At 48.8% G+C, this 144,179-nt stretch overlaps 2 protein-coding genes across 4 annotated transcripts; one reads left to right on the top strand and one right to left on the bottom strand.

Annotated features, from left to right (window-relative positions):
* Positions 1-72,332: 72,332 nt before the first annotated feature.
* On the top strand, positions 72,333-77,424 carry TMEM37 (transmembrane protein 37; the record flags this gene model as incomplete). Its single annotated transcript, XM_082630463.1, has 2 exons — positions 72,333-72,353; positions 76,761-77,424. The coding sequence occupies 2 exons, from the start codon at positions 72,333-72,335 to the stop codon at positions 77,349-77,351; spliced, it is 612 nt and encodes a 203-aa protein (XP_082486589.1). The 3' UTR covers positions 77,352-77,424.
* A 1,968-nt stretch (positions 77,425-79,392) lies between these two features.
* SCTR (secretin receptor) lies at positions 79,393-142,438 on the bottom strand. Of its 3 annotated transcripts, none has more exons than XM_082630585.1 (13): positions 142,004-142,438; positions 129,930-130,065; positions 112,371-112,478; positions 108,008-108,111; positions 103,466-103,563; positions 102,129-102,261; positions 99,996-100,149; positions 92,277-92,337; positions 90,719-90,788; positions 87,141-87,232; positions 85,260-85,386; positions 80,586-80,627; positions 79,393-79,795 (listed from the first exon to the last, which is right to left on the bottom strand). In XM_082630585.1, the coding sequence occupies exons 1-13, from the start codon at positions 142,052-142,054 to the stop codon at positions 79,649-79,651; spliced, it is 1,323 nt and encodes a 440-aa protein (XP_082486711.1). In that variant the 5' UTR covers positions 142,055-142,438; the 3' UTR covers positions 79,393-79,648. The 3 variants fall into 3 exon arrangements, with proteins under 3 accessions (XP_082486711.1, XP_082486712.1, XP_082486713.1); XM_082630586.1 differs by having other exon boundaries at positions 129,960-130,065; XM_082630587.1 differs by lacking the exons at positions 129,930-130,065; positions 142,004-142,438 and adding an exon at positions 114,590-114,623.
* Between the last annotated feature and the right edge of the window lie 1,741 nt (positions 142,439-144,179).

Here is a 144,179-nt window from a genome sequence, read left to right as displayed (position 1 = left end):
GTACATGAAGACTGGGAGATAATTAGGGTATAATTAGGGCCATCTTGGAGGCTGGCTACCAAAGTGGCTGACTAGCCGAAGACTGAATTTTGTTTTCTTCACTTCTGGAGAGAAAATGGTCAGTGAATCTCATTGGTGGTCTTTGAGATGTACCAAAGCTACCTCTTGCTCTCACCCCCAGCCGTGTGGCTGACAGGGTCTTGGTGCTCCGGCTGGGTGTCAGGCCTGTGTCTCTGAGTTGGGAGAGCCGAGTGCAGGACATTGGTCTACCAGAGACCTCCACCACCATGTAATATCAAACGGCAAAAGCCTCCCAGAGATATCCGTCTCAACGCTAAGACCCAGCTCCACTCAGAGACCAGCAAGTTCCAGTGCTGGACATCCCATGCCAAACAACTAGCAAGACAGGAATGCAGGCCCACCCATTAGCAGAGAGGCTGCCTAAAATCATAACAAGGCCACAGACACCCCAGAACACACCACCAGATGTGGACCTGTCCACCAGAAAGACAAGATCCAGACACACCCACCAGAACACAGGCACCAGTCCCCTCCACCAGAAAGCCTACAAAACCCACTGAAAAAAAACTTAGCCACTGGGGGCAGACACCAAAAACAACGGGAACTACGAATCTCCAGCCTGCAAAAAGGAGACCCCAAACACAGTCCCCAAAGCCAAATGAGAAGACAGAGAAACACACAGCAGATGAAGGAGCAAGATAAAATCCCACCAGAACAAAAAATGTAGAGGAAATAGGCAGTCTACCGGAAAAAGATTTCAGAGTAATGATAGTAAAGATGATCCCAAATCTTGGAACTGGAATGGAGAATATACAAGAAACGTTTAACAAGGACCTAGGAGAACTAAAGAGCAAACAAACAATGATGAACAACACAATAAATAGAATTGAAAATTCTCTAGAAGGAAACAATAGCAGAATAACTGAGGCAGAAGAATGCATAAATGACCTGGAAGACAAAATAGTGTAAATAACTACTGCAGAGCAGAATAAAGAAAAAAGACTGAAAAGAATTGAGGACAATCTGAGACACCTCTGGGACAACATTAAAAACACCAACATTCTAATATAGGGGTCCCAGAAGTAGAAGACAAAAAGAAAGAGACTGAGAAAATATTTGAAGAGATAATAGTTGAAAACTTCCCTAATATGGGAAAGGAAATCATTAATCAAGTCCAGGAAGTGCAGAGAGTCCCATACAAGATACACCCAAGAAGAAATATGCCAAAACATATATTAATCAAACTATCAATTGTTAAATACAAAGAAAAAATATGAAAAGCAGCAAGGGAAAAACAACAAATAGCATACAAGGGAATCCCCATAAGGTTAAAAGCTGATCCTTCAGCAGAAACTCTGCAAGCCAGAAGGGACTGGCAGGACATATTTAAAGTGATGAAAGGGGAAAAGCTACAATTAAGATTACTCGACCCAGCAAGGATCTCATTCAGATTTGACAGAGAAATTAAAACCTTTACAGACAAGCAAAAGCTAAGAGAATTCAGCAACACCAAACCAGCTTTACAACAAATGCTAAGGAAATTCTCTAGGCAGGAAACACAAGAGAAGGAAAAGACCTACAATAACAAAACCAAAACAATTAAGAAAATGGGAATAGGAACATACATATCGATAATTACCTTAAATGTAAATGGATTAAATGCTCCCACCAAAAGACACAGGCTGGCTGAATGGATACAAAAACAAGACCCATATATATGCTGTCTACAAGAGACCCACTTCAGACCTAGAGACACATACAGACTGAAAGTGAGGGGACGGAAAAAGACATTCCATGCAAATGGAAACCAAAAGAAAGCTGGAATAGCAATTCTCATATCAGACAAAATAGACTTTAAAATAAAGATTATTAGAGGAGACAAAGAAGGACACTACATAATGATCAAGGGATCAATCCAAGAAGAAAATATAACAATTGTAAATATTTATGCACCCAACATAGGAGCATCTCAATACATAAGGCAAATACTAACAGCCATAAAAGGGGAAATCGACAGCAACACATTCATAGTAGGGGACTTTAACACCCCACTTTCACCAGTGGACAGATCATCCAAAATGAAAATAAATAAGGAAACACAAGCTTTAAATGATACATTAAACAAGATGGACTTAATTGATATTTATAGGACATTCCATCCAAAACAACAGAATACACATTTTTCTCAAGTGCTCAGGGAACATTCTCCAGGATAGATCATATCTTGGGTCACAAATAAAGCCTTGATAAATTTAAGAAAATTTAAATTGGATCAAGTATCTTTTCCGACCATAACGCTATGAGACTAGATATCAATTACAGGAAAAGATCTTTAAAAAATACAAACACATGGAGGCTAAACAATACACTACTTAATAACGAAGTGATCACTGAAGAAATCAAAGAGGAAATTAAAAAATACCTAGAAAAAATGACAATAGAGACACGACAACCCAAAACCTATGGGATAAAACAAAAGCAGTTCTAAGAGGGAAGTTTATAGCAATACAATCCTACCTCAAGAAACAGGAAACATCTCGAATAAACAACCTAACCTTGTGCCTAAAGCAATTAGAGAAAGAAGAACAAAAAAACCCCAAAGTTAGCAAAAGGAAAGAAATCATAAAGATCAGATCAGAAATAAATGAAAAAGAAATGAAGGAAACGATAGCAAAGATCAATAAAACTAAAAACTGGTTCTTTGAGAAGATAAACAAAATTGATAAACCATTAGCCAGACTCATCAAGAAAAAAAGGGAGAAGACTCAAATCAATAGAATTAGAAATGAAAAAGGAGAAGTAACAACTGACACTGCAGAAATACAAAAGATCATGAGAGATTACTACAAGCAACTCTATGCCAATAAAATGGACAACCTGGAAGAAATGGACAAATCCTTAGAAATGGACAACCTGCCAAGACTGAATCAGGAAGAAATAGAAAATGTGAACAGACCAATCACAAGCACTGAAATTGAAACTGTGATTTAAAATCTTCCAACAAACAAAAGCCCAGGACCAGATGGCTTCACAGGTGAATTCTATCAAACATTTAGAGAAGAGCTAACACCTATCCTTCTCAAACTCTTCCAAAATATAGCAGAGGGAGGAACACTCCCAAACTCATTCTACGAGGCCACCACCACCCTGATACCAAAACCAGACAAGGATGTCACAAAAAAAGAAAACCACAGGTCAATATCACTGATGAACACAGATGCAAAAATCCTCAACAAAATACTAGCAAACAGAATCCAACAGCACATTAAAAGGATCATACACCATGATCAAGTGGGGTTTATTCCAGGAATGCAAGGAATCTTCAATACATGCAAATCAATCAACGTGATACACCATATTAACAAATTGAAGGAGAAGAACCATATGGTCATCTCAATAGATGCAGAGAAAGCTTTCGACAAAATTCAACACCCATTTATGATAAAAACCCTGCAGAAAGTAGGCATAGAGGGATCTTACCTCAACATGATAAAGGCCATATATGACAAACCCACAGCCAACATCATCCTCAATGGTGAAAAACTGAAACCATTTCCACTAAGATCAGGAACAAGACAAGGCTGCCCACTCTCACCACTCTTATTCAACAGAGTTTTGGAAGTTTTAGCCACAGCAATCAGAGAAGAAAAGGAAATAAAAGGAATCCAAGTTGGAAAAGTAGAAGTAAAGTTGTCACTGTTTGAAGATGACATGATACTATACATAGAGAATCCTAAAGATGCTTCCAGAAAACTACTAGAGCTAATCAATGAATTTGGTAAAGTAGCAGGATACAAAATTAATGCACAGAAATCTCTGGCATTCCTATACACTAATGATGAAAAATCTGAAAGTGAAATCAAGAAAACACTCCCACTTACCACTGCAACAAAAAGAATAAAATATTTAGGAATAAACCTACCTAAGGAGACAAAAGACCTATATGCAGAAAATTATAAGACACTGATGAAAGAAATTAAAGATGATACAAATAGATGGAGAGATATACCATGTTCTTGGATTGGAAGAATCAACATTGTGAAAATGACTCTACTACCCAAAGCAATCTACAGATTCAATGCAATGTCTATCAAACCACCACTGTCATTTTACACAGAACTAGAACAAAAAATTTCACAATTTGTATGGAAACACAAAAGACCCCGAATAGCCAAAGCAATCTTGAGAACGATAAACGGAGCTGGAGGAATCAGGCTCCCTGACATCGGACTATACTACAAAGCTACAGTAATCAAGACAGTATGGTACTGGCACAAAAACATAAATATGATCAGTGGAACAGGATAGGAAGCCCAGAGATAAACCCACGCACATATGGTCACCTTATCTTTGATAAAGGAGGCAGGAATGTACAGTGGAGAAAGGACAGCCTCTTCAATAAGTGGTGCTGGGAAAACTGGACAGGTACATGTAAACATATGAGATTAGATCACTCCCTAACACCATATACAAAAATAAGCTCAAAATGGATTAAAGACCTAAATGTAAGGTCAGAAACTATCAAAATCTTAGAGGAAAACATATGCAGAACACTCTATGACATAAATCACAGCAAGATCCTTTTTGACCCACCTCCTAGAGAAATGGAAATAAAAACAAAAATAAACAAATTAGACCTAATGAGACTTAAAAGCTTTTGCACAGCTAAGGAAAACGTAAGCAAGACAAAAAGACAACCCCTCAGAATGGGAGAAAATATTAACCAATGAAGCAACTGACAAAGGATTAATCTCCAAACTTTACAAGCAGCCTGTGCAGATCAATATCAAAAAAAATGAACAACCCAATCCATAAATGGACAGAAGATCTAAATAGACATTTCTCCAAAGAAGATATACAGATTGCCAACAAACACATGAAAGAATGCTCAACATCACTGATCATTAGAGAAATGCAAATCAAAACTACAGTGACGTATCACCTCACACTGGTCAGAATGGCCATCATCAAAAAATCTACAAACAATAAGTGCTGGAGAAGGTGTGGAGAAAAGGGAACACTCTTGCACTGTTGGTGGGAGTGTAAATTGATACAGCCACTATGGAGAACAGTATGGAGGTTCCTTAAAAAACTAAAAATAAAACTACCACTACCATATGACACAGCAATCCCACTACTGGGCATATACCTGGAGAAAACCATAATTCAAAAAGAGTCATGTTCCACAATGTTCATTGCAGCTCTATTTGCAATAGCCAGGACATGGAAGCAACCTAAGTGTCCATCAACTGATGAATGGATAAAGAAGATGTTGCACATCTTCAATATAAAATGGAATATTACTCAGCCATAAAAAGAAATGAAATTGAGTTATTTGTAGTGAGGTGGATGGACCTAGAGTCTGTCATACAGAGTGAAGTAAGTCAGAAAGAAAAATCAAATACTGTATGCTAACACATATATATGGAATCTAAAAAAAAAAGAAAAAAAATGGTTCAGAAGAACCTAGGGGCAGGACAGGAATAAAGACGCAGACATAGAGAATGGACTTCAGGACATGGGGAGGGGGAAGGGTAAGCTGGGATGAAGTGAGAGAGTGGCATGGACTTATATATACTACCAAATGTAAAATAGATAGCTAGTAAGAAACAGTTGCATAGCACAGGGAGATCAGCTCATTGTTTTGTGACCACTTAGAGGGATGGGATAGGGAGGGTGGGAGGGAGACACAAGAGGGAGGAGATATGGGGATATATGTATATGTATAGCTTGTTTACTGTGTTATAAAGCAGAAACTAACACACCATTGTAAAGCAATTATAGTCCAATAAGATGATATAAATAAATAAATAAATAAATAAATAAATTATGCCTCCCCAAATTAAATCTTTTTTTAAAATAAATAAATAAATAAAAGCACTCAATAACATGGTAACTCTAAACCTAAGTATTTTCAGTACTATAGTAAATGTAACTGGATTAATATCGCCTATTAAAGTGTAATTTTTTATATTATGTGCAACTAAATTTTTTTCACAATATACAGGTAAAATAAAAGAATTACATTAGAAAGGAGAAAACATTCCATGTATTTAAAAACAATAAAACAATAAGCATATAATATCATGCTTATAATAAGGATATAATAAGCATATATATCATATAATATATAAGCATATATAAGCATATAATATCATGCTTATAATAAGCATATAATAAGCATCTTAGATAAAGTAGTCTTTAAGTTCAGAAAAATTTGTCATTATTGTAATTAGTATTATTATCCCAAATTCTTAAAAATATTTCAATACTTTTTCTATTTGAAAAAATATTTTAGTATTTTTTTCTTCACTCTTTTGTGGTCTAATACATGGTAAGTATCTAGGTGTAACATAACCTAAAAATATATGTTGTTTTTTTACAGCAGAACAAAACTGAATCAAGAAGAAATAGATAACTTGAGCATACTGATCACTAAAAGCAAAATAGAACCTGTAATTTAAAAGAACTCCCTACCAACAAAAGTCCAGGATCAGATGGTTTCACAGGAAAATTCTACCAAATATACAAAGCAAAACTTACACTGATTCTTCTCAAACTCTTCGAAAAGATTGAAGAGTAAGGAATACTTTCAAAGACATTCTATGAAGCCACCATCACCCTGATATCAAAAACAGATGGGGGGTACTTTCCTGGTGGCACAGTGGTTAAGAATCCATCTGCCAATGCAGGGGACATAGGTTCAAGCCCTGGTCTGGGAAGATCCCATATGCCGCGGAGCAACTAAGCCTGTGTGCCACAACTACTGAGCCTGCGCTCTACAGCCCAGGAGCCACAACTACTGAGCCTGATAGCCACAACTGCTGAAGCCCACGCACCTAGAGCCCATGCTCTGCAACAAAAGAAGTCACTGCAATGAACAGCCTGCACACCACAATGAAGAGTAGCCCCCGCCTGCCACAACTAGAGAGAGCCCGTGCACAGCAATGGACACCCAATGCATCCAAAAATAAATAAATTTACTAAAAAAAACAAAACAAAACAAAACAAAGAAAAACAGATGGGGACTTTTCTTGTGGTCCAGCAGTTAAGATTTCGCCTTCCAGTGCAGGGGGAGCGGGTTCAATCCCTGATGGTGGAGCTAAGATCCCACATGCCTCACAAACAAGAAACCAAAACATAAAACAGAAGCAACATTGGAACAAATTCAATAAAGACTTAAAACACACACACACAGAAAGACACTACCAAAAAAGAAAACTGCAGGCCAATATCTTTGATAAATATAGATGCAAAAATTCTCAACTGAATATTAGAAAACCGAATCCGACAACACATAAGAGGATCATACACCATGACCAAAATTTGATTCACCCCAGTGTCATAAAGTTGTTTCAACATATGCAAATCAATCAACATGATACACCCCATCAACAAAGGAAAACACAAAACAAATGATCATCTCAACAGATGCCAAAAAGCATTAGAAAACCTTCAACATCCATTCATGATAAAAAACACTTACCAGGGCTTCCCTGGTGGCGCAGTTGTTGAGAGTCCGCCTGCCGATGCAGGGGACACGGGTTCGTGTCCCAGTTCGGGAAGATCCCACGTGTCGCGGAGCAGCTATGCCCATGCGCCACAACTACTGAGCCTGCAGGCCACAACTACTGAAGCCCGTGCGCCTAGAGCCGGTGCTCCACAACAAGCGCAGCAAGAGAAGCCACCGCAATGAGAAGCCCACGCACCGCAACAAAGAGTAGCCCCCGCTCACCGCAAATAGAGAAAGCCCGTGCATAGCAACCAAGACCCAATGCAGCCAAATTTTAACTAATTAATTAATTAATTATTTTTAAAAAGTACTATATCCTTCTGTACAACTTCTCTGGGAAGAACAGAGAGATGGCGTGGGAGAGTGAGAAAGACCAATATTTAGTGCACATCTCTCATGCAGGTGCTCTGCTGGCTCAGATACATTTATCCCCACTTTACAAAGGAGGAAATAAGCTCAGAGAGGTTTAGTAATGTTCCCAAAGCCAAACAGCTATTGAGTGGCAGAACCAAGATCTGAACCAAGTCTGTTACCTCCAAAGCCTAAGTCCTCATCATAACAAAACTCAATTAATATTTACATTTATCGAATTACATTGCAGCCTGGGGAGTTCTTGGCACAATCCTGAATAAGAGTGAGAAAGAAAGAAATAGCATTGTTCCTACAGTCAACCAAAATTTTTGGAGCAGCTGCTAGATGCCTGGCCCTTTTTGGGGTTCAGCAGTGATCAAGACAGGAAGAGTCCTGCTTTCATGAACCATGTAGTGGGGAGGAGAGACAGGTGCAACTTGGGTGAGGGATTTCACCTTGCTGGGCCTCTTGTTTTCTTCTCTGGAAAATGGGACAGGTGTTCCTCATTTTCTAGGATTGTCCAGCCCTCACATTCTCTGATTCCATGAGAAGCATTTGTTTTCCTGTTTCTTTAAAATTCATTCAGGCCGTGAGCCATGATGAATGTTGTTAGCTGCTCCCCAAATCACTCTATTCCCACCCTTTTCCTGTGATCAGGTCTTTCCCGAAACATGACTCAGAATCAGTCAAGTCATAGAACCTAAGGGGCACCCAGCAGAAAAATTCCAACCCTTGCTTCTCAGGAGCTCTGCGGTCTACTTGACAGGTAAACTTAACTCACTTGGCACAAGATGGCCATCTCTGATTTCACATCAACATGATGTCAGGCACAAACCTCCTTTTTTTTTCCATTTTGTCTTTAAGTTACTTGTTGAAACAACTGTACAAATATGACAAAGGTATAAAATCAGGCATCTTCTGCCCCCAGCGCCTACTAATACATGATGTTCTGCCACTTTAAGGATAAAGATAGAACATTTCAACATTCTGCTGCCCTCATCATTTGTCATTTTTGTTGATATTTCTATTGAATACATCTTTCAATATTTTAACAATGGAACGTTTATTTAGGTTGCTCCAGACCCAGCCTTTAGTGGTAAGGGGTTTGTTATTATATTTCTATTATGTTTCCTTTAAAGACCATTATCCTATTTAAATGGATTGAGTCAATTCTGTAGGCATTTATCTTATGATATTCATGAAGTTAATCCATAGAGGGCAGTGGTACAAGTTGATCGCACTTGAGAACCTTCAGTAGCACAGTTAAGTGTACATATTATCTACGTGTAAACCGAAGTACATGCCGAGTGAGAGTCTCCTACCCTTTTCACTCTGTGCCCCTCAAGCCTGTGAGAAATGGAATATTTCTTGCCATCTCAGTAAACAAAGGATGTCACAGTCATCAGCCCTTGCAGCCCTCCAGTGTGAGCCGCGGACCCTGAGGAACTCAGGATATGCAAATACAGAATGCAGGCCCCAGAGCGCTGAGGTGCATATGAAAGGAAGGAATTCAGGGAGCCCAGCCTCTGGCATCTCCGCAAACAAAGAAAAGCACTGCGTTCCTCACGTTGGGAGAGCCGGTTTGCCTTAGTTAACAATCACCTGCTGATGGTCCCCATTACCTGCGCCAGTGCCCTGCCCTGTCCCCTCCCCCCGGTCCTTTAGCTCAGGGAGGAAGGAGGGCAGAGGGACTCCGTTGAATAAGGCGCCTGCGAGCCTCGGGAGGAGTTTTTAGCCGCTTTCCCCGCAGTCGGGGGGAGGCGCGCTGACGCTGCAGCCGGGCCCTGCGCCTCCCTTGCCCCGTTTCCCCTCAGGACGCTCAGGCCGACCCCCTCCCCACGCCCCCCAGGCCCCGCGAGCCAGGCCGAGGGCAGGGGCGAGAGGAGGGACCGAAGTTCCCGGGACCAGACGCTGGGGGCCGCCCTTTCTGCACAGCAGCGGCGGGTGGCAGCGAACCCCTGCCCCTCAGAAGCTGGTCTTGCCCTGCCGCCAGGGCACCTGACCAGGCGGAGGGTCGGCGCCCACTTACCCGGCCCGCCGTCCGCACGAGTGTCGCGGCTTCGGCCGCCGGGGCCCCTCCAGAGCCGGCAGCATCAGTGAGGCCGCCCTCCCCTCGGGCTCCCAGGGCAGTTCCGTGACGGCAGACGGAAAAGACCCCGAGCCGAGAACTCCAGCCCTGCGGAAACGCGGGGTCCGCTCTGCGCGCAGCGGGTGGGACCGCTCTGCCCCGAGGCCTTCTGGGAGGGACGGAGGCGCCGGGGGAGGGAGCCGCCAGGGGCGCAGGGCCCCGTCGGGGGTCCTGGAGGGGCGGCCCGGCCTGAGGGCCCCGCCCACTGTGACCGCAGCCCAGGCATTTTTCCTGGAGTCCTACACTACAAAGTTAGAAAGATACACGGTCTATAGTAAATATTCACAAATGATTGTTGCTGCTGGGCTTCCTATCCTATTAAAGGTGTAAAATCCATAAAACACTTTAAGTTCAAAATTAAATATGAATTTTTACCTTTCTAATTATGTCTCCGCTATTCACAGTTGTCGTTAATGAATCAGAGACTGTGGCATCACTAGTTAAAAGTGAGCTTGTTAAAAAAATAGAACTCAGGCCCACCGGACCTACTGAATCACAATCTGAACTTTTACAATCTCCCCAGTGTCCTTGTGTACCCATGAATAGTTGAAAGGTACATTTCTACCTCGACATGTCTTTTCTGTCTGAGAAATACACACACTTTATCCAATTTGATATAAATAAAACGCTCAAAAATGCATATGCCTGTGTTGAAACCATCATTTTATCACTTCTTTTCCAGATAAGTATGGTCTCTGTACTGGTTTTGTGGATCACATGCCACACTCTTTTCTTGTAGTTAGAAATAAGATAGAGAAACTTACTTTGTAAAATATATATATATTAGTGGGTAATTGAAGACACTCTTCTAAATTAAAACCAGTTCTCTTAACTTGCTGTTTTCTTCTTGGGTCACATTATGAACTCTTCCCGTGGCCAGACGGCATGTGTACTTTTAATTTCAGGGACTGCTGACATTCCAGGATATGGCCATAGATTTCTCTCAAGAGGAGTGAGAATGCCTGGACTAAGATCAGTGGGAACTGTCCAGGTATGTGATGTTAGACAAGTATAGGAACCTGCTCTCCTCGGGTGAAGATACCTTCCTTCCAGAATTCCTTATCCAACCACAGGGTTTAGAGTCCTTCATTTGTAGAATGTCTCCTGGAATCTTCTGCTTCCTACAATAGGGTTCCAGATTGCAACGTTTCAGGAAAGATTGGACGTCTGTGGGTATAATTTATCTTATTCTTTTAACATTGCAGCCTCCCTCAGCCGCATAGCACAGGGAGAGCAGCTCGGTGCTTTGTGACCACCTAGAGGGGTGGGATAGGGAGGGTGGGAGGGAGGGAGATGCAAGAGGGAAGAAATATGGGAACATATGCTTATGTATAACTGACTCACTTTGTTATAAAGCAGAAAATAACACATCATTGTAAAGCAATTATATTCCAATAAAGATGTTAAAAATAATTTAAAAAATAAAATTGCAGCCTCCCTTTTAATATACTTTGTAACTGCTTGGGATGTGTCTATATGAACTGTGTACTATATGCTTCTGTTATAGTCCTTACAATATTTTATTGTCTTATTTTCTGTAACAATTTTCCATGGATTCTTTGGGCTTAAGGTATATTAAAAGGGAGACTGTGATTCTGGGACTTCCCTGGGGATGCAGTGGTTAAGAATTTGCCTGCCAATGCAGGGGACACAGGTTCGATCCCCAGTCTGGGAAGATCCCACGTGCCACGGAGCAACTAAGCCAGTGGGCCACAACTACTGAGCCTGTGCGCCAAAACTACTGAAGCCGGTGCGCCTTGAGCCCGTGCGCCATTTATTTTTTGGAGAATAAAACCACCTCTGAGTGATTAAAATTTAGACCAGCTAGTCAAAATTCTTTATCACCTGTTCTTCTAAAACACTGATCAACAGAACAAGTTTTACTAGGGATAACAGTGTAATTGTATTCTAGAGTTCATTTCGGCAATATGGTGTATGACATTGATGCTGGATCAGTACATTCAATGGTATAACTGCTATTAATTGTCTGTTTGTTCAACGATTAAAGTCTCACGTGATCTGAGTTCAGACTGGAGTCATCCTGGTTCTGGTTGCTTTCTCTCTATTGCAGATTTCTCCCAGTATGAAAGGACAAGAGCAATACGGATTACTTTACAAAATGTCTGCAAACTAAATGATGATATAATCTACATTCAATTAATTTATACATACCCTACTGTAGAACAGGGTTTGTTACGGTGGCAGAGCCCGGTAATTATGTAAAGCTGAAACCTTTATCTGCACTGGTTCAAGTCCTCTTCCTAAGAATATGTTTATAATCAACATTCTTTCACAAATGACCCAATTTAATTCACCATAGCATTCCTCATATTAACTAAATGGAAAATCCTAGGCTATATACAAATCCAGAAAGCGCCAAAAATCATCAGCCCCCATGGATTATTGCAACCCATTGCTGAGGCATTTAAATTTCTTATTAAAGAACCACTATGGGGCCTCCCTGGTGGCGCAGTGGTTGAGAGTCCGCCTGCCGATGCAGGGGATACGGGTTCGTGCCCCGGTCTGGGAGGATCCCATATGCCGCGGAGCGGCTGGGCCCGTGAGCCATGGCCGCTGAGCCTGCGCATCCGGAGCCTGTGCTCCGCAACGGGAGAGGCCACAACAGTGAGAGGCCCGCGTACGAAAAAAAAAAAAAAAAAAAAAAGAACCACTATGTCCATCAACATCATCAACTTATATATTATTGCCCCAATGCTAACCTTAACCCTGGCTCTCAAAACATGAATTCCTCTTCCCATATCTTATCCACTAATTAATATAAATGTTGGCATATTATTTATATTAGCCATATCACACCTAGCCACTTATTTCATCCTCAGATCTGGATGAGCTTCACATTCAAAATACTCACTCACTGGAGCCCTAGGTACAGTAGCACAGACAATCTCATATGAAGTAATGTAGCAGTTATTCTACTCTCAGTCTTACTGATAAATGGATCATTTACACTTTCAACAGTAATTATTACATGAGAACACCTATGACTAATTTTCTCCTGACCGTTACCCAGAATTTGATTATCTCCACAGTAGCAGAAATCCAATGAAGCCCCACTTGATTTAACAGAAGTAGAATCAAAACCTGTATATGTCTTCAATGTAGAAAATGTAGCAGGCCCACTCACCCCATCCTTCCTAGAGAATTTGTCAATTTCCTTATAATAAACGTTTCCACAACAATCTATTTTTAGGAGCATTCGACAATCCCTAGGTGCCAGAATTATATACAGCCCAAGTCATCATTAAAACACATCTAACAATCTCCTTTCTATGAATTCGAGCATCCTACCCAGAAGTTTGATATGATCAACATACACATCTCTTATAAAAGGTTTTCTTACTACTAACCTTAGCCCTATGTATATGAAAGTTTTCACTACCTGTCATCATACCAGGCAACCCACCACAAACTTAAGAAATATGTCTGACAAAAGAGTTACTTTGATCGAGTAAATCATAGAGGCTTCAATGCTCTTCTTCCTGGAATTGAATTCTTCCTAAGAATTTTACATTCTCCATGCTACCACATTACACCACATGCTATATAGTAAGGTTCTCTACATAAGCTCCAGGCCCATACCCCCAAAATGTTGTCGTATATGCTTCCTGTACCAATAAACCCTCATTGTTTTTATTATCATTCTACTGACCATTTTCTCAGGAAATATAATTGTATAACAAGTTCACACTGGTTAATGGTATCCCCATTCTAATAAAAAACATGAACCCATAAGCTACAGAAGCATCCAACAAATATTCCCTAAAACAATCCACCACATCAATACTACTTATAATGGCTATTATCATTCATCTAATATACTCTGGTCAAAGCACACAATGAATAACAAAAATCTTTAATCCAGCAGCATCCACCCTCATGACAATTGCCCTTGTCACAAAAGTAGGACTTTCCCCATTTCACTTCTGAGTGTCTGAAGTCACACAAGGCATCCCATGAACAGCAGGCCTGATGCTCTCAGCCTGACAAAAGTGCACCCCTATCAGTTTTATATCACATGTCACCATCCATCAATAAGCTAAATATATTATTAATCATAGTGATATTATAAATCATAGCTGGAGGCTGAGGCAGACTTAGCCATACTCACCTGGAAAAAATTACACCCTTCTCATCAATTGCCCATATAGGATGAATAACAGCTATTATAATGTATATTCAGATTATAACAATCCTAAACATACTAAGTTATATCATAACAACACTCTCTTCTTATTATTTATGCCCAGATCATGTACTACAAGAGTATCATTATCACACACGTGAGATAAAACACCTCCCATCACAATCCTTTTCCTCACCATTATAGTATTAGGACATCACCCATCACTGTCAGGGTTTTTACCCAAATGAATAATTATCCAAGAGATTACAAAAATGACATCATTCTACCAACACTGAGAGCCATCATAGCCGTCCTCAGCATATATTTCTACTTGCAGCTGACATACCCCACGTCACTATGTTCCCTTCATTAAACAGCACAAAAATAAAACAATTTGAACATACAAAGAAATAACCTTCCTATCATTACCAATCATAATACCCACATGATTACTACGCATACACCCATTCTATCAGTGCTGGACTAGGAATTTAGGTCAGTTCAGACCAAGAGCTTTCATAACCCTAAACAAGTAAAATTTACTTAATTCCTAAAAATAAGGATTGCAAGACTTCATCCTACATCAGTTGAATGTAAAGCAAACATTGTAATTCAGCCAAATCTTTAGGAGAGTGATGAGTTTTCACCCCAGGAAACTTCAATTAACAGGCAAATCCTCTAGTCAACTGGTTTCAGTCTACTTCTCCTTCATTTGAGAAAGAAAAGAAAGGCAGGAAAATCACTAGCAGAATTGAAGCTGCTACTCTGAAGTTACAGTTCAATTTGTTGATTCACCACAGGGTTTGCCAGAAAGAGGGCTCAATCTCGGTCTTTAGATTTACAGTCAAATGCTAGCTCAGTAATTTTACCTCTGTTCATACACTGCTGATTATTTTCAACAAATCACAAAGATATCGGCATTTTATATTTAGTATTTGGTGCTTGAGCTGGAGTAGCAGACAGCACCTTAAGTATATTAATCCAGGCTGAGCTATGCTAACCTGGAGCGCTACTTGGAGATGCCCAAATCTGTAAGGTAGTCATAACAGTCCCTTCACTTGTAATAATTTTCTTTATAGTTGTACCCATTATATTGCAGGGTTTGAAAACAGACTTGGGCCACTAATAACTCGGACACCTGAGGTAGCGTTTCCCAAAAAGATCATGTAAACTTTTGACTACTTCCCCCACCATTCTTACTCCTACTCATATCACCAATAGTAGAAGCTGGTTCTGGTGCCAGTGGAACCGTATATTCAGCTCTAGCCTGCAATCTGGCCCACGCAGGAGCCTCTGTCGACCTAACCATTTTCTCCTTACATTTAGCAGGTGTCTCTTCCATTCTTGGTGCTATTACTTTTATCACTATAGTCTTTCATACAAAACCATCAGTCATATCCTAATACCAAACACCATTATTTGTTTAATCTTCCCCAACTACAGCCATATTACTATAATTACCAACGTCAGTCCGAGCAGCCAGAATTGCCAGACTGTTAAGAGATAGAAATCTAAACACTACTTTCTTTGACCCTGCAGGAGGAGACCAAATCCTATACCAACACCTATTTTGATCCTTTGGTCACCCTGAAGTCTGTATTCATGGCCTACCAGGGTTTGTTATAAGCTCACATATCATTGCATACTATTTAGGACAAAAAGTGCCTTTCAGCGATTTGGGAATAGTATGAGTCATGTCTACTGGCTTTTCAGGATTTCTCTTGTGGCCCCATCATATATTTACCATAGGGATAGCTGTCGACTCAGGAGCACACTTTGCATCAGCTACCATAATTACTTCTATCCCTACAGGAGTAAAAGTATCTAGCTGATCAGCAACTCTTTCTTTAATTTTTCTTTTTTTTTCTTTTGGCTGCGTTGGGTCTTCGTTGCTGCACGTGGGCTTTCTATGGTTGCGGCGAGCGTCAGCTACTCTTCGTTGCGGTGCGTGGCCTTTTCATTGCAGTGGCTTCTACTGTTGCAGAGCACGTCCTCTAGGCACGTGGGCTTCAGTAGTTGTGGGTTGCGGGCTCTAGAGGGCAGACTCAGTAGTTGCAGCACACAGGCTTTTTGCTCCACGGCATGTGCAATCTTCCCACACGAGGGCTCGAACCCATGTCCCCTGCATTGGCAGGCGAATTCTTAACCACTGCACCACCAGGGAAGTTCCTGATTAGCAACTGTTCACGGAGGTAATATTATATGACCTCCCACTATATTATGAGTTTTAGGCTTTAGTTTTTCTTTTTACAGTAGGTGGTTTGACAGGAATCATTTTAGCCAACTCATTCCCAGACATTGTCCTCCAGGATACATACTATGCAGTAGCGCACTTCCATGACGTAGTGTCCATGGGAGCAGTCTTCACTATTATAGGAGGCTTCCTACACTGATTCCCACTATTCTCAGGTTACACAGTTAACTCAGCAGTAGCAAAACTCACTTCACAGGTATATTGTACTAGTAAATATGACTTCCTGCAGCACTTTCTTGGCCTCTCAGGGATGTCACTACATTAGTCTGAGTACCCTGAGGCACACACAACATGAAGTGTTTTGTCCTTAGGTTCAGTCTTCTCAGTAGCAGCAGTAATGCTAATAATCTTCATACTTTGAAAAGCATTTGCATCTAAACAAGAAGTCTCAGCAGTGGAAACTGCTACTCCTAACCTAGAATGGTTGCACGGATGCCCTCCACCATATCCTATACTTGAAGATCCTACCTATGTAAATGTAAAATAAGGAAGGTCTCAAGTCCTTTTCAACCAGTTTCAATCCAACACCATAACAATTATGTCTTTCTCAATAAATGAGATAAAGGTAAAAATTGATGTAGCTTTATCAAAGTTAAATCATAGGTTAAAATCCTGTATATCACTAAGGTATATCAGTTTCATCTAGGCTCTCAAGATACAACATCACCAATTGTGGAAGAACTTTCACATTTTCATCACACACATTAATAGTGATTTTTAAAATAAGTTCTCTAGTCCTCTATATTATTTCACCAATATTGACATCTAAACTAACTCATATACATACAATAGATGCACAGGTAGATAAAATGTGAACAACTTACTAGCCATTATTATAATCTTAGCTGCTCTATCATCATTGTGAATCCTTTACATGATACATGAAATCAATAACTCTTCCCAAACCATAAAAAACTATGGGTCAGTAATGATACTGAAACTACAAATACACAGATTATGAAGATTTAAATGTTGACTGCTCTGGAATCCCCACATCAGAGCTAAAACCAGGAGAATAGTGATTAATAGACATTAACAACCTAGCAGTATAGAGATAGTCATTGAATGTTAGTTTCATCTGAAATTGTTGTACACTCCTGAGCTGTTCCTTCTCAGGCCTAAAAAGAGCTGCTATCCCAGGACGCCTAAATTAAAGAATCTTAATACCGACAGGACCAGGCCTATGTTGTGGACAATGATCAGTAGAGGTCGTTTTCCTGAGTTCAAAGACAGGACAGAGGGATATGGCTGAGATGTGGGGGGAATCTGGAGCCCATGGGGATGCACCCTCCAAGCTCCATGATAGGAATGGGACCTCTGGGGTCCCAGGACACCCACCACGCCCTCCTGAGCAGGATCTTGGCAACATTCCCTGTCAGTGATGAGGCAGCCCTAGCACTTGTCACGCCCCGATGCTGTGTCCTATGTGGGTCCCCTGCTCTTGGGGCCACACCCACGCTCTGCAGGTCCACGCTGCAGGGTCCTTCGTGCCTCAGGAGTAGAGACCACACAGCAAGCAGTTTCCTCCCCAACCAGCAGGAGGAGGGGAGGAGAGCAGGGGCACCAGGGGAATCTCACTCAGACAACAAAACCCCAGGGGTGCCAGCGGGGACAGTGATGATGCAGATGAGGCACAGACCAAGAGACAGAACCAGAGGACCCAAAAGGCAGCTGGTCAGGTCCTGGCTCATCTGCACGCCGGACACCTTTGTCCCTCATAGAGCCCCTTCCTCATACACCCTCTCCTTAAATGCAGATTCTTCAGATGCAAACAGCCAGAGCTTCAGACTGAAAGTCAGCTCTTCCAAAGTGACCCCTCAGCAAACACTGCAGGATTCCACTCCAGTGGGTGCCCTGGAGTCGACAACTCAGGGACTGAATTGGATATCGGTGCCAGGGGCAGTGGGTGGGAATGGGGAGTGAGACTTTCGTGCTTGTGGAATTTTGGTTTTGCAAAGTGCAAAGTTCTAGGGATGGTGGTGATGGCTCCACGAGAAAGTGAATAGATCTGATGCCTCAGAAACGTACACTTAAAATGGTGATGAGGGTAAAGGGTATGTGACGTGTGTTTTATTTCACTTAAAATAAATTCTTGATGTCTTGTTGGGCTTCCCTGGTGGCGCAGTGGTTGAGAGTCCGCCTACCGATGCAGGGGACACGGGTTCGTGCCCCAGTCCGGGAAGATCCCACATGCTGCGGAGTGGCTGGGCCCGTGAGCCATGGCCACTGGGCCTGTGCGTCTGGAGCCTGTGCTCCACAACGGGAGAGGCCACAACAGTGAGAGGCCCACGTACCGCAAAAAAAATAAATAAATAAAATAATAATAATAATAATAATAATAATGTCTTGTTCATTGAGATTCCATTTCGACTCCCCTTCGTCACAGATGTTGGAGGCCCAGACACAGTCCCCTACCTTAGGGGCCATCACAGTACCCGCACAGAGCACGTGGGAGACCATTCTTAGGAGGGGACTAGTCTGTGTTCACCTGACCTCTGTCCAGGGGGACCCAGGCAGTGGTGAGCCCCATAGATTAGACATATGATATGCGATTATATTAATATGATACCACCAAGCATTGTCACTCACCAGATCACAGAGCAGCAACCCACTCAAATATGCCTGACCTCATATGAATGTGACAAGATTAAGAGAAGAAAAGGAACCACAGGTTAATCAGGGCAACACCCTTAATGCAGAGGTTGGAAATCTCAAAGCGGACAGGACACACTGCAGGCAAAGAGCACATATGGGGTCTCCCCGTATATGAGATCCTGACGCACACAGATGTGGTGAGACCCACACAGTCCCCACAACCTTTACCTGGGGTCACACATCCACACTCACCAGGGTGACCCACCTCCCCAGACCCTGCATCTAAAGTCACACCTTCTCTCTCAAGAGGTGACCCCTCCTCCCCAGACACCTCCACCTGGGTCACATGTCCACAGTCCCAGGGTGACCTCACCTCCCCAGACCCTGCACCTGGGGTGACATGTCCCCTTGGTCGGGACACCATGGCTCTGCTGGTGTATCCCCTCATGTGGAAACAAGCTGGGTCCCTGGGACCTCCTGGGACGGGAAAAAGTGGCAGGTGGGGCTCCTCTCCCCACACTTGTCCCAGAGAAATCCTCCTCTTTTCCCTTTGGTTCTGTGTGATTTTACCTGTTTTTAAAGCTTTCGTGCTAGAGTTGAACACATGACCTTGGTTCTGGCAGGCTCAGTCCTTTCTCATCTCACTTAAATGTTGAGAAAACTCACAGGACAGCAGGGCTGAAAGCCAAGGGGCAGCTCTGGACGCTTCTGAGTGGGGACGGTAGACTGGAAGGCGAGCTCAGCAGCAGCCTCAGCTGTTACCCATCAGCCTTTTGCCTGATCTGCGTGCCCTGCAATCAATTAACCAGCTAAACCTGCCTCCCTACGCACCATGCACGTGCTGGTGAATTGAAATTATTGCCAGGTAGCCCTCCTGCGGATTCTCCATGAGCCCCAGGGAAGGTGAACCTTGCAGGGATTAAGACTAAGGCCCCGACCATAGCACTGACCCTTGGGAGGACCAGGTAACCACACTCAGAAGAGAGGCTGTTACTTAGACAAGCCCACCTCAGCTCCAGACCCCAGACATCTAAGCACTGACCTTCAGATGCAGGCACGGAGCTTCCCAGTCCTGAGGCCAGGCCAGGTTTCTACCCAGGTTCCCATAGTCCTAGCATACACAGAACATGGTCAGGTCTAAATCTTCTTCTTATAGACAACACATGGTCAGCTCTGAACATAATCAGTAGACAGGACAGGCAGAGGTCTAAATCTACCGTGTAGACAGAACTTGATCATGTTTAAACTAGCTTAGGGCTGATCTCATAGGAGGTACAGATCACACACATGGGTCTCTCATCTTTGGACACCCACATCAGGAAACTGAACAAAATCTTTGTCATTAAGCATTTCAACAGGCAAAACCAAAATGTTACCAATATCTCTGGCCACCTGATGGTCAGGATCCACAGGTGAGCCTCGAACTTCTTAGAGTGCAGCCCCGTCTGCTGCCAGGACAGACAAGAAGTGGCCTGATTCCAGCCTCCCAGGCTTCCAGAAGGAGGCGGCCGCACTGGAAGCCCAGGCAGGACAGTCCTGCGTGGTCCGGACCAGGAGATCCTGTCTGTCCATTCCACTGGCCGATTCCAGGCGGGGCGCTCAGGGCCGCTGAGAGCCCTGCACTCAGGTCCTGCTTCCCTGCAGCGTGTGCATGTGCATGTGTGTGTGCGTGTGTGTGTTTGTGTGTGTGTAGAGGGGGCCGTGGCTGACGGCTCCCATGGCTCTGGTCCCGGGCACCGCGCTGTCTTCGAGGGGAGTCACGGGGAGAGGTAGGGGCACAGAAGCTGTTGGAGAGGAGAACCCACCGCGGAACTCCTTCCACAGTGGCTCGCCCCACCTGGTGACCCGCCTGCCCATCGTGGGCCGCATGTCACCCCCCAGCCCCCACCCCCGAGGGCAGGGCACCTGCTCTTTCAAAAGCACAGGGTCTCACATGAAGGAGACCCGGTGGGGACTCTCACGCCCCCACTCCTGACGCTGACTTTGGGAGAATGAACCCCCTTGACTGGGCGATGGGACCCTGTGAGGAAAGAGGTGGTGGCCCCATCCAAGTCGGGGCCTGGCTGAGAGATGGGAACACAGGAGCCAAGTGCAGGGCCTGGAGGCCAGGCCAACAGGAGGGGCACCCCCAGCCTTGGCCGGGCTCTCCAACTGTGACATTGTAGCTTTAGGGGACCTGGGGCAGGTGACTGAATGTAATGGGTGTCTAAACTGGACCCTGAATGGGGCTTAAGGAAGGTGTGAAGGATGTTACTGAGACCGTGACAGTCATTGGAAGACAGACTCTGTGTCAGGACATCCTGCTCCATCCATTTAAATCCCTGAGATCTGTGACCTTTATGTGGCTACGCAGGATTGTTAGAGCAGCTGCGTGTGGATATATCTGCAGGTGGTTCCAGCAAACACACAGTTGTGCACACAGGTGGGCACAGCACACACACAAACATATGCAGGTGCACAGCACAAATATATTCACACACTAGCATATGAACACACATGCACGCATAGGCCCATGCACATGCACACACTAACGTGAGCAAGTGCACATACCTATGCACATGCACAGCACATGTATGCAAACAGGCACATGCACATGCATAGCACACACACAGGGAATAAAGTGAATCCGTAAAGCATTAAGTCCTGAACACAAGTGAAGCTGACATGTATTTTTCCCTGTTCTTAGCTTTGATGTTTTTCACAATAAAAAGTTTAAGAAAAAAGTTAATGGCAAATGACTTTTGATTCATAGGACTTTCTGACGTTATTCCACACATATTATGACAGGAGAAATGAATGTAGATATTACATGTGTCCACTAATGGATGAATGGAAAAGAAAAACATGGTCCATCCATACAAGGGAATGTTATTCAGCCTAAAAAGGAAGGCAATTCTGACGCAGGCTGCAGCAGGAATGAACCTTGTGGGCATTATGCTCAGTGATGTAAGCTAGACACAAACAAACAAACAGTGCTTGATCCACTCATACAAGGCCCCTAGAGCAGCTGGAAACATAGAGACAGAAAGTAGGATGGTGAGTGCCAGGGGCTGACGGGGGGACAATGGGGACTGAGTGTTTAATGGGGACTGTTTCAATGTTGCAAGATGAAAAATTCTGGAGGACGATGGCGGTCAGGTTGGCACAACAGTGCGAATTACTTCTTGACTCTGAAATGTGCACTGAAAAACGGTTAAGATAGTAAAGTTTATATTTTGTGTATTGGACCCCAATTTTTAAAATTTTTGAAAAAAACAACAGGAAGTAGTCCATGAATACCACAAGATGCACAAGTTCACTAACAACCGAGGGATTAAAACCGTAAGAAAACTACTGTGCACACACCTACCAGAATGGCAGACATGAAGACACAGTATCAAATATCAGCAGGACGTGGAGCCATGGAAAGCCTGGTGTGCAGCATGGGGTGCAACCACTTCTGAAACAATCGGGCCTCAGAGAGCGAAGTCCGTGCACACAGACCCACAGTGCTCCTCCCAGCTGAACACAAACCCCCCAGCCCTGCACCAGGACACACGGACATGGACTCTGCAGCCACAGGAGCCAAACCTGAAAGCACCTGAAGACCATCACAAGCAGATGCAGAAATGAACCGTGCATGCTTCTATGAAGGAATATTCCACAGTAATGGAGTACATTTTGTTTAAAGGTAGTAAAACTATAAAAATTATTTTTTTAAAAAACTGTATTCACAAGATGAAAGAATGTCATGGACACAATGCTGAGCCATCAAGAGCAATAAAGCAGCCTGCATGGTACACCCACTTACGGACTTTGGAACTAGGCAAAGCTGGGCTGCCTTATTTAGGGATGCGTGCCTGAAAATAAACTATGAGGACAAGTCACTGACACAAAATCATGAGAACAGGTACCACACGGTGGGGAGGAGGCTGGGACGAGGGAAGGGCACTCCTGGGTGTCCACTCATCATGGTCTCTTGTTTTTTGGTGTTTTTTTTTGTGGTACACGGGCCTCTCACTGCTGTGGCCTCCCCCATTGCGGAGCACAGGCTCCAGACGCGCAGGCTCAGCGGCCATGGCTCACGGGCCCAGCCGCTCCGCGGCATGTGGGATCCTCCCGGACCGGGGCACGAACCCGTGTCCCCTGCATCGGCAGGTGGACTCTCAACCACTGCGCCACCAGGGAAGCCCCATGTTCTGTTTCTTGATGTTTATGATTATTCTTTACATGTATATAACCTAATCCTTAATATGTACTTACAGCTTATCATTATTCTTTATTAAAAAGGGGGTCTCCCCAACAAAGTAGAAGGAGACCTGCTTCTCCCAAGGAAGAAAAGGAATAGTTTCTACCAGTGAGGTATCGATACCATGGCTGCTTCAACCATCAAGCCTGACAACAACTCCCGTGAGAGGGGCACCGGGGCCACGACACTCAGTAAGAGGCTCTCGGGCCTCAGTCCTGGGTCACTGCCTCTGAGGAGCCCACGGCACCTGGTCAAAGTTCTCAGTCATTCGGTGCACGACCCTTTTGCCTTGGCTGCTCTGGCACAGCTCGGCCGACACCATCACTGGGAGAGAAAGAAGAAACATGCAGAAGAGGGAACCGGGCTTCAAGCTCACCCACCTCCTTCTACAGAGATCAATGCCACACTCCCTAAGAGAGGACAGCAAGGTCACATAATCCAGCCTCTCTGCTTGAGGTCTGGCCACACCAGCACCCCACGCTTCTGATGCCACAGGGAGAATTTCGCAAGGTGCCCTCAGACCACCTGGTTGGACACATGGGGCTTTCAGACACGCAGATCCTGTCTGACCCCGCACCTCTGGGGTCACAATCTGGAGGTGGGCCTGGAAGCCTCCAGGTTTTCGCTTTTGATAACATCTTTGTTGACATTGAATTTCTTTACCACACAGTTGGTTAACCCATTTTAAGTATTAAGCTCAGTTGTGTTTTGCATATTCACAGGGTTGTGCAGCCACCAGCACAAGGCACTTGACAACATTTCCATCATCTCCCCAGATCCCCAATCTTTAGAGGTCACCCCTCATTTCCCACAGCCCCGGCATCCCCAGTCCACTTTCCGTCTCTGTGGGCTTGCCTGTTCTGGATGTCTCATGTAAGTGGAATCCACTAAGTGTCTTTTTCTGTCTGGCCTCTCTCACTGAGCATCCTGTTTTCGAGGTTCGTCCACATCATAGCCTATGTCAGTGCTTCACTCATTTTCCATGGCTGAGTCGCCCTTACCCTCTCTGCTTTTAACTCTATAATTAACTGTGTCTCCCTGCCTGCACCGCACACAGCTGAGGAGGATTTCACCTTCCGGCATTCTTGGGGTGTAAGCTGAACTTTGAACCAACACCAAGGGGTCCTGTGCAGAGGCTGAAAGCCCAGCCCCACACGGTGCACAGTGGCCCTGTGTGACCAGAGCCCAGGAGGAAGGGTGAGATGGGCCTGCCTGTTCACAGGACCAGCGTCCTACGGTCTCATGGGAAACCAACTCGCTCGTCAGCGTCTCGTGAGAGCTGTTCCCCACCATGCCACGTGGGTAAGACAGGCTGGTCAGGGGCCACGGTGCTGCCTTCAGCTCAGGCCCACTCACACTAACTGTCTAGTTGGCAAGTGCCGAGGCTCCAGGGGAGGGTCCTTCCTGCTGCTTCCAGCTTCTTGGGGCTCCAGGCATCCCTGGGCTTCTGGCTGCATCTCTCCCATCTCTGCCTTCATCTTCACGTGGCTTCCCCTCTGTGTCTGTGTCTCCACTCATCACATAAGGACGCAGTTACACAGGATTGGGACCACCCTAGGGCCCCTGTCTCACCTAGTTACACGACCAGGCCCTACTTCCAAAAGAGGTCATGTCCTGAGCCCCTGGGGTCAGGACATGTATGTCTCTTTCCCTGGGGGGTACACAATCCCGCTTCAGTCTGAGGTAACAGTAATGTTGCCCAGGAAACAAGCCAGCCCCTTACCTAAGCCAGCCCCTCAAAGAGGTCTGAGCCTGCCTGGTCTCCTGGAAACTGACTGGGCAGGAGAGTGTGGCTCAGGACCCGAGTGTGAAGGACACCAGGAAGCACCCGTGTGAGGCTCCCGTTCGCAGCAGCAGCACTGGACCAGCTGACGAGGTCCAGCAGGGCAACCCCGAGCTCTTTAGGGGACTCCACCCACGTGGACCGGGGGCGACAGGCAGCAGTGAGTGGGCGTGTGACAAAGTGTATGTGACGGGTCTGCAGTGAGCAGGTGAGCACATCTGTGTGTTTGTGACATCAGGCACACGTGACGGGTCAGCAGTGAGCACACATGTCTGAGATCAGGGGTGGTACACACTCACGTGGCCAGGTTCACGTGGCATCTTAGCGGGCAGGGCACCACAGGGCTGCAGTGCTGCCATGGGCTCGAGCCACACACCCTGCCTGGTGTGGAGCATCCCTCCCCCACCACGTGCCCCAGCAGCTCCCACGTCCGCAGCCGCGCAGTGGCTGCACCTGCGCAGAGTACTTCGCCTGGGCAAGTACTTCTTGAAGAGGGTCACCTCCGTGGTGACGGCGACCTTCCTCTTCTGCTGCTTCAACAGGGGCGCCCCTGCCAGTGTCTGCTTGTACCAAGGCATCCAGGCCACAGGGGGCTGGACTCTGCACCTGAGACCAAAGAGAAAGACTTGAGGGGCTGCACTTTCTCCCACCAGGAGCCGCATTTCCAGGGGGCCCAGCGGGGCCATGTCAGACACACAGGGCCGGGCATTCTGGTTCATCTGCGCCCAACACGGTGGGCGAAAGGACAGCCACGTGGGACCTCAGACCATGTAGGACAAGGCGCGTGTCGAGGACCAGTGAGTGTCCGTTGTTGCAGTACGTCCATCCTCCATCGGCCGGCCCCCCTCCCCAGAAGGCTGCGTCTATTAACACAGGGGACCCTGGAAGGGGGTTTTCTGTGTGGTTGGTTCACTGAAGCTGGGTGTTTGTGGGGACATGGGCCAGCCTGGCGGTCCCGGAGAAGACACTGTTCTCTCTGGGGAAATGAGGTGCACACTCTGTCCCCGGTCTGTGGATGGTCTAGTCCTCTGGGTGTCATGTCTCTTCTTGGGGGCCACTGGGGCTTTATCCTCACCCTGTGGGGTACAGGAGGGGAGGGATGGACATGTCCTGGGCTCAATGCACCTGGGCTCCTGGGGAGGACCTCTCTGGCCCACATGTTCACAGGCCTCAGTCACCCCTGCTCGACACCCCCTCCAGGGACTCGGCAAGAGGACCTGACCTGTGAAGTGGGGTGCCTGGGTCGGGGGGCTGGTGGGCCCCTTCTCAGATGGCCACACTCAGGTCTCGGGGTGGGTGCGGTGGCCTGTGGCCACTCGCCAAGGTCACCACGCCGCTGCGGCTCTTTTCTGGGGCCTGAGATGCCCCGGGGTGGCTGGGGGAGGGGGGGAGGTCGCTGTGACTGGGACTTGTGGGACGGGGGTCCTGGACCCTGGGTCCCTCCCCAAGGAGGAGTCGGGGGTCATGCCCAGAGGGGGGCGGCCAGTGACGGTCCTGGGTGTCAGCAAGCAGAGCGCCATGCCCCACCCCGCAGGCCAGGTGTGTGATTCCTGCGGTCCCGGCACAGAACACCAGATGGGGCGTGGGGTTGGGACAGGGGACACTTCCTCTCAGGCCTGGAGCCTGAGGTCAAGGTGCTGGGGGCCTGCTCCTCCGCGGGATCTGGGGTCAGTCGGTCCCAGGCCACTCCCAGCCCCGTCTCCGTCTCTGCCATGACATCGCCTTCTCCCCCATGTGTCTGGGTCCAAATGCCCCCCATGAGGACGCCTGCACACAGGTCAGTGACCTCGGCTCACCCCGGGCAGCTCTGCGATGGCCCATCGGCACACAAAGCCCCATTCTGAGGTCCCGGGGAGTCCGTCTTCCGGGGCCTCTTGAGGTGAGAATCCTCGTGGTCGATACAGCTCTTGGGGCGTGTGGGTCCCCCAGGCCGGAATCCAGGAGCCTCACGGAGGAAGCGGTGTCCTGACTCAGGGAGGCCCAGGGGCGGTCAGCCCTGCCCTCCGGGGAGTGGGAGTCTCTAGAGGGCTGGACCGGAGCTGGCGGGGTGACACGGCGGTCAGAGGCGGGCGGCCTGGGCTGCGACGGGTGGGGTCGCTTAGGGGCAGGGGCACGGGGGCCTCAGGGATGCCCTCTGTCTGCTCCTAGGAAGGCGGCCGGCCGCGGGCTCCCAGCCAGGTTGGGCCAGACGTGGAGCTGTTTGAAGACACCCCCCAGGGCCGCCTTCGAGAGGTGCCTTGTGCCTGGGGACACGGAGCCTCCAGCCTGCCGGGGAGTGTGTGGGCTGGTGGCACGTGGGGCTGCATCAGGGCCCTGAGGAGCTCGAGGTGCCGGGACAGAGGACGGCTGCCCAGGGCCTCCTGCTTCGGGCACCGCCCCTGGGCTGGGCAGGGCCAGCGGGTCCCCTGACCCGTCACTGCAGCCAAGCTGAGGCTGCTGAGCAGCCAGGGCCAGAGCACGGCCTGTGGGTGGGATGTGCATGGGGAGGTCGCAGGACAGTGGTGAGGCGCCCGCATCAACAGAGGCGGGTCATCCACTGGACATAGGACAGGAGCGTGCGGGACAGCAAGGCAGCCGGACGCCCAGCTCGGGTGGGGAGGCGGCTGCGTGTCCTCCATCTTCAGCAGCCAGACGTGTGTGTAGAGATGCTCGTCCAGAGACCGAGGGGCTCTTTCCTCTGATGCCTCGTGTCTCATCATCTGGCAGGTGTGAGGGTCCTGGGACGACCGTGACAACATGCCGGAAGCCAGGGGTGGGGGTCACAACAGCAGAGACTTCTCTCTCGCAGCTCTGAACACTGTAAATACACAATGAAGGTGTGGTTGGTTCCTTCTGGAACTTCAGGGAATCTGCCCTGGCCTCTCCCGGCTTCTCTGGTCTCCAGAAATCCTTGGCGCCCCTGGACTTGGGGCTGCATCACCCCCACCTCTGCCTCCATCGTCACGTGGCTTCTCCTCTGTGTCTGTGTCCAGATTTCCCTCTTCTTATAAGGACACCAGCTGCTGGATTTAGGGCTCTCCCGAATCCAGCATGACCTCATGTTAACCATGTCTGAAGAGACCCTGTTTCAGAAATAAGGCCTGATTCTGGGGACAGAATGGATATAAATTGGGGGCTGGGGGACACTACTGAACCCACAGTAGTAAGTGAGGTGTTAGCGGATGGAGGGAAGGAGAAGTGCCCACCGAACTCACAGGGCATCGTGAGACCGAAAAGCGACGCAGGCAGCTCCAGGTGATTAATGGATCCGTTTATTATTGGGTAGTTTACTCACAGGGTGGGACTGGGATGTGGTGGACAGCGATCGGAAGCGTGTGCCGCCGCGCTCTGCATGGCCAAGGGGTCACCGGGACAACTTATGGTTAACTTGTGGGCGGGGTGTGCTTGGAAACAGGACATACGTTCCTAAGTCAAGGTTCATGAATGGGTAACTGGCCTCATGGGCGCCGGGAACACGTCAGCGAAGGTCTTCCTTGTTTGGGGACTAACAAAGCATAGAGGCCACCTGGTCCTGATAATTACTAAACAGCCTCTATTAACTAGAAAAGCCTTGAGGACAGAGAAGTGATTGACCACACACTACAGTCCTGGGTAAGGTCAGCGGAAGGACGAGCCCAGGATGGCATCAGTTATGCTGACAGCCTTACATGGCGGGGAGGAAGGCCTGGGGAAGGTGCGGGCTTGAGTCCCGCAGGTGCCCCAGAGAAAGGGACGTGGGCGGGCAGTGGGGTGGGCCTTGCACCTCGAGTGGGACAGGGGCGTGGCACTCAGAAGTGACCTGACACTTGTTCGTAGGGACCCCTCTGTGCAGGGTGGACACGCCTGTGACCAGGGTCCCATCCTGCTGCATGGGGCCCGACCTCTGCAGGCCATCCTGAGTGGGAGTATATTGTGTCAGTAGCCTCAGGCAGGACACATCCTCCGGGTTTGGGGAGGACCTACAGGAGACCTTGGAGGTCAATTCTGGTGGGTGAGGGGCGAGGGTTCAACTCTGGCACCGTAAGGGCGGCGTCCACACACGGAGGGGGCGCTGTTATCAGTTTACCTGAGAAAACACACTTTCAGGTCCCCCGTGCATTACGGTTAAATCCTGTCTCTAACATGCAGGTGTTCAGGTAGCTGGAAGTGCTCCGGCCTTACTCTGTGGCTGGGCCCGTGCTCCTGCAGCTCCCGAGGACTGACTGCAGCGCCGTTGGCTTCACCTGGCAGGTCCCAGCCTTGGGGCGAGGGAGATCGGGCCACGGCCCCGGCGTCCAGGGCTGCAGTCAGGCAGTGCCCGGCCACCAGCCCCATGGGGCTGTTCACAGTGCGATGACAAATCCAAACGGATTCTGTCCTGTGCTGCTGGGGACGAGCCCTGGGTCTGCCTCTGGACCGTCCCTGTGTGGGGTTGTTCATGCCCTCATTTACACTCCACAGCCCCCACGAGGTCACCCGGGGTCCCAGGAATCACCTGGGCAAGCAGACAGGGTCTCTTGGCAGAAATGGAAATTCTCTGAGGTGTCAAGTTGTTGATGTGACGAATTTTGGGTTTTTTAATTGTGATTAAAATATATGCAACATAAAATTCACCATTTACCATTAACTTGAACAACTCAGTGGTATTGATCACATTCACAGTGTGGAGCCAGCACCACCTCCCTCTGGTTGTAAAACATTCTCATCCCCCAAAAAGGAGACCCCTCCCCCCCAGCCCTTGGCAACACTAACCCACTTCCTGTCTCTGTGGCTTTGCCTCTAATGGACATTTCATATAAATGGAATCATACAGTTTGTGGCTGTTCTTGGCTGAATGTTTGTGTCCCTCCAAAATTCACATGTTGAAATGCTTACCCCCAAGGTGATGGTATTAGGAGGTGGTGACTTTGGGAAGTGATTAGGTCATGAGAGTGGAGCCCCTATCATGGGATTAGTGTCCTTATAAAAGAGACGTCACAGAGCTCCCTCACATCTTCTCTGTGTGAGGACACAGGGAGAAGATGCCAAGTACAACCAAGAAGAGAGCCTCACCAGAACCTGACCGTAGTGGCACCCTGATCTCTGACTTCTGTCCTCCAGAACTGTAGGAAACACATTTCTGTTGTTGAAGCCCCCAGGCTGGTAGTTTCTCATGGCAGCCCAAGCAGACTAAGACAGTGTCCTTCTGTGTCTGGCTTCTCTCGCTGAGCATTGTGTTCTCGAGGTTTGTCAACACTGTAACGAGTGTCAGTGCTTCACTCTTTTTCATGGCTGAGTAATAGTCTATTGTGTGGATGGACCACATTGTGTGTATCTGTTCTCTATTTACCAGTTGATGGTCATTTGGGTGGTTTCCACATGTTGGCTGTTGTGAGTCATGCTGCTGTGAACATGCATGTACAAGTGTTTGTGTGGACGTGTGTTTTCCTTTCTCTTGGGTTTATACATAGGAGTGGGATTGCTGGGTCTTGTAGTGACTCCATGTTTGACATTTTGAGGAAGTGCCAGACTGTCTTCCAAAATGGTGGCACCATTTCACATTCCCACTAATGGTGTTTGAATGTTCCAATTTCTTCCCTTTTGATCATCTGTCTTTTGGATTCTAGCACCTTAGTAGGAATGAAATGCCATGTCATGGGTGTTCTGTCAGCCCATCAGACCCTCACCCCTTTTATATCAAGAACTTTGTAACGCTCCCCTCACTTTCTGAAATCAGATGCAGAGATCAGATAATCTCTCTACACATATAATTTAAGTATAATTATGTATATGTGTGTATGCATCTCTAGTTACAATAGAGAGAATTAAAGATAAATACATTTTATTGAAATAATACGTAAATTAATAAGTGAATGTTTGACTTCAACTACACTAAGTTTATTCTGACTGGTTTGCGCTGATACCTCTTTGTGGTTGGATTTGCATGAGTCTCATAATGCCTTGAAATTGAGCTTTCAGGCATGTCCTTTTCTTCCTCAAACTGTGAGTACAGCTTACCTCTTCAAATTGTTTTCCTGAAGTATGTGCCACATTTTGAAATATTTTGGCCATTACCTCGCTCAAGACATTTTGAGGGCAGGTTTCATTTACAGCCCTCCAGTACTTGTACATATGAAGTGACCATTAGCACAAGTTTTAAAGCTGCTGTTGCAGGCAACGGCCAGAGGGCGGCAGCATTTCTGCATTCCCCACTCTGGTAACTAGGGAAATACACCTTCCTGCCAGTGGTGCTCCTCGGTTATAAATTAGAGTGGAATGTGCCCGGATAAACCCCCAAAAGCTGATGTCTCCTTACTTATGTTTGTTTTTTAAATTGAATTTATATTTTTTATTGGAGTCGTATTCCATTGTGTACATGGACCACTTCTTCTTTGTGCATTCCTCTGTTGATGGACATTTTCATTGCTTTCCAGTGTTGGCTATGGTAAATATTGCTGGAGTGCAGGATTGCCAGCCTGCGACTTTTGATTCTCATCCTCTCAAGCTATGGGCCCAGCAGTGGGTATGCTTGATTGAATAGTAGCTCAATGTTTACCTTTTCAAGGCACCTCCATTGTGTTTTCATTAGTGGCTCTTACCACGTCCTAAGGTATGCATTTCTCCACAACCCCTTCAGCATTTATTGTTTGCAAAATTTTTGCTGATGGCCTTTCTGATTGGTGTGAGATTATAGTTTTTGTAATTTGGATTTGCATGTCTTTAATAAGTCCTAATGTTCAGCATTTTTCCATACCTTTTTTAAATTTCTGTTAAACAAAAAAAAAAAGAAAGAAAAACTGTGAGTACAATGAACCTCTTGAAATTGTCTTCTTGGAAGGTTGCCCTCTTTTGGATTTTTTTGGTCGATTTTCGGCCCCAGGATATTTTTTTTTTTAATTTTTTGCCTTATAACAAAGTTAATCAGTTATACATATACATATGTTTCCATATCCCCTCCCTTTTGCGTCTCCCTCCCACCCTCCCTATCCCACCCCTCCAGGCGGTCACAAGGCACCAAACTGATCTCCCTGTGCTATGCGGCTGCTTCCCACTAGCTATCTACCTTACGTTTGGTAGTGTATATATGTCCATGCCGCTCTTTCACTTTGTCACAGCTTACCCTTCCCCCTCCCCATATACCTCAAGTCCATTCTCTAGTAGGTCTGTGTCTTTATTCCTGTCTTACCCCTATGTTCTTCATGACATTTTTTTTTCTTAAATTCCATATATATGTGTTAGCATACAGTATTTGTCTTTCTCTTTCTGACTTACTTCACTCTGTATGACAGACTCTAGGTCTATCCACCTCATTACAAATAGCTCAATTTCATTTCTTTTTATGGCTGAGTAATATTCCATTGTATATATGTGCCACATCTTCTTTATCCATTCATCCGATGATGGACACTTAGGTTGTTTCCATCTCCGGGCTATTGTAAATAGGGCTGCTATGAACATTTTGGTACATGTCTCTTTTTGAATTATGGTTTTCTCAGGGTATATGCCCAGTAGTGGGATTGCTGGGTCATATGGTAGTTCTATTTGTAGTTTTTTAAGGAACCTCCATACCGTTCTCCATAGCGGCTGTACAAATTCACATTCCCACCAGCAGTGCAAGAGTGTTCCCTTTTTTCCACACCCTCTCCAGGATTTACTGTTTCTAGATTTTTTGATGATGGCCATTCTGACTGGTGTGAGATGATATCTCATTGTAGTTTTGATTTGCATTTCTCTAATGAGTAAAGATGTTGAGCATCCTTTCATGTGTTTGTTGGCAGTCTGTATATCTTCTGTGGAGAAATGTCTATTTAGGTCTTCTGCCCATTTTTGGATTGGGTTGTTTGTTTTTTTGTTATTGAGCTGCATGAGCTGCTTATAAATTTTGGAGATTAATCCTTTGTCAGTTGCTTCATTTGCAAATACTTTCTCCCATTCTGAGGGTTGTCTTTTGGTCTTGTTTATGGTTTCCTTTGCTGTGCAAAAGCTTTGAAGTTTCATTAGGTCCCATGTGTTTATTTTTGTCTTTATTTCCATTTCTCTAGGAGGTGGGTCAAAAAGGATCTTGCTGTGATTTATGTCAGAGTGTTCTGCCTATGTGTTCCTCTAAGAGTTTGATAGTGTCTGGCCTTACATTTAGGTCTTTAATCCATTTTGAGCTTATTTTTGTGTATGGTGTTAGGGAGTGATCTAATCTCATACTTTTACATGTCCCTATCCAGTTTTCCCAGCACCACTTATTGAAGAGACTGTCCTTTCTCCACTGTACATTCCTGCCTCCTTTATCAAAGATAAGGTGACCATATGTCCGTGGGTTTAACTCTGGGCTTTCTATCCTGTTCCATTGATCTATCTTTCTGTTTTTGTGCCAGTACCATACTGTCTTGATTACTGTAGCTTTGTAGTATAGTCTGAAGTCAGGGAGCCTGATTCCTCCAGCTCCATTTTTCGTTCTCAAGATTGCTTTGGCTATTCGGGGTCTTTTGTGTTTCCATACAAATTGTGAAATTTTTTGTTCTAGTTCTGTGAAAAATGCCAGTGGTAGTTTGATAGGGATTGCATTGAATCTGTAGATTGCTTTGGGTAGTAGAGTCATTTTCACAATGTTGATTCTTCCAATCCAAGAACATGGTACATCTCTCCATCTATTTGTATCATCTTTAATTTCTTTCATCAGTGTCTTATAATTTTCTGCATACAGGTCTTTTGTCTCCTTAGGTAGGTTTATTCCTAGATATTTTATTCTTTTTGTTGCAATGGTAAATGGGAGTGTTTCCTTGATTTCACTTTCAGATTTTTCATCATTAGTATATAGGAATGCCAGAGATTTCTGTGCATTAATTTTGTATCCTGCAACTTGACCAAATTCATTGATTAACTCTAGTAGTTTTCTGGTAGCATCTTTAGGATTCTCTATGTATAGTATCATGTCATCTGCAAACAGTGACAGCTTTACTTCTTCTTTTCCGATTTGGATTCCTTTTATTTCCTTTTCTTCTCTGATTGCTCTGGCTAAAACTTCCAAAACTAGGTTGAATAAGAGTGGTGAGAGTGGGCAGCCTTGTCTTGTTCCTGATCTTAGTGGAAATGGTTTCAGTTTTTCACCATTGAGGACGATGCTGGCTGTGGGTTTGTCATATATGGCCTTTATTATGTTGAGGAAAGTTCCCTCTATGCCTACTTTCTGCAGGGTTTTTATCATAAATGGGTGTTGAATTTTGTCGAAAGCTTTCTCTGCATCTATTGAGATGATCATATGGTTTTTCTCCTTCAATTTGTTAATATGGTGTATCACTGATTGATTTGCGTATATTGAAGAATCCTTGCATTCCTGGAATAAACCCCACTTGATCATGGTGTATGATCCTTTTAATGTGCTGTTGGATTCTGTTTGCTAGTATTTTGTTGAGGATTTTTGCATCTATGTTCATCAGTGATATTGGCCTGTAGTTGTCTTTCTTTGTGACATCCTTGTCTGGTTTTGGTATCAAGGTGATGGTGGCCTCATAGAATGAGTTTGGGAGTGTTCCTCCCTCTGCTATATTTTGGAAGAGTTTCAGAAGGATAGGTGTTAGCTCTTCTCTAAATGCTTGATAGAATTCGCCTGTGAAGCCATCTGGTCCTGGGCTTTTGTTTGTTGGAAGATTTTTTATCACAGTCTCAATTTCAGTGCTTGTGATTGGTCTGTTCATATTTTCTATTTCTTCCTGATTCAGTCTCGGCAGGTTGTGCATTTCTAAGAATTTGTCCATTTCTTCCAGGTTGTCCATTTTATTGGCATAGAGTTGTTTATAGTAATCTCTCATGATCTTTTGTATTTCTGCAGTGTCAGTTGTTACTTCTCCTTTTTCATTTCTAATTCTATTGATTTGAGTCTTCTCCCTTTTTTTCTTGATGAGTCTGGCTAATGGTTTATCAATTTTGTTTATCTTCTCAAAGAACCAGCTTTTAGTTTTATTGATCTTTGCTATCGTTTCCTTCATTTCTTTTTCATTTATTTCTGATCTGATCTTTATGATTTCTTTCCTTCTGCTAACTTTGGGATGTTTTTGTTCTTCTTTCTCTAATTGCTTTAGGTGCAAGGTTAGGTTGTTTATTCGAGATGTTTCCTGTTTCTTAAGGTGGGATTGTATTGCTATAAACTTCCCTCTTAGAACTGCTTTTGCTGCATCCCATAGGTTTTGGGTCGTCGTGTCTCCATTGTCATTTGTTTCTAGGTATTTTTTAATTTCCTCTTTGATTTCTTCAGTGATCACTTCGTTATTAAGTAGTGTATTGTTTAGCCTCCATGTGTTTGTATTTTTTACAGATCTTTTCCTGTAATTGATATCTAGTCTCATAGCATTGTGGTCGGAAAAGATACTTGATACAATTTCAATTTTCTTAAATTTACCAAGGCTTGATTTGTGACCCCAGGATATTTTTTGAGGGCAGGTGTCATTTACAGGCCTGCAATGAGTGTGAATATTTAGTGACCATTAGCACTGGGTTTAAAGCTGCTGTTGTGGGAACCGGCCACAAGGTGGCAGCATTTCTCCATTCCCAAATCTGGTTAATAGGGCAGCAGAGCCTTTCTGGAAGTCGTGTTCCCAGGTTGTAAATTAGAATGGAATGTGCCAGGAAAAACCCCCATAAGTTTATGTCACATTATTTCTCGTTCGTTGTTTTAATTTTTTTAATCAGGGTAATGATTAGAATATTGTTTGTCCTAGGTGTACACAATCTGGTTCATTTGCACATTATATATATTCATGTACATATCCTCTTCCCATGTAAATTATTGCAGGGTGTTCCGTAGACCTCCCTTACTATATGGTCAGGCTTTTTGATATATGATTTTAATATATATTTGTACACATATGGTAATCCTAGTCTTAATTTATCCATTCCCCTCACCTTTCCTTTTAGATAAGCATAGTTTGTGTTCTAAGTCTGTGATTGTCTTTCTTTGTGGAAATATGTTCATTTGTGTCAGTTGTTAGATAACTCCTATAAGTGATATCATGGGATATGTCTTTTGCTTTCCAACTTACCTCATGTTCTGTGATTATCTCTAGGCTCATCTATGGGGCCTCAAAGAGCAGTGCTGCATTGTTTTCCATGGCTAATATTCCATTGTGTACATGGACCACTTCTTCTTTATCCATTCATCTGTTGATGGACATTTTGGTTGCTTCCATGCCTTAGCTAGTGTAATACTGCTGCAGTGAACATATTTCCAAACAGAAGGACACTCACAGACTTAGAAAACATACTATGGTTATCTAAAATGGAAGGTGGAGGGGATGGATAAATTAAGATTACATTTACCATATTATACAAATACATATTAAATACATATATCACAAAGACCGACCATTTAGCAAGGGTGGTTTACTAAACACTCTGTAATAATTTACATGGGAAGAGGATCTGTACATGAATACATAGATATATAATGTGCAAATGAACCAGATTGTGTATACCTAGAACAAACAATATTGTAATCATTACCCCATTTTAAAAAATTACAACAGCGCACAAGAACTCACGAGACATAAACTTATGGGGTTTTTTCCTGGCACATTCCATTCTAATATACAACCTACGAACACGACTTCCAGAAAGGCTCTGTTACCCTAGTAATCAGATTCGGGAATGGAGAAATACTGCCGCCTTGTAGCCATTTCCCACAACAGCAGCTTTAAAACACAGTGGTAATGGTCACTAAATATTCACAATCATTGCAGGCCTGTAAAAGACCCCCGCCCTCTAAAAAAATCCTGGAGTCGAAATTGACCCAAAAATTCAAAAGAGGGCAACCTTTCAAGAAGACAATTTCAAGAGGTATATTTTACTCACAATTATTTTTAACAAAAAAGAAAAAGGCGTGGGAAAATGCTGAACATTAGGACTTATTAAAGACATGCAAATCTAAATTACAAAAACCTATCGGCTCACACCAGTCAGAATGGCTATCAGCAAAAATTCTGCAAAGAATAAATGCTGAAGGGGTTGTGGAGAAATGCGTACCATCGGTTCTAAGTGGGACATGGTAAGAGCCAGTCATGAAAACACAATGGAGGTGCTTTGGAAAGGTAAATATTGAGCTACCATTCAATCACGCATACCCACTGCCGGGCCTATCAACTGAGAGGATGAGAATCAAAAAGACACAGGCTGGCAATCCTGCACTTCAGCAATATTTACCATAGCCAACACTTGGAAGCAACGAAAATGTCGATAAACAGATGAATTCACAAAGAAGTGGTCCATGTACTCAATGGAATATTACTTCAATAAAAATATAAATTCAATTTAAAAAACAAACATTAGTAAGGAGACATCAGCTTTTGGCAGTATATCCGGGCACATTCCACTCTAATTTATAACCGAGGAAAACCACTGGCAGGAAGGTGTATTTCCCTAGTTACCAGAGTGAGGAATGCAGAAATGTTGCCGCCCTCTGGCCGTTACCTGCAACAGCAGCTTTAAAACCTGTGCTAAGGGTCACTTCATATGCACAAGTACAGGAGCGCAGTAAATGAAACCTGCCCTCAAAATGTCTTGAGGTAGGTAATGGCCAAAATATTTCAAAATGTGGCACATACTTCAAGAAAACAATTTAAAGAGGTAAGATGTATACAGTTAAAAAAAAGGACATGTCTTAAAGCTCAATTTCAAAGACTTATTAGACGCATGCAAATCCAACCACAAAGAGGCATCAGCTCACACCAGTCAGAATCACCATCAGCAAAAAACTAACGAACAATAAATGCTGAAGCGCTTGTGGAGAAATGCATACCCTCAACTTTAAGTGAGACGTAATCTGGTAAGAGACACTAATGAGAACAAAATGGAGGTGCCTTTAAAATGTAAACATTGAGTTACCATATGATCCAGCAGGCCCACTCCTGGACCTATAACCTAAGAAGACAGAGTTGGCAAGACACAGGCAGGCAAATCAGCATTGCAGCCATATTACAATAGCCAAGACATGGAAGCAACCAAAAAGTCCATCAACAAATGAGTGGACAAAGAAGAACTGGTACATGTACAGATGGAATATTAACCAAGGAAAAAAATGAAACAATGCCATTTGCAGCACCATAGATGAGTCTAGAAGTAATCACGCAACTGGTAGTAAGTCAGAGAGCAAAAGACACATATCCTATGATATCACTTATGTGTGTTACCTAAAAATTGATACCAATGAAAATATTTCCACAGAGAAAGGCAATCAGAGATCCATTAAACAAAGTTACTGTTCACCAAATGGAAAGGTGTGAGTATTGGATACATTAGGATATTGGGGTTAACAGAGATATACAAAAAATGTGAAATATATAATCACCAAAGACCTATGGAATACCAAGAGAAGACTACTCAACATAGTGTCATAACCTACATGGGAAAAGGATCCAAAGAAGAATAGATATATGTATATGTGTAAAAGAACCACATCTTGCACACCTAGAACAAACAAAACACTGTAATCAAATTTTCTGTCATAAAAAATAAAAATTAAGGGTCTTTTTCCTGGCACATTCAATTCTAATTTACACCCTAGAACACGAGTTCCACTAAGGCTCTGTTGCCCTAGTAACCAGTTTTGGTAAAGGAGAAATGCTGCCGCCTTGTGGCCTTTTCACACAACAGCAGCTTTAAACACAGTGCTAATGGTCACTTAATATTCAAAATAACTGCCAGCCTGTAAATGACACCTGCCCTCAGAAAAATTTCTGGGGTCGTAAATCAACCAAAAAATTCAAGAGACATAAACATTTCAAAAGACATTTTCACGAGGCATATTTTACGCATATTTTGTCTTTTTTGTTGTTTAAAAAAAGGGCATGGCAAAATGCTCAACATCAGGAATTAATAAAGACATGTGAATACAATTTACAAAAACTTTCACCTCACAGCCGTCAGAATGATAATCAGAAAATAGTCTACAAAGAATAAATGCTGAAGGCGTTTTAGAGGACTGCATATCCAACTAGTTGCTGGTGGGATGTAACCTGGTAACAGCCAGTGGTGAGAACAGAATGGAGGTACGTTTAAAGGTAAAAATTGAGCTACCATGTGATCTGGTAGGCCCACTGATGGGCCTATCACCTGAGTAGACCAGAATCAAAAAGACACAGGCTGGCAATCCTGCACTTCAGCTGCATGTACCATAGCTAAGACTCGGAAAAAAACAAAATGTCCATCAACAGAAAAATGCACCAAGAAGAAGTGGTCCATGTACACAGTGGAATATTAGCCATGGAAAAGAATGAAACAGTGCCATTGGAAACACCATAGAATGATCTAGAGATAATCACCCAACTTGAAGGAAGAAAGAAGCCAAAAGACAGATATCCTACGATATCACTTATAGGTGTTACCTAAAAATTGATACCCATGAAATTATTTCCAAGTGAAGGACACACATGGATTCAAAAAACCAAATTATGTTTAACCAAATGGAAAGGTGTAAGGAATGTATGAATAAGGATATGGGGGTTAACAGACATGTACTAATACATATGAAATATATAATCACAAAATACCTATGTAATACCAAGAGAGGTCTACTAAACACTCTGTAATAACCTACATGGTAAAGGATCCAAAGATGAATTGATCAATACATAGATATAATGAACGAGATTCTGTACACCTAGAACACACACAACATTTTAATCAAATTTGCTCTGATACCTAATAAAAATTAAATTTAAAAAACAAACAACAAGTAAGGAGATATAAGCTCTTGGGGGTTTGCGCTGGCACATTCCACTCTAATTTGTAGCCTACTAACACGATTTCTAGGAAGGCTCTGTTGCCCAAAAACCCAGAGTTGGAAATGTAGAAATGCTGCCGCCTTGTGGTCGTTTCCCGCAAGAGCGGCTTTAAACCCACAGCTAATGGTCACTTAACATTCACAAGGACTCAGGGCTGTAAAGGACACCTTCCCTCAAAAAATATCCTGAGCTAGGGAATAGCAAAAAAACTCAACACACAGCAAATATTTCAAGAAGATCCTATGAAGGGGTAAGTTTTACTCACTCTTTAAAAAAAAAGGAAAATGAACAAAAGCTCAACATCAGGAATTATTAGACTCATGTAAATCTAATCTACAAAAGGTTTCAACTCATGACACTGGGATGACCATCAGCAAAACGTCTATAAACATTAAATGCTGAATTGATTTTTGAGAACTGTGTCCTCTCTAGCTGCTGGTGAGATGCAAAGTGGTAAGAGCCAATAATGAGAACAGAAATGAGTTGCATTTAAATGTAAATATTGAGCTACCATTCGATCCAGCAGGCCCACCGCTGGGCCTCTCACCTGAGAAGACCAGGATCAAGAAGACACAGGATGCAACAGCGGCACTGCAGCCATTTCCACAATAGCCAAGACATGGAAGCAACTAAAATGTCCATCAACAGATGAATGGATAAAGAAGAAGTGGTCCATGTACACAGTGGAATATTAGCCATGGAAAACAATGAAACACTGCTTTTTGAGGCACCATAGATGAGTCTAGAGATAATCACAGAACATGAGGTATGTCAGAAAGGAAAAGATACATATCCTATGATATCACTTATAGGTGTTATCCAACAACTGACACAAATGAACACATTTCCACAGAGAAAGACACTCACAGACTTAGAAAACAAACTATGGTTATCTAAAAGGAAAGGTGGGAGGAATGGATCAATTAAGATTAGGTTTACCATACGTATACAGATACCTATTAAATACATTTATGAAAAAGACCGACCATATACCAAGGGAGGTCTACAGAACACTGTAATAATGTACATGGGAAGAGGATCTGTACATGAATAGATATATATAATGTGCAAATGAACCAGATTGTATACACCTAGAACAAACAATATTGTAATCATTACCCCAATTAAAAAAATTAAATTAGGGCTTCCCTGGTGGCGCAGTGGTTGAGAGTCCGCCTGCCACTGCAGGGGACACAGGTTCGTGCACCGGTTGGGGAAGACCCCACATGCCGCGGAGCGGCTGGGCCCGTGAGCCATGGCTGCTGAGCCTGCACGTCTGGAGCACGTCTGTGCTCCGCAACAGGAGAGGTCACAACAGTGAGAGGCCCACATACCGAAAAAAAAAAAAAGAAGAAAAAAAAGAAAAAGAAAAAAATATTAGAAAAACGGACAACAAGTAATGAGACATAAACTTATGGACGTTTTTCCTGGCACGCTCATTTCTAATTTACCACCTAGGAACACGACTTCTAGGAAGGCTCTTCTGCCCTAGTAACCAGATTTGGGAATGGAGAAATGCTGCCGCCTTGTGGCCTTTTCCCACCACAGCAGCTTTAAACCCAGTGCTAATGGTCACTTAATATTCATAATTATTGCATGGCTTGTAAATGACACCTGCCCTCAAAAAATGTCCTGGCATATGTAATGGCCAGAAAAATTCAAAGCAGCAAAAATTTTTCAAGAAAATTATTTGAAGACGTAAGTTTTACTCACTCTTTTTTTTAAAATAAAAGTACATGGATAAAAGCTCAATGTCAGGAATTATTGGTCACATGCAAATCCAAACTACCCAAAGGTATCACCACCCAACATTCAAAATGGCATCAGCAAATGTCTACAAGCAAGAAATGCTAAAGGATTTGTGTAGAAATGCATACCCACTATATGCTATTGGCTGGATATAAACTGGTAACAGCTAATAATGAGAACAGAATGAAGCTGCGTTTAAAAGGTAAAAGTTGAGCTATCATGATTTGGCTGATCCACTAATGGGCCTATAACCTAAGAAGACCAGAATCGGAAAAACACAGCCAGGCAAACATGCACTGTAGCCATATTTACAATAGCCAAGACATGAAAGCAACCTCTATGTCATCAACAGATGAATGGATAAAGAAGATGTGATAAATATATACAATGGGATATTGCTCAGCCATAAAACAGAGTGAAATAATGTCATCTGTATCTACATGATGGACCTAGAGATTATCATATTAAGTGAAGTCAGACAGAGAACGACAAAGAACATATGATATCACTTATATGTGAAATCTAAAATGAGACACAAATGAATCTACAAAACAGAAACAGACTCACAGAGATAGAAAACAGACTTGTGGTGGTCAAGGGGAACATGGGGGAGGGATGGATTGGGAGCTTGGGATTAGCAGATGCAAACTATTATATATAGGATGGATAAACAACAAGGTCTTACTGTACAGCACAGGAAACTATATTCAGTACCCTGTAATAAACCATATGTATATATGTAATAAACAGTACGTGTGTGTGCATATATATATATATATCTGAATCACTTTGCTGTACAGCAGAAATCAACACAGCATTGTAAGTCAACTATACTTCAATGAAATAAATTTTTAGAAAACTAGGTTGAGATTATACCATCAATTAGTGTGAAGACACTTTTATAAAGTAGGCCTTATTTTTCTCGTCCTTTCATCCTGGGTCAATTGTATAACAGATAGAAACTAACCAGGATTACTCCAGTTTGAACTCATATCACACAGAACTTTAATTGTTGAACAAACCATTAATACCAATTACACCATGGGATGTCCTGATACAATATCAAGTGTGTAAACCTTGTATCAAGCCTGCAGAATCCACTAAATTTGGAAATTCAAACTGAAATGAAGCCAACGATACCACGACTTCTCCAAAACTAGTCATACGACAATCAACTGGAAACCATATGCAATTAAATGAATGTAAACAGAAAGAACTATACCCTTCCTTTTTTTTCCTTTTAGATGAAGGTGGTATTTAAGGTGATGTCTTGGGCCATGTCAGGGTGTTACTCAATTTCCTGAGTATCTCCCATGCACACAGGAGGTACACATGTTAGTTAACTTCTTTGTGCAACTATATGAACGTAGTTAATACCACAAAACTGTAGATGTAAAATGAATTAAATGGTAAATGTCATGTTTTGTATTTTAATGACAATGAAACAAAAGTTTAGTGTTGATATTTCTTACAACATAAATGAACATTAAAAGCATCCTTAGTATGCAGCTCAATAACAAAAAAAACAAACAACCCAACCCAAAAATGGGCAGAAGACCTAAATACACATTTCTCCAAAGAAGATACAGAGACTGCCAATAAACACATGAAAGAATGCTCAACATCATTAATCATTAGAGAAATGCAAATCAAAACTACAATGAGATATCATCTCACACCAGTCAGAATGGCCATCATCAAAAAACCTAGAAACAATAAATGCTGGAGAGGGTGTGGAGAAAAGGGAACACTCTGGCACTCCTGGTGGGAATATGAATTGGTACAGCCACTATGGAGAACAGTATGGAGGTTCCTTAAAAAACTTCAAATAGAACTACCATATGACCCAGCAATCCCACTACTGGGCATATACCCTGAGAAAACCATAATTCAAAAGGAGTCATGTACCAAAATGTTCATTGCAGCTCTATTTACAATAGGCCAGAGATGGAAACAACCTAAGTGTCCATCATCGGATGAAGGAAGGATAAAGAAGATGTGGCACATTTATACAATCTAATATTACTCAGCCATAAAATAAATGAAATTGAGCTATTTGTAATGAGGTGGATAGACCTAGAGTGAAGTAAGTCAGAAAGAGAAAGACAAACACCGTATGCTAACACATCTATATGGAATTTAAGAAAAAAAACATTATGAAGAACCTAGGGGTAAGACAGGAATAAAGACACAGACCTACTAGAGAATGGACTTGAGGATATGGGGAGGGGGAAGGGTAAGCTGTGACAAAGTGAGAGAGAGGCATGGACATATATACACTACCAAACGTAAGGTAGATAGCTAGTGGGAAGCAGCCGCGTAGCACAGGGAGATCAGCTCGGTACTTTGTGAGCACCTAGAGGGGTGGGATAGGGAGGGGGGGAGGGAGGGAGATGCAAGAGGGAAGAGATATGGGAACATACGTATACATATAACTGATTCACTTTGTTATAAAGCAGAAACTAACACACCATTGTAAAGCAATTATACTCCAATAAAGATGTAAAAAAAAAATCCTTAGTGAAAAAAAGCATACAGAAAAAAGGTCACCCAGATCCCATACTCATCTTGTCTGCTTTAAATACATCAAGGTTGTCCAAATGAGGGGAAAACTCAGTAATGGTTCCAGAAAAAGAAAACTGGGTTGGGATGGAAAAAGACATTCATACAGTTGGGACAACAGGCGAAATTTGAAGTGGGTCTGAGTATTAAATTATAATGTAGACATCATGATTTCCTCATTTAGAGGTTATGTGTTGATTCCTCAGGAGAGTGTCCCTCTCACTATTCCATGACTTCTCCAAAACTAGTCATGGTTTTGTGAGCATTTTGTGTGAAGTGGTAAATGTGAGTACTCTTGCCATTACTGAAACTTTTCTGTACCTTTTAAATTACTGGAAAGTAAATTACTTTTCAAAACAACCATGTCAGTACTATGCCAGAAAATCAGATAAGGCAGTCAACAAACTTTGTTATAGAGGTCAAGACTTACCCAGACAAAGTTCAACCAAAACTGTGACTGTTATTTCCTTTGTAGGAGTCCACATAGTATTAAGAGGCACAGTGGATGGGGCTTCCCTGGTGGTGCAGTGGTTAAGAATCCGCCTGCAATGCAGGGAACATGGGTTCAACCCCTGGTCTGGGAAGATCCCACATGCCACAGAGCAACTAAGCCCGTGGGCCACAACTACTGAGCCTGTGCTCTAGAGCCCATGCATCACAACAAGAGAAGCCACTGTAATGAGAAGCCTGCATACTGCAACGAAGAGTAGCCCCCACTCGCCGCAACTAGAGAAAGCCTGTGTACAGCAACAAAGACACAACGCAGCCAAAAATAAATAAAATAAATATTATTTTTTTTTACAAAGGCACCGTGAAAGGAGTATATTAGTAGCTACCAAGTCTTGGGTCCTGCAGATTACCTGGGATGCAGTAGAAACAGTGAGATTTTAGCATTAAAAATTTTCACATTCAAAAAAAATGTTAAAAAAATAAATTCAGTAAAGTTGCAAAATATGGAATCGATATGCACAAATCAGTTTTGTTTCTATACACTTAACGAACCATCAGAAATAAAAATTAAGAAAACAATCTCATTTACAACTCCATCAAAAAGAACAAACTACGGGCTTCCCTGGTGGTGCAGTGGTTGAGAGTCTGTCTGCCGGTGCAGGGGACACGGGTTCGAGCCCTGGTCTGGGGGGATCCCACATGCCGCGGAGCAACTGGCCCCGTGGGCCACAATTGCTGAGCCTGCAAGTCTGGAGCCTATGCTCCACAACAAGAGAGGCCGCGATACTAAGGGGCCCGCGCGCCGCGATGAGGAGTGGACCCCGCTTGCCGCAGCTGGAGAGAGCCCTCGTGCGGAAACGAAGACCCAACACAGCCATAAATAAATAAATAAAAATTAAAAAAAAAAACTATTTAGGAATAAATTTAACCAAGGACATGAAAGACCTATAATCAGGAAACTATAAAGCATTGATAAAGAAATTGAAGACACAATAGAAAACAATATTCCATGCTCATGCATCAGAAAAATTTAGTAAAATGTTTATTCTACCCAAAGACACCAACAAACAGAACCAGGAAAACTAGACACCAGACTCCAAAGAACGACACTTGTCACCATCTACACTGCACATAAAACTAACTAAAAGCCCACAGTATTCCACATTAAACCCTTTCTCTCCTGAGTCCCCTGAAGATGCACCCCACCTACCCCGCAGTCAGCTGCACAGGAAGATTCTCCACACTTTCTCATTTTTTCCTCTTGTGACACCTCCTCACCAGTGGGTCCTGAGAAAAGCAAGCTCCAGTCAATACAGACACTGCCCCATGGTCCAGAAACCTAAGCCCTGACAGGAGACAAAGCTCCCGTCAGCTTGTCACAGAGCAAAGTCTGTGGGCCAGATGCACCTGTGCCCCCAGGGTCAGACAGGTGTGTTCATTGCCCACTGTGGGATATCAGAGAAGTGCCAGGAGGGCCACACTCACAAACCCAGAGGCCTCATCCCGAATGCTGTTCTGCTGTATGTACTAAGTTTGGAAATCCAAACTGAAATAGAGCCAAGTATCTCACTGTATCTTCTCAGAACATGGTTAAGGAACAATTAATTAGAAACCGTGTGTAATGAAATGAATGTAGACACAAACTTTACAATGTAAACCAAAATCCACTCAAAAGTGCCCATATACAAGTTTAAATTACCAAACTATAAAAATTCTAGAAGAAAAAAGAAAATCTGGGACTTCCCTGGTGGCGCAGCGGTTGGGAGTCCACCTGCCAATGCAGGGGACATGGGCTCAAGCCCTGGTCCGGGAGGATCCCACATGCTGCAGAGAGGCTGGGCCTGTGCGCCACGACTACTGAGTCTGCACTCTAGAGCCCGAGAGCCACAAAGACTGAAGCCCGTGTGCCTAGAGCCCATGCTCCACAAGAGAAGCCACCACAATGAGAAGCCTGCGCACTGCAACAAAAAGTAGCTCCCCACTCACTGCAACTAGACAAAGCCCACACACAGTAACAAAGACCCAATGCAGCCATAAATAAATAAGTGATTTTAAAAATAAATAATAAAGAAAAGAAAAAAGAAAATCTAGGACTTCCCTGGTGGTGCAGTGGTTGAGAATCTGCCTGCCAATGCATGGGACACAGGTTCAAGCCCTGGTCCGGGAAGATCCCACACACCACAGAGCAACTAAGCCCGTGCAGCACAACTACTGAGTCTGTGCTCTAGAGCCCACGTGCCACAACTACTGAAGCCGGCACACCTAGAGCCCGTGCTCCACAATTAGAGAAGCCACCGCAATGAGAAGCCCGCGCACAGCAACGAAGAGTAGCCCCCACTCGCCGCAACTAGAGAAAGCCCACGTATAGCAACGAAGACCCAATGCAGCCAAAAATAAATAAATAAATAAATCTATTTTTTAAGAAAAGAAAATCTACATGACCTTGGGTCTGGTGATGCATTTTAAACACACAACACCAAATAAAAGTCAATCAACAAAAGAAAAATAATTGATAATGTGGACTTTATAAAATTAAAAATTTCTATTCTATGAAAGAACTTATTCAGAAAACCAAAAGACAAACCACAAACTGGAAGAAACTATTTCCAAAACACATATCTGATAAAAGGTTTGTACTCAAATTATACCAAACAATGCCATTAAAATTTGGTAAAGATTGAAACACACACCTGGCCAAAGAAGATAAACAGATACTAAAAAAGCATACAAGAATATACACAAGATGCTGGTGGAATGCATGTACAACCAAGCTTGGAAGACGGTTTGGCAGTTTTTTTCAAATCTAAATAGTCTTACCTTAGGATCCAAGAAGCGTATTTAGACAACTGCTTGGAAAACCTGTGTTCAAACAAAAACTAGGATCAAGTAATGCACAGCAGCTCTATTCATAATGGCTAAAAACTTAAAGATATCAGGATGTTCTTCTGGAGATGAATTCATAAGCAAATTAGGGCACATCCATGTCAAGGGGAGCAGAATACACCACCCCAATATATGTCCCTTTGACAAAAGGATTATCGTGGACTGATTAATTTAAAAAAGAGCAGACCCGGGAGAATTTTTGAAAACCAAGTAGAAAATGCCCTTTTATGAGGTAAATTTACATTTATTAAGGATATCTCCATTTGTAAGGGTATGTCCCTCTCTGGACCAGGAATTGAATGATGACTAAATATCAAGAAAGACTTGTTGGGACTTACCTGGTGGTCCAGTGGTTAAGACTCCACACTCCCAATGCAGGGGCCTCGGTTCGATCCCTCGTCAGGGGGCTAGATCCCACATGCCGCAACTAACCCCTGGTGCAGCCAAATAAATAAATATTTTTAAAAAAGCTTGTCAATGAAATAGGTCTGGATGTAAATCTGCATAACAACCATACCCTTGTTTACTGTGCTTTGCCTAAAACCTCCCTTAAATGGCTTCCTCCATTCCTTAACATCTTTCTTCTCTTCTTAGCTGAAGGTAGCCTTTAAGGTAATGGCTTGGGCCAGACTAAGTTTTCCTGGGTATCTTTCAAGTATACAGGAGGTATGCATGGTATATATTAATCTTCTGATTGTTTTTCTCCAGTTCATCTCCCTTTCATTACAAGGGGGATCTCAATGAAGAGCATAGAAGGGTAGAGGGAAAATGATTTTTCCTCTCCTATACATGCAATGCAATAATATTCAGAGATATAAAGGAATGAATCATCAACCCGGGCCAAAAAAAATGAATCTAACACTTATATTGCTAAGTAAAAGAATCCAGTCTGAAGTGCTACACACTGTATGACCTCGTTTATATGACATTCTAGAAAAGGCAAAACAGACAGGGTAAACAGTTTATGGAATATGTGATTGAAAGGTCCGTATGATACTTTAGTAGTGAATACCTGTCACTATGCATTTGTCTACACCCACAGATTTTTTTTTTTTACAACCCAACAAGTAAATTATAATCTATTCAAATTTAACTACTCCAGATATGGGAGTGTCAAAGACTGGCATACAGAATGTAACAAACAATCTAACTGATTTAGAAAAGTATGAAAAAAACTCACTGTTGGGGATGGGACAGAATGGGCTGACCTAAGTTAACTGTGGAAATGGAAGGACTCTGTAGGCCAAAGGCAAAATATGCCGGATATACACAGAGGACTCTGTAAGCTCCTTCCCATGGGGAGCAGCAGCTCACAGTACTGAAACTACTATATCAGTAATCGAACGGAACAAGCACTGAATTTAATGACAAATGGTGGAATCCAGATTTCTTAACCACCGGAGTGAGAAGTCACAAACAAAGGAAGGTTACAATATCCATGTCATAACAGATCCGGTTGGAGACATCAGTATAAAGTATCTTTAGCCTAACAGAGATACACATAGTTCCACATGGAAATCTTTATAATTATGTGTATATGCATAGGCTGGGATATATGCATATATTTCCATGCACTGTCAGCTAAGCATATTTAGCTCCAACACGTAAGTCGTTAATACTATTCTCTAATAAAAGGAACAAGGGCTCTTTGAAGAAAGGGCTGATGCTAGGACTGAGACAGTAAATAGATGAAGCAGCGTAATCTTAAAATATCACAAAGTAAAGAAGGACCCAAAATTTTAAAACCCCACAAAAGAAAAATTATGTAAAATGAAAACAGGAGCAAATGGAAAAAGCTCTCAACAGCCAAAGCAAGAATGAACTAAGCAGTCTAATCATGTAGTGCTGGATTATAAACAAAAGTTTATAATAATTATTCACGTGTCCAAACTGGTAAAAATAAGTTACAGAGTTTTTGATGAATGGTGTTAAATAGAAATCTCCTATGCAGAAAGCTTCTAAACAATTCATATAGACACTCAGCTGTCCGTAAAGGATGTGAAGCTAACCCCTCTCTCAAGTGTGGCTTCTGCATTATGACTTCCTCCGAAATAAGACACACAGGGTGGACATAGGAAAAACTTAACTTCACTGTGGGAAAACTTCACAAACACTACCTCAGCCTGGTGACCAAAGTTAAGAATATAAGGGAGAAGTTCCCTTAAGTGCCTGTTCTCTCGATATATAGTGAAGAGGAGTCACTTCACCTCTGTGATCTGCTTTTTCAAAGCCAAGTCTAATTACTATAAAAACACCAAGCAAATCCCAGTGCCCGGCAGTCTATAAAATACCTGACCAGTCCTCCTCCACACTGTCAAGGTCATGGAAGCAAGGAGAGTCTGAGCAACTGTCAAAGCCCAGAAGAGACTAAACAGACATGATGACCCCATGTCCTATGAGACCCTGGAACGAGGAAAGGTACAACAAAGGGAACAAGAATAGAGACTTCAGTTAATAATAAAGTATCAATATTTGTTCATTATTTGTGATGACTCTGTAGAAAATTAGACTGGAAAAAATAAAAGTCAAATAAGAGAAACCTATTGTAACAAACTGGAAATCTAGAGGAAACGGGTGATTTCTTTGTAAAAACACATTACCAAAATGGACCCTAAATTAAGGAAAATACAAAAAGACGAACTAACCACTGAGGAACCTCTTCCCCTACTGGTTATCCTATCACTTCTCCAGGGTTTTCCTCTCCCAGGACAGGGAAGGAACAGGGACAGAGATGTCTGGCAGCTCCCCTAGTATATGACCCCACCCAGCGTCTTCATCTCCCCCAGCCATGCCTACCCAGTCAGGACACCTGAGGATGGATCAGGGATTATTGATTCGGATGTTTCAACTAGGACTTTTTTTATTCTCAGTGACTGGACACACTTACTGAAGTAAAATAAATTAGTATTTATTGTAAGGGTAGAAATAATTTAATGCTTGCAAGTGGCAAGTTGAAGAATGTGCTTGGACCTGGCAGGTCTAGTGTTCACACTCTCTCAGGGTGACCTTATTTCTTTCCAAAACTTTGTCCTGCTCAGTGCCTTTGGGGGACCCCATTCACAGGCACAGGCTCTCTCACTGCCCTTGGGCCAACAGCAATTCTAGGCTGACAACCACTCACCATTCTTTTTCCAAGAAAAAGTTTCCCCTTTTCTTGGGTTCTAAGAAAAGTCATGGTTTTGAATACCTTTGGTCTGGCTTGCGTTTCACTCTCATCCTTGACCTATCACCAGAAGATGGAAAATGGGACTGGCTAGATGTGGGCTGTAAACCCACCTTCGAGCTGGGTGGAACATGGGCTCATCCTTCTGGAACTATCTGGACTGGAAGCAGGTGAGATGTAATTCCCAAAGGAAAACAGAGGCACTACACTTGGACATGAGAACAGATGCTGGCTGGGAGAAAGCAGAAGATTCTATGTCCATGACAGCTCACTGCACAGCACAGAATCTGACACAAAAGGAAGAAAGGGGTTCACTTAGGGTCAGGGGCTGCAGCTACTCACCCAGTGCTCTTACTGTCCTCCCAAGACTGCAAGAAGTTCTTTCACTTGCTGAAAAGTCAGGATCATTGGTGGTGGTAAACTCAAGTCTCCTGCCTTGGGCATCAGGCCCTCACATCTCAGAGGCTGGCTCAGAACAGCCCATGTGCCCTCAGAAGACACACAGACCTCATTCCTGCCCCTGAGAGGTGGGAACCCTTGAGTTATGCCACCTCCCTGGCCATATTAACTTACCCATCCCTGAAAAACAATACTGCTCCTTTTCCAGTTGCTTCTCTCTCCTTTTCTAAGGGAAGAAACTAAATGCTAGGGTGGTAAGGAAACTCTTGTGCAATGAAGTAATGGGAGGCTCAAGAATTATTCCATGCCATGGAACCTGTAATTGGCAGGCTTTCCAGAGGCCACATGGATGCATATGGCTCTCCAAGACAATGCAGTGTCAGTGTAAACCTCCCATTGGGAGGCCCATTTTCTCCCATAACTTTGATTCTTAATGAATATGAATGTCAAAATTTCTACCAACTAGTTCTAAATTATTACCCACACTTGTTATTGGTAGAATTTACTTGACCTAGTCATTATGTCTTAATATTTCATTGTGGTTTTTAATTTGTATTTCTCTGATGATGGGGGAAGTTGAACACCTTTATTGGTTTATTGGTTCTTTGGATTTTCTTCTCTGTGAAAAGCCTGTTCAAGTCCTTTGCCAATTTTTCTATTGGGTAGTCTGTCTTACTGATTTGATTTTCAAAAATATTTTATTATATTCTGGGTACTAGTTTTGTGCCATGCAACTATATTACAAATATATCATCTTCCATTGTGGGTGTCTTAATTTTCATTTCCTTTGTGGCTCATGAAGTTCAACATCTTTTTATGTTTATTAAGCATTTGCACATTCTCTTGTGAGAAGGGTTCAACTCTTTTTGTACAGTTTTTTTATGTGCTGTGTAATTTGCAACAGATTACTGATTTGTAGGAGTTTTTTTAAATATATCATGGGTGTAAGTTCTTTGTCAGATAAATATACTATAAATATTTTTTTCTGCCCATGGGTTGCTTTTAGACACTATTATGATTGTCTTGATGAATGTAAATTCTTAATAAAATTCCATTATAATTTTAAAAAATTTTTCTAACACCTAAAAGGACAAAGGATTGAAGGGCCATGGTGTGCTGTATGGTTGTTGCGTCAGGGACACACTCAAATATTTAGAGGGTTATTACCTCTCTTGGCAGGCTACGAGGCTGTGAAGGCTGGGAAGGGGAGGCCCTTTTCTCAACCACATGGATGCTGGTAGTTGAAACATCTCAAAGGAATGTCTACACTGCCCAGGTAGCTGTTCCATTGCTCAGTAGCATGGTCAGCTCACTATTTGTCTTTGGGGTCTTGACAGGGCCCAGGCTGAACTGAGCTAGAGGACCACAGATGTCTGCCTGAATGGTCAGAGGTCAAGGACTGTCCTGCCTGAGACTTGATTGTCTATTGCTACCCACTCAGATGGGACAAAGGATGCCTGCAGCCCCAGGAGGGCCCCAGTAGCCCTCAAGAAGGCAGGGGGCTGGCAGGTTGCTACACCCAGTCCTGCATTAATCCACACATGTCCACTGAGTGCCCTCCTGTCTGGACACTCTGCTGGAACTGGGGCTGCCCAGGCAGAGCAGGGCCAACATCACCTTTCCCAGATGGGAGGGCAGGAAGGAACCAGGCATGACTCCAGACACCCTCCACAACCCGTGACTGACATCGAGTTCAATGTGAAACACTCACAGACAGTACAGACATTTCATTTGTCTCTCAGAGCCCAGGACTGGGGGGTAGAAAGACAGTGGTCCAGCTCAATTCCCTGACTCATGTGTGACCCTGGGCAAATCCTATCCATCCTGGAGACCTCAGAGAAGAGAAAGGAAGGGCAATGGTGGCCAGTTATGCTTAAACCTAACCCTAACCCTAAGGAACCCTAACCTCTAACCCTAACACCCTAACCCCAGACCCCTAGACCCTCCACCCTGACTCTCAAACCCTGAGCCCTGGCCCTTAAACCCTGACCTGACTCAAACCCCAGACCTAAACCCTAGCCCAGTGGATACCGAGGGATGATGGTACTCTGGAATAAACCAAGGGATTCATGACCTTGCATTTAGCAATAGTTTCTTAGATCTGACACTAAAACACAAGCAATGAAAGAAGAAAACAGATAATCTGGAATTCCTCAAAATTACAAACCTTGGTACATCAAAAGACGCTATCCAGAAAGTAAAAAGACAGCCCACAGAATGGAAGAAAACATGGGCACATTACATATCTAATAAGAGTCTTTATCCAGAATATATCAAGAACTTTTCACCACTCAGTAAATGGGCAACCCAATTTTTGAAATGCACAAAGGACTTGCATGGACTGTTCTCCACACAAGGCATACAAACGGTCAGCAAGCACATGAAAAGATGTCAAACATCAGTAGTCACGATGGAAATGCAAATTAAAACCACAGTGTGATAGCCCTTCACACACACTAGAACGGTTCTATTAAAAATAAATAAAAATAACAAATGTTGGCAACCATGTAGGGAAGTTGGAACCCTTAAACTTTACTTATGGAAATGTAAAATGGTGCAATCTATGTGTACAAAACTTTGGCATTTTCTCAAAAATATAAAAATGTAATTATCATATGTTTCAACAACTCCACTCCTAGATATATACCCAAAGAACGGATAACAGTGTTCAAATAAAAACTTATACACCTGTATTCATAGCAGCACTGTTCACAATAGCCCAAGGTAGAAACAATTAAAATGTCCACCAATGGGTGAATGGATAAGCCAATAAGGTAGATCCATAAGCTGCATTATTCTGTCATATGAAGGAATAAAGTAAAATTGTGCAGCTTAATGGAAAAAGTGGAAAACACTATGGCGTGGAAAACAGTGTGGCGGCTCCTCAAAAACTTAAACATGGAATTAATGTATGATCCCTCAATTCTGCTCCAGGGTATACACCCAAAATATTAGAAAGCAAGGACTGGAACAGATATCTGTACCCCATACTCACAGCAACATTATTCACAATAGCCAAAAGGTGGAAGCAACACAAGTGTCCTTCAACAGATGAATGCATAAGTACAGTATAGTATATACACAATGGAATATGATTCAACCTTTAAAACTAAGGTAATTCTCACACAGGTTGCGATGTGGATGAACCTTGAAGTCATTATGCTAAGTGAAACCAGCCAGACACAAAAGGACAAACATTCTATGATTCCACTAGTATGAGGTATCCAGGTAAGTCAAATTCAAAGACAAAAAGTAGAATAAGTTTGCCAGGGGTTGAGGGGAATAAGTGTTTAATGGTTACAGTTTCACTTGGGGAAAATGAAAAAGTTCTGGAGATGGGTGGTGAGGATGTTTTTACAACAATGTGAATGTATTTAATGCTATAGAAGTGTATACTTAAAATGACTTACATGATAAATGTTATGTGTTTTCAATCACAGTGAAAAAAATGATACATGTTACAATATGGATAAACACTGAAAACATCCTAAGTGAAAGAAGCCATACAGGAAAATCCACCGAGATCATACTCATCTTGTACACTTTAAATCCATGAAGGTTTTTAAAATGAGGGAAAGCCCAGTGATGGTTCCAGAAAAAGAAACCTGGATTAGAATGGAAAAAGACTTTCCACAAAGTTGGGGCAGCTGGTGAAAGCTGAAGTGGTCCTGTGGGTAGGATTATAATGTGGACACCATACTTATCCCTCATTTGGGGGTTATGTCCTGGTTCCCTGGGAGACTGGCCCTGTTTTGGCTAAAACACACTGCAGTATTTGGTGTGAATGTAGAAAACCTTGTACTGTTACTTAAAGTTTAAACATTTGAAATTTACTAGAAAATACCTTCCAATACAACCATGTCAGTAACATGCCAGAAAATCAGAGACCACATCAAACATGGCTAGAGAGGCCAAGACTTACCCAGACCAAATTCAAGCAAAGTGGTGATGCTAATCACTTTGTCCACATGGTATTGAGAGGCACCATGGGAGATAATATTAGGAGCCCCTAGGTCTTAGGTGCTGTGGATGACCTGGATGGAGTGGAAAACAGTGGGATTTCTGAACTCTAGGTTTCTACATAAAACCACCAAAAAAACTGTCAGAACTAAAAAAATGAATTCAGTAAAACTGCAGGATCATTTGTGATTCTATACACTAATAATGACCTATCAGAAAGAGGAATTAAGAAAACAATTCCATTTAGAATCTCATCCCCAAAAAAACTAGGAATAAATTCAACCAAGGCCTTGAAAGACCTGCACACTGAAAACTAAGACATTGATGAAAGAAACTGAACAGACACAAATCAATGGAAAGATATCCCGTGTGCATGGGTGAAAATATTGTGAAAATGTCCATGCTACCCAAAGCAATGTACACATACATGCAATCACTACCAAAATTTTCATGACATTTCATAGAAACAGAACAAACAATCTTAACAGCTGTGTGGAGCCACAAAGGACCCAGAAGAGCCAAAGCGACCCTGAGGAAGGAGAACAGGCTGGAGGCATCTCGCTCCCCAACTTCACACTTCATTACGAAACTACAGTCCCCAAAAAAGTGTGGAATTGGCACAAAAACAGGCACACGGACCAGAGGAACAGAGCAGAGAGCCCAGGAATCAACCTACAGGTAAGTGATCAGTTAATTCCCAAGATAGGAGCCAAGAACATACACCAGGGAAAGGACAGTCCCCTGAATGAACGGTGCTGGGAAAACCAGATGCCACACGCCAAAGAACAACACTGCACTCTGTCTACACCACACACAAAAGGGGCCAAAGACCCAGTTTTCCACATCAAGCCCTTCCCCTCCTGGGTCCTCTGAAGACAGACACCCTCAGCGGTCAGCAACGTACAGGAACCTTCTCCCCACTTTTCCTCACCTTCTCCCTCAGCGGCATCACCTCCCAGCGGGTCCTGAGGAGACCCGGCTTCTGTTAGTGTGGACTCGACCCCGGCTTGTCCCAAAGCCCGGCTGTCAGCGTGGACTCGGCCCCGTGTGTCCCAGAAGCCGAAGCCCCAGCAGGTCCTGAGGGGACAGGGCTCCTCTCAGCATGAACATGACAGCATGACCTGAACAGATGTCCCGCCGAAAAAGATACACAGATAGTAAAAGTCATACAGAAACAAGCTCAACATCATATTCCATTAGGGAATTACAAATTAAAATCATGAGATATCACGGCACACCTATTAGGACTGCTAAGCTCCAAAAATAGGACAATACCAGTTGCTAGAAGGTGAGGAACAAAAGGAACTCTCCCTCATCGCTGGGGGGATGCATGTGCAGCCACTTTGTAAGACAATTTGGCAGTTTTTTCCAAAGCTAAACAAGTCTCACGTTGGGATCCAGCAATCATGCTTCCAGTATTTAGGCAACTGCTTTGAAAATCTATGTCCAAATGCAAACAAGTATGCAATTATGCACAGCAGCACTTTCATAATGGCTAAAAACTTGAAGAAATCAGGATATCCTTCAAAAGATGAATGCATAAGCAAATTGGGGCACATCCATGTCAAGGCGAGTAGAATATGCCACCCCAAAATATGTCTCTCTGGCATAAGGATTATTTGTCTGCTTAAAAAAAAAAAAAGGCTTCCCTGGTGGCTCAGTGGTTAAGAGTCCGCCTGCCAATGCAGGGAACACGGGTTCGAGCCCTGGTCCAGGAAGATCCCAAATGGTGAAGAGCAACTAAGCCTGTGCGCCACAACTACTGAGCCTGCGCTCTAGAGCCCACGAGCCACAACTACTGAGCCCATGTGCCACAACTACTGAAGCCCGCATGCCTAGAGCCTGTGCTCCGCGACAAGAAAAGCCGCCGCAATGAGAAGCCTGCACACCTCAATGAAGAGTAGCCCCTGCTCGCCACAACCAGAGAAAAGCCTGCACGCAGCAACGAAGACCCAATACAGCCAAAAATAAAATAATAAATTTATTTAAAAAAATCTCAGAAAACTGAGATTGCCGTTTTATGAAGGACATTTACAATAGAAAAATCTCCATTTATAAGGGTATGTCCCTCTTTGCAGCAAAAATAGGATAATTAAATCTTAAGTAACTTTTCAATGGAGAAGTCCTGACTTAAATGTGCAAACAGTCATACCCTTGTTTACTGAGCTTTGCATGATAACCTGCCATAAGTGGTCTTCCCCCGTTCCCCAGCATCTTTCTTCTGTTTTTAGCTGAAGATGGTATTTAAGGGGATGGTTATGGTCATTTCAGGGAGTGACTCAGTTTCCATGGTATCCCCCCTGTATTCAGAAGGTATGCATGTTATTAAACTTCTGCTTTTCTCCTGGTAATCTGTCTTTTATTACAGGGGCAGGGGGGGCCTCAACCAAGAACCTAGAAAAGTAGAGGGAAAATTGTTTTTCCTCCCATACACGTGCAGGGGAATACTACTCAGCAGAAAGGAATGCACCACCAACCTATGGAAAGACATGGATAAATCTTCAGTATATACTGCTAAGTGAAAGAATCCAGTCTGAGGAGGCTGCACACAGTATGACCCCATTGATGACATTCCAGGAAAGGCAAAGCTACATAGATGATAAGCAGATCATGGGGTGGGGGGTTTGAAGTGTTCCACGTGATACTCTAGGGTGGATACCTGTCACTATGCAGTTGTCTAAGCCCACAGATGTGCATAGCCCAAGGGGCCAATCATAATCTATTCAAATTTAGTTATTTAGGATGTAAGAGTGTTGCAGGATGGAACACATAATGTCACAGAGTCTAACTGTGTTAGAAATATATGGAAACAACTCACTGTAGGGGATGGGGTAAAGGCTGCTGACCTAAGTTACCTTTGGAAACGAATGGAATCTGTAGACTAAAGGCAAAATGGCCCATATATAAACAGTGGGCTTTACTCTATGAAGTTCCTTCCAGGGTGTAGTAGCTAACAATTCTGAAACCTCTGCATATGTAACCTGGAAAGGAGCAATGCACAGATAAATGGCAGATGGTGGGAGCCAGGCTCCTTGCTGTGGGAGCGGGAAGTTACAGATAAGCAAGGGGAGAGCCTCTGCCCTCGTAATCCTGGATCTGGGCTTCCTGGGAGGATGCTGACTGGCTGTGATGTTGACAGATCTTCACGCTGGGAAGACCCTGCAGACATAGGAACTTCACGCCCCATCTTTCCACCCAGACCTGCTGGAAACACTCAGCCCTCCATAATCAGTCAATTGCAGCGTTTAAGACATTCTCACCCCCAGGCAGATAAAGGAGCATGAGGGTCTTGCTTACCCCTAAGCTGTCCCAGAATCCAGGCCCTGGGGGTGGAGCCAGGATGGGGGTACCTGGGCCTCTGAACCCAGGCCCTGGGGGTGGAGCCAGGTTGGGGGTTCCTGGGCCTCTGAATCCAGGCCCTGGGGATGGAGCCAGGATGGGGATTCTTGGGCCTCTGAATCCAGGCCCTGGGGGTGGAGCCAGGTTGGGGGTTCCTGGGCCTCTGACCAGCAGGTGAGAGGAGGGAGGAAGACCGGTTCTGAGGAGAGAGGTTCCCTGAAGTCTGTGAGCCCCAGTGTCCTGATGGGATTCATTCCCAGTGAGGACATGGGTGGGGCCTGCAGTGGTTCTGTGTTCCCCCTGGGCCCTTTGATGAAGCCGTGGCAGCACTGGGCCCAGACATCTCCTGGCAGTGTCTCAAACTCTGACACAGCGGTTTTACAAAGGAACAAGAGAACAGAGCTGAGCCCCTGACGGCCACTCCTTTCTGGCTCTGAGTTGCTTCCACCAGGACCGCAGTTACCTGCACATAGTCTGCTGTGACCTACCTGCCCCCATTGGCCTTTCCTCTCCCTCCCTGCAATGATTCCAGTGACATTTCCAGCCTGGACCCCTCCCCCAGGCCAGACGCCTCTGTCCAGCCACTGCACCCCCATCTCACCTTGGGGGCTAACAGGCCCCTCAGAGGACTGGGATCCTGCAGCTCCCCACAGCCAGGAGCAGCCCCACCTTCCCGGGTTGCTGAGCCCAGGCACTGGGTGTAACCGAGCAGGACCCTACAGGGCCTTCCCAGGACAGAGCCCTCCCCCACGTCCCCTGCTGTAGATCCTCTCTGAAGTACCCGGATAACAGTGTCTGAGGCGCGCTTCCTCCACCACCAAGTGGAAGAAATTAACTGCTTGATGATCATGAACAGGTAGCCCCGGAGCTTCTGGGGCCTAAGAATTTATAATGTTAACCGCCTGTTACCTCACCATCAGCCAGAGAACTGTGCAACAGCTGATCACATACCCTGTGACCCCCCTCCTCCACCTGGCCTTTGAAACTGCTTTGCTGAAATCCTTCAGGGAGTTCGGGGTTTTAGAGCACAGGCCACCTGGCCTCCTTGTATCGGCACTTGTACAATTAAAGCTGCACTTTGCTTCACCACACCCGGTGTCACTAGACTGGCTTTACTGCACTCGGGGAAGCGGACCCACGTTTTGTTCGGTAACACTGGGGTCTCCCAGGCTCCCACCCTCCTTGCGCCCCAGTGACTGTCATCTGTTCCTCCAGAGTCTTGTTGCAGCAAAAACAGAAATGAAGTTTTCCTTCCCCTGAGAACAAGGAAAACAAAGGGAACAGCGAACAGGCTAGAGAAGAAACACAACCTGGCCTGAAAGAGTTCATCACTCCTTGTTTGACTTTGTCACTCATTTGTAGTAACTAGGTTTGTACTTGACAAAGCTAACCTCACTCCCTGACACTATGTAATTTACATTCAGCCCCCATCACCCCTGACTCTGTGTGGGTTACATCCCCTGCCTCTCACTCCCTAACCTTATTATGTCCAGCACTTACATTCTATACGCCCCTCATAACAAGTCACCCCCTATAGTTTTTCATTTCAGAAACAAGGTCACCGGCTGATAAACCAGAGGCAAACGGATGCAATTACCAGACTGCTGGGCCCCAATTACCTGGCAGCCGGACACCAACTGTGACTGTTTTGAAACAATGCAAAGGAAAGGAGGAATGCAAGACCTTCACTACTTTGATCCTCATGCTATACCCCGGACTGCGAGAGCCCCACATATAAAGTCTTCCCTGATTCTCAAGGACGGGCGCCCAGTTCTTGAGGTGCTAGCCGGCTGTGTCTTCCCTGCTGCCTGGCAGAAAAATAAAGCCATCTCTCTTCCTCCAAAATCCCTGTCTCTGTATTTCTGCTCAGCCTCGGTGCACAGGGAAGCCGAGATTTCAACAACAGTCTGTGGCCAGTTCCCACACTAATTCCCCTCTATGCCCACAGCCCTGGCCCGAGCCCGATCTTGTGCCTGGTTCCTCCATCAGGCCTGACAAAGCTCCCTGCTCCCACGGTGCGTCTCACATCCCACCCCAATGTGGTCTTTCTGAAGCATAAACGAGACTGACTCTCTCCCACCTGCAATCCCCCAAATGTTTCCCCACTTTCACTAGGGTATCTGCCGGGAGAGACATCTGCCAAGGCCCTGAGTGTCCCTGGCATCCCCACTAGGCTGCTGGCTCCTGGGTTCCCTGACAGTGAGCACCTCAGCAGGCCAGGAGACACGGCAGGAAACCCCAGAACTGCTCACCTCAGGAGGGGACTGGCACTGCCACGGCCTGATCAAAGAGAGCAGAGAAGGGTTCCCCAGCTGGGACACAAACTCTGCACGAGTGGCCTCTCCTTGAGCCATTACATCACCTCGTGTGACTTGAGGGAAGGAAGCACCGAGGCACACTTGGTTCCTAAGGAGGATGGTATAGGCTCAGTCACGTCCCCCCAAATCCACATGCTGAATCCCTAACCCCCACGACCCCAGGACGTGGCTGTATTTGGAGATGGGATTTTTAAAGAGGTGATCAAGGTAAAAATGAGGTCACTAGGCTGGATCCTAATCCAATAGGATTGATGTCCTACAAGAAGAGATTAGGACACAGATAGGCACAGGGGGAGACCATGTGAGGACCTGGGGAGAAGACGGCTGTCTAAGCACCAAGTAGAGAGGCCTCAGGAGAAGCCAGCATGCACACACCTTGCTCTCAGCATCCAGGACTGGGAGATAGGCCTGTTATTCAAGTGGCCCAGTCTGTGGTATTTGTTACGGCAGCCCCGAGCAGACTCACACGCAGGGTAACTCAGGGCTCAGACTGGACACAGCCCACTCTCCATCCCCCTATATGTGAGTTACAGGATCCTCGGGACCTGAGGAGGGGGTCCCTGAGGGGAGGCACAAGATAGAAGATGCCAGGCATTAACATGACTGCATTCATGTTAAACGTGCCTGAAGTCCATTCATACGAGATGGTTTTGTCCTGTATGTATGCCCACATCAGCACCTTCAGTCTGAACTGCAGATCTTTGGCTTCACCAGCTCCACTGAGAGCATTAGCTTCACCTGCTGTGGACCGTCTCCTATGGGATTTCCAGAACCACAAAGCATCGAAGCTTCACAGGCCCCAGAGTCTGTGCGCTAGCGTCCAGGTAACCCTCACAGGAGAGCCGTGCAGCTGCCCGTGAGAAACCATTTCCTTTCTTCCTGTTCACAGCTACCCTGCACCTCCCAGCCTTCCCACCCCTTACAGCTGGGACGCAGTGTCTCATGTTACCAAGGGAAACGGGTGGAGGTGGTGAGGGCCTTGGCCAGCCTGCATCCTAGGACGGAGGGCATGATGCCCACCTGGTCACCCCACCATGCTGGTTGGAGCCCTCACCTGGAAGCAAGGAGGAGAAACAAGGGGGACAGAGCCTGGGACCTGACACTCACCTGCCCTGGACTCTCACAAGAAGGGGATAGAGACATCTTGAGCTTCAGCCCAGTTTTGGGAGACGCTTTGTTCCAGCAACAAACTTCTGCCCTAAAATCCAAGGTGCTTTAAGAACCCCTCCCCAGCTGTCACAGAAAGTCAGGCTTAATCTCATCACACTTTTCTCAAACCCCAGCTCATGCTGAGACCACCTCTCAGGTGATGGTGCTTCAGAGCAGCCCCTTTAAAAGATCCCTGGAGTTCAGCTCTCCCAGCCCTGCCTTCAGTTTAAGGAGGAAGTTTCCTTGACAACCTTGACAAACCTGCTCCAGGTTGTTTCCCTGACAACCGAGCTTGGCAATCTCCCAAACTCTTCTCCTTCAAACATTCCTATTCTAGGCTGGATGAGCCTAAAGTGACAATGCTGTCATCATGTGCCAGAGAGCGACTCCTCCAAGCCCATAGTTATTGGTTACATGATGCTACTGATGATGAAATCCCAGAAGAGCCAGCTTGGCAATATAACCATTTCTGGACTCGGCCCTGGGTCCCTTTCCACGGACAGAGTGGAGTGGCTGTTTCCACGGGCCCCGTGGTGGAAGTGCTCACCTAATGCAGCCAGGACTTCATCCTTTCCAGGTGATTCCAGGGTTCTCACTCTGACCAGACCCCACCCACATGGCTGCTGGCTGTGCCAGTCTATACGGGACCTTGGTAACCTCCTAAAAGGAGGGTTATTTTATACACAGGTAATGGGTTGAATGCTGGCCCCAAAAGATGTGCCCCCCAAAACACGTGAACAGGACCCTATCTGGGAAAAGCGTCTTTGTATATGTAGTGAAGGATCTCGAGGTGAGGTCATCTTGGGTTGGGGTGGCCCTCAATCCAATTGAGAGAGTCCTTATGAGAGACAAAAGAGGAGAGACACAGACATAGAGGAGGAGCCACGTGAAGACAGAGGCAGAGATGGGAGGAATGCAGCCACAAGCCTGGGGATGCCTGGAGCCCCCAGAAGCTGGAAAAGGCAGGAAGAACCCTATCCTGGAGCCTCTGGACAGAATTCCATCCTGCAACGCCTTGATCTCAGATGTCTGGTCTCCAGGACTGGGGGAGGATGAATTCCTGTTGTTTTAAACCACCCAGCTTGTGGTCATGTGTTACAGAAGCCACAGAACGGTCACACAGACACTGCTCTGTAGGATCCTGGAGGTGCGGGTCTCATTAAAGGCCGACAGAGGCTGGATTGCAGAACCCTTAGTGTCATCACTGGGCCCCAGAAATCCTAAAGCAGTGGCTGGACACCAGAATGTTGAGGGGTCAGTCGGAAGCCCATCCCTAAGGGTGCCGGCTGCACACGGCCTCCCCAGGTTTTTACGCCTGTACATGTTGGGGATAAGAATTTCCATCCTGATTCCGGACCTCTGATGTCACCCTTCACGTTGCTAATTAAGAACCAACTAGTTACACAGATGAAAACCCTATCAGGGCACTTGCTCCAGTGGTAAACAATTCTGAAGTTGGTCAGAGGTGGGGAATCATCTCCCATGCAGCCAGCAGCTCCCCCGCAAGGAGCGTCCTCATTGCAAAGCTGGGTGACCGTGCTGAGGCGTCTGTGTCTGTGAGTAAGCGTGAGCTGAGCCCCAGGCCAGCTGCTGCTGAACTGTTCCCACCCTTCCCAGGTAAAACACCTGAATATGTACAAGGGCTTGAAAGCCAAGAGGAAGGGCCGTGGAGCCACACCAGCGACAGCACGCAGGCCAACTTGGTGCCTGCAGGCCAGCCAGGGTGGTCCTGGCCCCGGGCGCTCTTCCGGAAGCTTTCCATTTCCCTGCCTGAGATACCCCTCCTGTCCGAGCCCCCACTGCTTTTTTCCTTCCTCACCTCTGCCCGGAGAGAAATTCCAGCGGAAGGTATGGGTGACACATCCTCTTCTTTAGCAGGTGGCAGCCTGGAAACTCCTGCAGAAAGTCCAGCAGAGCCCCACTCACATCGGGCCGCCCACAAAGCCGTGACCCCTCACTCCCTCCCACCAGCATAGCCCCGAGAATGCTGACGGGGCAGAGAATATGGAGTTAGGCACAGCTTCAGGGGCTATGGCTGCCTGGAGTGCTGTTTATATGGACCTCAACCCAGGCACACCTGGGGAGGGCTGGCCGGCGGGGTCAGGCTGCCCAGGTCAGCCAATCCTTGCCCATCAGGGACTCAGAGTTGCAGAAAATGGGCCTTGCTGCACCGGCCAGGTCCAAGGAACAGGGTCCTGAGGGTCAGGATAGACAAGGGGCTGCAGCTCCGGCTTGTTTTCTAATCATTTTATCTGGCCCATGAGTGGGAGACAACTTCAAGAAGACCCTCTCCTAATGAGAGGAACCCAGGAGTCAGGGAGAGGCGGGGTGATGGGTGGAGACAGAGGCCTGGTGCCCCGGCTGCAGTGGAAGCCTCTGGAAGACCCGGTGGAAGGAGGTCGCACAGAGTGAAGCCCAGGGTCACAGACCTGTCCAGGAGCTGCTGTTTGTTAGTTCACGTCCTGCTCTGAGGGGCTCTGTGTCAGCTCTGAGTGACAGGCGGTCTGGGGTGCTCTTCAATGAGGGCTATGTGCACGGTTCCTGTGTGCCCAGCCTTTCCGGGGTACCTGCCCAGGTGAGCTCCATAGCTGGGGAGGGGCCTGACCATGAGAGCCCCGGGGCCTGCTGGGTACCTGCTCAGGTGAGCTCCATATCCTGGGAGGGGCCTGACCACGAGGGCCCCGGGGGCTGCTGGGTACCTGCTCAGATGGGCTCCATATCCTGGGATGGGCCTGACCATGAGAGCCCCGTGGGCTGCTGGGTACCTGTCCAGGTGAGCTCCATATCCTGGGAGGGTGCCTGGCCATGAGAGCCCCGTGGGCTGTGAGGGGGGCGTGTGTATGAGCGCCCTCTCTGTGCAGCCGGCACAGAGTTGCTTAGCAACTTCCCTGTGGGCAATGCTGGGATGAAATGAGAACCAGGAGATGCCACGGACCCCCTGAACCCCTGTCCATCTAGAGTGATGAGGTCAGTAGGTGGGGGCTGCCCACTGTGCTGCGTAAGGGAGGCCCCACGGGTACCTCTTGTGTCTTCCACCTGACACAAGTGTAAGTCCCCTGCAGCCACGGGCACATGTAACAAATCTAAGTGTGTACATGGTCCCTGACCCAGCATCAGGGGAGCAGGTAATGTGCATCAGCCAGGTTGCTGAAGAACATTCAGTTCCGTCAGACAAATGGGAGTGATGCAACTCAGAAGGTATGTTAAGAACAGAGAGACAAGACATCAGGCAGATCCAGAGAACACACTGTGTGAATACGGACGAAAAGGGATGCAAGGACCAGAAGACGCTCACTACTCCTGATCCATTCAGTTTTCATGAGGCACAGACTATAAAACAATGGTATACACAAGGCGCCTCATAGCCACGATCTGGATGCAGCTCTTAATTGGAGACATCCATTCTGCCCTAGGGGTCCTCTGCCGCATAAAGCCCAGGGCTGTGGATCAGACTAACTGGTGAGTTTCAGCTGTGGCCAGGCCTGCTAGTCCTTTGACTCTCGTGGTGAGTGTGTTTGCCCAGGGTCACCTTCTGTCTGCTGGGCCCCTGGCTCAAACCTCAGCTGTCGCCCTTATAACTCACCTTCATTGGAAGAGGCTAACGTCAGAGGGAGACGGCAGGACAAGACAGGTGAGCACTGCACACCCGGGACTCAGGTGGTACGTACCTCCCGCCCTCTTGCACCCCATTCCAGGTGTGTGTGTGTGTGTGTGTGTGTGTGTGTGTGTGAGCTCACTCCATCTCTCCCGCCCACCTGGTCTTCTCGCTCAGTGCTGTACATTGGTTTAATAATCTGTGTGATCCAGCCATCCTAATTTGGTCTAGCAGCCTTTCTATTCTGTGGCCTCCGGCTCAGCCTGTTTGGTGCCGTGCTTGAAGGCTTCCAAGGCATAAAGGGGAAGGCTTACCACCATAAATGCTTGCGTGACGGACACGGATTAAGATATTAATCAGCGTGGCTGGTGGTGGGTTGGGGGCTCTGAGGTGACCTGTTGTTCACCCCTAAGGTGAACAAATAAAATGCAGTAGATGAAAAGCAGAGCAATCTAAAGCAATAAGAAGGACTTCCCTGGTGGCGCAGTGGTTGAGCATCCGCCTGCCAATGCAGCGGACCCGGGTTTGAGCCCTGGTCCGGGAAGACCCCACAGGTGGTGGAGCAACTAAGCCCGTGAGCCACAACTACTGAAGCCCAAGCGCCTAGAACCTGTGCTCTGCAACAAGAGAAGCCACCGCAATGAGAAGCCCGCGCACCGCAACGAAGAGTAACCCCCGCTTGCTGCAACTAAGAGAGAAAGTCCGCGTGCAGCAAGGGAAGACCCAACGCAGCCAAAAGTTAAAAATAAATAAATTTTTTAATTAAAAAAATAAAGCAATAAGAAGCAATGAACCAGACCACTCAAACTCTCCTGGAACCCACCTAAGAAATACTTTTTACTTTGCAACCTGTATCTATCTCTTTTTGAAAAATGATTCATGAAACAACATTTACCCTAATTATGTTTGAGGCACTCTGATATTGCCTATTACATTGTATTCGTTTATTATAAGTGGTGATTATGCCCCTGCCAAATTGATCTCACCAGCCACTACTGGGACCCAACCTATCATGTGTAAAACACTGAATTAGATTTACACATATACCAACAGGGGTGGCCTCAAATCATGCTGTTGGGTGAGAATAGTAGGAAACAGAACAAGATTTATAGCATGATGCCACTTAGGAAAGCAAAAATCACACAGACACACACATACAAGGATACACAATGGTTAAGGATATACATCAAACACATTAGAGGCGGTACCACTGGGGGAATAAAAAGAGGAAAATAAACTCCAGGAGGATCTGGATGCAAGGATGCCCATGTGCTGTGATCTGAGAATGGTTGGCTAGGCTCGGAACTGGGGTCCAACAAAACAAAAGACGGGGGGGTCATTTACTGGAAAAGTTTGAGAATCACATAAATATCCAGAAAATACATAGGAGCTGGAGAATGTCACATTTAGAATTCTTGAAATGTATTTAAAAAATCAATTCATAAGGTCAGAGACAAAATATCATCCAGGGCAAAGTTGGAAGAGAGGAGGAAGTGTCCCCTCACCATCGACAAGGTGATACCAGATGAAAAGGAGGTGGTCGGCTTGGAGGCTGGCAAAGAGCAGGGTCTGAGAGGCATGGCTGGTCAGTGCACCCCCAACGCACTCCAGGGGAGGGGGCTCATGGCGGGAGCCACGATGACTCCAGGGAGGGGCTCTCTGTCGAGTGTACAGCCCCTGCCTCATTGCGCTCTCACCCGGAGCCCCTGCCGCCCAGGAGGCTGCCTGCCCCCGGCCCTGGGTTACAGCTTTTCTGGACCAGGATGGGCCCCTACCCCCAGAGTCCCCAGTGCTCAGACCATCTGCTTCCCTTTGCACCGAGCAGCCTCGTTTTCCTGGACTAAGGAGATTCTCCTTCGGGAGCCTGAGCCCAGAAGGGGGAGGTCATTGCCATCGGGGTGAGGGCTGCAGCAGGAGGGTCTGGAATCTGGGCAGGAGAGACTGGTCTGGGGGGCGGGGGGGGGCCGAGTTACGGGGAACAAAAGCGAGGGCCACCCAGGAAGGCAGTGGTGGTAGCGTGGAAACAGACCCTGAAAGCATGGCTGGGTTATTTACCAGCACAACACAGAGCTGGGCTTATAAAGGGAAATCCTACGAGAGCCAGGCAGGCAACACAGAAGAGTGAACAGAATGGGGGGGGGGGCGGTAAGACTGGGGGGCCCCCCAGAGCACAGTCCATGCAAAAGGCAGTCACCCAAAGTGGCCACTGTTCCCGTGCAGAAAAGGGACCCTCAGGGTCCAAACTGTCTCATTTTCAAGAGAAGCCAATAAATCCAGAATTTAGTGTAAAACCTCCCAATTTATTTTATTTTATTTTAATTTTTTGCCCGCCCCACGCGGCATGCGGGTTCTTAATTCCCCAACCACGGATTGAGCCCGTGGCCCTTGCAGTGGACGCGCAGAGTCTTAACCACTGGACCGCCAGGGAAGTCCCAAACCTCCCAATTTTTGAATTGATGACACGTTTTTGCTTTTAACATGTCTACAGACTGAGGTGGTAAGTGGCCAGACGCCCAGACCCTGCTGGTTCAAGGCCTGGAGGATCCCCTCTAACCAGCCCTCCACGTCCCCGTGGGGGACCATCCCTCCCTCCCTTATCACTCCTCTGGCCCCTGTGACAGTATGCCTTCCTTGTAAGGGTCAAAGCTAATAAACGGGGTGATGGGTATTTCCTGGGCTTCCCAGAGCCTAGGCAAAGCCCTGCCTAAAGCTTTTAACTTCTCTTGTCATCACTGGTGGTACTCACCATCAATTCCTGGTGTCTAATTTTGCTTCCTGGACCCTTTGATCCGGCAGGCGGGGTGCCCTGAATAGGGAAAAGCACCGGCCCATTTTGGGAAGAGACGGGCTGGCCGTCTGCTCTATACAACTGCCCTGGGGGTGCCTAGTTATGGGGACCATCACCTAGAGACGGAGGGTCTCAGAGTGCGCTGACAAGTCCAGGGCTCACGCCTGCAAAGAAGGTGCTAGAAGTCTCCCCAACTCTGCCTGGAAATCTGCAGGTGCTGGTGCCCTGGAGGGGTACCCACCTCAAGGACGGACTTGCCTGTAGAAAGGGGAGACCCCACAGAAAGGACAGCCTCTGAGCCCACCTCCCGCCCTCCCCATCCCCTTCAGACGACATGGGGGGAGGTTCTGATATATGGGGACCTTCAGGAAAGGTGCCTGGTTCCTGCTGCATTCGTCCATCCCTTCAACTGGTCAGTCCCCGTCCCCACCGCCCTTGCCCTGGTGGGGAACTGGAGCCCTGGGGCCCTCTGAGGCTGACACCCTCACCTGCAGCATAAACATCACACCTGCTACCCGCCTGGCCCAGGGCGAAGCACTGTGAAGTAAAGCCCCAGGGCAGGCGGGGAAGCCCCTGGGCCACTATAATGCCTACACAGAGTCTCTGCTGCAGTCAGGGGACTGGGCAGAGGTCTGGGATGCAGGGCTAGAGCTTGAGGCAGAGGGGGCAAAGGGCGGGCGGAGGTCTGGCTGGAGGGGATGGAACCGGCCTGGACTCAGGAAACCTTGAGGAGGGCGCTGGGAGAAGAGAAAGACCCAGTGGGTGAAGGCAGGGTGGTGGGGAGAAGGTGGGGAGGGGACGGGAAGGGGACAGGGAGAGGCAAGTGGGCTGGTCCACAAAGCACGGAGCGTCGGAGGGACCAGAAGTCCAGGCTTCGGGCAGGCAGAGCTAGTCATCAGCTGTGAAACTGCCCAGTGAACTAGGCGGCTCCTAGCAGGCTCCCCGTTATTGCCTCTGGGTCTCCCCATGTGTCGGCCCAAGAACCCACACCCCAAGTGCTCAAAGGAGGAAAACCCGGGGCAGGGGCCTCCCTAATGGTAGAGTGGAGCCTGCCTCAGCTAAGCTTCTCTGGGGTCAGGGGTCAGTGCCCACCCTGCGCCAGGCACAGTTGACACAGTCACTGCCCCCACGACCCTCGCAACACCCAAAGGATGTGTTTCCCCGTTTGACAGAAAACCAAGGCTCACAGAGGGGAAGTGATTCGCCCAGAATGCACCTGAGGCTGCTCCATCAATTAGCAAGCCTTACGGACCAGTCCCTGCTCTTAGAACTGGGCGTGCGGGGGTGAAAGAGAGACAGGCCTAGCACTTGACTGTGTGTTGTACTTTAGAGAGGGAAACGGACAAATAGAGAAGGTCAGCTAAAGATCAAGAAAATACGAAGGCCCACAACACTGTAAATCAACTATATTTCAATAAATTTTAAAAAGAAAAAGAAGAAAGGAATGAATCAGACAATATATACAAAAAAGAAAGGAAGAAAGAAAACACTAAGGTAACAGCGTCAAGCGTTGTGGGTGCTTCTCTGGCTGGCGAACTCGAGGGAGGCCCTTGAAGAGGTGACAGCCTGCCCAGCAGACCCCCCAGGGAAGGCCTGTCACACTGGGAACTGTGAACACAGCAGCCCTGAGACTGGACAGAGCTTCCCGCCCAGGGCACGAGCAGGCACTGCAGCTGGAGCTGAGGGCAGAGGGGTGGGCCTGCAGAGAGCGGGGACGGGAAGCTGCAGGACAGAGGCTGAGAGGGAGGCAGGGAGGCCCGGCAGGAGGCTGTTACGCAGGCCTCCACGTTCGAGGTGATGGGGCCTAGAGCGGGGGAAAGGATGGCGCGGACCAGGGGTGCAAGGGAATAGAGAGGAGGGGGCTGGGGAGGGAGCAGAAATGAAGGGGAGGCAGATTTTGACCCCAAAACCCAAGCATCTTACCCCTGACGGGGACTTTATCTTTCTCTCCTTTGTCCCCCATTAGCCAGGACAGCGGGTACACAGTAGGTATACAATTCGCTCATTTATATATTCCATGAATATTTATTGAGCACCTACGATTGTGCCTGGCAAGGTCCTTGGCCTCTTGGAGTTCACACTGTGGAGAGAGAAGGCGCGGGCGTGTGGTGATAGAGGGCAGGGAGACGAGAAGGGAGGATCTTTGTTGCAGGTGCGGTGGTCACCGCAGGCTTCTCTCCGACCTCCTTGGGGGAGTGAGGTGGTGAGTGTTAGCTGTGACTATCTTGAAGAAGTACATTTCAGGCAGAGGAAGCAGCAGGTACAAAGGCCCGGAGATGGAAGGGTGCTCACTGAGCTTGTTAAATCATTCATCGGTACCTGTGCCCTTGCCTTGGAACTTTGTACGATCAGTGCCTGGGTCTTTCTCATCAGACAGGAGTGGTCAGAGGGGTGAGTGGGGGCCACGTCCTCCCTTTCTTTATGCAATTCCTCTTTCCCCAACACTGGCCAGGCCTAGAAGCAGGACAGGTGGAGGAGAAAAGGCAGAGACAGTCAAGCAAGAGGGTGGGTTCTGGGCTGTCCCACTACTCACCCCCGGGCTGTTCCTGGTTTTAGCCCCTGAAGGTCCCACCCTGTCATTCCCGTCCCCCTGGCACTGGGAACCCCCTGCGCCTCACGACAGTCACTCCTGCTGAGTGGAGCGTCTGTCTCTCACTCAGCCACACCTGCTCTGCTCAGCCCCGGCACCACGGAGGGACCTAGAAGAGGCCGGGAACCTATAGTGCAAATGAAGGGCCGGCCCAGGTGAACCCTAACCGCGCCGCCTGCAGTGCAAGGGCAGAGTCTTAACCACTGGACCGCCAGGGAAGTCCTCCGGCTTTCTTATGCTCATAAAATACTTGGAAGCGGACCATCACTTCCTCATTATCATTCCTAAGTCATTTCTGCTTCTCCAGCAATCTTGCTGACATGTCGCTCTAAATTCCACCGATTCGAGACTTTCTATTCTTACCAAGAAAGCATAACAGGCAGCAGACCCCCAAACAGGCCTGACCACACACGGAACAAGGTGGGCGCTAGGTTAACGGACCTGACACGGTTTCTGCGGCAGCGACAGAATCAGATGAACCTCTGACAGGGAGATGCCCGGGATGGGGCTGGGGGTGGGGTGGGGGTGGGGGGGCGTTAGGTGCCAGCTGAGAACGTCCCCGGGCAAAGTCACCGGGGAGCTGCCTGCCCGAATGGGCCAAGTAACTTCCCTCACCCTGCTTCGCGACGGAGAAAGGAGACCCTGTTTCACCTTAAGCGGCAACCCCCTCCCTGTTTATCGACAGCTGAGAAGGGCTGGGAGGGTCTCAGCTGGAATTTACCCTTCTTGGGGTGGGGACGTTGTGCGCTGCCCCCTTGAGAACTCAAGCCCCATCAAAAGTCCAGGAAGAACAATGACTTTTGTCTTGTCCTATTTGCCTTCTGGATGGTCCCTGGGGAGGCGAGGAGGCGAGCAGGGCCGTACGCCCCCCTTTGGGGGAGAGAAAAGGGACGCAGGAAAGACGGCCCCGGGGAGTCCACTCCGTTCACACTTACCGAGGCCTCGCAAGACCCCGACCTTTCACGGGCATCATCTCATTTATCGCCCGTGGCTCAGAGACGGAAACAAGAGCCCTGGATCACAACGGCCCACGGTGGTGGAGCTGCAGAGCCTGGTCGCGCGCCTGCCCTCTGGACGCCGCCGCCTCCCCCGGACGCTCGGGCGGACCCGCCGGGCCGGACCGGGCTCCTCGACCCTGGGCCCTCGAGGAATCGGCGGCGCGGGCACAGCCGTGCCCTGAGACTGGGGAGCGGCTCCGGGCCTGCAAGTCGGCCGGGTCAGCCCTCCCCCAGGGCCCGAGCCTCCCCTTCGGGCCGGGTCCTGGCCCCCAGCCCCTGCCCGGGGGCTCCTCCGGCGGCTCCGCTGACGCAGCGCAAACCGAGCCGCGGCGGGCGGGGAGGGGCCCGGCCCCACCAGCCGCCAGGGGGCAGCAGTTCCGCCCGCCCCTCCCTCCGGCCCGCCCCGCCCCCGGGAAGAGGTCCGGAGTTGCGAGCCGCGGCCCCGGCAGAGCGGCGCTCGGGAGCCCCGAGGGAACCAGGCGGGAGCGCGAGGCCGAGTCCCGGCACGGGATGGCAGCCCTCGGCGTGCAGGTGGGCGAGAGCCCGGGTGGGGGTGTGGTGGAGGGGCCCGGCCGGGGTCCTGGGGGGTGATGACAGCCCTCGGCGTGCAGGTGGGCGAGAGCCCGGGTGGGGGGGGGAGGGGCCCGGCCGGGGTCCTGGGCGGGGGGGGATGACAGCCCTCGGCGTGCAGGTGGGCGAGAGTCCGGCGTGGGGAGAAAGCCGCCCAGGGCGCGGTCTCCTCGAGGTCCTGCGGGCACCGAGGCTCCCAAACGGCTGGGGAGGAGTGTTGTGCTTCTCTCTGGGGTCCGCAGTGTCCATCCGTTAGGTGCACCAGTGGGGTCCCTCCTGTTAAAAGGGGGCGCGTCTGGGGCGGAGGATGGACGGAATCCACTCGTAAATGAGGCTCGCCTTGTCACACGAGGAAGCATCTCTGGGGAAGCCAGAACTTTCCTGGGCGGGGGCAGCAAGACCATCTCCCCTCCCAAAACTGATTTTGGGGGGCGGGCAAGGGGGTGGACTCCCTGGGGCACGCGGAGACCTCAGGACAGGCTGTAGAGAGGGGAGGGGCCCGCCTCGCAGAGATAGGTTTTCTCCTTAGAATGATGCGAGGCGTCCATCCCCAGCCCTACCCCCGGGCGTGCGGGTCTCCGCTGCCCTGCGTCGAGCTTCCCTAGCGGACGCGTCCCGCCTCCTTACGTCCCGACTGGACGGTCGGGACGGTGAGAGCGGCCCGCAGCCTCTGCCTGCCCCGCAGCGCAGACCCCGGCTGGTCCCGCTGCGCCCACTTTGTAGATGCGGTGACTGAGGCTCAGGTGCAGTAACCCGCCCGTGGTGGCCGGCTCGGCGACAGCATCGAGTCGAGCCAGACTTCTGGGCCCGGACAGGAGAAACTCCACCCACAGGCCGCGCCCCAAGCCCCTTGCGGCCGGGACACCGCAACCCTAGAGCCGGATGCAGCGAATTCCTCTCGTTCAGGGCGTAATCTGGGGTCCTGGCCGGGCCGCCTCCGGGAGCGGCGGTGAGGAGGGTGGGAGCGGGTGCGGTCCCGCCTTCGGGAGCCGACGGCCCTGCGGGGGAGAGACGTGCACACCGGGATTTAGGAGCGGTTTGGGGAAGCGAATGCTAGATTAGGAGGTGAAGAAACTGCGGCAGGATTAACGGGGGTGGGGAGGGCAGGAGAGCAGCCGGGGAAACAGACCTGATCTTTTAGTGAAAGAAGGGGGGCGGGGCGCTGTGCTTGCTTGAAAATCGTCGCTGATGCTTAGGAGCACTTAACCGCCTGCCTGGGGCTCTTCTAAGCAGTTGGGGTGCTTAGGTCTCGTTTCGGCTCCCCCCGGGGGCCAGGAGGCAGGTACTGTTATCTTCAGGCGGTAAATAGCTCGCCGGAGGCCAAAGAGCTAAAAGGCAAGCTGGCTGGTTCCCGGTGCCCTGCGGGCACGCAGGCGGAACAGGCTTACTCTTTAGGAGGCTGTAGAGATTTCCAGCTGAGGAGGGGGAGGGTCTGACCTGGGCCTGGGCTGAGTGGGCGGTGGGAAGGGGGGGAGGGAAGCGCAGGGTCGCGGGGCGGGGGTTTGATGTGGAGAAAGAGTAGTGAGCGGCCCAAAGTGTCCACTACTTAGGGGTTGACGGGATCAGATGGGGTCCTGGGTTACAGAGGAAGACAAGCCCTTGGCATTGGACTCAGTGGCCCAGGAGTGCCAAGTGCCACTGTTCTACAGGTCACTACTAATCATTCGGGGCTCTGGATGAAAAAGGGAAATGCTTCCATTTTTCTTTTTTTTTTTTCAGTGGAGACGGTCCAGGTCCAGATTTGCCCAAGGTCACAGAGCTAGAGGCGGGTGGGTCAGGGGCAGGGCTAGACTGCCCTCATATCCTCTGGTCCACGGACCTTCCACTGACCACGCTGCTGCCGAGCTGCCCTCTGGGAGAGGATTTCAGGCCCTGGATCACTGAAAGTTCACAGAGGTGCTGGCAGCCGGGGTGTGGGGCAGTGGTGAGGAATGAGGACCCCCAAGTTACCCTATTACTGTTACTAATATTAATCAGGAACTGCTTCTGTGCTGGACACCTTTATATACATGATCTCACTTAATACTTGGGAGTTTTACTGGTGTCAGAGTTTGAATGAAGCCCTCCTTTGGGGTGGGAGGGGGAAAATGACCTGATGTCAGCTGTCTTTTTCTGATCCCAGTGTGATGTCTGAGGGCCTGGAGATTAAAGTCCACTCTGTGTGCAGGACAGGTGGGGCTGAGGGTAGGATGGCATGTGCTTTTTCTCCCGACAGCGTGATGTCTGAGGTCAAAAGGCCTCTGGGTGCTGCGTTCTTGTGACTTGTTGCCTGCGTCTGCGGTTTTCCCATCCTAGAAACTTATCAACCTGTAGGGAGTTATAACCTCCGGGTGCCTTCATGGCTACTCTTTCCTGCAGGGATCACTAACTCCTGCTACAAAATGTAACTACAGAACGGTAGATGAGAAAATAAGGGTCAAGGAAGTTAAGAAACCACGCAAACACCTTTATGGTTTGTAGTCGCAGAGGTTTCAAAGTTCCCTTGGTTTGTTTCTTAGTAGAGCCGTTTTTTCCTAATGAAATCCAGTACAGACTCTTAGATTCCCAGTGGCTCCAGCAGGTCAGAGGGACCTGTTGTGGTTGAAGTGAGGGGCTGGGAGCTGAGCCCCTGGCCCCTGCTTTAGCACCTGGAGGCCTCAAGGAGACAAGGGAATGCGGTTTGAGAACCAGAGCCCAGACTCCCTGCCTGGGTGCTCTTTACAGCGCCCCAGACTGCCCTGGTCTCTGGTCTGAGTCGGGTCCTGAGCCCTTGGGCATCCCTTTGGCCGCTCCAGCCCTTCTCCTCACCACTCACTGAGCCCCTCCCACGAAGGCCCCAGTGGGTATTCATCGCCTGCGTGCATCCCCCCCACCCCCACTACACGATACAGTTGTCGGGCAGCCGTGCCAGGCTTTCCTGTGATCTCGGTGAATGCTCTTGGGCTGGTCCCCTGACCTCTGTGTGACAGTTCCCCTTCTTACATACCCCGCCCCACCCCACCCCATGGAGCATCCTACTCCACCAGACTCAGGTTTAAGAGTGAGACAGGACCCTAACTAGGCAGAAGTGCTGAATGCAAGCCGGATCCATAAGGATCCTGGGGCCTCCCGGGAGCGTGGCTCTGCTTTCTGCCCCTCACTGAGAGGGGTGGCCCAGACCGCCTCTGGAAGCCTCCACTTGCACGTGGCATAGGGCTCACCCCCAGAGTCCCGTTTCGGTTTGCTTCCCAGCAGTGATCGTCACGCATGAGCTGTGTGCTTTGCTTACCTCCCAAACGGGGGCGTGACCTGGGCTGCTTCCACACACACTGTAAAGGGTGTAAGTTATGACTGGGCAGGAGGTGGTTTAAAGGGAGCTTCAGATGGAAGTGACAGCGGCTGCAAACTCGACCTCGGGGCTCTTGAGCACGGCACCGGGTGCTGGGGACACGGTCCTGCCCTCCCACTATGAATCAGACAGGAATGGAAAACTTGTCAGAACGGTTCCTGACAGAGAGTGACCGGACGGGTCCGTTCTGGGTTGAGTGGGCAGGACAGACCTCTCCCAGGAGGCGATGTTTCAGCTGAGACATGAAGAATGGAGGAGGGGGGGCAGCCAGGAGAAGCCTTTCAGGTGGAGGGACCAGTAGGTGTGAGGAGGAAAGTTCTAGGCTTGTCCTAGGCATGCGAGGTGGCCGGGAGGATGACCTGGGAGGGCTTGTGGGCCATCTAAGGAGTTTTACACTTTGAAGCATTCCTTTTGCTTCCGGGTTGGGGGTTGGGGACGGTGGCTTGGGGGTGTCCCGGTGCTGTGAGAAGGGACACCTCAGTGGACGCTTGGCCCAGCCTGTCAGGAGAGAGGATAGGGTGTACTTCTGCGGGGCCGAAACCATAGGCTGAAGGGGAGCCTCAGGGACTCCCCCACCCAGAAGCTTCTAGAACAGACAGTGGTGCCACGTCCTGGGCGGAGTACAGGCTGAGCCAGACTGAAGGGCAAAGTGCAAACATCACTGCGCACTGAAGAAAAGTGCAGAAAAAGCTGGGTGCAGATTAGAATGAAACTGGGGAAGACCAGGGGCCAGAAGAGGGAGCTATGTAACCTTCACTGATGTGCTAATCATGTCTAGTGCCGTAATTCTTGTTTTGCACACAAAGAAACCAAGGCTGGCTGCTGGCTCAAGGTCACATCTGCCAAGCCAGACAGGTTTGCTGACTTCAGAATGGACCAAGATTTGCCTGTCAATACAATTTGGGCTTCTTACTCATTATAAAGATCATTAAAGAAAGGTCAGGGAACTCTTTGCCTGATGAATAACTGGATCCACAGGCAATGCTTATAGGTCTTGAATGGAGGACGGACGGGGAACAGGTAGGATGGGAGGAGGGTCCCCCCCACCCCACCAGGAGGTGGGTCTGTGCTGTGACTAAGGGGGGCTTCCCAGGCATCCTGGGAGACCGAAGCAGAAACCGTGGTTGTCGGAAGCTACAAGGTGTGTTCTGGGTCTTTCCTGAGGAGGCTGGTGGGCTGTGGCGGGGGCCCTCCCTCACGCTGCCCCGTGCTGTCTTCCAGGCCCAGAAGCTGCTGGCCCAAAGGAGGCCCCGTCGGTCCTTCTTTGAACGCTCCATCCGGGCCCTCATCATCTTGTGTGCCTCCCTGGCCCTGGTCCTCTCCTCCCTCTCCATCTGCGATGGCCACTGGCTCCTGGCCGACGACCGTCTCTTCGGGCTGTGGCACTTCTGCACCACCTCCAACCAGGCTGAGCTGCACTGCCTCCGAGACCTGAGGCAGGCCCACGTGCCCGGGCTGGCCTCGGGCATGGCTGCGGCCCGCAGCGTGGCCACCTTGGCCGTGGTGGTCGCCATCTTCGGCCTGGAGCTCCTCATGCTGTCCCAGGTGTCCGAGGACGCCCACTCGTGGCACAAGTGGGCCGTGGGCTCCGCCCTCTTCCTCCTCGCGTTCGTCCTCTCCTTCGGGGGCCTCCTGAGCTTCCTGGTCCTGCTCAGGAACGAGGTCACGCTCCTGGGCCTCACCCTGACATTCTGGAGCGAGTTCACGGCCTCCTTCCTCTTCTTCCTCAACGCCATCAGCGGCCTCCACATCAACAGCATCAGCCGTACTGACGGCGCCCCGTACCCCTGTGGCCTGCCTGCAAAACTTTAGGCCCCCCTGCGAGGACACTGAGTTCTCCCAGAAAGTGTGGTCAGGATGGGGCTTCTCCAACATGTGACATTCAAACTGCCGCCTCTTGGCCTTGGGGTGGTCGGGCCAGTGGCCTGTGCAGCCCAGAGGCCAGGTGGGTGCCTCTGAGCCACCAGCCGCACCGGCTTAGCCACGTTATTAGGAGGTTGGTTTTACAAGAAGAAACATATTTTAAAACCTTTTCTTGAGTCCTTCCTGGGCTGGGAATAGATGTGGAAGCAGCTCAGGTAACTGGTGCTCAGGCTGGCTGCACAGCCAAGTACATTTCACACCTGTCTTACTGACTCTGCTGGGATATGGGCTGCAGGGTCCCTGGGGCCTCCTGGGTTGCTAAGAGTGAATCATTCGTCAGCGAAGGGTGTGCAGTCAGTGCCTAGGACTTTCTTCACCAGCTCAAAGGGCCTTGGGCAGATTCCCAAGGAATTTAGCTTTGGTCATGTCACGGAGGCAGCATTCAGGGCTGCCGGGGTGTAGAAGCGTTTCAAACCGTTCGACGTTACTTGAGCCCTGCCCTTTGTCGGGGGGACCCCGTAATCCCTGGATAACCCCACTTCCAGCAGCTGGCTGGGCCTCGGGACTCTCCCTGTGAATCCCACCTGAAGCCCTTCCAGGAGGGCCCACCTGGCTTGGTAAGCGTGGGCAATCCGTCTTTGGTAAGGGCCAGACAGCCTCAGGGTACCATTTCTATCCTAGAACACACTTCAAAGAGCACGTACCTGGAGCTGCTGGACTCCAGGGGGTACTGGGGACTGGCCCGACCTCGGCTAATGATTAACAGCCACCCTGGATGCAGAGGCCTGCAGGTGGAGGGGACCAGGAACCAGGGGAGATTTCCACCCTTGCTGGCCACTTTACATTTCTGTGCATCAAACTGGCCCCTTTCCAGTTCCTTTTCTGCCCAGTAGGTGGGTTTTTTGCCCTCAGCCCATTTCATTCTACACTAGCCCCGTGCCCCTCCCCCACCTGATGAATTCAGGCCTTTCCTGGTTCATTCTGGCTGCCACTGATTGCGTGAGGTTTTGGTCTCTGCCCTGCCAGGTCCTCTTTCTGGGCTGGACTGGGTGCCTCTACCTCTCCTGTGATTCTTTTTTTTTAAAACTTTTTGATCCCAAGATGTACAGAGTCCATGAAGGTCTCCAGAGAAAGCCCTGGAAAATGGGTATCTGGCCTTCTCACCCCAGTAGCAGACTATAAGATGCAAAGGGGGTGACCTTGTCTGCAGGGGTGAGATGCAGAAGTTGGGGGCCAGGGCCACTTGTCCAGGGTCACCCAAAGCCAGAACTAGAGCTGGGCCCACCCACCAGCCAGATGCCCTCTTCTAGCCGCGGGAGGGTCGCCTCTGCTTCTGTCAAGAATGCTCTCCCCTGAGCACACAGGCTTCGTTTTGTAAAAGGGTTCAAATAGTTAGTCCTTTAACCCTCACATGGCTGGCAGGGAAGGAGTGCTAATAACTGAGGGAACTGAGATTCAGAGTAACGGGTGAGACTTAAAATCCCCAGTGGGAGACAGGCCCCTGTCCGCCCTTGCCCAGGAGCAGGGGAGACAGACAGCCTTGGAGCCTGGGGATTTGAAACCAGAAGGCCTGGACCGAGCTGCCACTTCCCTGCTGAGGATCTTGGTCAAGTCACAGGACCCTGGTGAACCAGTTTCTCTTCTGTCAAATGGGGTTCTGCCCCATTTCCTGCTGTACTGCAGATAACTTAGCTGAAAGCAGGAGGAACGGGTGCCTCATCCCGTGCTAGGGCGACTGAAAGGGCTGGGGCTCTCCTGGGCTCCCTGTGGCTTGGTTGTCAGAAGGCTCTGGGGGAAGAGCTCCTGGGTGGGTGAGTTGCAGTGAGGGGTGGGAAGGGTCCACCTAGGGCCGAGGGCCTCAACTTCTGCTAAGCTTGTCCCTGAAAACTGGAGCAGGGGGATCAGGGAAGCCCCGTCCTCCAGGAAGCGGTGGGGGACAGCACCCTTCACCTTGTGGCTCAAGGGCAAGAGGACTGACAAACACCAAGTCTCATCCCAGTTACCGTTTATTGCCCTGCCCCCTCCTGGGACCCCTGAAGTCTTCCCAGAAAACTCAACAGACCCAAATCCCAGGCCCTCTTCCTGCCCGGGTGCCTTTGGCTCTGAGGAATTATCACCACGCCCCCGCCCCCGAGGCCCGGAGGAGGGGTGTTAGAGTCACAGGCGTGATCACACAGCATCACAAGACGGGCAGCAGCCAGCCCTCAGGACCCGTCTTGGCCTGTCTGGGTGGCCCTGCTCCAGCCTCAGATGACACTGGTCCTGCAGGTACCCCGGCTCTGCTCTGAGGGGCTGGCCTTGGTGCCACTGCTGAAGGAGCCGAGGGCCACCGGGTGCAGTGGCAACTCACGCAGGTGCCACTGCCGCCACTTCTTCTGAACCTCCAGCTGCACCTGCCCCCAGAGACCAGCCGTCACCCGGAGGGAAGGATGACCCTTGCCCAGGGTCCTGCTCCCCTGGGGCCTCGTTCGGGCTCTGCCGCGTCTGCCCAGCGGGCATGCCTTCCCCTCCTGCAGGCCGCTCAGATTTACCATCTCGACTCCCATTCAAGTGGGGCAAACCAGATGATCGACAGTCCCAGGAAGGCTTCACTTGTGTGCAACACCGTATCCAACTAATGTCAACTGCACAGCCTCTGTGCCAGGAACCTCACGTCCCGACAGTGCTCTGGGCGAGGGCAGAGACCTCAAGCTAAGGGTGCAGCCCCCCGCCCTGCCAGGAGTCACACTCTCTGGAGGTCTCAGAGTCTCCGAGGACAGAGCAGCAAACATTTCACCTGAGTCACTCATTTTACAGATGAGAGGCCTGAGGCCCAGAGCAGGGCAGCGACCGACATAACCCATCGAGCAAGCGGACAGTCAGCAGCCCCGGTTAGGGCTGGGGTGCCTGCACTTTCCTCCATTTCCTGAACTTGCCCAAGGATAAGAATCACCTGGAGTGCTAGTTAAGACATTCTCAGCCTCCAGCCCGGACGGACGGGACCTATTTTTGCTGCTTTAGAAACAGGGTAGGACCCAGCAGTTGTTTTAACAAGGCCTGCAGGTGAGCCCAGACTCCTGGAAGACAGGCCCAAGCCAGGAGGGCCCTGCCTCCCCCACCAACGCCACACCCCACTCCCCACCACCCCTTCCAGGTACGGCTGTGAGGGAGCTCCCCTGCAGCCGGGCAGCCCAGGACACTCACCTCCCCATTGAGGAAGCAGTAGAGAACGGCCACCACCAGGCCCTGCGGAGGAAGCAGGGCAAAGGGATGACTGCGGGCCCCGCACCCAGCCTCCTACCCGCCTGGGAGCCCCAAGCTCACTGCTCCCCACAGCTGCTGCAGAGCGTCCCCGCGCCTCTCCCCCTCCAGGAAGTGGAGGCTTCCTCCTCCGGCCCTCAGTGCCCCTAGCTGTACTGGCATCACCCACAGACTGACACCCTTGGGGGCAAGGACCCCCCCCGTGTCCAGGGAGGGCCCCTGCACCAGGATGGTGTCAGTTACATGAAGTGCAGGCCACAGGGACCGGGCAGGTCACCGGAATCAGTGAGGCGGGCCATCTGGGAGAGGCAGGAGCAGTGGCACCCGAGCCCTGCCCATCCGGCCCCCAAGCTCAGCGGGTGGGGCAGCCCATGGGAGCCCCTGGGCCTGGGTGGGCTTATCTGCAAGACAGCTGGAAATCTGGAGAGGTTTAAACAGGGCCAGCTATTCAAGTTGAAAGACAAATGTGTAGCCGTGTGGTCAAAACAGCCGGCGTGCAGGTCGCAGGCAGGTACTGGCCAGCCAACAGCGGGGCGTGAGCCCCCCTCATGTCCAGGTCAGAGGCCTCAGGGCTATGTATGCTTTAGGCTCCCTGGGATGGTGGGGGTCTATGCCTATCAGGACCCTCCCTCCCTAGCATCCGGAGCTCCTCTCTTCCCAGTGGTACCCCCGGAATCCTGCCGTGGAGCCTGCCAGGCAGGGCTGCGGGCTGAGATGCGGGATGTGAGCCGAAGAGGCTTGCGTGGAACCGTGAGCTATGAGCAGGGTCTCGCGGTCCGGATGCCCTGCTCACCTCAGGGCCCTCCGAGGGCTGGCCTGTCCTTCCTAACAAACCCCTGCCCTCAGGCTCCCCGCAGAGGCCTGGGTGCCACAGCCCCTCCCCCAGTGCCAGCCAGGCCTGCCCCTAGCTACTTAGGACGTGGACAGGACCCCAGAGAGGGATGAACCAGCCTGTTTATGGTGGGCTTCATCCACATGACTGCTCAGGAGTCCTGGTGTTTTTTGTTTTGTTTTTTAATTTATTTAGTTCTTGGCTGCATTGGGTCTTTGTTGCGGTGCGCGGGCTTCTCATTGCTGTCGCTTCTCTTGTTGCGGAGCACGGGCTCTAGGTGCACAGGCTTCAGTAGTTGTGGCACTCGGGCTCAGTTGCTCTATGGCATGTGGGATCTTCCCGGACCAGGGCTCGAACCCGTGTCTCCTACACTGGCAGGCGGATGCTTAATTAAGCACTGCGCCACAACAGAAGCCCAGTCCTGGCGTTTTAACAAGAGTTACAAAGTAGAAGGATCTGCTCTAAGAGTCTCAGGTGTGGTGGATGCCACATGGAATGGGGACCACGGGGGTGGGGCAGGAACACGGACTCAAGGCAGCGGTTTTCAAGTTTTGCCACACGTTAGAGTCACCTGGGAGCTCTGGCCCAGGGTGCACTCTGTGCCCCAACTCCAAATGTCTGGGGTGAGACCATCAGCAGCCCTGAAAGATGGTTCAAAGGGGCACCATGGATTAGGAGCTGCTGTCAGAGGGTGTGAAAGCCGGGCTTTGAAATAAACGAGAGCTGGGTTTGGGGCGCAGCTTAGCCTGTGTAATTTTGGGCTTCTGGGTTCCAGGTGCTTCTTTCGATCCTTGCAGAGCCCTAGGAGGTGGGTGGGGAGGACCCCTGCTTCACAGGTGAGGGGCTGAGTCCCGGGTCGGCAGGCCGGGAGCCGGTGGTCAGGCCGCTGCCACCTCACTGGACCAGGGCTGCCCCAGCCTCAAAGGCCCAGAGACACAGCCTCACTGTTGAGGTGGGGGCAGCCCTGGGGGAGGGCTGGTTAGACGCGCCCCAGGTATGCAGAGGGCGGCCTGCCTCAGCCATCAAGCTTCAGAAATTCCACGGTTTGTATACAGTCATTAAGAATATGCAGGCTCGGGCTTCCCTGGTGGCGCAGTGGTTAAGAATCGGCCTGCCGATTCAGGGGACACGGGTTCGAGCCCTGGTCCGGGAAGATCCCACATGTCGCGGAGCAACTAAGCCCGTGCGCCACAACTACTGAGCCCGCGAGCCACAACTACTGAAGCCCGCACGCCTAAAGCCCGTGCTCCGCAACAAGAGAAGCCACAGCAATAAGGCTGCGCACCGCAACGAAGAGTAGCCCCTGCTCGCCGCCACTAGAGAAAGCCCGTGAGCAGCAACAAAGACCCAACGCAGCCAAAAACAAATAAAATTTTAAAAAAGAATATGCAGTGTTCGAAGAATTTTAATGACCTGGAGAAACGTTCATGATGGAATGATAAAGAATCAAACAGAACAAGGAGGATATAAAACCACACGTCCCGATCTCAATTTTGTGTGTGTACGTGTGTGTGTCTTCTTGGATAGAAGAGAGACAGAAGTACACACACTGCCGTTTTAACAGAGGTCATCATATCGGGTTAGGAGATTATGGATGGAGTGTCCTTTTTCTTTTAACTGTTCCTTATTTTCCAAATTTTCCTCAATAAGCAAGTATTTCTACAATTAGGAGGAGCTAATAAACTTTCGTTTTTAGAAATATATGACAGTGATCATGGCATTATGGTTCTGTGTGTGTTCTTTAAGCTCTCGTCTTTTAGAAATACATGCTAAAATATTTACATTTGAAATACAACGATGGCTTGGGGTTGCTTAAAATGATGAGGGTGGGTGGCCGTAGAGGTGAAACAGGACAGGCCATGAAAGGGTCAGGGCCGCATGGAGGTTCATTATATCGTCCACTTCACTTTTGTATCAAGGAAAAATTTTTCCATGATACAAAATTTTAAAAATATGCATACAGCATAAATGTATAATATATAATAAAATGATATGTTTGTATTTGAACGGTGGTTCTTTTTTTAAAAAACAGTCTTAAAGATCCTTTTTCTCTGTAAACATTTCTATGGGAACATTTAGGAAAGCACTTTTGGTTTCCTCTTAACAAGCATTTCCCCAGAGAGGAGGCGAACGGCCTTCACGGGCAGTCTGCAGCCCCAGCCGCAAGCCCAGCTCCAGAGACAGGAGGTCCCCATCCACGCAGGGTGACACCTGGGTCTCCAGGTCCTCAGCGGGGTCACTACCCACTTCTATTGGCTGGGTCATGACCTTCCACCCATCTGGACCTGGACCGCCCCACCTGCTTAACGGGCCACGGTGAGCCCAGCCTCCTGCACGTGACGTGGAAGCTTCCTGGCCCAGAGCAAAAGATCACAGGTTACACAGGAGACTAGGTGCTCTGTGGGTCTGGGGTGCTGGCCGGGGTCTCTGGGCAGAGAAGAGGCTCTGAGGGAGCGAAGGGGACAGCCCTGGGGTGGGGGTCTGAAGGCGCGGGTTAGGGCCAGACCCCACTCAGGAATGTGCTCCCAGTGATACATCCTCCCTGGAACGGGAGCATGACAGGAGGGCCACCCTGGGCACACCCGTCCTGAACAGAACTCCAGGAATGAGGGCGGCGCTGAGCCCCACGCCAAGGCCACGGCCTGCGCAGGTGAGGAAGACTGCGGGATGGTCAGTGTTGTTGAGGACAGGCCGGCTCCTTCCGGAAAACCCACTGGGAGAGCGTTCTCTCAGGCCTTTCCCTAGGGACTAGCCTGTTTTCATCTAAATCTTGAAACAAGAGTGTGTTTCTGTCTTTGCTTTGGCTACTGGGAAGCTCCAAACCAAATTTATGACACACCTCTGCCACCCTCAGAAAACTTCATCAAATTTGTTTCTGTGTATGAACTCAGTTTTGGCTTTATTTTCTTTATTCGCTGATCCCATCTACTTATTTTTTTGTCCTTTGTATGTTTTCCCTGAAAGCTACATCATATTATTTTTGGAAGGAGATAGTTATGAGTAAATAAACAAACAACACTGTGAAGTTTGGGATTCATGTTAAAAGCCCCTTCTGTCCAAACAGGTTTACTCTAGTTTTTAACTTTACAACATCTTGTTGAATTAGAAGGTAGGTGGTTTCTCCTCTCCCTTTGTTTTCTTTTTTTAAAGTTGGCTTTTATTTTTAGTAAATTGTGTATGTAATTGGTTTCAAAGAGTCAAATGTCTCTTGTCACAAAAAAAAGAAAAGAAAAAACAGTAAGCTCCTGACACCCCTGCCCCCATTTCCTGTTCCTCAGAGGCAACGACTTGGAACTCTCTTGACTGATTCTGAATTATATGCTGATGTTGCTACTTCTGAATTTTTCAGCTTGGGGCGGTTTTCATGGACTTCCCAGTGTGGAGATGAGGCTATCATTCTTTCACCCCCCACCCACGCCCCCACTACGCTCATCTTCCTGTCCTCCTCCTTGATGGCTGAGCCCCAGCCCTCAGCGGTTACATTATTTTGACTCTAATTACTGAGACTTGGGTGATCGTGTGTGCTGGGTTATGTTCCCTTTGTCTTCCCTGGAGTCGGTCTCTCTCTCCTTACTTGCATCTCCCACCCCCACGTGACTGCTGGGGAACTTGGGTCCCACTGAGGGTCACACAGCACGGTGAGGTCCTGCCCCTGCGTCTCTTGGGTCTCTGCCCAATGAGGCATCCCTCTGCCTCCGGGAAGATCTGGCTTTCGGCCTCTCCATTTTTCTCTCAGGAGAGAGAGAACACCTCTTCCCACCGTAAACTCACAGTCTGGAGCTTACCTGGAATGAGCCAAGGGCCAATTCAAAGAACAGCTGCATCTCCATGGCATCCTCCGGGGAGAAGGCAAAGATTATGTAGTGGACTCCGAAGAGGGGGACCAGCAGGAGGGTGGACTTGGCCAGGCGCCTGAGGACAGAGAGGCGCTGCAGTCTCGGGCCCCTCCACACCCAGGGGCACCCCCTCTCGCCTGACTGCAGGAGGCTTTGCAGCAGTGTCCCCGCTGCTTGTTTGTTTCTACTTCCGTTTCGGAAAGTCTCCAACTCCAAGGTACCCGTCACCCGGATTCAATACTTATCAGTCCACAGTCAGTCCCCAAATTTCTGTTCATGCACCCTATCAGTAAAACGCTTTGAACCCATACCGACATGAACAACTTTATTGATTTATAACATATCTGCATGTATTACTATCACTCTGTGTCTAATGTATTATTAGCAAAACCAGCATTCTCATTTGTTTGATAATAAATATCTGTAAGGAGAAGCTCTTTTGTTTTCTCCCCAGGTTAGGGTTGCCAAATTTAGCAAACAAAAATACAGGATACCCAGTTCAATTTGAATTTCAGATAAACAATGGATAGTGGTTTTTTTGGTGTAAGTACTAAAAAACTATTTGTTGTTTATCCAAAATTCAAATTAAACTGGGCATCCTGTATTTTATCTGGCAACTCTGTCCTGGATCCCCAGCTGCCCCCTACTTTGGAGCCACTACTCTAGTGACACCCTGGGGAATCTGTCACCCGGTAATCCAGGCCTCTGCCAGATTCTCAAAACTCAGACCATGAGAGAGAAAGCCTCTGTTGGACACTGATTTGTCTTCAACATTTGTCATGGGCTGAACTGTGTTCCCCCAGAATTTTAAGTTGAAGCTCTAACTAAGCCCCAGTACCTCAGAGTGTGACTGTACTTGCAGACAGGGACCAGTTTAAATGAGACCATCAGGGTGGGACCACAGTCCAACCAACTGGTGTCCTTGTAAGAAGAGACACCAGGGATGCAGGTGCACAGAGAAAAGGCCACGTGAGGACCCAGTGAGAAGGTGGCCGTTTACAAGCCAAGGAGACAGACCTCAGGAGAAACCAAACCTGCCAACACCTTGATCTTGGACTTCCAGCCTCCAGAACTGTGAGTAAATAAACTTCTCTTATTTAAGCCAGCCAGCCTGTGGTATCTTATTGTGGCAGGCTGTGCAGACTAACACAGCATCTTTCTTGAACACCTTAAAGGTTTTAAAGTATTTTTGGATCACATTATCTAGAAAATCTGGTGAAAGCTACGGTCTAGTGAAAGCTGGAAAATACAGTCGACCCTCAGCATCCACGGGGATTGGTTCCAGACCCTCCGCAAACACCAAACTCCTTGGATGCTCAAGTCGTTTATATAAAATGGGGTAGTATTTGCACATAACCTACACACATTTCCCCGTATATTTAAGTCATCTTTAGATTACGTATAATACCTCCTACAATGAAAATGTTTTGATTGGGAATTATTTTTTCCCAAATATTTTCAATCTGCAATCCAAGGTTGGCTGAATCCTCAGATGCAAAACCCACAGACAAGGAGGGCCACTGTCCCTGTAAAGATTTGAATTTGGGTCCCCGAAGCCCACTCTCTGACTCCCTAGCCTTGTCCCAAGGGTAAGATCTCTGCCTCCAGGGATCCTGCTTAGATTTCTTTTCTCCCCACCCCTGGGGCCGGGTCTCAGGGTCACATGGACCCATTCTCCCTTCCCCTGGTCCATTGTAAACTTCCAGGCCCCGGCTTTCCTTTTCCTCCACTTCCAACAGTACTCAGCACCAGCTGGGTAAACAGTAGGTGCTCGGTAAATGCCTGCTGACTGACTGAGCGAGCGTGACTAGGTCTTTGCCCTCCACTTACTTATAATGGTTGCCTTCACTTCCTCTTGTTTCTTGAGTTCTAAGTTTTCTCATCAGGATCCTTAGGATGTTTATAAAAAGGATGAAATTAATCTGTAAAACACAAGGCAGAGGTGGGGCTAAAGGTGATTTGCTTTCCCAGCACCTCTCCTGGCCCTGGCCCCTGGCCCTGGCCCCTGGGCAGGGAAGGCACTGCAGACCACACCAGGACAGCTCATCACTCCCTCTGCCACCCCCAGTCCTGGTGAAACACACTGTCTGGGCAGGGATGGCTGCCACAGCACCGCCCCCCGCCCCTGGGATTCCGCAGCTCTGAGGTCTGCTCAGTTGTAGCATGGCTTACTCACACTTGGAATGCGTTGGAATCTTGTTAAAAGGCAGACCTGAAGTAGACCTGAGATTCTGCATCTCTAGCAAGCTCCAGGGAATGAATGCCAAAGCTGGTCCTTGGACTACGCGTTGAGTAGCAAAGGCTTTACAGCAGAGGTTCTCAAAGTTTAAGGTGCAGATTGCTGGGCTCCACCCCCAAGGTTATGGTTTAGTAAATGCAAATGAGATTTGCTTTTTTTTTTCTTTTTTTTTGGCCACACCACATGGCTTGCAGGATCTTAGTTCCCCAACCAAGCCCTCGGTAGTGAAAGCACGGAGTTCTAACCACTGGACCGCCAGGGAATTCCCAAGATTTGCATTTTTAACAAGCTCTCAGGTGAAGCTGCTGGTTTAGGGACCACACTTTGAGAACCACTGCTTCGGAGACTTACAGAATCTCTGCAGGTCAATCACCAGCTCCAGGAAGCCTTCTTGACTACCTCCTTTTCCTGATTCACTGTAGTTAGGGATGATGCTGCTTGTAAGAACACTTGAAGTACTTGAAAGGGGCCAAATGCAAGCATCTGTGTGTGTCCACTAATCACCAATTCAATCCTAACTTTCTAAAGGACAGGAACGGACTCTATTTCTTTTGGTGTCCCCTTCCCCAACTCCAGTGCCCAGTGCCAACAACACTATGAAGTAGCCTGTGCGTTGGCCTCTCTCCTTCCCTCCCCCACCAGTTCTAGAATCATTTTGCAGAAGCAGGATCAGTGGAGCTGACTGGCTGGGCCCCCTCATTGCTCAGACAAGTGGCCTGGGGCCTGGGGACGCTGGCCAGAAGACACAGGATTAGTGGCCTGTCTGGGACCCCAGCCCAGCGCCCCTGCTTCAGGACACTTCTCAGCTCGCTGTTTGTGCATCTTGCTCTAAGCCGTGCGTGGTGTGAACTAACAAAGGCTCTTTTATCTTATTTCATTCTTTGCCTTTGAATTGTATTTAATTTAATAGGGAGAACTTGAAAGCAAGAGGGAAAATCTTAACTATCCCAAGGATGAGTCTTCAATAGTGGAATCTAGGCCCCGTGACAGGCTGGTAGGGAGAAACTCTGCATCAGGAGTGCCCACCCAACATCCGTCAGTCACTAGAGAGACTACAGCCTTGTGAAAGCAGCCTGGGCCCTGGGGCTCTCGCGGGCTGGGCGGTCCAAGCCCCACAACTGCAGCAGGGAAACTGGCTCAGTGTTATGCAGCTACAGCACATCAGCTGGTCAAATAATTTCAAAGGACGTGGGAAAGATGACATCTATTGCTAAGTGAAAAGAACAAACTAGGACACACAACTATATTGAGCATTTTTGAAAAAGTACACGTGCTCAAAGAAAAAACTAGGAAGGAAAAGCACATGATCACAATGTGCATCTAGGTACTAAAAATATGGGTGATTTTATTCCCTTTTTAAAAATACATTTCGTATTTTCCAATTTTTTTTTTTTTTTTTTTTTTGCGGTACGCGGGCCTCTCACTGTTGTGGCCTCTCCCGTTGCGGAGCTCAGGCTCCGGACGCGCAGGCTCAGCGGCCATGGCTCACGGGCCCAGCCGCTCCGCGACATGTGGGATCTTCCCGGACCGGGGCACGAACCCGCGTCCCCTGCATCGGCAGGCGGACTCTCAACCACTGCGCTACCAGGGAAGCCCGTATTTTCCAATATTTTACATGAATTCCATTATTATTAGTTTAGAAATGACAATATATTTTGATTTTACAGAAAAACAAGTACATTCTTATTAAAACGTAGTGATAGAGTCAATATGTTTCCATCACATTATCAACCTAATAAAAGAGGTTCTGACATTATCTAAATGTGACAAGCTGACAAAAAACAACTTTTGGTAAATAATAGCAGATTTCATTATACTGTTTTCAGCCTATTGACTGTAGTAGGAAATGAAAGCTTAATATCTTTCATTACCCCATAAGCTTCAATTTAGTCAGATTATAAAACACTATGCTGAGGTTACCAAGTAAAAATGATAACCACATGACTTGTTACCATAAAATGACTTTGGGTAGCAATGTCTTCGGGGAGCAAACATAAAGTCTTGTTTCACGTACTGGATACACCCTGCACTAACTACTACCATATCAGACACCCTCTTCCCTGAGTGGCTCCAGGTTAAGGACCGGCCCTCACACCTGCTAAGAAAGCAGAACGAGGAAGTCGTTATCCTCTCCTGAGCTACTCAGTGGCCTAATGTGGCTGCTACTCGGATTTCTCCACAATTTCCAGCTCTCCTATTCCAAGCTGAGATGGTAGGTAGGATCCAATAAAATTCTATTATTTTTGAAAAAAAAAAAAGAAGGTGGTCATGGATGGCCCCAGGAGGCGAGCCAGTCAGCCATTAGCAGAGGAGGGGGCTGCTGCCCTGTCCTGCCCTCCTGTGGGCCCAGGAGGGGCACGTTCTGTCACCTGGTTCTGCACCCTTGGCATTCCTCTGAGCCTGTGCACATTACTTCTGGAAAGGGGCTGTCCCAGTGTGCCCCCGCCCCATGTGTCTTTCTTGTTCTCATCCAGGCCCACAGGCTCAGCTAAGGGCCTCTGGATCGCAGAGCACAATCACCTGGGAACTTAAAACCAAGACGAGCCCCCAGGCCCCTCCCCAAGACAAGGAGACCCTGCATCTCTGCTATCACTGTTTTTAGAAAGCTCCCAGGTTGAGAGTCCAGTCAGGGTTGAGAGCCCTGAGCTCCCCTGTCCACGAGCCCCTCCTGAATCTCTCCGCTGGGGCCAACCCTCCGGGCCTGTCCCCGTCACAGCACCACAGAGGCCCAAGACCAGTTTGGCACTTGGCTTTCCCCAGGTGCAACCCCCCTCCTGTAATCCCAGCTCAGTGAGCCTGCCCACTTCAGCCCGAGAACACCAAGAAAAATGATCAGGCGCCCGTGTTCTGAACCAGGGGAGGGGGAATCTCAGGCCAGCCGGAGCCAGCCGGGTCGGGTAAGGAGCTCTGCTCGCCACCCCGCAACTGCCACCTGTGGACCAGGCGAAGGCGAGCTCTTGCCACCTGCATCACTGCCCTCCCATCCACTGGTGTCTAGGGGGCGGAGCTTCCAGACCCTCCTGCCACTGCTCAGCCCCCGGAAGGTCTGGTTTATCCCTCCGCACACCCAGAAGCAGCAGTGCTGGCCTTGCCCTGGCCCTCTGCCCTGCGAGCCGGTCCTGTTTTGGTCTCTCCCGCTGGAGCCCAGCTCAGGGGGATGGCCACTTACCAGGACGGAGACGAGCACAGGCCCTCGAATGACCCACCAGATGGACGCGTTGGCATTGATGTCCCAGCACCTAGGGAGGGACAGCCAGGCATCACAAGGAGTGGGGAGCTGGCTGACCAGAAGAGACTAGTTCTCTGACGTCCCCTTTGCGGGAAGGACCCACACTGTGGTCCTGACCCCAGAGGCTGTGTGCTCAGCACCCTGAGAACTGACCGTCCTCTGCTGCCCAGGAGCACTGCTGGGGCCAAGGGAGCATCTGGGGAGCAGAAGCGTGTGGACCTGAGATGGAAGATTCTGGACCCCAAAGCCAGCATGTTGTCAGAATGCATCGGGGAGCATGGTGGCCAGGCAGGTGACCTCAGGGAGTGAAGTGTCCAGGTGACTGACATGTGACCTCGGCCCCGGGGACATCAGGCACAGGGGCACTTGGCAGCTGGAGAGCCTGTGCTTGGTCTAAGGTGGCCACAACTCTGTCCGGCTGATTTTTGCCACAAGGGCCCATAGGAAATGTTGATAGAACTTTCCATTTGTTCTAAAGCTGAAAATCCAGACTTTTTTTAAGGGAATTTATCCAATTAAAAGGATTATTTGGGGGGCTTCCCTGGTGGCACAATGGTTTAGAATCCACCTGCCAATGCAGGGGACACGGGTTCGAGCCCTGGTCCCGGAAGATCCCACATGCCGCAGAGCAATGAAGCCTGTGCACCACAACTACTGAGCCTGCGCTCTAGAGCCCACGAGCAACAACTACTGAGCCCACGTGCCACAACTACTGCGCCTGCGCGCATAAAGCCCGTGCTCCACAACAAGAGAAGCCACCGCAATGAGAAGCCCGCGCACCACAACGAAGACCAGCCCCCGCTTGCCGCAACTAGAGAAAGCCCGCGTGCAGCAACCAAGACCCAACGCAGCCAAAAATAAATAAATAAAATAGATATAACATTAAAGAAATAAAAAATGTTTAAAAAAAAAGGATTATTTTGGACTGAATTGGACTGCAAGACACGTGGACTCCTCGTCTGCCCTCGTCCGCCCTCTGGCCTGGCTGTGTCATTACGGTGCTGACACACGGTCTCCCTCCCCATCGGCCTGGCTGCCGCATCTCCTCCCGGGCTTCTTCCATGCTTGCCTTCCACGAGCCCGCTCCCAGGAACCCCCGGGCTTACCCTGTCCCTGAGCCCAAGTCTTTGGAGAATGAGACTAGAGCTCTTGGTGCCCGTCAGGGCTATAAGGCTGCTCTCCTGGGCCTGCGGGACTCAACACACCCGTGTCGGAGGAGGGAGCTGCCAGGACAGGAAGAGCCGGGCTGGCCCTTAGAGCAGCTGCCAGCGTTTCACAGCTCTCGTCGGGCACCTGACCCAACCACAGAGCGGCTGGTCTGGCCCACCCCAGGAGGGCTGGGCATTTGGCAGCCTGCGCCGCAGAGAACTCGCCTGTGGCCCCAGGTCTGAGACACAGGCCTCTCCTAGGTAACAGCTCCAAAGAAGGGTCCGTCCTGCTGGAAGAGCTGGACAAGATAAAATATACCCTCGTTACCCCTCTCTGTCCACCAGCTTACCCGACGTCTTCCAGAAAGTGCCTGGTGACAGCCCACGAAGCAACAAAGATGGCTGGGGAACCTGAGGGTTAAAAATAAAGTGGGGGGTCAGAAAGGAGAGGACTCAATTTTCAGTACCCTTATGAGAGACAGGACAATCAGTGATTCCAGGCCAGGGAGCAAGCAGGTGCCAAGGTCTGGTTGCCATGGAAACCCCCTTGCCATCCTGTGTAAATGTGCAGCCTCGTGCTTCAAGGGTGCCAAGGAACCCCTGAGAACGGAGGCAGGATCAGACAGACCCTGAAGGCCACTGGGGGGCAGGGGGCTCCTGGGAGCTTGGGCCACATTCCGGAGGACCTCTGCGGGGGAGAAGGGAGGGGACCAGGGCCCCTGGGCAGGCCCATGGAGCTTGTGGAGGCCACTGGTGGAGCCCCTTTCTCAAACTGGGATATCTGAGGGGGATACAAGGCCACAGGAGAACATTTAGTTTTATTTGAATATTGGTTTGTAAAAAGCTTGGCCATTCAACTGGTCATGGAAGCTATCAATGTTATGTAAACAAAAATACATTTTGGACTAGAGAGTTGTAAGTACACAGGAAATTTAAAGATAAAACATAAGAACACTTCCTGACTTCTGGCTGAACATGACAAATTGAACTTATACATTTATCTCTGTTTCTCACTGAAACCCCCCCGCCAACATGAGAGTAAAGAAATAAAAAAGCTACCAGCTCATAAGCACAAAGAATGAGCAAGGAGGGTGCAGTGCACGAGAGACGTCAGCACACTTAGGACCCTGGGAGCTGGCAGGGGAGCAGTGACTGATGTCCCAGAGCAGACGAAGCTGAAACACAAGCGCGGCGCGGGGGCGGCTGCTGGGAAGGCGCCCAGGCCCGGTGGTGAGGGCACCCGGGACGCCAGCAGGCAGGAGAGAGGGTGGGGCTGGGAGACAGGAAGCACGTAAGCACCCCAGGTGGCCAGCACCACCCTTCTGCAGCCAAAGAGTTCATCCCCGACAGAAAGGCACTCTCTGGAGAAACAGAGCCAAGGGGATGGGGCTCTGGCCCAGCAGACGGTGGGAGGGGTACTCAGCTGGGCACGGGGACCAAGAGACGGTCTACACCTGTGCTGCCACGTGTGGCCACTGAGCCCTTGTTATGTGGCTGCTCTCAGATGAGCTGCGCTGAAAGTGCAAGATAGCAGATTTGGAAGATTTGCAAGAATAAAAGACTGTAAAATATGTTATGAATGATTTTTTCAATTATACATTGAAATGTTAATATTTTGGTTATATTGGGTTATACAAAATATACTACTGAAATTAATTTTACTAATTAATGAAACTAATTAGTTTCTTTTTACTGTGTTTACTGTGGCTACTAGAAAATTTTAAGTTATATAAAATATAGCTCAGATTCTATTTTTAATGGACATGCCTGTCATCCGCTGACTGGTAAAAGCCCACCCCCAGGCTGCTCAGTTCTCAGACTTCTAACAGCCGGGATTGCACCCTTGCTCGAGCCCTCCAAACCCCACCCAAGGCAGGAGATGACAGGATTCTTCCCTGGAGGAACCAAACAGCCCCAGACAAAGGGCCTCTAGTAGCGATGCTGAGGACCCAGCAACACAGCGGCCACTTCCAGCCCAGCCTCCCTTGAGAGACACGTCCCCCCCGCTCCCCTCCACACACACACAGAGGGCCTTCAGTCAACACCGAAAGTGACTCACTCTTAAACAGGAACAGTCAAGGTCACCAGCATCTGAGGAAAGCTGATTACATAAAAGACAAGGACCAAAACAACCAGAGAAAAGGAACTCAGAGGAAACAGACCATACAGGCTGTACGAGGAACCTGAGCAAAACAATTCTAAGGAATATCATCAGCGAGATTAGAGGGACGATTACTTCTCCAAGACACAGACAGGATGCCGAAAACAGGGAGCATTCAGAGAATAAGGAAGAGGGCTTGGAAACTGAATAGATGATGATCAAGATTTTTTAAATTCCATAGATGGGATGGAAGATAAAGACCAGGAACTGCCCAGAAAGCAGAACACAAAGTGTGGAATAAAAAGTAAGAGGAAAGAAAAGAGAAAATTAGAAGCCAATTCCAGGATGTGCACCATCTGATTAAAAGTTTCAGAAAGAGAGGATTAAAAACCAGAGGGAAGGAAATGATCAAAGGGGCAGTGTAAGAACACTGTCCAAGAAATGAAGGATGTGAGTTTCCAGATGAAAGGGCCACCACATACCAGCAAAAGGATGAAAACAGACTTGCAAGGGGGCAATCCCTATGATATTTCAAAACACAGGAGACAGAGAGAAGATTCTACAGATTCTACAGCTTATACAGAGGTGAGTAAAGAGGCTCGGGAAACAGAATGACATGGCATGTCACATAACACCAGATGCCAAAACAGAAGGCCTTCAAAATTCTGGGGAAAAATAACTGTCAACCTAATTTCTATGCCCAGCAAAACTACAAATTGGGTGTGAAAGTTGAACAAAGATATGTTTAGATATGCAATGCAAAAAAATGTAGCTTCCAGACTTCCCTGGTGGTGCAGTGGTTGAGAATCTGCCTGCCAATGCAGGAGACATGGGTTCAAGCCCTGGTCTGGGAAGATCCCACATGCCACGGAGCAACTAAGCCCATGTGCCACAACTACTGAGCCCATGCACCACAACTACTGAAGCCCGCATGCCTAGAGCCCGTGCTCTGCAACAAGAGAAGCCACCGCAACTGAGAAGCCTGTGCGCCACAACAAAGAGCAGCCCCCGCTCGCCGCAACTAGAGAAAGCCGCGCGCAGCAACGAAGACCCAACGCAGCCAAAAAAAAAAAAAAAAAAAAAATGTAGCTTCCATGCACTCTTTGTTAAGACAGACACTGGAGGATGTGCTCCAACACGACTGCACAGTAAACCAAAGAGAGGCAGACACGAAGTCAAGGAATAGGATTCGTGGAGGAAAACGAAGGACATCTCAGCCTGAAGGTTAAGGGAGTTGAGCAAGTCTAGAGAATGGCCAGCCCCAATAGAGCAGGAGGGAAGAAGCCTCTTCTAGAAAGCACACGGGTGGGTGTATCACGTTAAATAGCATCCCCCCCAAAGGTTCACATCCCTAGAACCTTAGGATGTGGCCTTTTTTGGAAATAGGGTCTTTGCAGGTGTTATTAGTTAAGATGAAGTCATACTTATAAGGACCTTAACTCAATATAACTGGCATCGTTTTAGGAATGCCGTGAGATACACACAGAGAGGAGACATAGAGGGAAGAAGACCATGTAGAGATGGAGGGAGAAATTGGAGTGAGGCTCCTACAAGGCAAAGAAGGCCAAAGACTGCCAGCAACCACCAGAAACAAGGGGAGAGGCATAGAGCATATTGTCCCTCAGAGCCCTCAGAAGGAATCAGCCCTGCCAAGACTGGACTTTGAACTTCTGGCCTCCAGAACTGGGAGACAATACATTTCTGTTGTTTTAAGGCAAGTGGCAACTTGTTACAGCAGCCCTAGGACACTAATACAGCAGGAATAAACCAAACAAATAGGAACTAATAGACTTCATGTTGTTGCATTTGATGATGGGGAACCAGCACTGGAGGGTTTTCCAGTTCTGTTGAGAATTTGGGAGAATTAATGACAACAACACAAAATGAGTCAATAAAAAATGACTCCATAAGTTTGGGATCAACACACACACACTACTATATATAAAATAGATAACCAAAAAGGACCTACTGTATAGCACAGGGAACTCTACTCAATATTATGTAATAACCTATATGGTAAAAGAATCTGAAAAAGAGTGGATATATGTATATGTATAACTGACCCACTCTGCTGTACACCTGAAACTAACATAACATTGTAAATCAACTATACTCCAAAATAAAATAAAAATTAAATTAAAAAATGACTCCATAAAATATAAAAACTTAAATATTGGAAGTAAAATCAATGTACACCAGTTGGCTCAGTAGTAAACAATATTTACATAGACGTGATGACGTATACATTGAATACTGTGATTTAGCCCCAAACTGTGAAAGACTCTAACGGGAGGATGGAGGTGGCAGATGACGAATTTTATACCCTTCCCTTTAATCACAAGGAGTCAACAAATAATGCCTCAGGACTTCCCTGGCGGTACAGTGGTTAAGAATCCACCTTCCAATGCAGGGGACGCGGGTTGGATCCCTAGTCTGGGAACTAAGATCCCACATGCGGAGGGACAACTAAGCCTGTGTGCTCTAGAGCCCGCACGCCACAACAAAAAGATTCTGTGTGCTGCAGCGAAGATCCTGCGTGCCACAACTCAGACATGACGCAGCCAAATAAACAAATAAATATTTTTTTAAGTGGGCCAAGGATGTGAACAGACAGTTTTAAAAAAATGCCGCAGATGGACAAATGAAGATATAGTAGCATATTGTTTAGAAACGTGAGAGCAGATATCAAGAGGAGCAGCTAAAGAGCTGGAGGATGTTACATCTGGGTGGCAGAAGTGGGAGCCTCTTCAGGAGGCCGCTTGCTTTTGTTTGTTTCTTCATTTTAGACTTGTAGCTCTATTTAATTCTTTAAACCAAGTGCACGTGTGGCTTTGATAAAAAAAAATTCTCTGCCTCAATTGTGGGTACTTTGGGCAAACATGGATTCTGAGGGCCACCTGTTTATGATTATTTGCCTTGCATTTTTAACAGTGGGTCAGTGGGAAAGTTTGAAAAGTGGATAATGACTTAGGTCGTGGTTCTCACTGTGGTCCCTACAGCAGCAGTATCAGTATCACCTGGGACCTGGTTAGAAATGCAGAGTCTCAGGCTCCACTGCTGGCCCACTGGACTGAGCCTGTGGGGTGGGGCCCGGGCAACCAGGTTGACGTGCCCTCTGCATGGTTCCAATGCAGCTCCAGCTGGAGCACCACCAGTCTGAGTTCCCTCAGGGAACGGGAGTTGGGCGCAGCTCCTATAAAAGCCAGAGGTGTCCCTCTTTCCTGGGCATAGACTGACCCCCCAGCCACCTTGAAAAAGTAAAAGCTTTGGATAAGTAATAAAAACTTCCAAAGCTTGTGCCTTCTGACTCAGGGGTCCCAATTCCAGGATGCTCCGTTACACGTGGAACAAGCTTTGCCCCTGAAAGTATTCCTCACTGTGTTACTTATCACAGTGAAAAATGAGAAACAACCTAAACATCCACAAAATAGGTATTTGGTTACATACATCCACACAGTGGTTAAAAATGTTTACTGAAGATTTGAAAGAATACAGAGCATGCTTCTGTGTTCATGGAAAGAGGCAAGATTCAAAATTCTACATACAGGGCGATTGCAACCATGTGGGAAAACCTGGGAGTATAAAAAAAGTCTGGAAGGGAACCCTAGAAAATGTTCAACAGATGGGACTACAGTAATTATTTTTCCTACTTAAAAAACTTTTTTTTTTTTGGCAGAGTTTTATGGTGGCCACATACTCATTTCAGCAACCTATCTCTGGGGAGGGGGGTGAGTACCAACTGAGGCAGGAGCCGCTGCTTTTGCAAGACAAGAGCCTCTCTCAGACAAACAGCTTTAAACCTTCCTGAGTCCATTCATGTCCCCTGGGGGTTGTGCAGGCAGAAAGGCACGTCGAGAAGGAACTGCTGCTGTTTAATGTGCTGCTCTATCCCCAGGGCCTGGCATATAGTAGATGCTCAATAAATATTTGAGGAAGAGGAACTTCACTGGTGGTCCAGTGGCTAAGGCTCTGTGCTCCCAGTGCAGGGGGCCCGGGTTCCATCCCTGGTCAGGGAACTAAATCCCACATGCTGCAACTAAAAGATCCCACTTGCTGCAACTAAAGATCCCGCGTGCTACAACTAAGACCCAGCGCAGCCAGATAAATAAACAAATATTAAAAAAATATATTTGAGTAAGAAAAGAAGGCTCTCATTATCTCACTTAAACCTCCTAAAAACCCATGATGGAGATATTATCACAATGCACTTTTGTCTCCTTGCTAGACTACAAACCCCTGGAGCGATGGAACCATTTTTGGTTTTGATTTTGTAATCTCTGTAAGCCCTTCTGAGCACAAAGAAGTGCTCAAAGAAAGTTCAGCAAATTATGATCCTGATATTATAGATGACGAAACGGTCCACGTTCATACAGGGAAATCCTGGCAGACCTGGGAGTCAAGGCTCAGTGAGGTGGCTAGACACTGGGGGGCACCTGGACCAGAGTTAGCAGCATAAGGCAAGTCCCTTGTCCCAGGCTCTCTGGAACTGCTGGCCTATGTGGAAATCCAGATCTGCAGAGCCCTACATCTCCTGCTGACTGAGGGTCATGTGCTAATCAGGCTGCCAGAGTTCAGAAGCAGGAGGGCTCAGTGAACTCCGCTGGTTCAGGCAACTTCCCTGATGGTCTGATGAGGAGATAGAGCCCTTGCACATAAGGAGTTAGACAAGCAGAAAAGCCAGTGGAGGGCATTCCTGGCAGGGGCACTTCTTAATTAAAGGCACCAAGAAGAAAGTAAATGAAGCTAATGGCTACTACACATGACTACCCCTGTAAGCCTGTGAGTCACTCACAGAAACCTGACTCTGTCTAGAACCCAGTGGGGAACTTACCTATGTTTATCAAATGAACAACTGATGGATGGATGGAGGGATGGACGGATGGAGGGATGGACAGATGGATAGATGGATGTTTGTTTATGGCAGAATAAGAGTTAAGGGGCTTTGCAAATAGCCAGGCCTTGGTTTGAGTTCCGGTTCTACCCTTGTCTACAGTGTGAGCTGAGCATGTTATGTCATGTCTCTGAGCCAAGGGTCCTCTAAGAGGCCTCTGGAGGTTGTTGTGATGATTAAATAATGCATGCAAAGTGTTGAGCTCAAAGCCTGGCATACGGTAGGTGCTCAAGAAATCAGAATTATCATCATCTTCATGGACCAGAAAGGAAAGGGGGAAGAGAAGCAATGGGGCCTGCAGTTAGCTGTCTTACTACCGTTTCCCCTCCTTCCTGGAAACTGAATCCTGAATTTCCTTTGGGAAGCTATGTGGCTTGAGTAGCTTAAGCCCATCAGTGTATTCCATTCTCTCAGGCCCCTGTGATTGGTTCAAGGATGTGTATAACACTTCAGCTGGTCCAATCAGAGTGAATCTCAGAGTATTTGCCGGGAGTGCTTGGACACAGCCTCTCTCTTTCATCAGAAGATGTAACAGTGAAGCCAGGAAGAAGCCCAGAGCTGCTGGCAGTTACATTGGGAGCACTTAGTGATAACACTGATGTTACAGAAGGCAAAGCAGAAAAACAAAAAGAAACGTTGAGCTGCTGGATTCAGCCTCACCTGAAGCTGGTGATCCCTGGACTTGTCAGTTACATGAACCAATTAATTTCTTTCATGTTTAAAGCCTATCTAAGCCAGGTTTTCTGATACCTACAGTCAAAAGCACCCTGACTGATACAAAAGGAAGCAGGAATATGGATGCAACGTCTGGGGAAGACGAGGCAACAGTGTTGGGGGTATCAAACTGTAAAAGGCTTTGGATGCCAGAAATTCGGGCATCCAAATTTTAGCTATCTTTCCCCATATGACAGACAAACTGAGGCCAGAGAGTTAACCATCAAGCAACTTGTCTAAGATCACACAAGTTCACGAACGTAACTAAGTATAGAGCTGAAACTGGAACCCACACCCTTCTCCTTCTGCCTCAGTGCCCTTTCCCACATAGCATGCAGCCACCGTACCCCTGGAGAAACGTACCCCATCCGAGGGCAATAAATCCCTGGAGCCATTTCCTTTCTGAGAAGAAGGAGATGACGAGGAGTGTGTGAAGGTAGAGGCCTTCCACCAGCAGCCAGGAGTAGTTGGCCATGATGCAGTACTGGAAGAAGACCATGACCAGCTTACAGCCCACCTGCAAAGAGAGGCAGCTGAGTCCCAGGCTGGCGACCCTGCGCTTCCCTCCAGGAGAGGTGGGGTGCGGTAGGGTCAGCAGCCAGGCCAAGGAGCGAGCCCCTGGGGCTCACAGCCACCCCCTCTGGCCTTCCACTATGAGAAGACCAGGCTCATAGTGTTCTCTAGAGTGGAAATCCACAGGCGAGCAGGCTCGGTCAAGATGGCCAAAGGGCTGTTGCAGCAGCAGGAACGGCATTCCAATTCTGGAACCGGCTGCCAGGTGTCAAACAGTCATATATTGCCCCATTCCCAGCAGCAAAGGAGGGCATTTTTCAGATGAGGGAACTGAGGCCTAGAGAGGAAAAGGGATTTCTGAACAAAAGGTTAATAAAATCCTTTCCAGGTTTAGTTTTCCTGGAAATAGATGAAGGGACGAGCTAACACTGATGAGAATACACGACCCTGCCTGGTGCACTGCGTCTGGACTGCAGGCCTCTGAATACCCGAGGGCGGTGCCAGGGTTGGCCTTGCCTGATGCTGTGACTCTTGTGGCAGGCCTGTCCCTTGCCGGGATCCCTGGAAGCTATGCCTGTGGGACTGTCGGGCCGAGGCTTCTATGCCAGCACGGCTCCCATTCCCGCACTGTGAGGGCCTCCTCTTCTTTCACTGCGCTGTTCCCTGAAGAGAGGACAGCTCCTGGGATGGCCCGAGGGCTGCTGCACAGGGCGCAGGTCACATCCACGTCCACAGGGGAGGAGCGCCCAGGGCCGCCTGTGGCCTCCCAGACACTCCGACTCCAGGCGTGGCCTGTGGCTGGCTCGTTAGTCTGCGGGTTAGTAGAACCTGGAAAGGTTCCCTGCTGGGCACTGCTGGACTTCTCCACTGGTCAGTGATGGGGTGGGGCCTGAATCTGTCTTCTGACTCCCAGGAAATTCCCTGAGACACAGGGGCCCTCCTGGAGGGACCTCTCCGTCTTGAGTCAGAAAACACACACATACACACACGCACACGGCAAACTATAAGCAATGCAAACCTGACAGATCTGTGAGCAATTACAGACGTGAGTGGTGGGAAGTAGCGGGCAGGCTGACTAAACCACTCTTGATTTCCAATCCCCTTCTCCCTTGCTGGCTTCTGCTGTGGAGACTATGATAGTAAAATACTCAATCTCCCAGCTTCCTTTGCAGTTAGATGTTGTCACATGACACAGTTCTAGCCCGTGAGATGTAGACATAGTCTTGGGAAGAGGCAAAGCCTCCCAAAGAGAAAAAAAGTTTAACCTTGACTTTCCCGCTTTTTGCCTGGAAGATGGCTGTGAGGCCTGGGGTTGCAGCAGCCATGTTGCTAACATGCAGTGTAAAGCATGGGATCAAGAATGGCAGAGCAGAAAGGGGAAACGACTGTGTCCATCATGGCATGGAGCCAGTGCCACCTCTGGGTCACCCACCTGTGGACTGCTTCTGTGGGGAACAACCCCCATCTGTTTAAGACACTGGTGTACAGTTTTCTGTTACCTACAGCGAAAGGGATCCTCAACTGGTACCCAGTGACATTGCAATGAACAAAGACTCATCTGAGCTTTCAGAAGGAGGACGAGGGTTAGATTGAACAAAACGATTGTTCTACTGCACATCTGGGTGTGCAGACACACAAGCACATGCTCACCTTTTTCTTTCTACAGCCCCAACCCTCTAGCTTAGCTATCTGTCTACATCTGGGACTTGGCAGGAGCAGGGAAGGGAGAGGATTGCTAGGTGTCTAATTCCCAGAATGGCTAATCCACTCCGGGACACTGGGAGTTGAACAGCAGCCCCACGGGCTTCTCGACAGACTGCTTTCATGTGGGTCCCAGACTGTGCATCTGGGGACATGAGACCCCCTGAACCTCCCCAGCGCTGGCCCCGACTCTAGGCATTAAGTGCAGCCTCAGCAGGGACGGCGGGGGCAGCGGGGGAGCAGACAGGCCTGGCCACGCCGTGGGCCATGCAGGCGTGTTACCCTGTGGGCATCACAGTGGGCGACGTCGTCGGAGGAGAAGAGCACGGCATCCTTGATGAAGTTGGACAGGGCCCGCAGGATGAAGGACACAAAGAGATGCATGTGGATGTAGTTGCGGGTGCAGTGGAGCTTCCTGGAGGGAGAGGATGCAGGGTCGTAGGGGCCAGAGCCGGAGAGGCCCAGGGCTCGGCCGCCCACCCTCCCCCACCCCCACGCACCACGGAAACCCAGGCCCTGGACGTGACAACTCTGTGAATCTCCCTGTTTGCAGAACCTGAATAAGCCCAGGCCCCCAGGTGCCCAGCGTACTCTCTCATGCTGCAATTAAAAAAAAAAAAAAAAAGCTGGGGTTATAAGGGCGAGATCCTATTCTGCCCCGACCACCACCTCCAGCTCCCAGAATTGTCAGAAGGGGGTGGGGAAGGGGGCAAGTGGCACAGAACGAACACAGGCTGTGGGGAGAAATCAGACGTGGGCTCTGCCACTTTTCAGCTACACGACCTAGAGCAAGCCCTTCACCAGCCAGAGCCTGGGTTTCCCCCTTGCTGTAGGGGCAGACGCCTCTTAACTGTTCCCCTCCTTCCGCTTCAGGAACCAGGCTTTCTTACGGGGAACGCATGCCAGCTCTGGCTGGGGATGACGCTACCCCTACCCTCATGACGGACCTGACCAGTCAGAGCCCCATACCTGGCTGCAGTGATTGGCTCAGGGCTGGGCATGTGAGAGTCCCCCCCAGGACTTTCATTGCAACTAATGGAGAAGGGGGTCCTTGGCCCTGGTGTCACTGAGCTGGTGGAATGTACGTCCGCAGCTGCTGGTGGTTGTCTGTGCCAGCCCTGCGTAAAGCCTGCCCGAGGCCAATGCGAGGTGAAGCAATGGCAGGAGACAGACCCAGTTCTGCCGATACCTCTGAGCACCTAGATCCAGGCACACGTAAAGCCAGATGCCCCTGAACCTGTCAATTGTGTGCATCAGGTCACCTTTGTTTTTCTTCAGGTGGTTTAAGGTGGATTTCTGTTTCTTGCAACCAAGAGTCTGGCTCATATACCTGTGAAATGGGGATGATGCCTATCTCACAGCATTGTGTGAGGCTTAGACACGATACACGGAAAGCAACTGGTACAGGAAGCTCTAGTGATGTTCAGTAAATGTCAGAGGGATAAAGGAATGAACAAGGTCACAGACACTGCCAAGTTTTGCCACCGGTAAGCTTTAGATCAAGAGCGGACAAAGTGGCCCACCCAGACCTTCCCCTCTCTGGTCAGAACAATTGAAAGAGACCCGAAGTCTGTGCCGGGGAAGGCTGGGAAGATGGAGAGCCGGCAGCAGGTTCTTACCGAAAGGCACAGAGGATGCTGAGGGCCACCAGGAGCATCACCAGGGAGGAGCTGTAGCCCACGGTGTACATGACCTTCAGCTTCAGGAAGTACTCGTACTGCAGAGAAAGAGGGCCGTGTCAGCCCCACCCACCCACCTGGCTGAACCTGCCCTTTTCTGCCACAGAGTGCACCTGCTCCAGGCTGCCGAAGCCCCTTCAACTCTGACCGCTATTCTGTTCATACCCCAAGGACACACATTCACAGACTCGTGACATCTTGGCTTGGGAAAAGACCTTGGGGATCATCTGATACCAGTTTAAAATTCTGTCCCACACACAGGGCCCCTGACCATCACCCTGAATTCAAGCCTTTGCTTGAATACCTCCACGGATGAGGCGCTCACTGCTTTTTGAAGAAGTCGCTGGGTATACAACAGTGCAAAGTATTAGATACCTTTTTCCTCAGGTGAATCTAAAATCTATTACCTTTAAATTGTACCTATTGGTCCCTTTTCTTCTTCTGGAGTCACTGAAAATAAATTGAACTTGTCTTGTACCTAGAGCCTATAATTATTTTAAAAATAAATTGTTCACTGTAGAATAGCTTTAGACTTATAGAAGAGTGACAAGGATTCTACAGAGAGGCCTGTCCTTTCTGAATACAATTCTTCTGCCCATCTGTCCCCCACTTATCGTCTGGGCATTAAATATTCCCTGTGTCTTTAATCTCTTTCCATAACCCTTCACCATTTTTCTCAACTAATATGCTCCAGTTTGTGAATATCCTTCTTAAACAAGACACCCAGAACCAGAGAGCTGAAAAGCTCCAGATGCATTCTCTGACCAGGAAGAAATAGAGTGGGACCATCACTTCCCCTGATTTATACACTGCACTCTTAATGCAGCCAAGCAGTCATTTACTTGTTTAGCAGCCACCTCACAGTATTGGCTCATCTTTGATTCAAGAAGATCTCAATGGAATGGAATAATGTGACATATAGAAATAAATGTGAAGACCTGTATTTTTAAGGTTCAAAAAAAAAACCAAATTGTACAACAGTCTTTTATTTTTTTAACATCTTTATTGGAGTATAATTGCTCTACAGTGGTGTGTTAGTTTCTGTTTTATAATAAAGTGAATCAGTTATACATATACATGTATCCCCACATCTCTTCCCTCTTGCATCTCCCTCCCTCCCACCCTCCCTATCCCACCCCTCTAGGTGGTCACAAACCACCGAGCTGATCTCCCTGTGCTGTGCCACTGCTTCCCACTAGCTATCTATTTTACGTTAAAAAGAATCAAAGAAATAAAAAGTAAAGCAATAATGCCATACCATTTTTTTTATCAATCAAATTAACAAATATTTAAAAGTACTAATATTCTATGTAGGTGAAGGTATAGTGGGAGTGAAAATTGGTTCAGTCTCTCCGGAAAGTAGTGTGTATCAAGAACCTCTGAAACATGCATTCTTTCTGACCACCCCTCTACCTCTAGGAATTAATTCTATTCTTATCAGAAATATAAAAGCATACTTATATATAAAGATGTTTATCACAGAACCATTTTTGATGAAAAACACGCAAATGTCCAACAACAGAAGAATAGTTAACTAAATTCTTTTAAATCCAAAGGTAAGGCTACATTAAAAAATGGTGCTTACCAAGAGTTTTAAAAGATGTCAGGACATAATGTAATGTTAACTGAAAAGGCAGAATACAAATTTTACATGTACAGCGTGATTTCTGCTTTATGTAAAAAAAAGTGTTAGGTTGAATTGTATGAAATTGTCCTTTCCTGTGCATCGAAAAAGACTGAATATTGGCCATCTCGTGTGGTTCAGTCTCACGCACACACAGAAACGAGACCGTGAGGTGTGTAGACATTATTAGTGGTTAACTGTGGAGTATAAACTTGTGGGTACAGTCGTTATTTTCATTTGTATTTTTTTCTGTACTTTTCAGTTTTCTTCAGTGGGTAAGTACTATCTTATAACCAGAAGAAAAGGATAATAAAAAACAAAGAACCACGAGCACAACAATACTATTGGGGAAACCTGACAGCTGCTCATATGAAAATGACCTTGAGGTTTGAGTGGCCCAAGCTCCATGGCATTAAAGAAGTGTATGCAGAGAGAACATGCACGGGCTTCAGAGCCAAGAGACAAGGGTTCCAAACCCAGGACTGCTGCTACTCACCGGCTGTGTGACCCTGGGCAAATTACTTAACTTCTCTGAGCCTCAGATTCCTCATCTGCAAAATGGGGATAATATCTACCGTGCAGGCTTTTTGGAAGAACAAACAGGGTATCAGGTAGCGTGTCTAGACAGTGCCTGGCACTTGGAAGACACTCAGCACAGGTTGATTCTTCCCCATCTCCACCCTCTAACCCCCAACCACCGTTCAGTCTAGGTCAGCACTCTGACACTGCCGGTGTGAGGTATGGGTATGAGGTAGCTGCTAGGACAATTAGGTCCCTTCTCAGTTACATTAATGGAGTGCTGTGAAGCAGGCCACGTTGGAATGTCTGGAGTGTTTGGCCCAGTTCTGGGTATGTTATTTTAAGAGGAGCATTAGTAAAGTGGAGCATTTCCGGAGGAAGGTGACTGTCATCTGAACTGGCTACACTGCACCCTAAAGGAAACAAACAAGTTTAGGGAAGCCGAGTACTAAAACGCCTGAGACTTAATTGTGAGTCCCAGGGGTAGGGGACTGACCACAAAGTTGACGGGACTCAGACCGACTGCAAGTTTTCTGGCAGCAGAGGGAACCTTTGACGGGCTGGCTGCCATGTGACCCTGCGCTTCTGCACTGAGGCGACTGCAATTCCAGAAGCCAGAAGCCACCTCTCAGCAACAAGCGGGGAGCCACAACGGCAGTAAGTTGCATTGGATGAATGGTTCCTAGACGTGGGGATGTCAAAGAGCAGTGAAATGTCAAAAAATCGGAGGACCGATGTGTCAGCCTAGGATCTCATCACGTGTGGGATGTGCCCCACAGCTGAGGGCGTCAGCCTCACCCCGGGGACACCTGGGTCTGCAGCCCCGGGTCAGGAGCACATGGGGTTAGCCTGTGGCAGCGTGAGGAGGCATGGGGTGACGAGCGAGCAGGGCCCAGGCTGAGCATCTGTCCCCCAGAGGGCTGCTGCCTGTCCTGGATCAAGCTGCCCATCTCTCTGCTGTGTGTCTCGACTGGGCCCCCTCCTTCTCCATCCTCTACATCAGGAGACAGCAGACGTTTTCCATAAAGGGACAGACAGGAAACATTTTAGGCTTTGGGTACTATTTGGTCTCTTTTGCAACTATTCAACTCTGCCCTTACAGTGCAAATGGATGTGGCTGTGTGTCAATAAATCTTTATTTGCAAAAGCAGATGGTGGGCTGGATTTGGCCCAAGGGCCCTAGTTTGCTAACCTCTGCTCTGGGTAAGCAAACTCCATTTTTTTCACCCAAGTGGCAGCTTTGCCTGGTCTTTCTGCTAATCTGAGTGCACTGTTGGCAACTGGTGTGTGCCAAGTCAGGAAGTTGCAAAGAGACAACCAACAAATATATACTTGCACCATCATTTGATTAAAAGAGAAAAAGACATTTCAACACTAAGAAAGGATGATTCAATTCTCAGAATAAAAGAAAAAGTTTGTGGCAATTCCCTGGCAGTCCAGTGGTTAGGACGCCACGCTTTCACTGCCAAGGACCTGGGTTCAATCCCTGGTCAGGGATCTAAGATCCCACAAGCCCTGGATTTCCCTGGTGGTGCAGTGGTTAAGAACCCGCCTGCCAATGCAGGGGACGCGGGTTCATGCCCCGGTCCAGGAAGATCCCACATGCCGTGGAGCGGCTGGGCCTGCGTGTCCGGAGCCTGTGCTCCGCAACGGGAGAGGCCGCAGCAGTTAGAGGCCCGTGTACCACAAAAAAAAAAAAAAAAAAAGACCTGGGAGAGAAGAATCTCCATCCTCCACGTCAGGCTGCACTCAATCTCCTTTGGGAAGGGCTCTGAACCAGACGGCCCCTTCAGGGAGCCCAGTGCACCAGCGTCCTGTTTCAAACCAGGCCTGCCCACTGCCGGGCTCTCCTGCCTCTGGAGCCCGAGGCTCCTCTGAGAAGGGACATCTGTGAGCAGGCACTGTGGCCAGGCACCCTTGCCTGCACTTCCACAGGTTCACGAGCCTGTGAGGTCAGGACTATTACTAACCCCATTTCCCTGATGAAGAAACTGAGGCACAGAGAAGTTACATCCTCCCCAACCCCCAAGGTCACAGGCAGGTTCAGACTCACCACCGGGCCCCAAGCATTTATCCCCAGTCTCTGCTCTTTGGGTTTCACGCCTGCCTGACCCCAGCATCCCGATGGCACGTGGCAGCTCTCACTGTGCCATGCTCCTCAGGACCATCACCTCTGGGCTGGTGGACCAGGGCGGGGAAGTGGGCCCATCCAGCCCAGGGGAGCAAGGAGGGTGTGGGGCTGAGAGGGGCAGCCCGGGGTCCCCAACCTCGCCCTGAGCCAGCTTCACTCTCTCCTCCCCAGCCACCTCTGCCCCGCAGGGAGGTGTTGGCAGGCTTACCCTCTTCTCGTTGGAGGAGTCGTTCACGTGGACCCCACAGGCCAGATCGGGCCTGGGGAAGGTCTCTGACCAGCCGCCCTGCGTGCAGTTCCGAAATATGGAACCTGTGGAGGCCAAGCAGCCTGCAGTGAGCAGTGGGGACCGGACCCAAGGCTGGCTCTCCGGGTGCCCTTGCCGCGTCTCAGGGGCAGCTGGAGCTTCCTTCCGTCACCCTGTCCCTTTCTCTGAACCACACAGGCAGCTGCAATTGGCCCAGCTGGCCCTGGGAGCCTTAGTAAGAGTCAGTCAGGAAAAGCAGTGGGAAAGGTGCGCAGGCAGATGGCTTAGAGCGGATGCGCAAGCATGGGACAGACCCGTGGCTCCCGGATATGTCGACCTGCAAAGCTGGCCGGCCCTGCACCGGTACCCCTCCGGCCCCCGCCTCACGGCCACTGTGCCAGGCACCGAGCTCCACAGTGAGGGAGACGACTGACACGTGCCCCAGGCCCAGGCCCAGGCCCAGCAGAACTTCCAGCGTCACCACTCAATTCCCTGGGTGCCCCCGGAGAACCTTCAAGCTGGGAGGCACTGCAGTGTCTGCTATGAGGAGAGAGGCTGGATGCAGTGCTTAAGAAGAGCAGGTTACACACCTTGAATCAAACAGTGTTGATCTCACACTAACGGCTGTGTATTTACTCAATTATAAAATTTCGTGCTCTATTGTAACAATACACGGTCACTGCTACGTGCTGGGCACTGTTCTAAGCGTGTGATGGGTATTAACTTATTTAATCCTAACAGGACTAGGAGACCAGCACTGTTACTTTTACAGTAAAATGTACTGTAACATGTAAATACTACACCCATTTTACAGCTAGGGAAACTGTGGCACCCCGTGGTTAAATAACTTGCTCAAGATCACACCACAGTAAATGGGGGCCCTGGGATTCAAACCCCGGGGCTCAGGCCTACACTCCTGGCCGCAGGCTTTGTCCCAACGCCCTTTCTTACCCCTGGCCTTCCTGCTCGCAGGCCCTGCAGCCATCTAATGGGTGGGTCCCCCAGAGAATCTGCCTGGCTGGTGAGCACCCAGCCCCGCCCATAGCGAACCTTCCTCAGGCTCCTGGTCCTACTCCTGCACTAAGAAGTTCTATTTTACATCTAACTTCACATCCTGCTCCCCAGCATCTGAAAACCAGCAGAGCTAGCCCTCCAGGCAGCCACCCCTGAGGATGGAATGATTAGCTCCTTAACACCAGGCCACACCTCTGCGTTTCTCTGCGTTACAAATCGCAAGGTAGCCGCAGCCCTTCCTCCCTGTCCCGGGGCTCACCGCCCCACCCCTCCAGCACAAGGCTGCAGCCTGCGCCCCACACGGAGGTGACAACGGCCCCCCCCCCCCCGCCTCCCTGGCAGACGACAGTTCCCGAAGGCTCCCCCGGGCCTGGCCAGAGCGCTTGCTCATCAAACATTTGCAGGCTGGCTGGCTGGCGAGACAAGCAGATGAGGGGGGATGAAGAGCCTGCTCCGAGCATTTCTACGAGAGGAGAGGGAAGAGCTTGCCCACGAGGAGCTCTTAGAACAGGAGCCCGTAGATGGGTAGAGGAGCTGCCGGCCAAGAAGGAAGTCTGGGAAAGCAGGGGGAGCTGCCCTGCCTGCACTGACCGGCCCAGCTGCATCCTCCTCTCCGGGCTGCCGAGGAGGGCCGAGTTCCGGTCCCCGGGTCTGGCTGCTGTGGAGGCTGCAGGGGTGCAGGGAGCTGACCCTGTACATAGGAGCCCTGCTGCTCCTTTCGCTCTAATCAGTATCCTGTCCAGGGCCCCCAGCCACCCCAGCTGGGCCTGGTGTGTTCCTCTCTGACAGGCCCCAGGGTCTGGGCCACTGGCTTTCAGGGTTCCACTGAGCTGGAGAAATATGGTGGGCATTTCTAGGACCAGCCACCAGGCTAACGTACTGATTCTGATCTCAGCCTCACAGCGCCCCACGGAGGGAGGGGCTGCTGACCTAGCTCACAGACGAGAAAACCAAGGCCCAGAACTGGGCAACAGTGCTCAGCCAGGGTGTGGCCCATCACTGTACGGCCCTCCTGCCTGGCCCTCTCTCTGAGGTCCCAGGGGCAGCTCTAGCAGGAGACCGTGGCCTTTGGGCTCTAGGCATGCCAGGTCTAGAATGGCTCACAAGACCTGGACCACTGGTTTAGAACCAGCCAGATCTGAGTTCGAAACCCAGCACTGGCTCTTTGTTGCTGTGTATCCTTCGGGGCATCACTTCTCTGTGCCAAATGGGAATAATCACCCACACTGCAGGACGCGGCAGGAAACACGACAGCACACGGACGTCACACGGACGTCACTCAGGCTGGTGCCAGACAGAGTGGGAGCCACAGGGCTACTTCCCTTCTGCTCTTGGCCTTTCTAAAATGGACCAGGACGGTGGGGCTTGGAGTCTTGGAATTTAGGAGATGGGTGGAAGGTTTCTGTAATTAAATCAAACAAGCTAGGCTGTCAGAGAGGAAAGAATGGTGGTCAGAGGTACACTGGTTGGATGAGAGGCTGAATTAAAAGCACACACACTGCCTGGCAGCCAGAAGCAGTTATCAGACAGCGTGTCCCTGGAGGCTGGGCTGCCTGTCTGGGGGCCTCTCTTCACAGACCCCACAGGATTCCCAAGATGATGCTGCATGTGGTCCAGGCCAGGTGCCCAGAGCAGTAAACAAGGCGGTTCCCTCTGCTGACACGGCTCTTAGTAGAACTGCAGAGGAGACAAGGGGTGGGCTCCCTCTGGAGCCCCTTCCTCCCACCCACTTCCCCGGGTTTAATTCCTAATAGGTAAGGGATTCTGCCCCAAGTTCAGGTCAGTGAACACCTCAAGGGCCCCCGAAACTACAGTCAGCATTTCCGTTCACATATGTATATGTGTGTGCAGTCTGGGGAAGAGCCAGGCCAAAGCTTTTATCTGATTCTCATACGCCCCCAGGACCCTAGTCAGGTTAGGAATCTCTGCTGCTATGAGGCTCCCATCCCCACCAAGGTAGAAGGGGAAAAAAGCCAAGGCCTGACCCCACTCGGGAAGTGTGCTTTCTAATAAGGAACTCTGCAAGGCCAGCGCCCTTTTAAGCATCAAAGGAATGCATCCTAGATGGAACATTCTAGGCCCTGGCACAGAGAGACAAGGCAGAGTCCGGCCTGCAGTTTCCCCAGTCACACAGACACTCATTCCGTCTGGGCCCATGTAGCGGGTGCCCTGAGAAAGAATTAACTCATTCTGTTTCTTTCTTCTTTCAGAAGGAAGGGCCTGGAGTATCAGCTTGTTCTCACTGGGTGTTCCTTCCTTGCTTTGGCTGGGGAGCCCTGGAACCCTTGGGACACCACCAAGAAGCCTTCCTCCGGACCCCGGACCCGAGGTGGCTCCATGGGGAGGGAAGGGGTGGTGGGAGGATGGTTCCCGGTAACTGATGCTGGACTGTCCCGACCTACGCTCCTGGGCTGCCCGATGCCCTGCACCTGCTGCTGGGCATGAGCACAGTGGGACCCAGGCTGAGATGATCCCCCCACGCAGCCCTGGGCGCCGGGCAGCGCAGCCAAGGGGCAGCGCGTCCGTGCCGACGGGAAGGTGGTGGGTCCTGCAGCCCCACAGCGACACCGTGCGGCAGAGAGGAGAAACGGCAGTCCCCGCCTCTCCACCTCCCAGCTGTGAACCTGAGGCCAACGGCTAAGGCCCTCTTGGACGCTGTTACTTTTACTCCTGAACTGGGTCAAGCGCAGGGAAAAGGTCTGTGGTTTGCAGTGGCTTTGTGATGACCGAACGAGCTCACGTCTCTAAACATGCCTGGCGCGTGACAGGGCTTTAGCCAGTGTTCGTCCCTGCATGTCCCCAGAGACAACCTCCTCACTCTCCCTTGCCTGAAATTAAGGGAACCCTTATAAACTGCAGCTTTGCCAGAAGCTTCCAGGGAGGGCAGAGTTCACCAGCAGGGCCTGGCAGAGAGGGCACAGAGGAAGTAAGTGTCCTGGAAGGCCAGCCTGGGCCCGGTGTGAGCCAGACACGAGGGCTGGAGCAAGGGCCCCGGGGGCTCAGGGGGCAGAAACGTGGAAGGGAGGAGGGGAGCCCCTTGAAGAGGGCACCGGGCAGGGAGAAGCAGGCCTGGCCTCCTTCAGCACTTCCCCAGTATGTGGCCCCCGGCCCCCTTGCTTGGCGCCCTGACAACTGAGGCCACACCACACCTCCCCAGCCAAGGCTTCCCATCCCCAGCGAGGACCACCCCCACCCTTCCACTCACTCCTTGTCCCGAGAGAAGTCTCCTCGGCCTCAGGCCGCCAGGCCCAGGCCCACCCAGAGGGCCACCCCACAGCCTCCCAGCTGGGCCCCTGGGCTGAGCGGTTACCGTTTCTGCCCACGAGCATCCAGAGGAACCGCGGGCAGGCCACTTCCACCGTCTGTCCCAGCGCAGAGGAGGGCCAGCAGCTCGTGTTGTCCCACAGCCCCTGGCAGCCTGCCGAGGAGAGAAGCGGCATCAGACGGGTCGCAGCGTGGACGCAGGGCCTCCCCAGCACCGTGGCACCAGCACCAGCACCCGTGCCTGGGCGTCCCCACTAGCTGCACTCCCGGGACCAGGAACCATGGCGTCTAATGGGCCCTGTCACCTTTGGGGCGGTGGCCTCGGCATCTACACGGTGAGTGCTCGGTGCTGAAGACACACGGGGACACACTGTCTCACATAAGCCTCGCAAGGACAGGGCTGGGCTCCTCCGGAGCAGAAGATGGAGCGTCTCCTGGCCTCTGCTCGCACCCACTGACCCCATGGCAGTGAGCCTGCACGCTGGCTGCACAGTACAACCACCGGGGAGCTTTAAAAACATACCTAACCAGGCCCTACATCCAGGCAGCCTGATTTCATCGGTCCTGCGTGGCGCTCAGGCATGATGCAGTGTTAAAGCTTTCTGGGTCATTCTACCGTGATGGCAGGGTTGAGAACTTTGTCCCATGATTCTCAGACTTCAGCTTGTATCAGAATTATCCAGAACGCTTGTTAAAACACAGATGGCTGGGACCCCACCCCCAAAGTCTTGGTGGAGCCTGAGAATTTGCATTTTTAACAAGTTCCCAGGGGAGGCTGGTGTTACTGGTCTGGGACCACACTTTGAGAACCGCTGCCTTGGCTATGGAAGCAGCGCTGCATTTGTGGTAGGAACATCACTGAGGACGCTGCTTTCACCGCACTGGGTTCCCTTGATGAGGCCCCCACCCCACCCCCAAAGGAGAACATGGTCTCAAGGCAACGTGAAGCTGGACTTAACGGTGAACAAGTAGTATACATCTGTCCTTATAGACACTGAATTTGAGGCTGTTTCCTTTTTGCTTTGTTTGGCTGCTAGGAAGCTCAGAGCCACACCTGTGGCCCACTTCTGGTAACTGAAAGGCTTTGAAATGAAAAGATTATCAGGTGTCTTCAAGGCAAAACTAGGCGTTGTCTAATCACAGCCTTCGGGGTTACCTGATTCTGTGGATCTCTGGCCTTTTACGTCCTTGAGCTATTTTGCAACTCTGTAAAATGTAGACAACTGATGTCCTGTCCAAAGGCATTTGAATCCACATTTCTATCTCTTCCTTTGCATTTGCATGACTATCAGTTATCTACAATTTATACAGAATTGTTTCCAGCCAGTTTGCATCTATTTGTAAATTCATTTTACCATTCTGCCTTATGCGTACAGTACTTTGAATTCTCCTGTGAACTCGTGGTAATATCTTACTGGTTCTCTCATTACTTAGGTACAATGTTTGGCAGGTATTCATTTTGCACTTGCCCGTGAGTTATGATTATACTCTGTTAAAAATGATCATTTAACATAACCACCCACCAATTCTCCCTAAGTTGATCCCGGGGGAAGAAAGCCAGGGAAATTGCTCCTGTGACAGGCTTCTGGGGGCCCATGCCACCTGGGAGGGCATCACCCGGGGAGGTCTGGAGCAGACCGGAAATAGAGCTGAGGTGACACCCATGAGCTCAGCAGTCACCCCACATCTGGTTTGGGGAACACAGAGCAGACCACACTAACCTGGAGCCCCAACCTTCAGAGAGAACCCAGACTCCTGAGGCCCACAGACCTGGGTTCCAATCTGCCTCACCACACACGCGCTGCCCGAGCCCGGCTCCTCGCTCAGCTCTTCTGGGGGAAACAGATGCCCTCCTCCTGAGGTTGTCCAGGGGAGGAGATCCACCTCACATGGGAAGCCCAGCACTCTGTGGGGGCAGGGGAACTACAGCTCCTTCCTGCCGTCCTCCCCAGTCCTCTTCCTCCCCAAGCCCTTTCTTGTTTCATCCTGGCATGGGGAGGGCAGGCCAGGCTGGGTCCTCTGAACTGCAGGGCACTTTTTAGCTCCAGGGACTGGCAGATGCGTGTGGCTTGAAGGGGGCCCTTGGATTACCCAGATGGCTAATTCCCAGCTTTTGTAAAGAGCAAGAGTCTCTTTCCAGGCATGAGTAAAACCCAGGCTTACAGCATCCATATCCTCCTGACACCCTCGTCCACTCCATGTAACGCGCCCTGGTGACGTGCCCCACTGCAGAGGCTCTGATCCTGCAGGGGACGTCCGACTCACCTGGGAGGCTCTAATTCCATCATATCCTGAGCCCCAGGACTCTGCATGTGACGACCTCCCCACGGGCACTGCTGGATGTGTCGTCAGGCTTTGCTGTGAGACTCTTTGCACTGCACCGCCCCACAGCGAAGGCCCGTTTCCGGGCTCAGACCAGCCTTGGGCTCCCAGGAGCACATCCAAGATGATGGTGAGAGGCCAGAGAGGTCACAGTGAGGTCACCTCCTGGTGCCTGGGTGCAGATGGCTCCCCCCCCACCCCGGGCAGACAGTCCGGAGAGCAGGAACCTGTCTGATTCCTGGCTGCTGGACGCCTGTGCCCGCAAGGGCTGGGCAAGGCACAGACGTCCACAAGCGTCTAAGGAATGGATGAACGCCCCAGCCTCCGGCCCCTTCCCTTCCCCATCACCCATCCCTTGTAAATGGCCTTTCGCTGTGATGCCCACTTGACTTCTGAACCCCACGCTAAGGTCCTGGCCTTCCGGTTCTCTGCCACCAGCTCTGCTTTGGTCCCAGCAGGAGTCACTCTGTGCTTCACACACAGCAGCTCGCTGAATGCACAGCAGCGCTGCCAGGCACCCGGCTCTGTCCTCGGTTTACAAACAAAGCGGCAGAGCAGGGAGAGGCAGGTTCCTGGAGTCACACAGCCAGGAATGGACGGGCTGGGAGGCGACCGTCCAGCCAGGCTCCGCCCACCTGCCTGTCTCCAGGGCATCAGCCCTAGCTTCCTGGAGGAGGGTGTCTGGGGGGCTCTGGAGGTGGAGAGCCCCGGGAGGGACAGGGAGGCTGTGGCCCTGGACAAGGGAGGGGAAGGCGACGGAGGAGAGCCGCCATGGGCACACAGGGCGGGGCCTGGATGGGGCTCCCACAAGGACAGTGAAGGCATCCAGGAGTCCAAGGACCAGGTGTCTGCGTCCTTCGAGGAATGTGGGACTTGAGACCCCCTTGGATATTCCCGAGGCTTCACCCCAGCTCTCACAGAGCACCCTGAACGAGGGCGAGCTGGACCTTCTCTCTTCTTGAAACTCCCCAGGGCACCCAGGCAGGGTTCTGCCACTTCTGGGTGCCGGTCCTGCAGATTTCCACCATGGACGTGGCTCACCTGGCCCCTGGATGCCCTTGGGACAGTGACACGGTCCTGAGGGCCCTGGACAGACAAGCACAGTTTGCCTCCACTCTGAGTTCTCCCACACCTGGAGGCTGGAGGGTGAGGGGACCCCACGGCCTCGTTGCTTCTAAAGAAGCCCCACCGGCTCAGGCACACCTCCTGGGAGCAGACGGGGTATTTCCCCACTGTGGAAACACACGGGAGCCTCTTCCCTCACTTTGGGAGAAGTGGCTTCAGGGCTGAGGCTGGCCAGGTCAGCCAGGGCACTGGTCCATGGCCCCAGTCCATGAGGCCGGACGACCCATGTCCGGCTGGCCAGACAGATGGGAAGGGGGCCAGGGTGTCTGGCGGGCTTCCTGAGCTGGGGCATGTCAGGCCGGGCCCACAGGGACACTGGCCTGTGCTGGCAGAAGGCCGGGCGGGAGCGGCTGGGAAGGAAGCGGGATCCCCCTACAGCTGGTTCACACCCACGTCCTTCCTATCGCCCAAGTAGGCAGAAGAGGCTGGGAAGGGGCCATCCAGCCCTGCGCTGGACACACAGCAGGCGCTGTGCGCCGCAGGGGTCGAGTAGGGTTGCTGTCCCATGGCAGAGACGGGGAACCCAGGCCCCAAGAGGCGAAGTGACATGCAGGGCGACAGCAGGACTGGTAGAGCTGAGGTCCCATGCCAGGCTGAGCACTGGCGGTAGGAGGCCTGGATACTGACTCCACACGGCATCTCTCACGTTCCGAGCCCCATGACATGGCCACACTCTCCCAGCCTTGGCCTCACTGTCTGCGCAGGGCAGGGCAGGTGCTGACACACACCCAGGGGACCAGCGTGTGAGGAGCGCATGGTGGCGGTGTGCCCCTTTAGCTGGTACATGGTTGAACCCTTTTAACAGCTGTACATGTTTAAAAAGAGAATTGAATATGCATTAAAAGGTTACAGAACAAGCACATCACAGTTGTGACTCTGAGGGTTACTACTGTTTAGGATGAGGCTAAGTTAAAAAAAAGTCAGTTGAAAAAAAGGGAACCCTCATGCACTGTTGGTGGGAATGTAAGTTGGCGCAGCCACTGTGGAAAACGGTATGGAGCTTCCTCAAAAAATTAAACTAGAGCCGCCATATGACCCAGCAATGCCACCCCTGGACACACACCCAAAGGAAATCAAGTCACTGTCTCAGGAGCGATCTGCACCCCACACGCACTGCAGCGTTATCTGCCACAAAGTATGGAGACAGCCTAAGTGTCCATCAAAGGGTGAATGGGTAAGGAAAAGTACAGTGAAATATTATTCAGCCTACTGGGATTCCCTGGCAGCCCAGTGGCTAGGACTCTGCACTGCAGGGGGCATAGGTTCGATCCCTGGTCAGGGAACTAAGATCCTGCGTGCCAGGCCGCACAGCCAAAAACACACAAACAAAAGGAAATCCTGCCATGTGTGACAACACAGCCGATCTCAGAGGGCGTGATGCTCAGTGAAGTAAGCCAGACACAGAAACACAAATACTGTTATCAACTCCCTGGTATGTGGAATCCAGAAGAGTCAAACTCACAAAAGCAGAGAATAGAATGGTGGTTACCAGGGGCTGGGGTTGCAGGGAAAGGTGGAGAGGTTGGTCGAAGATTCCAGAGCTGCAGTCAGGTATGATGAATAAGCCTAAGAGCTAACGTACAGCGTGCTGAAAAAAAGTCAGCCAATTGATTTAAAGGAAAAAACATTAAGGAAACCACAGTACCTAAGGGGCATGGTGCAAGCGGGCTGGAGGGACTCTGGCCGGGGAAGCAGGGGGTCTGCGCAGCCCCCGGCTGCTTGCAGGGACCCCTCTTCTGCTGCTCCAGGGTGTGAGTGGAGGGCCTCAGACCCCACTCCCCACAGGCTCCTGCTCTGAGTGCGGGGAAGGCTGCACAAGTGGAGCAGGAAAGGGAGGGGGGCGTCCTGGTCTGGCCTCCCGTGGGGCTCTGGTTCGGAAGGGACGAAGCACAGAACTCGGGTCACTGTGGGGGGCTGGGAGTTTTAGACCCAGAGCAGCAAAGCTCAGCGCCTGAGCCGGGGTTGAGGGGGACCCATGAGGTAAGGGATAGGGGAGCTTTGTAAACAGAGCCACTAGGGAGGGCTCAGCGCCTCTGGGAGGGCAGGGCTGGAATGAACGTAAACTGGCTGCTGCAGGGCAAGCAGGGCCAAAGGCATCCCCACAACCCTCCACCACCTCTGAGGTCATCTGCTGACACCGACTGCCTGGTTGGAGGGGAAGGGATGGAAGGGTGTGCAAGTTTAAGCAGGGAAACAAGACAAGACACCATGGGACCACAGATGTCACCTGGAGGGGCCCACGGCACAGCATGGCATCCTTGGTGGAAGTGAAGTGTGGCGGAGACGGACTGAGCTTTGGACATGCCACTTACCTCTACGAGCCTCACTTTCCTCATCTATAAAATGGGCATAGTAACGTCCCCCAGGATTTTGGAGGGAATTAATGATTTGTGTTTGCAGTGGATCTTTTTTTCCTCCTGGTTATTTTTTTCCTTTTTTCTGTCCTTCCTCCTCAGATTACTAGTTCACAGTCTCCAAGGAGGGCAGGAAAACTTACGATCTCCCTGACTTGGGCTTCCAAAGGTCCCTGGGGCAGGGGGATCAAGAGGAATTCTGGTGTAATCAAAACGCTTAGGAGAAAACAGAAAAAGAGCAAGACTTCCCTCAGACTAGGGAGACAAGGGGTGATGTGATGAGCAGGCACACAGAAGGTTCCAGAAAGAGGCATGAGTGCCCTGCTGCCCATTCGCCCCAGATGGCGGGAAAGCCCAGAGGAGAAACGGCTGCGGGAACACGTCCAGATGGGCAGGACCGACAGCCTGTTTCCTGGCTTCATCATGCCCGCTCTGCCTTCTGAGCCCACCCCCAGGGGCAACCTAGGGCGGTCTCCTTGGCTTTGCAGTATTTACGGTATTTAGGCGTTGCCCTGCTTGTGATGGCTGGACCACACACGGAGGTGGTCAGGGTGGGTTAGAGGAACTGAAGGCCCAGGGTGGCAACGGCGTTTACAGGCATGGCACAGGAGCGACAGCAACGAGGCTGGGGGTGTTCCTCTTTAAGCCAAGAAGCACAAACCGTTCCACAGAACTATCTTGGGGAGTAGTGGGGTGCCCACCACCTAGAGTGTTCAGAGAGGGTCATGCAATTAGGAGGCTGCATGGGATGAGACGAAGGACCCTTTGAATGTGAGGCTGAGCGCCACTTCCCTGAGGCAGGCTGGGTCCGGGAGGCTTGCTCAAGGTGGCTTCTGAGCCCGGACGCTGAGCCTCCCCACCCCCTCCCCGACGGCACAAGCCGCGCCTGGGGCCCGAAAAGTCCTCCTAGTCCTCCCTGGCTGAAACACTTCCTTTCACGCCGCCCCTCACACTAAATAGACATTAACTGGTATCCACAGTCTCTCTCTTCCTCTTTTTTTTTTTTTTTTCCCAAATGCCAATCTTTTCTTGCGGGGTGAGAGTATCAGTCCCTCACAGCTCAGTCTGGATTGTAAAATAGACAATCCTCAGGATTTGCAGTCAAAAGATATAGGCTGAGAGTCCTGTTTCAGCTCTGGGTGATACTGTGCCTCCAAGAGCCTCAATTTCCTCATCTGTGAAGTGGGGATGACAATGGTACTTACTGCACAGGCTGCTTTAAGAACTGAAAAAATATGTCGAAAATGCTACATGAACATAAGTTACTTGTTTCTGCAAAACGAGCCCAGATCAGTAGTGCCAAGGCAAGGGTCAAGAGAGCTGGGCTCTGGGCAGGGGAGGGAGGTCCCAGGTTGCCTGGCTGCCAGTGGCCCTCAGGAGCCAGGAGAAGCCAGAAGAGGACTGGAATGTTTGTTAGAGAAACTGCATTAAAAGCCAGCACGTGAGACGCACTGAGAGCAGTGCCACAACGTGGATGGACCTTGGAAACATTAGTGGAAGGAGGTGACACAAAGGTCATGGACTGTGGCTCCACTCGTTATGAAATGTCCAGAGTCAGCAAAAGCATAGAGACAGGGAGGGGATGCATGGTTGCCAGGGGCGGAGCAGGGGGCAAGATGAGGGTGACTACTCAACGGGTACAGTCTTACTTGGGGTGATGAGACTGCTGTGGAGCTACGCAGAGGTGGCGATGGTTGCACTGTGAATGCGCCAAATGCCACTGAGATGTTTGCTTTAGGATGGTTGATATTGTGAATGTCACCTCAATAAAAAAGCACTGCCCCCCGCCACCCGCTAGAAGCCAGCCCATGTTCTTTGGGAGTGGGCAACCAGCTGGCAGAGACAAGAAGAAAAGGGGATGCTGTGTCCCCATTTGGAAGGCTAGGACACGAAGGCCCAGAGAGGATCGGGGCCTTGCCCAAGGTCACACGGCCCCTAAGCGACAGAGCAGCACACCTGCCCAGGTCTGTCCAAAATGCTAAGCCCACATCTTTCCTGCCACCGCACTGTCTCTCGGGAACATTCTTCCTTAGGGAGAGGCAAAGCCCTTCAACCGGCCAGCTCTGAAGGCGTATCAGCTTCTGAAAACAGAGCAATAAATAGCCGGGTAGAGCACGCCATGCAGCTATTAGGGTGACCCTGAAATATTCCCACAGAATGTTCCGAAGGCCTTGGCCACCTAACCCGGAATAGCTGAAGAGTTAATTTTTTATTCGTGATAAGTGTGCCGGGCTTGGTGACAGCTCGGTGAGTGGTGTTTCCTGGGACTCTTCTGGCGTTCAAACATTAACCTCCTCCCCAGGGAAGACCGGGCAGCTTAACCATTAACCTATACCCCCAACAGAGAGTCCGCCAGGCCCTCCCCGCCTCAGGCGCCAGACAGATCCTTGCTGGGGACGGAGGGCCTGTGGGCCCTGGCACCCAGGACTTCAGGAGTCGCACTCCTGAGTGGAGGTTATGGGGTCGGACCGCCCCCAGGCGGCCTCAGCCCCGGCCCACCCCCGCAACCTGGTCCTGATGGGGATCCGCGGGGCGGAGCCTGACCAAGGGCTCTATGCCTTTGCTGTTTCTCCTGTTTTCATTCTTTGAAGGAATCTTCCCCCGCGGCCACCATGTCGGTTCTAAGCTCCACGATGGGTCTTCTGGCTCAGCTTTCTCAACCTGTCAGGGGAACAGGCCTCAAGACTTTCCCAGGAGTTCAGGTCCTTAGAAGACTTCAGAAGACTCAGAAGTCTTCTGGCTCAGGGGCTTTTAAACCAGGTTTTCAAAACAATAGACCTCTTTTCCTAAATGAAAATTGCAGAAGGCCAAACAAAATGCAAAACAGATCTAAGCAGCCTGAGCCTTTGTGCTGGGACGGGGCCGACCTGGGCCCGTTCACCCAGCTGCCACGGCCTGGCCAGACACAGTTGTAATTACTGTGTACGCAGCACAGCCCCATCGCACACGAGGAGAGCGAGGTCTCCCCAGGGAGCTCACGGCAGAACCCGGCAGGAGTCCCACTGCGCCTTCTCAGCCCTGGATGCACAAGTAGGACCACATGGGAGCCTCTGGGGACAGAAGATGGCTAGACCTGCTCCAGGTCGGTCAAGCTGGGCACATCCGCAGCCTCCCAGGAACTGCAATGTGAGGTCGGCATCCACAGGGTGACGGGCCCACAGGTCAGGCTCTGGGGAGCACTACCCATGGGTGACGTGGCTACGCTGCTCACCCCGGCTGGTCTGTGACGAGCGGGGCAGGCCGGGGGCATCCACATCCTCTGCTGCAAAGGCTCTGCTTCACCTCCCTCTCTCTCCTTCAAGTCTCCTCTCTCCCTGCCCTCAGTCAAACGCCTACACTCACTCATTCACCCAGTAAGCCATCAATAAACACACAACAACTACTAGGCCTTGCAGGCCCTGTGCCCCACGCTGGGGAAAAAGAGGAAAGTGACACAGTCCCTCCCAATCCAGGAAACATCCCTACGATGCAGTGCAGAGGTGCCAGGAGGGAGAGAAACAGAGGGTCCTGCAGAAGTCCGGGTGGCCAGCTGCACGGGGAGAAATGGTTCCTGGAGGAGTCTAAAAAGGAGAGTGGTTGGCAGGGTGGAAAAGAGGGAATGGTGTTGGAGCAGAGGGATCAGCATGTGCAAAGGCCCAGAGGCAGGAGAGAAACAGACACGGTCAGGAAGTTGTAAGCAATCTGGTTGAGCCAAGTGGAAATGTCTGGGGTGGATGCGTGGACAAGGGAGTGAGGAGCTGAACCTCATCCTGGAGCCACTGGGGATCAAAAGGACATTTAAACACGTCAGACGCTTATTTTTAAAATAACCACCTGTAACCTCTCAGTGTGAACTAAAGCTCACCATCAGCTCTCCCAGTGGCTTGCCATTCTAGGCTTTATCCCTCAGGCCTGAATGCAAGTCCCACGCCCTGTCACAGGAATTTCTGGCGTTCACCTTGGGGACATGCAGGCAGCTGTAGTTTCTGGGGTGGCAGGAGGGCCCAGGAAGTCAGGAGGCTGTGGCTCAATGGTGGGCCCCTGTGAGCCGTAAGACTACTGTCTGGCTCCCCCGAAGCACCTGCCACAGCCAGCAGAGGGGAAGGAAAGGCTCAACCTACAGAAGAAAGTTGTCATCCTGCCCTGTCCCTCATGCAGAGGACGGGTGACTCGACTGAAGCCCATTGCAGCACCCACACTGCTGGGCCTCTGCCGCCCACGGCACCACCTTCCTCCTGCCCACGGCTGCTCCTGACGGATTCGTGCGGGGGCTCGAGCCGCTCCCGGGCCCTCTCCTCCTCCCCTTCCCTCGCCCTCTCCTCCCGCAACCTCAGCCTCAGTTGCCAGCCAGACAGAAGCATTCCCCAGCCGGCCCTCCTCTGAAGCCTCCACTCCGTGTGTCTAGAACTGAACTCATGACCTTCATCTCTTCTCCCCCAAAATACTCTCCCTCCTCCCTGGAGGCGCTGCAGCCACCTTACGACCAGGAGGTGAATGCCACACTGAGCAGAATGACAGGAGGGATCTGGAATCTGAGGAAACCCGGGAACTCTGCGCGAGCTCTGGGTCTTTTGTGGTGTCTAAGAAACCAACCCCTATTTAATGAAGCTCGCTTATCAAGTCTCTGCCGCATGTGCAAAAACACATTCCTAAGCCATAAGAGAGGAGCCTGAGCTCCTTTTTTCTCACCATTCTCACCTCACAACAAGAAGTGCTAACTATGTTTTGCATGAATGCTTTCCATTTCACACCAACCCCATAAAATAGATGTCGAAACTGAGGCCCAGAGACATAGGACTTGCTCAGGATCACACAGCCTAATTTAAAAGCCTGGGCTCCCTCTTCCCCCTCTCCTCCCCTGCACCCCTCTTCCTCTCTCTTTCTTTTGGAAAATACAGAGGTGGGGCTGCCTTCCCCTTGCAGCCACACACAGACCGCCGCCTTCGCCACCAGAGGGCAGACAGTTGTCTTCAGGGAGCGAGAAGCGGGACGGGAAGGGAAGGGAGGGGACGGCCTGGCGGACACAGCTGAGAGGACCAGAAGGCACAGAGGCGGCAGCAGTTTGGGTGGCAGCCAGCTTCCTGGGAGGGTTGAGCACGGTGGCAGGGGGGCGGGGAAGGAGTCACCGGCCTGGCCATGGGGGACAAGAAAGTGGACGACCAACAGTCCAAGGATTTCAAGAATAAAGGCCACGACTTGGAGATAAGAGTACTGCGAAAGGAGCTGTCCGGTCTGTACACCAACAAGATGGATAACCTAGATGAAAAGGATCCATTCCCAGAAACACACAACCCACCAAGATGGAAGCACGAGCAAGCAGAAACACGGAGCAGACCTCTAACTGGTCGGGAGATGGAATCTGTCATAAAAAATCTCCCAACAGCAAAAGCCCAGATGGCCTCACTGATAGAGTCTACCAAACATTTAAAGAGGAATGAACACCAAGCCTCCTCAAAGGCTTCCAAAAACCTATACAGGAGGAAACACTTGCAAAATCATTCTATGAGGCCAGCATTACCCTGATACCAAAGCCACACAAAGACTCTACAAGAAAAGAAAACTACAGACCAGTATCTGTGATGAACATTGATGTAAAAATTCTCAACAAAATACTAGCACATTGAATTGAACAGCACATTAAAAGAATTATACACTATGACCAAGTGGGATCTATTCCTGCGATGCAGGGATGGTTCAAAATGTGAATATTGCTCAATGTGATACACCACATTAACAAAATGAAGAACAAAAACCACAGGATCATCTCAGCTGATGCAGAAAAAGTATTTGACAAGATTCAACACCCTTTCATGATAAAAAACACTTAAACTAGAAATTTAAAAAAACTGTCTCAATATAATAAAGGCCATATATATAAAGGCCACAGTGAACATCATACTCAGTGATGAAGCCTGAAAGCTTTTTCTATAAGATCAGGAACAAGACAAGGACACCCACTTTTGCCACTTGTATTCAGCATAGTACTGGAAGCCCCAGTGTATAGCAAGTAGGCAAGAAAAATAAATAAAAGGTGTCCAAATTGGAGGAAAGAAGTAAAATTATCTCTGTTTGCAAACGATGTGATCTTATATGTAGAAAACCCTAATGATGCCTCAAGTGGACTCACCAAAGTGACAGGGTAGATATAAAATCAACACACAAAAATTAGTTGCATTCCTATACACTAGTGAGGAACAACCTACAAAGGAAATTATGAAACAAATCCATTTACAGTAGCATTAAAAAGAATAAAAAACTTACGAATAAACCTAACTACCAAGGTGAAAGATGTGCACACTGAAAACTACCAAACACTGCTGAAAGAAATTAAAGACACAAATAAATGGAAAGACGTCCTGTATTCATGGATTAGATGACTTAATATGTTTATGTCAATACTACCCAAAGTGATCTACAGAGTCAAAGCAATCTTTATCAAAATCCCAATGACAGGGAGTTCCCTGGTGGCCTAGTGGTTAGCATTATGGGCTTTCACTGCCATGGCCCAGGTTCAATCCCTGGTCAGGGAACTGAGATCCCGCAAGACGCATGGCACAGCCAAAAAAAAAAAAAAAAAAAGAAAACCCAATGACAGAAATATTTCATTTAATATTTATTTATTTAATATTATTTTCAGAAATAGAAAAATGCATCCTAAAATTCTTAATGGAATCTCAGAGGACCTAAGAATAGTTAAAACCATCTTGAAAAACAACAAATTTGGGGATCTCATACTTCCTGATTTCAAAACCCATTTGAAAGCTACAATAATCAAAACAGTGTGGTAGTGGCATAAAGACAGACATATAGACCAATGGAATAGGAAAGAGAGCCCCCAAATAAACCTTCACATATATGGTCAAGTGATTTTTTTACCAAGGTGCCAAGACCATTCAATGGCAAAAGGACAGTCTTTCAACAAATGGTGCTGAGAAAACTGAATGTCCATGTGCAAAAGAATGAAGATGGACCTTTACCTTATACCACACATAAAAATTAACTCAAAAATGGACCAAGGACCTAAATGTAGGAGCTAAAACTATAAAATTCTTAGAGGAAGTTTCATGAGATTGGATTTGGCAATGCTTTCTTGGATATGACACCAAAAGAACTGACAACAAAAGTAAAATTAGATATATTAGGTTATACATCAAATTTAAAAACTTCTACATCAAAGGACACAATCAACAGAATGAAAAGGCAACCTACAGAACGACAGAAATTATTTGCAAATCATATATCTGATAAAGGGTTAATATCCAGAATATATAAAGAACTACAACTCAGTAACAAAATACCAAACAACCCTATTTAAAAATGGTCAAAGGACTTGAAAGGACGTTTCTTTAAAGAAGACATACAAATGGCCAAGAAACACAGGAAAATATGCTCAACATCACTAATCATCATGTAAATGCAGATCAAAACCTCAATGAGATACCATAAGCCAATCACAAAAAGACAAATACCGTATGATTCCAGTTATTTGTGGTACCTAGAACCATTCAATCCACAGAAACAGCAAGTTGAATGATGGTTCCCAGGGGATAATGGAAGAGAGGAAAAGAGTTGTTGTTTAATGGGTATAGAGCTCCAGTTTTGCAAGATAAAAGGTTTTGGAGATTGGGTGCACAGCAATGTGAACTTAACACAACTGTACTGTACACTGAGAAATGGTTAAGTTGACGAAATTTACATGTTTTTTTAAACTACATTTCTTCAAAGAAGACATACAGATGGCCAACAGGCACATGAAAAGATGCTCAACATCACTGATCATCAGGGAAATACAAATCAAAACCACCACAAGATATCACCTCCCACCTGTCAGAATGACTATTATCAAAAAGACAAGACTTTAGCAATACTCTCAGAGTAAATAATGGAGTCTTTTTTTAGCAGGTCTGCAGTAAAAGATATCTTTTCTTAGTCATCCTGCTCTCAATCTCCATACTTTGCCCATTAACATTTTGCCTGTCAATACATGAGTCTTAGTATAGATAACTCAGAATGGTAACTATTTCCAAAGCAGCAACCATACTGAATCCTTGTGACTTAAGAGAAGCTTTCTATAGTTGCTGACATTAATTGCAAGAAATAACTATATTCTACTTTGAGAAATAAACATGTCAAAAAAAGTTCTGATATGTGGCGAAACTGAAAAACCTAGTAACATTTGTAAGCAAAATTGAGTGAAAAGAATTATAATACCAACTTAAAAATCAGTTTGTTTCAAACTGACTTTTGGGGGTAATGATCATTGTTTTGCATTTCAAAAGTACTGAGTTTAGAAATCAGTTGTATGATAATGCCTTTGTATGTTTGTCTTTTCTCATGTATTTTTAAATAACCAGTAATCTATACTTTAATAAATTTTTCTTTGGTGTAAAAAAAAAAAAAAGACAAGAAATAACAAGTGTTGACGAGGGTGTGGAGAAAAGGGAACCCTCGTGCGCTGTTGGTGGGAATGTAACTGCTTCAGCCACTGGGGAGAAACTACGGAAAGTCCTCAAAAACTTAAAAAATAGAACTATCATATGATCCAGCAATTCCACTCCTGGGTATTTATCCAAAGAAAACAAAAACACTAATTAGAAAAGATACATGCACCCCTATGCTCACTGCATTATTTACAATAGTCAAGATACGGAAGCAACCCAAGTGCCCATCAACAGATGAATGAACAGATAAAGAAGATGTGGTACATATATACACAATGGAATATTACTCAGTCATAAAAAAGAATGAAATCTTGCCAGTTGTGACAATATGCATGGACCTAGAGGGTATTATGATAAGTGAAATAAGTCAGACAAAGACAAATACTATACGATTTCACTATGATTTCTATGATTTTATAAATGTGGAATCTATAAAACAAATGAACAAACATAACTAAAAAGAAACACATTACAGAGAACAAACAGGTGGTTGCCAGAGAGAGGCAGGGTGGGGGAGGAAAGAAATAGGTGAGGGATATTAAGAGATACAAAGTTCCAGTTGCAAAATAAATGAGTCACTGGCATGAAACGTACAGAGTGGGGAATATAATTAATAACTATGTAGTATCTTTGTATGGTGACACATCATAACTAGACTTGTCTTGGTGATCATTTTGAAACGTATAGAAATATTAAATTACTATGTCTGTATCAGAAACTAACATAGCATTGTAGGTCCATTGTACTTCAAAAACAATCAAACAAACAAATTCACAGACAGAGATCAGATTTGTGGTACCAGAGGCCGAGCTGGGGGGAATTGCAGGAAGGTAGTCAAAAGGTACAAACTTCCAGTTATAAGACAAATAAGTACTAGGGATGTGACGTGCAGCATGATAAATACAGTTACCACTGCTGTGTGTTATACGTGAAAGTTGTTAAGAGAGCAATCTCAAGAGTTCTCGTCACACCATTGTTTTCTATTTCTTTAACTCTGCATCTATAAGAGATGACGGCGTTCACTAAACTTCTTGTGATAGTCACTTCATGATATATGTAAGTCAAATCATTATGCTGTGCACCTTAAACCTATACACTGCTGTATGTCAACTATATCTCAATAAAACTGGAAGAAAAAGAAATAAATAAAAATGGTTAAGACAGTAAAATTTATGTTACATGTATTTTACTACAATTAAAAAAAACAAAGCAAAACACTGACAACATCAAATGTTGTCAAGGATGTGGAGCTACAGGAACCCTCATTCACTGCTGGTGGGAAATTAAAATGGTGCAGCCACTTGGAAGACAGTTTGGCAGCTTCTTACAAAACTGAACATGCTCTCACCATACGATCTAGCAACAATTCTCTTTGGTATTTATCCAAATGAATTGAAAACTTATGTCTGCACAGAACAACTTGAAATAGAATTGCCAAAACTTGGAAGCAACCAAGATGTCTTTCAGTAGGAGAATGGATAAACTGTGGCACATCCAGACGGTGGAATATCCTTCAGCTCAAAGAAGAAATGAACTACCAAGCCATGAAAAGACATGAGAAAAACCTTAAATGTATATTACCAAGTGAAAGAAACCAACCTGAAAAGATTACACACTGCATGATTCCAACTATATGACTTTCTGGAAAAGGCAAAACTATGGAGAGAGTAAAAAGATCAGTGGTTGCCAGGGGTTAGAGGAGAGAGAGGGATGCATAGGTGGAGCACAGAGGATTTTCAGGCCAGAGAGACTACTCTGTAAGATAGTAGAATTGTGGATATGTGCAATCATACATTTTTCAAAGCACACTGAATATGAACACTAAGGGTGACCCCTAATGTAAACTGTGGACTCTGAGTGACGATGGTGTGTAGGTTCATCAGCTGTAACAAATGCAGCACCGGCTGCAGGATGCTGACGGTGAGGACGGCTGTGTGTTTGGGTGGCAGCGGGTAGCAGAGAGTACGTGGGAATGCTCTGTAATTCCGCTCCACTCTGCAGGGAACTGCTCTAAAAAATAAAGTCTAGGGCTTCCCTGGTGGCGCAGTGGTTGAGAGTCCGCCTGCCGATGCAGGGAACACGGGTTCGTGCCTCGGTTGGGGAGGATCCCACATGCCGCGCGGAGCGGCTGGGCCCGTGAGCCATGGCCGCTGAGCCTGCGCGTCCGGAGCCTGTGCTCCGCAGCGGGAGAGGCCACAACAGTGAGAGGCCCGCGTACTACAAAAAAAAATAATAATAAAAAAATAAAGTCTATTAAAAAGAAATTCACCTCACATAAAATTAACCACTAGCCACTTTAAAGTGTACAATCAGTGGCATTTAGTACATTCACAGTGTTGTGTGACCGGCACCTCTATCTAGTTGTAGACATTTCACCACCACCAAAAGGCAGTTTCTACACAGTTACTCCCCAGCCGTTTCCCCTGAGCCCCTGACAACCACGAATCTAACTTGTCTCTATGAATTTGTCTAATCGGGACATTTCCTACAAGGAGAATCATATAACACATGGCCTCTTACAACAGACTTCTTTCACTTCACGTTTTTTAAAATTTATCCACGTGGTAGTATGTATCAGTACTTCATTCCTTTTTAAGACTGAATACTGTTCTATTGTATGTACAGACCACATCTTCTTTACCCATTCATCAGCTGACAGACACATGGGTTGTTTCCACCTGTCGGCTATTGTAACCCGTCCTGCTAAGACCTTGCCTGTACAAGTCTTTGTCTGACTATCTGTAAAGGATTATTCTCTTAATGCCACATCCCTCCCTGCCCTTAGATGAGTGAAAGCAAAGCAGGTAAGTGAAAGCAGGGAACAGAAAGAAAATTAACATGTAAATATCAAATTAATAATATTTACAGTCCTGACTAACAATATTTAAATTAATAATATTTAAGAAACACCTGTATTAACATACTTTATCTCATATATCTTTATAATTCTGATGTAGACTTTATCACCTGTGTTTTATAGATCAGTAAAGCGAGACTTGAAAGGTTAAATAATTTTTCCGTGTTCAAACAGCCGGTGAGGGTCAGCCAGCCATGGACTCCAAGTTTTCCAGACCCCACGCTGCCTCTCCCATCAAACTAGCAGTAGAGGTGAGAGAATGGGTGAGAAGTACACTGCCTTGATGAGTAATTCCAGCTCAACGCTTACCTTGGTAAAGTCATCATGTAGAAGCTAATGGTTCAACAACCCTGGCTGTAACCACAAACTCAGAGAACCAAAGAGAGGCGATGACGTGGTTTCTCTGTGTGTGTATAGACTGGTCACCAGGGTCACTCCAGGTCCTTCCCCTCAGCTTATTCTCTGAAAGGACGCAGCTGCTCCAGCCCCTACCTGCCCCCAACCCAGTGGACCTGGACGCAACTCACATCTCAGAGTGGGCCCAGGTGTGCACGTACCTGGGGCCAGGCGCCTGGCCCTCTCCTCGGCGAGTCCCTGTAGACACTGGTCCCGCTCTTCCCGCAGAACCTGCAGCACAGCGCACAGCCGAGGGAGGGCTCCCACCTGCAAGCCCAAAGCCAAGAATGTTCGTCACTGCCACGAAGCTGAGTCTAGTACGCAGGCAAGGGCCAGACCATGGAGACTCAAAACGCGGAAGACAAACTAGTGAATGTAACAAAAAAGAGCGTGCTCACAGATACAGCCAACAGACTTGTGGTTACCAGCAGGGAGAGGGAAGGAGGGCAAGCTAGGGGCAGGGCAGTAAGAGGCACAGACCGCTCGGTATAAAATAAGCTACAAGGATATGTTGTACAACACGGGGAACGGAGCCCATATTCTACAATAACTATAAATGGAGCATAACCTTTAAAAATTGTGAATCACGAGTTGTACACCTAGAGCCTATACAGTATCGTACAGCAACTATACTTCAATAAAAAAGACTTGTAAAAAAAGTAACGTAAATTAGAGACTTCGGTTAACGTATCAATATTAGCTCATCAATTTTAACAAATGCACCACTTTTATGCAAGACATTAGTAATAGGAGACACTGGAGAGGAAGGGCTGAGGGGGTATATGGTCATTCTTTGTACTTTCTGCAGAATTTTTCTGTAAACCTAAATCCTCTCAACAAAATAAATTATATTTAAAAAAATAAGTGGGAGGAATCAGTTCACCTAGTTTAAAGACTCGCTGTAGAGCTACAGGAATCAAAACAGCATGGTATTAGTAGAAGAATAGGCAATGGTGTCAGAGCAACTGGACAGCTACAGATAACAAAATGAACCTTGAACTAAGACTCGTACCTTGTACAAAAATTACCTCAAAATGATCATGGACTTGAGCGCAAAACATTAAACTAAAACTTTTAGAAAAAACATAGAAAATCTTCAAGATGTAGGGCCAGGCAAAGATTTCTTATACTTGACACCAAAAGCACGATCCATAAAAAGAGAAATTGATAAATTGGACTTCACCAAAATTAAAAACTTTTGCTCCAAGAAAAACCATGTTAAGAGGATGAAAAGGCAAGCTACAGATGAGGAGACGATATTTGCAATCCGCAAATTAGAACTAGTATCTAGAACAGACAGAGAACATTCAAAACTCAATAGTAAACAAATTAAAAAATCTATTTAGGGACTTCCCTGGTGGCGCAGTGGTTAAGAATCCGCCTGCCAGTGCAGGGGAAGCAGGTTCGATCCCTGGTCCAGGAAGATGCCGCGGAGCAACTAAGCCCATGCGCCACAACTACTGAAGCCTGTGTGCCCTAGAGCCCACAAGCCGCAACTACTGAGCCTGCGCTCTAGAGCCTTTGAGCCACAACTACTGAGCCTGTGCGCTGCAGCTACTGAAGCCCGCACATCTAGAGCCTGTGCTCCACAACAAGAGAAGCCACCGCAATGAGAAACCCACGCACCGCAAAGAAGAGTAGCCCCTGCTCGCCACAACTAGAGAAAGTCCGCACGCAGCAATGAAGACCCAACGTGGCCAAAAAAAAAAAATCTATTTAGAACATAGGCAAAACGCATGAAAAGACATTTCAGAGAAGACACACAGATGGCAGATAAGCACATGAAAAGATGTTCAACATTATTAGCTATTAGGTAAATGCAAACTGAAATCGTAATGTGATATCACTACATGCTTATCAGAATATCTAACATAAAAAATGACAACAATGCTGGCAAGGTTGTGGTGAAACCAGGTCACTGACAAATTGCTGGTGGGACTGTAAAATGAGACAACCACTCTGGAAAACAGGTTGACGGTGTCTTAAGAAAAGCTAAACATGCAACTACCATATGACCCAGCCATTGCACTCTTGGGCATTTACCTCAGAGAAGTGAAAACTTATATTCACAAAAAAACTTGAACACTACTATCTGTAGCAGCTTTATTCCTAACAGCCCAAAACTGTAACAGTCCAGATGCCTTTCAATGAGTAAATGGTTAAACAAACTATGGTACATCCATACTATGAAATTCTACTCAGCAATAAAAAGGAACAAAGTAGTAATACATGGACCAACTGAAATGAATATCCAGAGAGATACGCTGAATGAAAAAAGCCAATCCCAAATGGTTACATACTGTATGATTCCATTTATATAACATTCTTTTTTAAACTTAATTAGTTTATATTGGGGTATAGTTGATTTACAGCCTTTGTGTTAGTTTCAGGTGTACAGCAAAGTGATTCAGTTATGCATCTGTCCATTCTTTTTCAGATTCTTTCCCCTTACAGGTTATTACAGAGCACTGAGTAGAGTTCCCTGTGCTGTACAGTAGGTCCTTGTTGGTTATCTATTTTATATAGTGTGTATATGTTAGTCCCAAACACCTAATGTATCCCTCCACCCCCTTTCCCCTTTGGTAACCATAAGTTTGTTCTCTATGTCTGTGAGTCTGTTTTGTAAATACGTTCATTTGTATCATTTTTTTTAGATTCCACATCATTTATATAACGTTCTTGAAACAGCAAAATTATATCAATAGAAATGGAGACCCTATTAGTGGTTGTCAGGAGTGAAGGGAGGGGGAGAGTGGGAGGGAGGGAGGTGTGACTCTAACAGGGCACCACGCAGGGTCCTCAGGGTTGCAGACTTGTTTTGCACCTTGACTGGATCAACGTCAGTATCATAGCTGGTCAAACCCCGGCTCACTTGCAAACACTAAGAAAGAAGTAAACATGCATTGCTATGTGGCACTAAGTTTCTGTGACTGTTACACAGCACAGCTGACTGGGTAGGAGTGACGTTTCCCAAAAGTGGGAGGCCATGTGCATTGCTGGAAATGAAGAAAGGGACGCTGCAGCAAAGAGGGTCCTGAGAGCGATGGAGCAAGATGAGGAAGGAGGGAACACCTACAATGGGAACCTCTCCAAGAAAAATTTAACTTCCCTTGTGTTTTTCCCTGGGACTATGGAAAAATAAACATCAGAAGACCGTTTAACTTTTTCTTTTCATTCTACATTTCTTTTTCTTAAGTTGTAGTCAACTATACATAACATTTACCATTTTAACCATGGTTCAGTGTACAAAGTTGTACAATGATCCCCCCATCCATCTCCAGGACCTTTCAACTGGCCCAACAGAAACTCTGTATCAATTAAATAGTAACTATCCGTTACCCTTCCTGGAGCCCCTGGTCACCTCTATTCTACTTTCTGATTCTATGAATGTGTCTGTTTTAGGTACTTCATATAAGTGGAGTCATGCAATATCGGCTTTTTTGTGTCTGGCTCATTTCACATCCACATTGTAGCATCTATGAGAATTTCATTCCCTTTTAAGGATGAATACTATTCCATTGTATGGACAGACCGCACTTTGTTCATCCATTCATCGCTGGGTTGTTTCCAGCTCTTGGCTACTGTGAATAATGCAGCCAGGAACAGAGGTGTACAAATATCTTTTCGAGTCCCTGCTTTGATTCTTCTGGGTACATACCCAGAAGCACAATGTGTGGATCGTACGGTAATTCTGTGTTTACTGTTTTAAGAAACCACCACACTGTTCTCCACAGCAGCTGCCCCGTTTTGCCTTCCCGCCAGCCATGTACAGAGTTCTAATTTCTCTAGGTCCTCATCAGCCTTTGTTATTCTGTGTTAATAATATCCATCTTAGTGGGTACGAAGTGGATCATCCCACATTTCTTTTACCCTTATCCTTCCATTAAAATTGAATAAACTGGGACTTCCCTGGCGGTCTAGTGGTTAAGACTCCATGCTGCCAATACAGGGAGCCAAAAAATATTTTTTAAGACAAAATAGAAAAATAAAAGATGAAGAAGAAAAAAACTACCCTCTAGAGTTCACCCCCTTTAAAAAAAGTATTAAATATAATTTTACTTAAAATTCACAGGACGAGAAACCAGGGAAGGTGAAAGTATTGCTGAAATGTATATAAAATTTTCCTCAAGAGCTATTACTACTGAAAAGTTCCCTTTAAACAGTTTTTAAAAATCAAGTTGGTCTTTGTCTCTTAGGGGAAAACATAGGCAGAACACACTATGACATAAATCACAGCAAGATCCTTTTGGACCCACCACATAGAGTAATGGAAATAAAAACAAAAATAAACAAATGGGACCTAATGAAACTCAAAAGCTCTTGCACAGCAAAGGAAACCATAAACAAGACCAAAAGACAACCCTCAGAATGGGAGAAACTATTTGCAAATGAAGCAACTGACAAAGGATTAATCTCCAAAATTTACAAGCAGCTCATGCAGCTCAATATCAAAAAAACAAACAATCCAAAAATGGGCAGAAGACCTAAATAGACATTTCTCCAAAGAAGATATACAGATGGCCAACAAACACATGAAAATCTGCTCAATATCACTAATTATTATAGAAATGTAAATCAAAACTACAATGAGGTATCACCTCACACCAGTTAGAATGGGCATCATCAGAAAATCTACAAACAATAAATGCTGGAGAGGGTGTGGAGAAAAGGGAATCCTCTTGCACTGTTGTTGGGAATGTAAATTGGTACAGCCACTATGGCAAACAGTATGGAGGTTCCTTAAAAAACTACAAATAGAACTACCATACGACCCAGCAATCCCACTACCGGGCATATACCCTGAGAAAACCATAATTCAAAAAGAGTCATGTACCACAATGTTCATCGCAGCTCTATTTACAATAGCCAGACATGGAAGCAACCTAAGTGTCCATTGACAGATGAATGGATAAAGAAGAAGTGGCACGTATATACAATGGAATATTACTCAGCCATAAAAAGAAAAGAAATTGAGTTATTTGTAGTGAGGTGGATGGACCTAGAGACTGTCATACAGAGTGAAGTAAGTCAGAAAGAGAAAAACAAATACCGTATGCTAACACATATATACGGAATCTAGGGGGTGAAAATGGTCATGAAGAACCTAGGGGCAGGACAGGAATAAAGACACGAACGTAGAGAATGGACTTGAGGACATGGCGAGAGGGAAGGGTAAGCTGGGACAAGGTGAGCGAGTGGCATGGACATACACAAACTACCAAACGTAAAACAGATAGCTAGTGGGAAGCAGCTGCATAGCACAGGGAGACCAGCTCGGTGCTTTGTGACCGCCTGGAGGGGTGGGATAGGGAGGGTGGGAGGGAGGGAGACGCAAGAGGGAAGAGATGTGGGGACATATGTATACGTATAGCTGATTCACCTTGTTATAAAGCAGAAACTAACACACCATTGTAAAGCAACTATACTCCAATAAAGATGTTAAAAAAAAACAACAGTCCTATTCGTTTTCCCCTGGAGCCCTCCCTCCCCCAGACCTCCTTCCTCTTCCCAACACCGGCCTGTGGTTTTGGGGGCCGCTCCCCGCTCCCCCAGCCACAGTTCCATTTCCTGGATTCCCTTTTTCTTTACTCTTCTTCCTTGTTTTACAGAAGCACGTTCTCTAGTCACTTCCTAAGAAAGCACACGGAGGAAGTAAATTTTTGAATCTCTGAAGGAGTGAAAAAGCTCTTATTCACTTGAGTAATTATCCAATTAATTAATAATTTGGGGATAGAAAAGTCCAACCTGCAGAGAGAGAAAATAACGAGGCAGACCCCAAAATAAGAGAGGAAAGATGTTAAGAGAGGGTTCTGTTAGCTATTTTGGGCTCTTAAATCCGAAAAGGTAAAATCTGGGAGGAGATACAATGAAAACCTGTTGAATTCTGAAGGTGAAGAAACGCAGCATCACTTTGCTCATCACACTTTACAATATAATTACTCACCTGCCAACACTGAGACCGGAAAGGAATAGTTTCAAGGGGGAAACAAGAGAAATACTAGTCTAGTTTATAGGATGAGAAAGAAAAAGAGGGAACTCGATCGTACAACCAGTTCGAAGCACAAAACGTCATCAAACACTTACTGGGCCCCCAGGACGCTCCGCGATCAAAGGCGAATAGACGCGGGTCCTGCTCCCGGAGCTCACCGGCTCCAAGGAGTCAGAGTGGCCCGAGGCGGGAGCGCGTGGGGAAGGCAGCCACCAGGTCACGATGGACCACCAGCAGCGGCAGGGGCCCCCGGGAGGCGCCTGCACCCGAGAAGTCATCCCCACAGAGCGGAGAAGATGCGGACGGACGAAACGGAGCCGGCAGGGGCCCGAGGGCCGGCTGAGGGCAGGGCCGGCGTGGCTCCCATGATGCGTCTGCTCTGGGGGTCTCGACAGCTCCAAGAACAGGGAAAACAAGGAAAGGAGACGTAGGCCTGGGAGCTGAGGTGAGAGAAGTGTGGTTGAGCAAGACTGGGTTTGTGACGCGGTAAGACGACCAAAGAAGCTCACACGGTAAGAGGGAGCAGATCCAGAAGATCAAGGGCCAGAGACAGGGGCTCGGGGAACGACCCCCACAGGCTGGGAATAAGAGCGTTAAGGAACGATCACGCCAGAGGAGGAACCTCGCGCGAGGAGGAGCCAGCCACGCGAGAGGAGCCAGCCACGCGAGAAGGAGTCAGCCACGCGAGAGGAGCCAGCCACGCGAGAGGAGGGGCCTAGCCACTGGAGGAACCATTGCGAGAGGAGGAATGTCTCGAGAGGCGTAGTGGGACCAGCGAAAGGTAGGAGCCAAGGCGGGGAAAGGGTCAGGGTGTCCTGGCACGGAATGCTTCCAAGAGCCTGGGGTCCCATGGGTGTCCTGCCCAGTTTGACCAGGACAGTCTGGGTGTGCGCCTGCTATCTTGATCTTGTTATTCATTAACGCCCAGCGCCTCTCATCAGTCACGTGGTCCCCGGGTAGACCAAAGACTGCACCCTGTCTAGTGAATGTGGCAACACAGGCCCTGGTGACTGAAGCCTGTGGGTGGCGGGTGGGAGCTAGGGTGCGGCTGGCTGAGAAATGGGCGGAGGTGGAGGCAGGGGTCGTGGACGCTTCTTCTAAGATGACGCTGGCCGTAAAACGTCAGAGATGGAACTGTGGCCAGAAGGCCCAGAGTGCAGGGGGAGGACCCTGTGCCACCAGGCTTGGCAAGGTTGAGCAGCTGATGGAAAAAGCCAGTCAAGAGGAGGACAGTGAGGACTGGGCTGCCTCTGTGTCGTCTCAGGACAAAAGTCACTGAGCATGGTAGGGGTGGGGTGGGAGCACAGGTGTAGGGATGACCGTGGGCTGGAGCAGACCCTCTGTTCCGCCTGGATGTGTTATGGACAGGATATCTGTGTCCCCCAACGAATACATTGGTGCCCTAACCCCGGGTGTGGCTCTGTTTGGAGCCGGGCCCATAAGGAGGTAATTAAGGTCAAATGAGGTCCAAGGGGTTGGGGCCCGGATCTGATAGGTTCGTGTCCTTATGAGAAGAGACACCCGAGGGCTCACTCTCTCTCTGTGCCCGCTCAGAGGAAAGGCCATGTGAGGATAAGGCAGCTGTCTACAAGCCATCTGGGGAGGGAGGGCTCCCCAGAACCCGACCATGCTGGCCCTGGATCTGGGACTTCCAGCCTCCAGAACTATGAGAAGATAAACGTCCACTGTTTAAGGGCCCCCAGTCTGTGGTGGTCTGTTATGGCAGGAAGAAGGGCACAGGAGGGTACAATTCAGACACCTCTGTGAGAGCAAGATGTTGCTCAGAGGAAGTTCATTCCCTGACTCTCAGGAAATGGGAGGTAGACCCGGTCTGTTGAAAATGAAAGAGGAGGTGGTGAGGTCAGAAATCTGAGAAGACACCAGGGGGAGCCTCTGGGAGCCAAGGTAAAGGGAACTGATGTGGGGCACGAAGGGATTCTGGAGAAGTCTGGAAAACTCAGGAATCCTGGCAGCACGCCGGGCAGGACATGATGCACCGGAGAGGTCCCTTCCCCAGAGGCCCCTTGGACTCTGTCAGACATGGCCTGTTGAAGCTGGGTGGGTCCCAGGAGATCCCTGTTTTTTCGTGTCCTCTCGAATGCTGGGCAGCCCTCTGTTTGTCATGTAAGCAAGCAGATAGGATCTGAGTGTTGTGGGGCTTGCCTTGGGCTGCAGGTTGTTCCAGAGCCCTAGCGAAGGTCAGTGGTGAGAAACCTCAGCTTGCTAAGGGCAGGGGTGCAGGCACCAAACCAGGGGCCACTGCAGGGGCCGCCCTGTGGGCAGAGCTCTAATCCTGGTTATGAAGTCTGCGCTTTCAACAAGGGGTGCCAGGAAGAAAGCTCTGCCCGTGCCTGGCATGCGGGGAATACTGGGGCTGGGACAGAGGGAGGGGAACTCTATAGCATCTCCTAAAAGGGGTGCCAAAGCCTGGAGGACTCCCCTAAACAGTGTGGGAAGCGCACCTTCTGTTGGACTCCGTGACCCCAGGCTCATCTCTGGCCCCCTCAATAAAATGCTGTGTGTAATCCAGTATTTTGTTTATGTTTTATGAAGCGATTAGATTAAACTGAAATTAGTGTCATTTTGCGGTGTGGGAGAGAATTTCATGACAGCGCCTTGGGCACCAGAAACCAGAGCGGCCTCTCTTTGGGAGCAGACGCACGTTCTGGCTAAGAACCGCTGGGTTTGGGTCCTCATGCCACCGTGTCCAGCTGGGTGACCTTGACCAATGGCTTCACCTCTCTCTGAGCCTCTGTTTCATGTGCACAGTGGGGATACTGGTTGTTGGTGTGAGAAGTAAATCAGACAGTGCCAGGAAGGGCTGAGCAAAGCACCTGGCGGGAAGCAAGCGCTCAGTAAGGGAAGCCTTCACCATCATCACCATCATCGTCATCAGTCACGCTAATCTAGGGGCAGTAAACACTCAAAAAGAAACGCACAGATACTTCCTCAGAATATTGTCCAAAACTGCCAGTGACTTTCCTCTAAAAGGCTGCAGAAGCCAGATCCTCTGGTGACCTTTGCAGGCCTTCCTAAAATTCTGCTCACCCAGCTGCCACAGAGCTCGTCAGCCTCTGGGTCCAGATGCAGCCCAGAGAGGCGTGGGGACCACCATGTGTGCCAGACCCCATCCTTGGAGTTTCTGTGTTTCTGAGCCGTCAACTGAGAAGGAATGAAGGTGCGGGGGAAGGGAGGGTGGAGAAGCCCAAGGAACCCATGCCCTGCAGAAGTCTTCTTGTCTGGAAATGGGTCTCCATCAGGTACACCTGCTTCTGTCCTCTGGCTCAGATTCCCTGTCACCAACCCCACCACCCTGAATCCAACATCCAGTGACACCTGTTGTGAACCCTGTTCACGCATTTCCCCTGAAACATTACATTTAAGACAGTGGTTCTCAACCAGGGCAGTCTTGCCCTGCCTGCTCCCCGAGGGCATTTGGCAACGTCTGGAGACACTTTGTGTTGGAACGACTGGCAGAGATAGCACTGGCTTCTGGTGGCTAGAGTCCGGGGATGCTGCTGGACAGCACACAAGGCACAAGACAGCACAGCCTCCGCCCCACCCCCTGTCTCCACCCCCTCGTTCCCTCCCGTGCCAGGGGACGGCCTAGCTCTCTTCCCAGCACCCCTTGTGAAAAGCCCAGGTTTAATATCCAGAATTACAGCGTCAAAGTTAAGAAGCCCTGCTTGAAGGAAAAAGCAGCCCTGCACCCCGCTTGACTCAGGTTCTCGGATGGGCAGCTTGCCAGACGCCCTGGATTAAAGAGCCTTCCCCTGAGTGACTCCTCCCCCTTTCCTGACATATTTGTGTACAATTTTGTAAGCAACGATTGCTTTCAAGATATCATGCTTCGCTACCTGTTGCTATATGAAACTGTCCCAGCTGAGGACAGCCACTATGGATAGCACCATCATTTCATTCACCCATTCATGCATTCATTCAGCCCACACACACTCATTGACTCCCCCTTACGCTGGGACAGGCTCTAGGGATAAAGGATGAGCGACACTAAGGCTCAAGCTCGAAGTGAACATACTGGGGAGGACAGATGTGCTGGTAAATAATGACAATAGCGTGCCAGGTAGAAGCCCTCATGAGAGACACGGGTGGGGACAGGCGAGATGTGGCCAGGGTTTCCTACCCAGGTCTCAGAAAACTGCCCCATCAGCCATCAGCACTTGTTAGTCCACTGGCAAGGGACCCTCCCGACATCACCCTGTATGGAAAGGTGGGGGAGGAGATAGTAATCAGCATTTGGCCTTAGTGACTGCCCCCCCCAATTAGAAATATGCCTATGATTTCCCTCAAGAGGGAGCACGGAATGAATAAAGAATTGTTTGAATGCCCTTCAGTTTCAAAATCGAATGTCTGACACCTCAAACAAACAGGAAAAAAAAAGCAGGGTTTCATAGGCTGGGAAATAGTCCAACCGAAGTAGGTCAGTTCCACTCCTATTTGTTGAAGGAGTTCTCTGCCAAGAAGTGTGAACCTCAGGTCTGGATAAGCCCATAAAATCACCAGAGAACCAAGACTGACACACAGGAACCCACCTCGAAGAACACAAAGTGGTACCGGCGTGGATGAAAATGAACGTAAAGACAAGGGGCGTCCCGGACAGAGCTCTGGGCCGTAGTCTCAGCGCTGCCACAAACCAACTGATGTGGAACAGGTCCCTGCTCTCTGTGGGTCTCAGTTTGCTCCCCTGTAAAAGGAGGTAACTGGACCAGGGCATAATAAAACATCCTTCCAAGGCACACAGAAGACTTGAACCAAGGGGAGGCTCTCCTTTCCCCTCTGTTTATTCCTGAGATGACACCAGGGTCCCCTCGAGATTAAAATGTAGGTTGAGCCTCAGTCCTGAAGCCCAGCTACCTGTCGATTTCTTCTGATAACCGCAGAGTTACTGCAGATACTTAAAAAGGAGGCTGGGAGGATCACCAAGAGGGAGCGGCTGCCTCCCAGCCCTGGGCACCGAATAACAACACACCTGGAGGCTGCACTGGGCTTCGAACTGTCCCCACCGTCTCAGGTGGCGTTTCCCCAAAGTGGGAGCTCAGACTAACGAGCGGGTGCTGTTGCCCTAGCACCTTCCAACTCCAGCCCTAGGACAAGAGGCTCCAAGTTACAAGCGAGCTGGGAACAGAGCCCCAAACCCCAGCCTGGATGCCACACAGCCGCCCCTCCTGCGTGCCAACACTCCTGTCAGCTCGGGAAGCAGGTCTTTCTTGCAGTCAAACATGATAGGACTACAGGAAGGCGAGGTCACTGGACGCCAGAAAGGACTTGCCCAGGACTGAGACTGCACACTCAGAATTAGGTGCCCAAGTGCTCTCCCTGGGAAGTCTCTTGGGACAGAGGCCCTGGGGGCCAGTTTGGAAGGCTGGTGGCAAAGAGTGGTTCTGGAATCTGTGCGCCCACTTCCCAAGCCCCCGCCCTCGCTTCCAGCCAGCCAGGCTGGGTGCAGCCACTTTCCCATTCACAAATCCCACAGGGAGAGGCCCGGATTCCCTGGAGTTTCCGAGAAAGAAAGAAAAACACACCACCCACTCTGCTGCCTTCTCGTTCTCGGCCAGCTCCTCCCTGGGCCTGGTTTGGGGAGACCAGCTGCTCCCAGGAGTCCCCAGACACACAGACATTGGGGAGCCAAACCCACAGGAGAGACGAGGGGGAGAGCCGCAGACGCGGTCCCATCACAGAACCAGCAGCTGCTGCGGCCAGAGTTTTCGGAGGTCTTCCCATCCGCAGCCCGGTGTGTGTGCAAATGTCAAGGCTTTGGAGCAGACGGATTGGGTTCCAGTTGTCTTTTCTCGGGGCAAGATTTTTGGTCTTTCCAAGTCTCGCTTTCCTTGTCCGCAAAGTGAGGGTGAAAAAACATCAACCTCGAAAGGCGATGATGAGGTTTCAAGGAGATAACGCAGGCAAAGCGCCCGGCACACAAAACGCACGGCCAGGGGCGGCTCCAGAACTCCGCCTAGGAGGGCCCCGGAGGCGCAGCCCGGGAGGAAGGGGTGGGCTGGAGGGCAAGGGGGTTATCTCAGCGCTCCCTGCGCCCGGGCTCACGCCGATGGTGTTTTGGAGGAGCGGGCCCTCCGGAGAGGAGCGGAGAGACATCGTAGCTGTGGGGGACGCATGCGGAGGAAGGGCTCCCACTCCCCAGCGGAAGATCGGCCCCCCACCCCCACCCCGCGTGGGACCCGCAGAGGCGCGCGTACTCACGGCGTGCGCAGCGCAGGCGAGCAGCAGCAACGGAGGCAGGAGGGCGTGCATGGTGCCGCGTGCGCTCCCTGGGCGCCCCGACGGCCGCCTGCCCGCGCGCACCGCCCGTTCCGGGCTCAGCGCTCCCCGCCTCCCCTCGGACCCTGGTCGGCCGCCGCGCCCCGGGGAGCCATGGCCGCACCCGGGACTTCGCCTCCTCGGACTAGGTGGCCGCGAGCCACGCCGCCCGGCCGGTTGATACGTACGCGGCGCGGCGTGCGGTCCTCCGCCCACCGCGGCTGGCTGGGGGCCGGCGCGGAGGTCGGCGGCGGAAGAGGCAGAGGGAGGGCGCGGCCGCAGCGGCTCCCACGGGCTCGGCCTGCCCCGCCGCCACACCCCCGCGGACGGAAAGAGCCCTCCCCAAAGCCCGGGTCCGCCCCGCCGCCGCTGCGCGGCGTGCGCCACCTTTTCGAGCCTCTGTTCTCCTCCGGAACAACACGTCTAATAATACCCACCTACCTTCCGGTGAAAGAAGGTTGGGCGAGTGCCCTGGGACACAGCGGGCGCTGGGGAAATCGCTATGGCATCTGTTCTGGGGGGCAGCTACTCTATTTCCTATTTTCACTTTATTTTTCTGATTAGTTCCACACTCTCATTCCAGAAAGTTGCACACCCATCACGCTGAGAAGCCTTTGATGAGCACGTGAGATGGAGGAAGACCATCCGGTGTACCCAGGCGTTTGGGGCTGTGCTGGAGGCTTTGTGCTTCCTGGTGTCCCCGGGAGGCTCTTTCAGCATCAGGCAGGTGTGCCCGGCAGCCGCTCATGCTGAGTCTGAGGCCTCAGATGTCCTGGAGGTTGGCTTTTGGCCTCTCAGTACAAGGCATCTTCAAATGGCTTTTGTAGACCCGAGTTTTTCTTTTTCTGCCCTGGTGCCCATTCCCTTTCCTCGTGTCTCTCCTATCTAGATCTTTCTCTCAGGCACTTAAAGTCCGTCAGCTCATTGAATTCCCCCCTCCCCCCACCCGCTCCCGCACACGTGGAGGTGAGGCGAGCTCTGCGTGATTGACGCATTTGGGATAAGGATTGGCCTGAGGTTCTGCGCGCGTGCACACACACACACGCGCGCGCACGCGCACGCACAGTTCTCCCACCAGCAGAGAGCCTATAACTGGATTGCCCTGGGCCAGGCTGCCATTGGAGGTCAAGGTTCTGACTGCCTTGATCCGGTGGTCAGTGGCAGGTGGTGGTTTTTATCTCATTCCAGCCCACAAGTATAAGCCACATTCTCCAACATTATCAGTGACAAACCCACTTGCCCACAAGTATAAGCCATATTCTCCGAGACCAACCTTATCCCTAATTAAAGTGATATTGGGCCCCATCTGTCTTAATCGTTTTTCTCAACTGGTTCAAGATTCAGGCTGGAAAAAAAGTTACCAACTGGGTTTCCCTAAACCCTGACGTCATAAACGTGCATTAGAAAGTGCGTGAGTTAAAGACGTGCCATTTTTACTGTATAGACTTTGATGTTACTTGAATAGTTTCTGTAACCACCGTGTGTATTGCTTTTTCGATGGAAAGACAAAAAAGGAAACAATACAAGATGCAATCTGTGCTCTATACCGGAACCTCGTGAGTGCCAGTGAAAAAGCAAAACGACATTTGTTCTGGGCAATTCAATCAATGGCCTGTGGCAAGCCATTCTTCCTTAAACAGGATACTCTGTCTCTCAGAGTATCGAGAAAAAGATCTGAAATGCTCTGTGGGAAGCCGTGGATGCAGTCAGTGGCTTTGTAAAACCTGCCTGAGAAAACAATTTCAGAATAGGAGTGGAAGGGAGAAGGTAGGGAACTAACCATGTTTTTAATACCCGCCATGTGCTAGGGAGTCTTTTAGTAATTTGGGGTGTGTTACCATAGCCATTCCTCCAAGACTCAATGAGAGGCATTCACTTTCTCTGATGAATAGGATGGGAACTGGAGGCTTGGGGAAGGTAAACGCTTGGCCCCAGTAACACAGCCCAGGACTGAGCCCAAAGCCCCGGCCCTGCGTCCTTTGCGGGGCACTAGGATTTCTCTCAATCGTGAAGATGACTTCCTTACCCTCAGGATTTCCAAAGCTCTTTTGCCTGCAGCATCTCCTTGGATCCTCGAAACAACTCCAGGGGTCGGTAGGACCAACGATCAGGGGCTGCA

Source organism: Mesoplodon mirus, assembly GCF_964341445.2.
Source record: "Mesoplodon mirus genome assembly, chromosome: 8".
Taxonomy (NCBI): Eukaryota; Metazoa; Chordata; class Mammalia; order Artiodactyla; family Ziphiidae; genus Mesoplodon; species Mesoplodon mirus.
This window is presented reverse-complemented; position numbering and strand designations above follow the sequence as displayed.

Excerpts from the sequence above, each read along its gene's own strand:
- SCTR (XM_082630585.1), bottom strand. The coding sequence starts at position 142,054 with ATGCACGCCCTCCTGCCTCCGTTGCTGCTGCTCGCCTGCGCTGCGCAC. Across the intron at positions 108,112-112,370 it reads GATGCTCGTGGGCAGAAACG|GTTCCATATTTCGGAACTGC; the intron begins GTAACCGCTCAG and ends TGGCCTCCACAG. Across the intron at positions 85,387-87,140 it reads AGTGAAGGCAACCATTATAA|GCGCCTGGCCAAGTCCACCC; the intron begins GTAAGTGGAGGG and ends CTCTGTCCTCAG.